Below are 144,179 nucleotides of genomic sequence, written 5' to 3'. Positions count from 1 at the left end.
TAATACTACAAACAAACAATAAACAACAATGACATGAAAACACCAGACAGTGATTAAATGTATGGATAAATGCAGATAAACTAACGAACTGTGATCGTCCCTGGAAGCAGTTGATAGAAACATGATGAATTTACAATGACTTTGAAAGTTGGAAAACCAATTGTAATTTGTAAATTCACCCATTTAGCAGAAGGAAAGCGATGCTTGTAGCAGTGAGAAGGAGGCTGCTGCAGGATGTGGAGCTGTGATGATCTGCTGGATGAGATGTTCAGGAACGCTGAGACAAGAAGGAACTTTGGCAGGTTTGTATTGCCAAGGTGTACCAAAGAAAAACACTAACAGTCAAAGCTCATAGTTATGACCCTTATGAACCTGAGCCTGACATAGATTATGAAAAAGTGAAATGTACTGTGTTTAAAGGATACGAATTGGTCCATGAAACATGTCGCCAGAGGTTCTGGAATGGGGTAAAGGATGATCAGCAAATGAATGTGGAATCTGTGCATGATTTGAAGTCCCATATTCATCGTTGGTGCTCAGCTGTGACCTTCACTGAGGTCATCTCTAGGTTTCTGTTGGTTTTGGGAGTGTTGATTAGTGGAAACAGGAGCACTTGTGGGCCACAGTGTGTTCCCGGGTTACTTAAGAGCTGGCTGCATAATAGTCACTCTCTCTGCTTTCCTCTACAGGCACCACACATCCAGGGCTGGTGGTTTAGCTCTACTTTTGGGATTTGGTTTGCACCTTACAACCCATTGGGCACCTGCACAGATGTTATTCACACATGCAGCACTCACAAACCCAAAACTGCTATGGAGCCCCTTCCAGAGCATCACCCATAGACTCCAAGAAGGCTGGGTACTCTGAGCTGCTGTTCACTGCATAAGAACACACAACTGTCAGAGTTTTCCTCTCTGCAAAGTGCAGCTGCAGAGAGGCGACCCTCTTTTTTTCCAAGCACCTCAATAAAGCGACACTCAGCCGGTGGCTTGTGAGTATAAAATCAAATTATATTGACCATTATTCAATGTTAAAGAGAAATAAAAGAGTAACACTTCCAAGTTGGGGAAAGACTTTTCATAGGCTCTGTAGACTTGATGTGCAGTAAGAAGTGAACCTCACAGTTTTTGCACATTGGTGGTATTCACTGAGTCACATATTTTTATATTATACAGAATTAGGCAGCAGTTGTGTTGCAGCATAAAGGATATATGTCTTCTCCTCTCTCTGTGCAAGATCACCTTTCAAAAAGAACTGCAGGATTTTGGATTAGCCTACTCAGTATCCAACTTTTAATGCCAGCCAGTACATTCCAGAAATTCTTCAAAAACACACAGAGGATGTTTGAATAGAAACGTGCATGCTGACAGGACTGGACGACAATTATGTACAGTGTCTAATAGCAGTTGTTTCCCATGAAGGTAGCAGTGCTCATTTCTGAGGCCACAAAATACCATCTATTATTTGAAAAGAAAATTAATTTAACAGATCTTTGCTAACCCTCACTCTTTAATAAATTAATTTACCCAGTGGTGTTGTTCAAGTATATCACCTATATCTGTAAGCATCAAGTTCAACAATGACAGCTTTATTCAAGCACACTTACTGTTGATGCTTAACTCCAAGCCTAACACCATCTCCAAGTGGGCTTCATGATTTTCCTCAGTGTCAAACGCAATAAAGAAGACTTGCAGAGACCAAACACATATGCAGGTTTTGTCTCTCTCTTACACACACACACACACACACACACAGTCTGGTTCTTATATTCCCGTGAGGACTTACCATTGACTCCCATTCATACCTAACCCCTAACCCTTACCCTAACCTTAACCATCACCAAAACAACGCGGAACCCTAAAGAAACGTTTTTGCACTTCTACATTTTTTAGTAACAACAACATGGCCAAGAAAACACTGTTGCCACCCATGGGGACCTCATTTTTGGTCCCCACCGTGAGACGAGTCCCCACCTATATAGCAAATAGTCAGGTTCAAGTCCCCACCGGTATAGATAAACACGTACACACACTCACACATACGTTAGAATTTCTCTGTCAACAGAACTGATTTCCACACCCTCTGAACGTTGTTGCTTAAAGCCTCACCTCACCTCCAGTCCTCTACAATCTGTCATTGTAATGTTCCTGGTTGGGGGTGGCGGCAATAATGTAGGGGGAGGGACTATCTAAGGGAATGAAAACAAGTAAAGGATTTTGATTCATTGCTTTGTCCTTGCAACTGAGATTAATATTTGAATGTAATAATTACTTCCATGGCTATTACTGACCTCGGTAAAAATATATTATCTGCGTAAGAAAAAGAGTAAGACACAAAACGTTAAAGCTTCAATAGAACTGGAGGAGTGTCATTACTTACAGGTGAAACTAAACCATGATTGGATGTGTTGAGCAGATGGGGATAAGGAGACACTGGGCATCGTAATGAGGGCAAATATCATTATCTTGAGCATCTACCCTAGAATTCATTTTGTCATGCAATCATTGGCTATCATCAAATATAGCATAAAGTAATGACAAAGTAGAATAATGTTTTGTGTGATTACACTGGATAGTATAATATCCCTTTAATCTCAGCGCAGATTTAATAATGATCATTCTTTGAAATCTTATAAATCTCTGGAACAACTGACAATTGTTTAAAAATTGATAAGCACAAAGTTCTTCACTTTTACCACAAAATTCTGTCTTACTTTTCACACAGTAGTGTGTTACACTGTATTTTATTATTTTAACTTAAAAAGTGTCAGATATCATTAATAATTCTTAATGTAAGAGCTATCAGTCTGTGTTTTCTTTTAGTTTATGCAGTGCATGTCCACAGTTTTTTCAGGCCAAGCTGATCCTCCAGTGTAGATGGTTTAGAAACTGGTTTTGTGTTTTCACCAGATCCTCACAGGGAGTATCGGCCAGAACACCACTTCAGGCCAGTTTCTCCAGAGTATTGGAATAAAACAAGCAGAGACTTGGTTGATTGTCTGTTTATTTGTGGTTGTGATTGTGGTTTTCTTTAAGGAAAGGGAATAATAAATATATCTTAATGAACTCAAATCTGAATACATCTTACTCCAGTAACACAAGTATTACAAACAGAAATGCAATCAAATGCTCTACAGTCATGAGCTTACGTATCTATGTACATAAACACCGCCAAATATTCATATTACCACAGTTTAAAACTTATATTAACGTAGAATATTGCATAATAAAACACTCTTACGATACAAACATGGACATGCTCTTATTCTGAAATCTGGAAGTTCCACTATCTGCACACAGAGCAGCAGCAACTTAACACTCATAACTTCAGAGAGCAAAAATAAGCTTTGGATTGTTTCCTTCCACTCAGTCCTTTGCAAAGTTGCCTCAAGATGTTACTGTTGATTTTTTTGGAATTATACAATGAAAAACTGTAGGTCTATGAATCTTAAAAACGCATTTTTGTGAGTTGCCTTGAAAAAAAGACAGCATTGTGCTCCGATAACCCAGTCAAATAGTTAAAGGTTTTAGTGATTCTTTCAGGTTGGCTTACTAGAAAAATCAGTCATAGATCGATTAAAAGTAGATCTAAGTGTTTTTGAACATAAGGTTCTGTAAGGGCTGTTCTTTAACTGTGTGAGATTAAATGGTCAGTAACTTGTTATTTTCTGGTCTTTTTCTCATTCCAGTTTCTATTAAAATCTCCAGTAATTCTAAACACTTTGTGTGAATGACAACCCAGAGGAAAATTTTACTGCTCAAAGCTTGCTCTTCTACAGCTCAGGAGACAAATTTGAGATTCTCATGTCAGCCTCATTTTAGTTTCTATTTTGTCTAAAGGTTTCTCATATGTTTCTCCTAAAATTCACTAGGAGAAATAGGTGAGACAGGATAATTAGAGGGAGTCATACTTGAGACTTGTGGGAGATACCTTGCTAATCTCAATACAGTGTGTTTAATGGCTCCTTTATTTCTCCTCTGGAAAAGAAAATGAACAATAGTGGAGCTCCTATGGACCAATATGTGAAACTCACTCACTCACTCACATGAGCACGACAGACTTGGAATTGAACCACAACCTTCTGGGTGTGAGACAGCCACTCTACCCACTGAGCTATGCCACCCTATGCGTATATTAAGCTGCACACACACACCTTACAAATGCTGCAACAAATAAGAAGTTGCCAGGATACAGCCTAAACATCTTGAGGCACTTATAATAATATATGGTGACTTCAATCATGTCACCCTCTCCTCCCACTTGACTGGATTTATCATTCTAAACACCACGGATCATCCACTCATAATATCATGATGGGCCTCTCTCTGGACTGCAGGACGGAAAGATATAGAAGATCTTTGTACCCACAGCGATCAGGCTTTATAATTCTATAGCAAATAGCAGATGAGCTGACAGACAAATGAAATTCCCTTTTGGGATGAATAAAGTAATCTGAATCTTTATTAATTAATTAAAAATATATATCATGTGGATTAATAAAGTCAACATGATAGATGATTAAAAACAACCAAAACGTTGATCTGAGTCTGAGAATTCAGTGAGCGCTTGTGGAGATCTCTTCATTTGTTCTCTCTGAGCTTAGTATGAGATGCATGAACTGAAGCTGGGATGAGAACAGATTGAGTTCTTAGAGAGAGCTCTCTGATTTCTCTGCCTGAGATCACAAAGAGACACAAAAGTTGAGAAACTCTGAGAATTATATGAGAGCTTGTTGAGATCTCTTCTGAAACTTTAAAGGAGACTAAACTGAGATTTAGTGCATCTTATTGCTCAGGAGAAAAAAATGAGACACAGGAGAAATAAGCCTTAGTCTCAGTTTGGTGTCACACAGATCTCAAAGTTGTCTAGGAGAAGTAAATGAAACATTTTTGAGATCTCTTTTTGAATTTTCTTTTCCTCTGGGAATGGTTAAGAAGACATTTTAGTTTACTACAAAAATCCAGCTTCGTGGTTGGTTTGTGATACAGACAGATTACAGTGAATGAACAGGTGAGAGTGAGATGTTTACACCAGCCCATTCACGTTGGATGTCATCTGGCCATTCAGTCTGTGTACATTTTAGGGTGTTTTTCACAAACAATAGAAGTCCTCCACTCCTGCCATGTGTCCGGTCATTCCTGTACATGTTATAATCAGGCAGTCATTACAGTATCTAATGAGGAGGGTGTCCACGACGTTTCAGAAAGGCAGAGAAAGTACATTTTGGAGTTGCAGAGTAGACAGTCCAGTTCTACGTGTTTAGGTACCATACTCTGTACATTTAAATATATTAATAGGCCTTTTGGTTTGGCTCGTGGATCCCAGATTGTTTTTGCCTCGTTTAAAGTCTGGAATACCGGATTTCTCGTTTTGTTAATTATTCTTTCTTGAGAAGTGGGTGAAAAATATGATGCACAACACTTGCCAGTCGATGCTCCTACAGTGGGCACACTTGACCGTACCTCTGGCAGACGCCCAGCAGCTGTGGATGGTTCGACACCCCGAACAACCGCAGCAACGGTCCAGCCAGCGACAAAGGCGGCCTGACTCACAGTGGCATCTGCCTGGCAAGCAGAGAACTTGCTAGTCCAGCTTGCAGGGGTATTAGTCCAGTTAGCAGTGGTAATAGCCCAGCTAGCAGTGATAGTAGTCCGATTAGTTGTGGTGTTAGCCTGGCTAGCAGTGGTATTGTTAGCTATGGTTGTTGAACATCCAGAAAATTTGTGTTTTAAGACTGAGGCCCAGGGCTGACTTCAACATCACCAGCCAGGAGCAGTATCAGGGAGAGATTAAAAACTCCCAGGTATGTTATGCTATTCATGTTTCTCTGGGGCTGGTCTGGTGTGGCCATAGTCCAATACTCTTATAAATAGTAAGTGCTGACTCCATTTGGCTGGATACAGGATTAGATTGCTTCTCTTTTTGAACAAGTCAAACTCTACAGAAGAAAAAAGTTACAAAGACAATAGACAAGTATGCTAGTAGCAAAATCTGACGTGTTTTCTCACTTCACATGACTTTTTGAGCAAACACACTGCCAAGGTGCAGATTTTTTTTTAAAAGTAGTGTAAAAAAAGTGTTAAAAATATTTTTTTCGATATTAAACTTCCTCTTCTTAACTTAATAAGTGTAATGACTGTCATCAACATATAAAATGTAAATGATTCATTTCACATGTTTGCGCAAAAGCTGTCAGACAGGTGAGAGACAAGATGGCAGCTATTAGGACAGCGTGGGGCAAGTGGGCAGAGCAGCTTCCACTATTATACAATAAAACCCAGAGCCTAATGTAACAGTGGATGAAAGGCTAGTGGCATTCAGAGGTTGCTGCCCATTTATGAAATATACACCTTACAAACCAGCTAAATATGGCATAAAATCAGGACAGCATGTGATGCAAACACAGGATACAGTGCCTATCATAAGTATTCACCCCCTTTGATGTTTTACTCTTTTATTACTTTCATAAATCAATCATGGTCAATTAAATTTAGCTTTTTTAACAAAAAAAAAAATATTGGAAAAAAACTCTTTAATGTCAAAGTGAAAACAGATTTCCATAAAGTAATGTTAATGAAAGAAAATTATACAAATGAAAATAATTGTCTCTCAGAGAGAGAGAGAGTGAGAGAGAGAGAATGTTGTGTGTGTCTTGATATGAGCAAAAACACATAGTAATCATTGTCCTTTTCTTCTAGGTGCACGGATAGACAAACATACAGCGATCATCTCGTAACTCCACCACGTTCCTTGGCGGAGTAAAAATGTTGTGTTAAAGCATCGAACACTGAAGCTGCACAGCCAGAAAATGCACCAGCAGCGCAGCAACCAGAGTTACCAACAACTTAGGCCTATTGTGAAAACTATGACAGTGCACAAACACTAAGGTCACAATGAGACAGGTTTAGCAAAATGAGCACCATGTATAAAGAATTGGCAATGATAATAAATACTGACATAACTGTAAAAGCAAAACTAAATACCTTAGCTGACAGCGTTTGGGCTGAGAGGTTAGGGGAATGCTGATGGAGGGGGTGGTCTAGTCTTCTCCCTCAGAAGATGCTCATCCCTGGATGTGTGCACAGAGAGTGGGTATGGTGAACCAGGATCAAAACAGGTGTGGACTTCAGTCAGCGTGAAGGGGGGGAAATCAACGGGGAGCAACATGGAGAACTGAACAAGAAAACAAAGGTTAACTCGAACAGAGCAAAGATCAGGACAGAAAGTGAACTGAGCTGGCCTGAGCTGATTGACTGGTTGTAGTTCAACAGTCTGGCATCAAGAGTGGACTGAGCTCTTCTTTTGTGGCAGGTTGTGAATGCTGAACAGGTGAGCCTCACTCAGATGATTATCAAATCACATACATTAAAGAGAGTACACACCACACTAATGCCCACATGTTACTGGACAGAATAGGCTAATGTGAGGGTTTGGGTCATTTCTGTGGCCAGTGCAGCACATCTGTCATTCAGGAACACACAGCAACACTTGTGGGAATAACCATGCTTCAGTGAAGGCAGAGCAGTCACTGGGTCATCCTTGAACTTCATTTATCTGATGATCCAATCCCTTTTCCTGCCCTTCTCAGCTGAGTTCATGTTCTGTCAGGATTAATGAGCTTGTTGAGGTTTGAGTGATGGATCAGAGCAGAGCAGCAGGGAGCCATCTGGATCCAGCTCCACCACTTAACAGCCTCTAAAGCAGCCCCAGATAATAAATGCAGACTCAGTTTCATAATTGAGCATAAATGTTTTATTTATGCTGACAAACACTGTAATAGCACAGTTATATACATACATTGGAGATTTATTTTATTTTTTATTTTTATTTATTTTGCACAACTATAACATACACAAAATAAACAATAACAAATTATATGAAGTGCAGGGGGAGGCAAAAAGCCCAAAGGGCTTATTTGAAGTCTCCACCTATGAATAGTAAAGTTACATAATAATATATGAACATTTAAAATACAAAAAGAAAAAACAAACAAACAAAATACAGGATACTCGAAAGTTATGACATACTGATAACAAAATACATACTAAACACATTGTTTAAAAGAAGAAAAATGGAAAGATCAAATAGAAAATGTGAGTGGTGTATAAGATCATGTGCGAGTTCTATGAAGGATTGTTTTGCCCATGACTCCAGAGATAAAATAAAAGAATTTTAAAAAAAAACAACTATTTAACACATCTGGACCAACAAACATTTGATCTTTTTTAAACTGAGAATACAGATACACTTGAACAACAGTACAAAGAAAATCAGCAGTTTCAAACATTTTGTCAACAAAAATATCAGGTATGTAATATTCTTCGGTTGAAATAAGTAGCTCAGAAGTAAGTGGCTTCAGAAGTTAGCATTGCATCCATTACAAAAAAAACCTCATTTTTTTCGCTTTCAGTTTTTTCTTTGGCTTGGTGTGCCAGACAGGAAGATAATACAAGAGGATATATGCAACCATACTGGTGACAACTTGTCCCATACAGCAGGGGAATTCAGCTAAAATTCAAAGAGGTCCAGTCAGAGAAAATGTATTAAAGCAAATGTCTGGAACATCATAATGTCTCATTTTTTTTAGTGTGATAGTTACTGATTACATGCAGATGTTGATGCAACCACTAGGCTACATCAACATCTGCATGTAATCAGTAACTGACCGTCACATCAAATAAATTCAGTAGGATTCAGAAACATTCAGACAATATTTATTGTCACTTAACATTTAAGAATACAGATATATAATACAGGGCTGCACAGTGGTATAGTGGTTAGCACTTTCGCCTTGCAGCAAGAAGATCCCCGGTTCAAATCCCGGCCTGGGATCTTTCTGCATGGAGTTTGCATGTTCTCCCTGTGCATGCGTGGGTTTTCTCCGGGTACTCCGGCTTCCTCCAACAGTCCAAAAATATGCTGAGGTTAATTAATTACTCTAAATTGTCCGTAGGTGTGAATGTCAGTGTGATTGTGTGTCTGTATATGTAGCCCTGTGACAGACTGGTGACCTGTCCAGGGTGTCCCCTGCCTTCACCAGAGTCAGCTGGGATAGACTCCAGCACCCCCCATGACCCTAGTGAGGATAAAGCGGCGTATAGAGAATGGATGGATGGATGGACATGTATAATGTTCTTCTCTCATTCAGTAAAAGAAGGGATGCATTTACAAATAAGAAAACATAAATAAAAGAGCTTTTGAAACACTGAATATCTTAAAGTAAAGCTTTTCCTTTTCCTTTAACTGTTTCACATCTAAACTGAACAGTCTGAAGTGGTCCCTCATCTATTTTCAGGCTTTATAAACCTCTCCCCACACTCTTATAAACACTTCCTATGCTCATAAACACTTTCTACACTCTTAAACCTACATAATTTTACTAGCATATAAAATTCTACAAGGGTACTGGTCAGTGAATATGCTACAACTTAAATGATGAAAATGAAGATAAATTAGCTGTGTAGTACTGATGACATGATGAATGTACTGCACAGTGAGAAAGGACAATACGAGATGCTGAAAGCTGCTCAACACGGGAGATGGAGGAGACTGATGCTCCGGTCACCGAGCCAATCAGAGCCCAGCACTGTATGCTGCACATTTTATTTCCATTTATTATTCTTTTAATATGTTTTAATTAATATTTTTTACACTGTTTATATCGTTTTCAGTTTTTTAGGTTAGAAAATGCTTAGTTTACTGCAAAAATAATTAAAATAATAAATCCATAGAAATGTTCACATACTCCAAAATCCCATGATATAGTAAAAAATCTGCGATACCAAATACAATTTAAAGATCCACAATACAGTGAGACCACAAAAACATAAACCGCGATATAGCGAGGAACCACTGTATATAAATCTCAACAAATCTTAAACATGAACGTTTTTATGGTTTCTCTTTCTTTCCGCCTTACATCCCACTGAATCGCTTTCTTTCTTTGCTTAAATTCTGTCTGTACGCAGAGCTGCAGTGTTTCGTGTCTGGATATTGGCTGAGTAACATCATGTGGGATGGCTTAATTTGCATGCAGTTTGTCTGTGTGTTTCCTGATCTGCTAAACCAACACCATAAACACTAGAAAAGCTATGCTGGTTAAAATAGAAGCATCCCCTCAAATTTAAAATCCCCTCATGTTTTATTGATTATAGGTCCAGGTCCATATTGGATGGTGTCTGGATCCAGATTGTGATACGGTCCATCAGTTAGTGACCTAAGAAAGTATATGTAGCCACATAAAAACACTTTGAAATGTAGAATAGGATCGCCCCCAGTGTGCTTTCCCTACATGTCACACAATAGCAGCATAGTAACGTATATACTGCATATTTTACAAAACTATAATTCATCTTTTCATATGTTGCTACATGAACTTATCAAAAGTGTTTTCGTATATAAAGAAAACATTAATGCAATATCTACTGTATATGCTGAGTGTTTGTTATGTCAATTATATAAATTGTTTCAGTCTTGTCTTGACAGTGGCACCATTCCCACACAGTGGCAAAAGTCTGTTATCAAACCTATTCCTATACCCACTAAAAATTACCCCAAGATGCCTCTTAGTCTATCTTACAGTTTTTCTCCATTGCTTTGGCTCATTTCCTGAAACAGAGATGACATTTTCAAAACTCTAAAATCAATCTGCACAACAGTGTTCCAGTTCAGCACAACAGAGACGCACCCTTGCAAAATGGAATTTTGTTCCCAAAACTGTTAATGTATGCCTCAGAAGAACATTTACACCCCATCTGGATAGTCACCAACGTCAAAATGGACAGATCTTTCTCAGTGACTTTGGCCCATTTCTGGAAACAGACCGGACATTCTCAATTCTGTTAGTCCTGTGTCTCAAAATAATCTGGACTGTTCAGCCAAACACCATGGATCATCTTCAGATGCTCATATCTCTCCCAAAACTGATCACTTCTAAGCCAAAAATGCAGTTTCCTTCTCATGCAAATAGTCAATACCCCCAAAATGCCTCATCATAGTTCCATTGTATGAGCCCTACAGGTCAAAATGTTTAGACGGTTTGCCAATTTTGCAAAAGATCATTGGAATATCAGTTTCATAAACTCCACATAGTCTCAGCAAAGTTCCTGATTAAGGGTTATTGTACTAAATTGTTTTGCCATGCTATCTGAATTCACATCACTGTGTATAAAACTGAATAAACAAAATGGAATGTATGGAAGTCGCCCCCCAAGCTTGAAATATAACAAACTGCACTCATATTGCCACAGAAATGGTCATCTTTATTGTACTACAATATTCAAACACAAAGGATTTCCATATAGTGAAAGTAAAAATAACATACAGTATACTACATAATATACTATGCATAATGTGATGTCACACAAACAAAAACAAAACTCATAAATTCCCCTACATCCAATGCTGGGAATACTACATGCACTTCTTCATTGGTCATTGTCCTCCTCACTCTGACTCTCTGGGCCACTTTCCTCCCCAGCTTCTGGGTCATCAACTCGCTGATTTCTGCCTAGCCATAGATTCTCATCTACGTTGAAGTGTATATTGTCCCTGGCAATGCAACGAGGGAAGAAACTACGTGCATGCCTTAGCCACCCCCTACACTGATCTGCTGTTATGTCTCCACAGGCAGCATTCATTGCCTGTAGCAAGGTCCCCTGGTCTTGTGCATGGTGTTCATACACTCTCCACCTCCAAGCTGAGAATAATTCCTCAATGGGATTGAGGAAGGGACCGTAAGGAGGGAGGAATACCATCTCCATTCTGACATGGGCATCAAACCAAGCTGGGATCAGAGGGCCACGATGGAAGTTCACATTGTCCCACACAACAACAAAGTTTGGTAGAAGAGGCCCTGCCAAACCTCTCTCGTGGTCAGGAATCAAATCCATGTAAAGTTGGTCCAAGAACACTAGGAGCTTCTGGGTATTGTATGGACCAATACTTGGGATGTGCGTGTGCACACCATGTTCTGAAATGGCAGCACACATTGTTATATTGCCCCCACGCTGGCCTGGGACATCCACCGTGGCTCGGTGACCAATGATATTGCGGCCACGCCTTCGATGCTTGGCCAGGTTGAATCCAGCTTCATCCACAAACACGAGAATGTGTGGAGTGTCATTGCCTTCCAATTCCATTATCCTCTACAAAAGAGTAAAAAAATGAAAAGTCAAATATTACAGTGACAGAACATTGCAGCAAGTGTATTTACTTTACTGAGTTTTTTACTCCATGAAAGAATTGAATACTGAGGCCAAAAACATTAGTGTACTTACTACAATAGCTAAAATTTTACAGTAATGGACATCGACTGACTGACTTGTACATACTGGTATCTTTGCTCTTTCACCCTGTCCGAGTTCCTTTCAAATGGTATTCTGTAAAGTTGCTTCAGGCTCATGTGATGCTTGTTTAGTGTCCGGTCAATTGTGGAGATGTTTATGGTGTTTATATTTTGGAATGTAGCATTGTCCTCTATAATTGCAGTGCGGATCTGTCTCAGTGTGATGGCATTATTTGGAATCACCATGTTACAAATAGCTTGTTCTTGTTGGCCACTGAGGAGTTTTCTTCTGCCACTCACAACAGGTTGTCGTTCCATCCTAGACATAAAATTGAGGACAACACAGTCATGTTTTGTACTGCACATCTTCAGAATATTTTTACAGAATGAAGTACTTATAGATTAGTTTATTAGCTTATGAGTTTTGTACATAGTGGTAGGTTATATTACTGTAACCTAATGTTACAGTGACACCTGACATATTGCTGTGGAACACCATGAACACCTGCTGAGTAAATAGGTAATTTTATGCTCCAATAATATGCACAGTACATAAGGACAAGCATTGCTTCATAGTTGTGTAACATAATCCAGTTTCAACATTGACATACCTGTTTTCCCTGTGGAAGGTTTGGATGATGGAGGAGACTGTTGAGCGTGGCACATTAGGTTGCACACGGCGACCTGCCTCCTGCATGGTGAGTCCATGGTTGATGACATGATCTATAATTGTGGCCCGAACTTGGTTTGGGACAGCATGGTGTCTTACTGGTCTCCTGTCTCTTGCCACCATTCCACCACCACGTACCCTTACTCTTCCTCTTCTTCTTCCCCCTCCTCTAGGCGGTAGCTGCCTTGGTACATTTGCCTGGTCAGGTTCATCCATGTTTAGGCATTGGTTGCATAAGTCCTGACCAAGGTCTCTAAATACTTGGCCACATTGACAATCATGAGTAACAACTGTGTCAGGTAACTCAACAATTGATTCGTCATCTGAAATGGGTGAAACTACTCCTTTCTGAGTCACATTCTAGCCTCCACTGAGTGTCAATCATATATATAATACATAACTAATAAGTGCTTAAAGAGGTCCATGATATACTGGCTTCTTGACTAATTTTGAAAAATGAGCGTACTGTTTTGCATATGATGGCTCAAACAATGGCATGTCGCTCGCATGTTTTGAAGTGAAAGACAATTAGACTGCGAATTGACAATCAGTTTGGCTCAACAGGACCATTTCAGTTGGGAATTGTGCTTAATGTGAGTTAAATGTGCCAAAATCAGGTTCTATGTACTAAATCATTTGCAAACATGTTCTCAGACATTGAAAGGTGTACTGAATATGGGTTAAATGTGCTAAAGGCAGGCTATATGTACTCAATCATTTGCAAACATGTTCTGAGACATTGAACCATGTACTAAATCGTTTGCAATTTGATGAAATGAATGAAAAATGCAATTCCATTTTGACCAATTGCAAGCTGGTTTGGAGAAATTTTGTCACCATTTTGAAAATGTCATCTCTGTTTCAGGAAATGAGCCAAAGCAATGGAGAAAAACTGTAAATCGCAGGCTTGTCGACCACCTTGAGAGGACAGGCTTGTTTATGAATGAGCAAAACAGGTTTAGAAAATCTAGAGCTTGTATTGATCAGATATATCAGGTATGTCCAAAGTCCGGTCTGGGGTCCAACTGTGGTCCGTGGTCAGATTTTATACAGCCCGCAGCCTCTGTCATGAAATGTATAATTTATGGCCAGCCGGCGATGTCAACCAGAATATGCATATAGCTGAGGTACAAAATGCAGTTTTATGTGTTACAGAATGGTGGCTGCAACCCTTTCACCATTCACTGATATAATAACAATTGTGTTCCGTGTACAAGGAATCCAGTGTAAAGAGACACTATCAGACAAAACCTTCTAATGAACGTGACAAGCTATCAGGAGCACAGCACTGAGAAATGAAGCAACTGGAAGCTGTCTTTGCTTCACAGCAGCAGTTTTTCATGTGAGTCAAATGAAAATTCCACCAAGGCGAGCTCTGAGGTGGTGATGCTATTTGCTGAATATGACAAACCTTTTGCAGAGGGTTAGTTTTATCAAAGACCATCCATCCATCTATCCATTTCCTTCCACTTATCTGGGGCACCAAATTTTAAAAAGGTGGAGAGGCGACCAGCATCGGGTCCGCCTTGCTGACAATTACGCACCTCCTGGACAGAACAAAGATCTACACACACAACAAACCTCACACTACAAACGAAAGGGACAAACAGACAACTCTCACATGAAACAAGGACAAAGAGACAAAGATCCACACAACAACAGAACACTCACTCCAAGACAACAGAACAACTCCAAAATACAAAACACAGCAATACCAGACTCAACACAATATGGCCACAGCCGTAACATCCCCATTCCTAAAGAACAAACACCACCCCCTTCATGTTTGCAGCTTAGGTGCATGCGAGACAAAGCATTACCTAGTACATTATCCTTTCCTTTCTTGTGTCAGATTTCAATGATAAACTCTTGTGCTAGCAGTGACCGTCTCATCAGTCTGCAGTTGCTGTTACCCATCTGTGCTAGGAGCACGAGGGGATTGTGGTCAGTAAAAACCAGAACGGTCAGCGCGCTAGACCCAAAGTATACTAGCTATTCGGTATTTCGAGTATTAGTGAACTGTGTGTTCGGTATGTGTGTATTCAGAGGCACCAGTTTTGTTTAGTTTGTTTTGTGCACTGTTGTATTTGTTTTTGTTGTGGTGGGTGTTGTTCTTATATTTAAGTTCGGCTAGGGAGTTCAGTTACTTTGCTTGTGTTTAGACAGTTTTACTTAGTCTGTTAGCCTTCGTTTTGTTCTTTCATTTAGCAACACCCACTAGTCCTGAGTTTTTCATCTGATCACTTTTTTGTTCAATTTGCCACTCAGCAATAAAATTCCTTTACCGATCCATTAACATCTGTTTATTTTGTTGCATTTAGCCAACACTAGAGGTTGATAAGATAAGATAAAAGATAAGATAAGATAAGATAAGATAAGATAAGATAAGATAAGATAAGATAATCCTTTATTACTCCCCATGTCAGGGGAAATTTCCCATGTTACAGCATACAGAAAGAGCAACAATAAACAACAATATAGTTATAATGATAATAATATTTACAATATGAACAAGAGTGAAGGATGGAAAAAGTGGCTTATGGAATAATGTAAAGTACAAGAAAATTCAAATAGTGCAAGAACTGTGCAGATTATGTGATAAAGGATGATGTGATAAAGTCCAGTTTATGTTAACATCAGCCAGTGATGCTGGTGTTATAAAGTCTTATAGCAGATGGAATGAATGACTTGCGATAGCGCTTCTTGCAGGGTGGATGTCTCAGTCTGCTGCTGAAGAAGCTACTTAAAGACTCCACAGTGTCATGCAGTGGGTGAGAGGGATTGTCCATGATGGATGTGAGCTTTGCCAACATCCTCCTATCACCCACCTCCTCTATGGAGTCCAGGGAACAGTCCAGCACAGAACCGGCCCTCCTGACCAGTCTGTTCAGTCTCTTTCTGTCTGATTGTAACATTTAGTTTTATCAAAGACCATCCATCCATCTATCCATTTTCTTCCACTTATCTGGGGTTGGGTCGTGGAGGCAGCAGACGGAGTGTGACATTCCAAACTTCCCTCCCCCCAGCAACGCTTTCCACCTCTTCCTAGGGAATCTCATGGCGTTCCCAGGCCAGACAAGATATATAATCCCTCCAGCGTGTTCAAGGTCTACCCTGGGGTCTCCTCCCCGGCGGACATGTTCGGAAAACCTCCCCAGACGCATCCGAATCAGATGTCTAAACCACCTCAATTGGCTCCTTTAGATGTGAAGGAGCACCATCTCTGCTCTGAGGTCCTTCTGGATGTCTGAGCTTCTCACCCTATCTCTAAGACAGAGCCCAGCCACCCTGTAATACCCTGTTATACCCAAAAACCGTCTCAGTTTACGTCTGGTGATGGGAACCAGGTGGGACAACACTGCTGCAACTTTTGCATGTACCGGATGGACCTGCCCATGTCCCACCTGCTTTCCCAAATAGGTTATAGTAGCCTGACCAAACTCACACTTTGCAAGGTTGAGCGTTAGCAAGCTGCTTAAATGTGACCTTCAGACTGGAGACATGGCTGTTCCATTCACTTGAGTACACCACTATGTCATCAAGATATACTTTACAGTTTGGTCGCCCAACACAATCTGCATTAGTCGCTGGAAGGTGGCAGGTGTATGCCTCATACCAAATGCCATTACCAGTAGCATTTCAGTAGGTCTAAATATTGTCATGAATGGAGCTAGATCAATGCTGAAAATGCAAGGCAATTGGAATGAATCAGACACAGTAACTGCGTTAACTTTCCTGAAATCAGAGCAGAAACGAGGGTACCATCAGACTTAGGAGCTAGCAGACACAGAGAGGTCCTGGGGCTGCAACTGGAATTGGCTAAGCCATTTTCTACCAAGTACTCAACCTCTTTTTTCATCTTCTCACATTTTACCACAGGGCAAAGGTATGCATGCTGCTTAATGGGAGTAGCACCTCCAACATCAATGTCATGCTCAATCACATGAGTGCAGGAAGATACCAAGCAAAGTGCAGTGAGAGTGAATCAGCCCAACAATGTCATCATGACAACTGCCAGGGAAGTATGACAACAAACCATCAGACGTTGCATCTGGACCAACCGGGGCAGCAGGCACAGTGGACACAGCTGTCTCCAAAGGGCACTCTTTATTTTCAGAAGCCTCTCCGGAATGATAAGGCTTCAACATACGAACGTGATACAAGTGAATTTTCCTCCTGCAATCAGGTGTTCAGATGACATAGTTTTTTGTCAGATACTTTGCCAGGGTGAAACTCCCTTTCGACCATTTTTTTATCATACCATTTCTTCATACTGCTCTGAGAGGAAGAGAGGGTCGCCCGTGCCAATACAGATGCATACTGCAACCTGTCTTTACACTTATTGTTAAAATCAGGCAGGTTAGTGTATGAGGAACCCAACACAAACTGTTCCTTTAACACTTTAAATGCATGCACAGAGTGACCAAACACTAACTCAGCTGGACTGAACCCCAGTGACTCCTGTTTAGCATTGCAAATGGCAAAGGGTACAAGAAGCACACCTTCATACCAGTCTCTCATGAGGTATTTCTTAAGCATGGACTTCAATCTCTGATGCCAGCGTTAAAGTGTTCCTTGAGACTCTGTATGATAAGCAGAAGCTGTGGAGTGAGTGACACCAAGTCAATGCAAAGTCTGCTTGAACGTTCTGGATATGAAATTTGTTCCTTGATACATTTGTAAAACTTTAGGCAGCCCAAAAGTGGTGAAAAACCTCCTCATTGTGCGAGTATTCAGATTATGATTCGGATACCACCTCAATAATCAAACATTTAAATCCTTGGGTCCAGCCCTACTGTGAGGGGGAGAAAACTTTTAAGAACAACAATTTAAAACAGTCATCAGGCACTTTCTGAACACTGGCAGGGACGATGGGAGATTTTGATTCAATAACGTTACAGTCATGGGTGAAAGTATTGGCAGCCCTGGAATTTTTCCAGAAAATACACCATTTCTCCCAGAATTTGTTGCAAATGTTTTTGGTATACACGTGTTTATTTCCTTGATGAACATTGGAGGAACACAAAAAAGCAGAAGAAAAAATCCAAAATTGACAAAATTTTACACCAAACTCCAAAAATGGGCCCGACAAAATTGTTGGCAACCTCAACTCAATATTTGGTTCCACACTCTTTGGAAGAAATAACTGAAACCCATCACTTCCTACTGTATAACCATCAACAAGCTTCTCTTTACAGAGCTGAGTAGTTCTTATCATAATGTAGATGACTACTGGTGTTGATTTGTTGTACTCCAGCACTGCCTTGACAGCAGGACTGTAACACTTCCAGACTGTTCAAGACTTAAACACTTCAAGAAGGAAAGAGATTCCATCAGTATCATTTTTCATAAAATTGTTTGAAGCACTATGAATTGGAAAACCATGATTTTCTTTTCAGCCAGCAACAATGTTATCTCTTCCAGTTTGGACCTTTATTGGAGTCGTTTCACCCATCATACCTGCTCAATGCATGTTCAGACATTGGCCATAAATTTAAAAAAAAGGTATTTTAATAATTTTTCCTCAGAAAATATGGCTCTTACTGGCACCATACTTTACATTTTAAAGCTAATGCCAATCACAGGGGAAAAAATCTGCCCGAAAAATAAAGGTTTTGTAGTTGATAGACAGAAACTTTTTCTTATAAAACGGTTCTGTGTTCTGTTAAGGGTTGTGGATCGTATGTACATATCAGTGAGCCTGCAGGGCTCTAGCTTCATTATTTCTTAAGTTGTGACACTTCAAGCATTACTCCAGAGATTGACACAAAACAAACTAAGCAGAAATGGAGATTTTACACGTTTTACTTAACATACGTATGCACAGAAAAAAATCAAACATGAGATGGTCAGGCGTTCTAGCCAACACTTTTATGAAACTGCCAGTACTGTGTGAAAAAGTTAGCAGGGGAAACAATGGATACTTTGAGAATATAAAATACACAACATTTTGCTTTGCTTACACACCTTTTCTCACTGTTTTATTGTTTTAAATGTTTTAAATTTTGTTCTACACTACATACAAATGCATTGCTGTCTTTATTAAAGATACAAATTTGGAGAAGGTGAAGGACATCTTTTCACCGTGATTTGTCTGATCATGCATGCCTCCTCTGTTTTTGTGATTTTGGATATAGATTTGCTACCCCTTCAACCAGCCACTATTCTTGTCTCCCAATCTCTAACAAGTCAATGTCCATTCACTGTTCCAAGGCTGATTTATGGCCTGCTATTGTTGTTGCTCTGTGATATTGTCGAATACCACAGACTGTGATTGCCTCTTCAGACCCCTTGCCACTCCGTAGCCTTTACTGTCACCACAGGGCCCCCCTCAGGACCTTACATTGACTCTAATTGGTTTGGGAAGGATTTGGCAGCCTTTGAACGAAAGACGGACAGGAAAGTAAAGAGTCATGCAGACAGACAGAAAGAAGGACAAAAAGGAAGAAGGAGGGGAAGAGGAGTCGACTGGTTCTGTGGATGAATTTGTGTTTTCTTGGCAGCTCTCTGTCCTCATTCCTGTTGTGTGGAGAAAAAAAACATGCAGCGATAACACTGACACATCAAAACAGTATGCATTTTACTCTTGAATAAACAATATTGACATGCGCAGTAATGCACGTTGCATGCAAAGTAGCCCTTAAATTGGACAGATCGGGGTGGAGTGAAATGCTTTCACATGCCGACACAGAGGGGGCAGATAAAACGTGTCAGACAGACAGAAAACTGTCAATTAAAAATGATCTCTGAAAGCTGTAGCTATTTTGAAGTCAGACCTACTACTACACTCTCTCAGGATAAGTCTGATGAGCAGAGTTAGTTATGAGACACAAATCTCTGTTTTATCACTGGAACTTTTTAAAAGTAATATAGAGCAACAGTTCATTCTATAAAGATTAGTCAAACAGCTGCATGACTGCCTTTAGCAGCATCCAGAGGACATCTGAATGTGGTTTTACAGACTGCCACCAGCAGACATTTAGGGATGCGGCTGGTGAAGTGCCACAAGTCATGTTCACCCCGGGCGTGTCTCAGACAGCTTCCTGCTTCAGTGAGCAGCGGACTGACTATTTCCTGATTGATTCAATGCCCAAATTATTCCGGATGTTCAGCTTCTTAGAAAATGTTTTAAATGCAGTTAGAGTGAGAGAACCTTTCAGAAATCAGTCAGCACAAGGGGCTTTGCTTTGTGGGTGGGGTGTAGGGGCAGGGGTGGGGTTGACGACATAGAAAGACAGACGACCACAGTTGACATCCAAACCTATGACCTCGGTCACTGTGGTTCAGGTCTGATCCCAGACCCCATGTCTTCGCAAGACACTGAACTCCAACTTGCTCCTGATGGTTGGCAGCTCTTCCACTGTGTGTGTGTGTGTGTGTGTGTGTGTGTGTGTGTGTGTGTGTGTGTGTGTGTGTGTGTGTGTGTGTGTGTGTGTGTGTGTGTGTGTGTGTGAGTGTGTGTGTGTGTGTGTGTGTGTGTGTGTGTGTGTGTGTGTGTGTGTGTGTGAGTGTGTGAGACAGAGTAGGTGGATGAGAATCACATAAAGTGCTTTGTAGAACCTCATTCAGGGTAAAATCAGTATGTAAGTGCAGACATTTACATTCTAGCTGTAAGTCAACAGTGCTAGCACCACCTGTATTTTACTCATATTTACTGACATTACAGCCCAGATGTGATGTCAGATCTGTGCACGTCACAACATCCAGTGTTGTTGTTGGTATGTCGTCGTCACGCCAACAATAAGTATGTTAAAACAGGAATGTGACTAGAGAAGAATGGACAGCGTTGTCAGGATAACAGGTCATCAGAACGTTTGTATTAAGCCTGTTGGAAGATAGGCTGAGAAAAATGTTTCTTACTGCACGCTGCTACATGTCATCCATCTGAATATCCTCCAAAATTTCCCTCTTCTTGTTGATCTGATTTTGTCGTTTCTGTGAATACGTAGTCCATAGGCCTGTCATGTATAGGGCTAGTCCTGCATTCACACCTAAATATTATCAATAATTTCCACCACGGCATCCATAATTCAACCAGATAAGATGTAGAAAAAGGCAACAAAAAAGCAAAACACACCAAAACAAAACAACAACAACTAAAATACCTCCCAATCACTGAGATGCAGATTTGTGTTTGGTGTTTGGCGAAATAAGATTGGTGATTTATGGTGGAATTTTTACTTCACAAATTACAGACAATCCACCATTATTACAAATCACTGGTCCTGATGTAATACTAATGCCATGTGAATAGTCTGTACAATGCAGTGCAAAAGATTACCCAGTCTTTGAAATTCCCATTATATTATTGTTTTGTTTGTTAGAAACAAAAATGCAATTTATTGTAGCTGATTATTGTTTGCTAGATTTATTTAAACCATTAGAACACACAGTACATACTTGACTGTGCATTCACTAACGTGTTATTGTGGCTTTGCGGCCATTTTGCTGTGATACAGTGTGAGTTATTACAGGTGCTTGCCAGTCAGTTGCTCAGCTTGAGAAAAGACTTCCAATGTGCTCAAAGCATGCAGTGGGGTGGGAGCAGGACCTGGTGATGGATGGCAAAGCCCAACTGAGCATATTGCTCCCTTAATAAAGACTGCCCTGCGATCCACAAGCAGCTAGGGGTGTATTTTCTTTCTGTGAATCCCTCCACCCTCCACAGTCTACCATCATTTTTAAGAGCGAAAACTAGTTTAGGTGTCAGAAAGAATGATGCCCCTCGTCAGGCTGCAACTCAACTTTGAATAGTATCCACAGCTTTATTCTCGCCGTGTGGCTTCCTGTTGGTGTCTGCTGTTTTCTTTTATGCTCTTTTTTTTCTTTTTTACCGTAGCAGCAACTAGCTATTAAACCAGTCTTTATAAATCTAAAAAAAAAATAAAATAGATCAAATAAAAATAGCATTCTCATAAATTAAAACTATATAGCAATCTATACCTCATTAATAATTAGTGCATACCCAAAGCTATCACATCAAGCAAATCCCACACATAATCTAACTAAATGTACCTGGAGTATAAAGTGTGTGTGCGTGCGTGCGTGCGTGCGTGCGTGCGTGCGTGCGTGCGTGCGTGCGTGCGTGTGTGTGTTAGGTCAGAAGCAAACACGATGTGGAGCAGGAGTTTTAAGTTTCCACTTTGCATATGTGTTTATATGTTTGTGCATGAGACCTTTTTAAGGATTATGATATCAGGTGAGAAAATGGTTGGTTATTTTTGAATGCATTTTCACTGGGTACTCCGGATTCCTCCCTCAGTCCAGAGACATGCTGAGATTAACTAATGATTCTAAATTGTCTGTAGGTGTGAATGTGAGTCTGATTGTTTGTCTCTATGTGTAGTCCTGTGATAGACTGTTTCCTGTCCAGGTGAACCTTCACCCTCAGTTAGCTGGGATAGACTCCAGCCCCTACGACCCCAATGAGGAATAAGTGTATAGATAATGGATGGATGAATGGATGGATGGATGGAAGGATGGATGCAAGACCTTGTGTGTACTATACCTAGCCTCATTTTAGCACTATAATGAAGCCAACTACTCAATAACCAACCCATAAAATGACATCATAACAATAAACTCTATAATGAAAATGGTACATGGGTATGAAAAAAATCCAGGTAGTCCTGTGATTTGCTGCCTACTACACAAGCTATGTATGCCCACTTATCAGGGTCCATCAGAGGGAAGAGGTTACTCTGTGGATTAGGTTAGAGTCACAGGAAGTGACTGGAGGAGCGATGTCATAATAACAGCTTGAAATCACAGAAATAAACATTACTGTGTGGAGCTCCATGTGTTACCTACATTACCAATAACCCAGAACAAAGAGAAAACCCCAAAATGCACCTTCAAATTTTCATCTGTTGATTTCAGACTTAAAAAGATGTGCTAGTCTCTTTTTAAATGATTTCTTGGCCTTTTGCTGACTTTATTAGCAGAGGTGGGTAGTAACAAGTTACATTTACTCTGTTACATTTACTTAAGCAACTTTTTGAAAAAAAAAAGTACTTCTGAGAGTAGTTTTTCTCTGCCATACTTTTTACTTTTACTTGAGTAGATTTATGATGAAGAAACTCTACTCTTACTCCGTTACACTGGGCTACACTCCACTATTTTGTTTTTATTTACCACATTAGATCTGCTTTATTTTGCCAGAGAGATGCCCTCAGTGGATCTACCACATGACTGTTTCACCAATCAGACGAAGCAACAATAATCATGTGACTCTGTTTCACCAGACGTCGCCCTGCGGTCACATTAGCGGCACAAACTCTACAGACGTACCAGGCAGGGAATAAAAAAACTGGGGCATTTTCAAGAAATTTAATCTTGCTTCAGAATCCAAAAACATCAGCATTAGCATCAGCATGGATATCTCCATCTTTTGTCTTCTGTTTACTAACACGGGCGAAGTGACGTGACGTCAGGTTGATAGGGCCACATGATAGAGTTGGGGGTGGGGGGTTGAAATACAGCATTCACATACAGCCTATGAGCATGCAGTATGTCTTGCCACTGGAAGTAGTTTGCACTGTTCAAACATACAAATGGCTCCTTATTACAGGTATTTGATTCAAAAGCTTTATGTTGTGAAAACCTGAGATTTGGAAATTTGTGTTTCTTGTGCCTTAACTTGTCATTTTGTAAAGATGTTGTTTATTATTGCTTTTTAAAAATTGTATTATTTGGGAATACCAGAATTTGCACATTATTTTATATTTTTGTCTGTCTGATCTCATCATTTCTAAAAAATAAATAAATAAATAAATCTGACATTTCAATCAAGCAGTTGCTCAGTACTTTCAGTACTTGAGTAGTCTTTTCACCAAAAACTTTTTTACTGTTCCTTGAGTAAGTTTTTGGATGACTACTTTTTACTTCTACTTGAGTGATTTTATTTTGAAGTAACGTTACTCTGACCTAAGTACAGTTTTTGGTTACTCTACTCACCTCTGTTTATTAGGTTAGTGGAGAGGCAAACGGGAAAATTGGGAGAAGAATTTGGTCGAAGACCTGCAGCAAAGGGTCGTGAGCTGGAAACCAACCCAGACTGCTCTGTTAGGGACTACAGCCCTGTTTATGGGTCACCTGCTCAACCAGGTGAGCTATCTGGATGATCTCTAGTCTATTTATTTAAAACACAAAAAATTGTTCTGAATAAAGAAGAAACCATCAAGTGAAAAAGTGTGACATATTTTATCAATGGCCCTCATTTTCCATCATCTTTTGGGTGAGACTGACTACCTGGATGAGATAACGGTTTCTAAGTGTGAATGTTCCGCATTTAAAGTGAGACAAGATCTAATATAATTAAATGCAGGTGCCAGAGCCTGTTTATTTTAAATGTGCCTGCAACATTACAAATAGGTTTCAATGAACATGCAATCATATGTTTTTTCACAAGGTGGCTCTAGTAGGCCATTTATGATTATCTGGTACTCTGATTTTGCATTGCTGTTAAAATAGTGCCATGTTGTGGTGCATTTATTAGGTACAGAACCACCATTCTCTATCCATCCATTCTCTATACACCGCTTTATCCTCACTAGGGTCATGGGGGGTGCTGGAGTCTATCCCAGCTGACTCAGGTGAAGGCAGGGGAGACCCTGGACAGGTCACCAGTCTGTCACATATACAGACAAACAATCACATTCACATTCACACCTACGGACAATTTAGAGTAACCAATTAACCTCAGCATGTTTTTGGACTGTGGCAGGAAGCCGGAGTACCCGGAGAAAACCCACGCATGCACAGAGAGAACATGCAAACTCCATGCAGAAAGATCCCAGGATTTGAACCGGGGATCTTCTTGCTGCAAGGTGAAAGTGCTAACCACTCCACACTGTGCAGCCCTAAGTACAGAACCACCATTTTTTTTAAAAAGGTGATATTTTGTTATTGGGAGGTACTATTTCAAATAAAATGCAAAACTAATTGTTTAGTGGTGAGAAAACCTAAACTGGAATATGTTGACTACTTTGAAAGGGGGTGCTGTGTAGCTACGTAGACCGAATCTGAGTCCTCCTGTGTTTATTTAAAATAAACTAATTCTCTCTCCATCCATCCATTCTCTATACATCGCTTTATCCTCAGGGTCGCGGGGAAATAAATAAATTAAATTTAAAAAAGCACAGGCAGCTTTAAACATTTAATATTTTTTAAAATATTGAAACTGTGGGGAATATTCATTTTTCATATCTATTAAACTATCATGTTTTTATTGCTTTCTGCTTATTACTTATAATCATTTTAATTACTCTTTTGCTTATCAATTACAGTCATCATTTTATTACTTTTTTACTTATCACTTATAATCATCATTTTAATTACTTTTTACTTATTGCTTATGATCATCATTTTATCACTTTTACTTACAATCATCATATTAATTACTTTTACTTATTACTTATGATCATCATGTTATTACTTTTATTCATTACTTACAAGCATCATTTAATTACTCTTTTATTACTTATATTCATCATTAACCTTCGTTGATCATATTATGTGTGTTTGCAACTTGTATTAACCCTATAATCAAATGTAATAAAGTGCTTATGAATGCATGTTTGAGTTCTAGCTCATAACCTGAAAAAAGTGTTGATCTAAGCAGGTTGTGCAAGTTTCAACATCTAACTTAAAGGAAAGTGTGTTTAAGGTAAATGCTTGATGCTCCACTTGACTAAAGGCTTGTGGTTAAAACTGACCTTTCAAAGAGCTGAGGGGAAAACTCTCCCCCTCGCTTAAAACTAAAAAACTGAAATAAGAATAGCATCTAGGATGGCAGTTTAGTGTGGACAGGTGACAGTTTTAAAATTAAAAATAAAGAACATCCGTTAAAACTATGCAATACCTGGAAGAAAGAGGGGGGTCTGCGGTTACAGAGATGTGCAACTTGTCACATACTCACAGAGGACAGAGACAGGGCAAAAGGTTCAAACAACAGCTAGATGTTTAAACAAGAATAAAAGTTAAAGTATTAAACCATAAAACAATATTGGGGAATTAAGATTAAAATATAATGTTCATAAGAAAAATACTTAAAAGAAAATGTAATCAACAATGTCTTAAATTAACAGTAAATTGGGGACAGGCATAGAAATCTTATATTAACCTATGAGGATCCTAGATTAAAATAGGGATAAAATCAGATTAATCCGCCTTATACAAATAATTAATTTATTGATATTGTTGTACTATTATGAAATATAAATTTAATAAGCTGAATTAATAAAACTCAAAGCTCAGCATAAATTGAGCAAGAAGCTCAGACCTGTTGTCTGCAGAGAGCTGAGTTGTAGTCTGTGTAAAGCTCACAGGAAGTCACACCTCAGGCAGCCACATACACACACATGCAAAGTACTCTCAATACAGGGTGAAGACGGCTGTGGTTGGACGAAGACTGAAGACATCCGGCAGTGTGAACCAATCAGAAGACAACAGCTTCTTAGTTAAAAACTCATGTAATAGTTTAGAATTCGCTCTTTTGTTGTGAACAGCTGCATGCAGAGGAATATTGTCTTAGTTTAAGTCAGATCTGATGTCAGCTAGATCAACATGGAGTCTGCATGCATGCATTTTCTGTACTATCCAATGCGTTTTTACTAAATATTCTTAAATGAATATTTTGACTCTGAGTCATCCTTGTCTCCGAGTGTTTTTTCCCTCATTAACAGTACCAAAGAATCCGCGTCTGACAAAAATGGAGGCACGGACGGGGTACTGTTATTTGAGGTACTTAATCAATTTTGGAAGAAGAATTGGAAGAGGTCCGGGACCGGAGATTTCCGGGAGGACCTGACGGGAGCTCCGATCCACACAGAGACTCACAAGGCTGGCCAGCCAAAAAGAACAAGGTAAGCAGAAACCTGTTGTTCTAACCGAATTCTGCATATTGGGCATAACTAAATTTGTGAGTCCTGTGGGGTAAGGAGAGACCTGTCTCAAATGAATGAATTTGAATTGTAATCGTTAATAAGCATACATTGGTGCTGAGTTGCATTGGATGATCAGAACTTTATTATCTTTTAAACCGGTGACTGGATAGGGAACTGTTGACTCTCAGTCTTAAATTGGGATCAGTTGGTCTGTACCAGAGTGATGAGATGATGATGAAGTGTGATGTGTAACGTGAAACTGCCCTTGCAGCCTTAAGCTGTAGTGTATAAGAATTGGTAGGAAATCCCTGAAGGAATAGGGTGCAGGACTGAGACTGTATTTACGGCCAGTTGCTGTTTTGGCACTACTATATAATCTTTTAAAAAGCCCGTAGCAGTACAAATGGTTGCGGTTTCTACGCATTAAATGTCACCATTACGTCCTACCTGCAGCACTAGGACATACTGTCTGGGGAAGATTTGATGTGGCCACAATTAAGTAATCTAAATTAGCGATTTTCTGTTGAATTTATTTTACATTGTGGGCAAATTTTTTAAATTTTGTGTAAGTGGAGTCGCGTAAGAACCTACGGATTGCTAAACTCTGTACATAATTGTGTTTGTTTCTAAATTAGAAAAGAGATGCGATCGTTTGTACAAGGTTTGAGTGATTGACAGGCAGGCAGCTGATCTTTACACACGTTGGCAGAAAATAGACGTCATTTTGGTGTGAATGAACAGACGGTCTAAACCTTGTGAGAAAGTGTTGGTGTGTGGATGAATGGGAAAAAAAAAAAAAAGCTTTTGATCTGGGGAGAAAATGTAGTTTTCTTTTATTTTAAAATTTTTATTTTTTATTTTTTCTTTCCTTTTGTTTTCTTTTTATTCTTTGAGCCGCATACAATTGCAGTGTCATGAGAGGGAGAGGCATTCATTTTTTGTAAAGGAATTGATGAAATCATCTGCTTAAGACATACAATTGAAGTGCTGTTTACTGACTGATAAAAAAAAAAAAAAAAAAAAAAACACCGTAGAAGGGGGATGGAGGTGAATGGGAGATAGGGAAGGTTTTCTTTACTCCTCTGTCTCTTTGTCTCCTTCGATTATTTTTTGATGTCTTTCTCTTTGACATGGGACTGAGGGAAGAGCACGAAGAGCAAAATATTCAATTAGATATTGTGCGTGAACCACGGACAATGTTTACAAGAAGAAAGGGTGATTTGTAATTTATTAATGATTATTTAAGGGGTGTAAGAGATTTCAGAAGCTCAGACGTTGCAGAAAACCGCTTGAGATTATTAAAACTGTACGAAACAATTTTGCTGGATTATTCTTACAGTTACTTTGATATTATTGGTTCTGTTTATCAAAGAAGGGTTAATTTGAAAGTGAGAGATAATGGATGGTGAAAAGCTGAAAGAGTTTGTGGTATGAGAAATGGAGAAAAGGGGGATGTTAAAAGATAAAGATAATCTACAGAAAAATGTTTAAAGTTGTGGGTTAATTGGGGAAAACAAGGCTTACTTTCAAGCCAACCTAGTGCTCCTTTGCCCGGTTTTCAGACTGTCATGTCCATAACCAGTGCAGCTACAGCCGACCGACATGAAAAGTTCGTTGAGAGGGAACAAGATGACAGACGCAGAAGCCTGCTGCTAAGCTGAGAGAGGAAGTTGCCACAGAGAGAGCTATGCCTGTACTGACATCTAAACAGGAAACTTCTGCACAGACTAAAACCACCCAACCACGGCTCTTCCTATGATGTCAACCCCAGCCCAGATCTACCCCTCCCTGCTCCTACAAGAACAACCCCCACCTTATGAAAGAACAGCAACATCTGGCAGTCACAGTGCTGCAGTGCAGGCACCACTGGTGGCAGTGAAAGAAGGTGGGTGGATGTTCAGATTCCTACTGAAGAAGGAGGGAGCAACGTCAAAAGATGGACTTTGGTGGTCCCATGATGGGAGACTGGTAGCTCCAGCAACGCTCTGTCACCTACTGCTGAAACAAGCGAACATTGAAAAGCGCTGGTGGCATCCACACATGACTGCACTGGGGGAGAACTACGTGTCAGACTGCGAGACCTGCAACGCCCATAACTCCAAGATTCCATACAGATGTCCAATGGGTGGATATCCTGTCCCACCTGCTCCTTTCCATGACATCACCATTGACTTTACTGACATGGCAGCCGAGATCCGGGTAAAGGGGTACAGGTATATGTTGGTTATGGTTGATCGTTTTACAAAGTGGGTGGAAGCAATTCCTTGTAGGAATGAAACAGCATAAACAGTGGTTAAGTGGTTAAAAAATGAGCTGACATCGCAATATGGGGTTCCATGAAACATTAGATCAGAAAATGGGTTTCATCTCAATATCAAACTATCTGCTAAAAATAATAATAAATAAATAAAATAATAATAATTAACTAAAATCTGTTTTGACACTAAGCTAAAATGGGTTGATGCTCTTCCTCTGGCACTCATGTCAATGAGAAACTCATCAGGGGCAAAAACACATCTGATGCCTCATGAGTTGCTGACGGGCAGACCAATGCCTGGGCCACCCAGAGATGGGGGTCATATGCCATCTCTGGATGTTTGGCAGGTACAATGTGATGATTACATGACTGCACTAACTAAGTTGCCCTGAGTTTTGTCTAAACAGGTGCAGTCAGCAGAGCCTGAGGCAACCGAATAGAAGACTCCAGCACTTCTGGTGGGTGATTGGGTGCGGGTGAAAGCACACAAAAGAAAGTGGCTGGAGCCCAGGTGGACTGGACCATCAGGTAACAGTGTATCTCACATGCGGTCCAGGTAAAGGAAAAGCTGGAGCTAATTGACACCACCTAACTCATTGTGTACCCTCTTCACCAACCTCTCCGAATTCAGGAGAGATAGGAACCGATCTGACAGAATCTAAGGAGGCTCCAAAAAAAACTTAGAGAGTATTTGGTGAAATTTAACAGAAAGCTTCCGAGAATGATATCAGTTGCCCCTGCTTATCCCACAGGATGTAGAGGGAGATGGGATGGAATTAGAGGAGTTGGAGGATGGGGAGATGATTATGAAAAGGAGGGAGAAACTAGTTTTTGGGAGGATTATTAGTGAAACAGGGGGAAAAAAAAAAAAAAACATAAATAAATAAATGGGAAAAAACACTGACCTAACTGCTGATGATTGAACTAAATTGTAACACGTATCAAGCTTTTTGTTTACACCTTAAAAGGTGTAAAAGGAGGGATTTGTGGGGAATATTCATTTTTTCATATCTATTAAACTATCATGTTTTTATTGCTTTCTGCTTATTACTTATAATCATTTTAATTACTCTTTTGCTTATCAATTACAGTCATCATTTTATTACTTTTTTACTTATCACTTATAATCATCATTTTAATTACTTTTTACTTATTGCTTATGATCATCATTTTATCACTTTTACTTACAATCATCATATTAATTACTTTTACTTATTACTTATGATCATCATGTTATTACTTTTATTCATTACTTACAAGCATCATTTAATTACTCTTTTATTACTTATATTCATCATTAACCTTCGTTGATCATATTATGTGTGTTTGCAACTTGTATTAACCCTATAATCAAATGTAATAAAGTGCTTATGAATGCATGTTTGAGTTCTAGCTCATAACCTGAAAAAAGTGTTGATCTAAGCAGGTTGTGCAAGTTTCAACATCTAACTTAAAGGAAAGTGTGTTTAAGGTAAATGCTTGATGCTCCACTTGACTAAAGGCTTGTGGTTAAAACTGACCTTTCAAAGAGCTGAGGGGAAAACTCTCCCCCTCGCTTAAAACTAAAAAACTGAAATAAGAATAGCATCTAGGATGGCAGTTTAGTGTGGACAGGTGACAGTTTTAAAATTAAAAATAAAGAACATCCGTTAAAACTATGCAATACCTGGAAGAAAGAGGGGGGTCTGCGGTTACAGAGATGTGCAACTTGTCACATACTCACAGAGGACAGAGACAGGGCAAAAGGTTCAAACAACAGCTAGATGTTTAAACAAGAATAAAAGTTAAAGTATTAAACCATAAAACAATATTGGGGAATTAAGATTAAAATATAATGTTCATAAGAAAAATACTTAAAAGAAAATGTAATCAACAATGTCTTAAATTAACAGTAAATTGGGGACAGGCATAGAAATCTTATATTAACCTATGAGGATCCTAGATTAAAATAGGGATAAAATCAGATTAATCCGCCTTATACAAATAATTAATTTATTGATATTGTTGTACTATTATGAAATATAAATTTAATAAGCTGAATTAATAAAACTCAAAGCTCAGCATAAATTGAGCAAGAAGCTCAGACCTGTTGTCTGCAGAGAGCTGAGTTGTAGTCTGTGTAAAGCTCACAGGAAGTCACACCTCAGGCAGCCACATACACACACATGCAAAGTACTCTCAATACAGGGTGAAGACGGCTGTGGTTGGACGAAGACTGAAGACATCCGGCAGTGTGAACCAATCAGAAGACAACAGCTTCTTAGTTAAAAACTCATGTAATAGTTTAGAATTCGCTCTTTTGTTGTGAACAGCTGCATGCAGAGGAATATTGTCTTAGTTTAAGTCAGATCTGATGTCAGCTAGATCAACATGGAGTCTGCATGCATGCATTTTCTGTACTATCCAATGCGTTTTTACTAAATATTCTTAAATGAATATTTTGACTCTGAGTCATCCTTGTCTCCGAGTGTTTTTTCCCTCATTAACAGTACCAAAGAATCCGCGTCTGACAAAACAATGTCCAGTTTAGTGACAAAATCCTTTCATCAACCCTTTAAACCAAGCAAAGGGGTCAGCTCAGCCTCTCTCATCTCACTGAAAACATCACATCTTACTAAATCAGACAATGTCTGTAAAATAATAACCGAATAAAGGATAACATTCTCACCAGTTTAATGGAATTTCTACACACGTGGACAAAATTGTTGGTACCCCTCAGTTAAAGAAGGAAAAACCCACAATTCTCACTGAAATCACTTGAAACTCACAAAAGTAACAATAAATAAAAATTTATTGAAAATTAAATAATCAAAAACAGCCATTACTTTTGAATTGTTGATTAACATAATTATTTAAAAAAACAAACTAATGAAACAGGCCTGGACAAAAATGATGGTACCTCTATAAAAGATTGAAAACTATTTGACCAGAGTGACATGATTAACTCAGGTGTGTCATTTAATTGACATCACAGGTGTTTCCAAACTCATAATCAGTCAGTCTGCCTATTTAAAGGGAGACAAGTAGTCACCCTGCTGTTTGGTGAAAAGGTGTGTACCACACTGAACATGGACAACAGAAAGCGAAGGAGAGAATTGTCCCAGGACATCCGAAAAAAAATGATAGACAAACATCTTAAAGGTAAAGGCTATAAGACCATCTCTAAACAGCTTGAAGTTCCTGTGACAACAGTGGCTCATATTATTCAGAAGTTCAAGACCCACGGGACAGTAGCCAACCTCCCTGGACGTGGCCGCAAGAGGAAAATTGATGACAAATTGAAGAGACGGATCGTTGGAATTGTATCCAAAGAGCCCAGAGCAACCTCCAAAGAAATTAAAGGTGAACTCCAAGGCCAAGGTACATCAGTGTCAGATCGCACCATTCGTCGTTGTTCGAGCCAAAGTGGACTTCATGGGAGACGACCAAGGAGGACACCACTGCTGAAAAAAACTCATAAAAAAGCCAGACTGGAATTTGCAAAAATGCATGTTGACAAGCCACAAAGCTTCTGGGAGAATGTCCTTTGGACAGATGAGACCAAACTGGAGCTTTTTGGTAAGGCACATCAACTCTATGTTCATAGACTCAAAAACCAAGCATACGAAGAAAAGAACACTGTCCCTACGGTGAAACATGGAGGAGGCTCAGTAATGTTTTGGGGCTGCTTTGCTGCATCTGGCACAGGGTGTCTTGAAAGTGTGCAAGGTACAATGAAATCTGAAGACTATCAAGGCATTCTGGAGAGAAATGTGCTGCCTAGTGTCAGAAAGCTTGGTCTCAGTCGCAGGTCATGGGTCTTCCAACAGGACAACGATCCAAAACACACAGCCAAAAACACCCAAGAATGGCTGAGAGAAAAGCGTTGGACTATTCTAAAGTGGCCTTCTATGAGCCCAGATCTGAATCCCATTGAACATATGTGGAAGGAGCTGAAACATGCCATTTGGAGAAGACACCCATCAAACCTGAGACAACTGGAGCTGTTTGCTCATGAGGAGTGGGCCAAAATACCTGTTGACAGCTGCAGAACGCTCATTGACAAATACAGAAATCGTTTAATTGCAGTGATTGCCTCAAAAGGTTGTGCAACAAAATATTAAGTTATGGGTACCATCATTTTTGTCCAGCCCTATTTCATTAGTTTGTTTTTTTAAATAATTATGTTAATCAACAATTCAAAAGTGATGGCTGATTTTGATTATTTAATTTTCAATAAATTTTTATTTATTGTTACTTTTGTGAGTTTCAAGTGATTTCAGTGAGAATTGTGGGTTTTTCCTTCTTTAACTGAGGGGTACCAACAATTTTGTCCACGTGTGTGTATGTCGTTCAACATGCGTATAAAACAGGTTTGTAGGACAGCTTTCTTTCATCTATGTGATATCATAAAAATCAGGAACATTTTGTCTCAGAGTGATGCTGAGAAACTAAACCATGCGTTTATAGCTTCCAGGCTGGACGATTGTAATTCCTTGTTATCAGGATGTCTCAATAATTAGCTAAAAAAAAAAACCTCCATCTGATACAAAATGCTGCAGCCACAGTTCTGACAGGAACCAGTAAGAGATTTTCATATTTGCCCTGCATCAGCTTCTCTTGATTGGCTCCTTGTAAAATCCAGGATAGAATTTAAAATCCTGATTCTAACATATAAAACTCTTAATGACCGAGCTCCGTCTAAAGACCTTATTGTCCCATTTTATTCTAACAGAGTCTTTCTCTGTCAGTCTGCAGGTTTACTTGTGGTTCCTTAAGTTTCCAGAAGTAGAATAAGAGTATTTTGTGCATTCTAAACAAGCAGTAAATCTTTTTAAGTTAATTTAATGAAATGCTTATTTTGTCTTTTCCTGATTACCTTCATCTGCAAGTTCATTTCAACAAAATATGAGGGGGGTTTCTTTCAATGTCATTGGCGAAATGTAAGGAAGAGTCCAGATTTTTTTCATTTAATCACTTTATAGTCTCCACAATAAAAGTTAAAGTAGCAGTACATGACCTAATAATGTACACAGTAAAAATAAAATGAGCAAAATAGCAAGGGGAGCGATACACCGAGGTCAACATGGTCCCCAGGGTTGGCTTTGGTGGAGGAGGTTCAACAGTCTGGGCAGGCATCACCAGTCAGCACAAAACAGATTTGGTGATTGTAGATGGATCAGTCACTGCACGTTCTTACCTCAGAGACATCAGAACCATCATCATCCCCCAATTCTGCCAGAACACCCCCAACTTTATGTTCAAGGATGATAATGTTCCACCACATGGTGCCAGAATAGTCACAGCTGGACTTCAGGAAGTGGGAGTGCCTCATAGGGTATGACCAGCAATGTCCTCTGACCTGAACCCCATAGAGCAGGTCTGGGACCAACTGAAGCAGCGACTGGATGCTCTTACCCCACCCCCATGTGACCTGAAAGAACTGCTGTAACACTGGTGGAGGAGTGGAACGCCTCAGAACAACATCATGAGGCTAGTTAGGAGGATGAGACGTCGCTGTCAAGCTGTCATCGCTGCAAATGGTGGAAACACCCACTACTGACTTTGTCAGTTTTTGTCATTTGGGGCAATCTTTGTTATTGTCTAAATTGTTGGGGTAATAAATATTGCACTAATAAAAATGGTGCTTCTTCTCATTCTAGTAAAATCAAAGGGAACTATTACTTATTTCATTAAAATTCAGGCCATATAGGAAAAGCACTCCTGTAAATAAAAATATTCCGAACTTATTGTGAGTAATGTAAAGTGTATTCATTATGCATTTATTGCATAAGGAAAGCAGACAGTGGACCCCAAAATACAACGATAGAAAGCAGCCTGAATGTGATCTTTTGGCTGTAGTTATAAAGAAAGAATATCATTCTTCTAAACTGTCCAGTAATTACCTTTTCTATACAGCAATAATCTCAGATCCACATAAAGACTCAGTCAGTAAACAGTACAGTTAGCAGTGGAGCGCTGGGTGCACAGGAAGTCACTGGTCACCTCTTTATAACCTCTGGATTCAGTTAGACCACTTCCTGTTGAAAAAATGACAGAAGAAACAGGTATGATGATCATCTGTCCACAGAAGGAAAAGACAATACAAAAATGTTAATCATGCAATAATAAAACTGCAAGATTAATGAGGCTGTTAAACACTTTCTGTCAATAAACATTCTGTCTAGGTTTATTCTGAAATTTAAAGCAATAGCTGCACCCTTGCATGATTATATTTTATTATTTGACTCCTAGTGTGTGACACGGAGAGGTCTCACTCCTGGTACACAACAGTGATCTGATGAGTTAGATAATATGAAGGGCTACTGTCTGTCTTTCATTATCTCATAAGTACCTGAGGGGACACAGCCTCACTACTGCAGCCTCGTGTTGTACCAAGGAGGTCCCTATCCACTCAGTTAAGCACAAGGACAATTAGTTGTACAAGGCTTACTTGGTTTCTTTAAAAATATATAAACACTACTGGTCAAAAGTTTTAGAGCAACTCAATTTTTCCTGTTTTATATAGGAAATTCTGCATGTTAATGTCTCATTGTGCTCTGAAACAAAAGTATGGAACAAATGAAGTTTAGAAAAAAATCTATTTAGAAACCAAAATGCATTCTAAACTTTTGATTCCTTCAGCAGATATAACAGCTGAATACACTCGTGGCATTCTTTCCACAATGGAAATCAAATATTGTTCAGAAAGTTCCCATAAATGTGTGGTTCTTGTAGGTTCTTTGCTTTCACTCTTCTGTCCAGTTCATCCAAACCAGCTCCATGGGTTTAAGTCTGGAGACTGTGCTGCCACTCCATGTTTTCAACCATCTGGTTCTTTCTTCCTAAGGTCGTTCTGGCATAGCTTGAACTTATGTTTTGGGTCTTTATCTGCTGTAGGATGAACCCCTGACCAACCAGAACATACCAGAGGGTTCTGCATGGAGCTGCAGAATGCTGTGGTAGACGTTTAGGTTCAGGGTTCCTCTCACTCTGTACAAGAACCAACCCTGGATCCTGAAAAACAGCCCCAGACCATCACACTTCCTCCTCCATGTTTGACAGTTGATGTTCCACACTGAGGAACCGTCCTTTCTCCTACTGGACGGCTACAAACATCCTGCTGATGAACCAGAGATTTAAAATGTTGATCCATTAGTCCATAACACCTTCTTCCAGTCTTCAGTAGTCCATTGGTGGTGTTTTATGGTTCAGGAAAGCCTCTTTTTCTTATTCTGACGTCTTTCTGCTGAAACTCCACCTGTCAAACCTGCAGCTCCAAGTCTTCTCTTCACAGTTGAAACTCAGACTTCTTACTACGACCACTATGAAGCTGACTGAAGCTGTTGTCCTGTGAGCTCCTATCTCCAAGCTGTTGACTCTCACAAACTGGACTTCTGGTCCTCTTGTGGTTTTGGGTCTTCCAGATCTCTTCCTGTCACAGTTTCCTCCAGTTTCTGAGCCTTTTGATGGTGAAGAAAACTGGACTCACTGACACCTGAACTTTCTTCACAGTTTCTCTGTATAAAGACCTACATTTTAAAGTGTTATGATGGTCTGTCTCTATTCCATTGCTAATTACCTTTTCCTCTCCATTTTTACAGCAACACACTACTTTCTGCAGTACAATACTGTTCTAATAATGCTCTGGAGGGTTCCATGGTGTGTTCCAACACTACTTTATAAGACTGAGGGAGTTGGAAGTAATCTAGAAAAGACCCGTGCAGGATTTGATAGCACCAACTTTCAAGGTTTGATAAACCTCCATTGCTGCAGAACAGCTTTAAGTTGTTAACCCATTTCTTGTACCCTGATAAAGGATTTTTTGTATAATTCTGAAATGTACATTATTTTTCAAACAACTTTACCTTGTTTTTAACATGTGGCAGTTCACCACTTACCTTTGTACCATTTCAAGCTATCAGTTGGACTTACACTACTTAAATTTTAATAAAAAACTGGAAAAAGAGGTATTCTAAAGCTTTTGACCGGTAGCATATATATTATATTTTTTAAGATTTTTGAATGGATTTTATTCTCAATCCGTACTTCTTGTATATTTCATTCTTTTTCTTCATTATTTGTTGTTCTCCTATTATTGGGTCAACTATATGTCTTAATGAACTCATTCTAATAATTTCAGGGCTGACTGTAATTGATCTAAATCCTTTCCCAATGGCTTATTCAAGTTGAAGCTGTGATTCATATCTTGCCTTGGAAACAGCTGTACATAGCTCCCAAAGCATTATGAGCAGGACCATCATTATTATTTTGTTCCAAGTAGCCCTAGATGTCCTTCTTGATTTGGTCCATCATATGGTTCAGATCTGTTGTGTAGGACTAGATGTTGATATCCCTTATCGACATCTAGTGCAGCAGGCTATGGTCTGATAAATTCATAATGCCCTATGTAGCTCCTTGCTAAAGGAGAAACGTAATCTGTTGTGGAGTATACCATATGAGAATTATGTGTAGTCTCTCCTTGATGGGCTGAATTCTCTGCAGATATCAATCATTGCTGAGTTCATTTCATTCATTTATTCTGTGCTGTGTGTGCATTTGAACAATAAAGTGTCATTTTAAAGCATCACTACAGCCTTAGTTAAATTTACCTTCCATCAGGTTGTAAAGGTTGCAGTAGTTGGTGCCGTGGTCTGTAATGGCATACCAGGTCTCAGAGATGGACATGGCCTGAGACAGAGTTACAGCTGTTAGATTTAAATAAAACACAATGATCCGCAGAACACACAAAGACAAATGAGCTGAGAACAGACAACTAGAATAACAGACACCATAATGGAAGAACTTTACAGCAGGAGGCTGAGACAAACAGAAAGGAGTGATATGAGAGGAGATAAAAGAATGGAGACTCAGACACTATTTTCATTTTTTTGTCAGTGTTTGGACGACAGACATTTTGCTTGTTTAACTTTGCAGAAACTGTCAGGAAATGAATAAGAGGAGAGTGAAAACCTACCGAAACGTGACAGCAAGTGAAGAAGTGATACGAGACCAGTCGGAAGCTGATGTCATCCACATACATCTTAAAGGGAGTGGTGTGCTTCGCAGCTATAAAGTGGACAGAGGCAGACTGCAACTGTAGAAGGACAAACAGTTTAGTCATTTTCTTGTGTTTTGTATTCAAAGTTAAAGTTACAGGGAACACAAAGATTCTTCATTTTGTTCTTTGGTTAAATCTTATAACCAACAGAGGGCGTACTGGTAAAGCTTCCTATTGCAACGAGTTGCTCCTTATAAAAAAAGAGAGAAAATTTTCCTACATTTGTGACATTTTTACATTTTACTACCTAAAAGAGCTCTGAATGAAAAACTGTTAGGAGTTGGAATATTAAGACATTTAACAAAAAGAAAAGTGCAGCAATACAGTAGTGATCACACAAACATCAAACCATTGCTTTTGTCTGATTGGCTAACAAGCCTGACTGGGTGTGGCTAAATCCATTCAAAATGCTGTAAATCTAGAATGCTTCACCCAGTTATTACCAGCAGTGGATCAAGTGGAGCTGGGTTACCTACCAGTACTTCTGTCTTTGTGGTACAGCTGCTCATACCTGCTGACTTAGCTGTGAAAGTTAGATGTATATATGTATTTTCTATTTTTGTGGTTTAGTATTTCATATTAAATAGCATTCTATATGTTTAGATTTGGGCTGCACAGCTGCTCAGGGCTTAGCAACGTCTCCTTGCAGTTTGTTTCACATCTTGGTCTGGGATCTTCCTGCATGGAGTCTCCATGTTCTCCTGTACATGTGTGGCTTTTCTCCAGGTTCTCCAGCTTCCTCCCACAGTCCACAAACATGCTGAGGTTAACTGGTGATTCTAAACTGTCTGTAGGTGTGAATGTGAGTGTGATTGTTTGTCTCTATGTGTAGTCCTGTGATAGACTGTTACCTGTCCAGGTGAACCTTCACCCTCAGTTAACTGGGATAGATTCCAGCCCCCCATGACCCTGATGGGCATGAAGTGGTGTATAGATAATGGATGGATGGGATGTTTAGTTTTGTGTAGTTGTGACCTGCATCTTGGTATGAGCCCTCTTCACTGTCCTCCCCTCAGCCTGTGTCTGAAAGGTGAATGTTGCTCAAACAGCTGGAGCTCTGTTAGGTCGATGTAAAGGAACTGCTGCAGGGCTGGGTCAGAGAAGGAGAGCAGCCTTTTTAAACTGAAGCAAACATCCTTTTCCTCCTTCTCCAGTCCTCCACTATTGACCATGAGCCAGCCTGCTATAGTGTGAATGTTTGTGGATGTCAGCTGTGAGCGGCCAGTCTGTAATGTCCATCCATCCATCCATTCTCTATACGCCGCTTTATCCTCATTAGGGTCATGGGGGGTGCTGGAGTCTATCCCAGCTGACTCAGGTGAAGGCAGGGAACACCCTGGACAGGTCACCAGTCTGTCACAGGGCAGTCTGTAATATCGTTTTTGTGAACTTTGTGACCTCAGAAAAGGATTTTATTTTGTTTGAGAGGGGAAGTTTTGCTTAGTTTATGTATTAAAAACAGTTGTATACACTTTCACATGTGGCCACACAAGCAGTAGTGTAGGGGTGAGCCACCATATTTAGTTTTTTCTGTTTTCTCATGTTTTTTGTTTAGGAGCCCAGATTATAGGTCTTGTGTACAATCTTTGTTTTCACTCTTCGGTTTTATGGTCAAATATAAGATTGGTTTGTTTTAGGGAACTACCGAGTCCCACAATAGATTAAAGCTTCTTCCTCATTGGGAGAGGGAAGAGCGGTGGAGCTCGTAACAAACTACATGTGGTTCAGAAAAGTTCAGCATCATTAACCTTTTTGTAAATGTGTGCTAAAGATGGTACTCATGACAGCTTAGAAAAGTTCCCCCATATTTATAGACTATTTAACGAGCATTAATGCAATAAAATTTCAGGCAATCAGAAATGGTTGAGCAGAAATGGATTGTTCTAAAAATCTGATATTTTGAGAAGAGGTTTCCCATTGTAAAAAGATCATGATCACTTAGGACCAGTGTTACTCCTCATCTGTACCAAAAGGCAGAGAACTGATTTCATGTCTAAACTGTGTAGCATGACTGTGAAACAGTTTGTTGATGTGCTTTAAATTTTATACCATTTTGATTGTTTTCCTTTACAGACCTTTGCCAGAATTGTCAACTTTCCCCCAATCTTAATCAAACTTGGTACATCCCATGTTTTACCAACCCAAACACTGACTCTATGTGTGGTCTGGATATTAAATGTCATTGATCTGTGATTGGCTAACATACTGTTGTGGCTGCGGTCGACTTTCTAGTTATTATTCTCAGCAATCACACTATTGTGCGTATTTATCTTCATATTTTCTTTATTTGGTATGTTTTCAGTTTGCTACAAAGCACTCATAAAGCTACAACACTGAACTGGTGGATAGTTTGTTCAGTGCTTCACAAATCCAAACGTAAAAGAAAGCTTCTGGTGTCTAGTTCTCCATGGATGATGCTGATGTCATAGGTCATAATAATCTGGCTCATAGGAATTTTTTGTGCCATTTTTGTATTCTTTATGAAACACTTTTGATTTCTATTCTACATTTTTTCATCCATTTTTTTTTACCAAACAGCCTAAACAGTCCTCATATATCTGACATTATGCATCATTGTTTCCACGTTGAACAGCTGCCTCTCTCCTCCATGCATCCAACATGGACTGACTCCATGTTCAAACTGTCAGGCATGATGGGGCCACGTGAAGTGTAAAAAAGCTTGTTCACTTCATGACTCAAAAATGGGGCTATGTTTTAAACATTTTATGGATTACTTAAACAAACTGCATACAATTCATTAGACAGTGACCTAAATAGAACTGACATCATGCCTTAATAGAGACTCATCTGTGAGGCCTATGGATCACACTTTTCATTCAATGTTTAGTATCACTAAGATTGCATTTCCCCTTCATTCTTTTCTTTTTTGTTTTTATTTTTTGATCAACCACACACACAATTTTAAAGAATGTACCTCATACTTTGCAGTCGGGTCTCCTCACTTAGTTAAAATATTTCCTTGTGACACGAGCTCTAAGAATATTCTAAAGTCAGTCTTAAGGACTCCCTGTTAGAAATGTTAAAGCTAAGTCTAGCAATATTTGTGAATAGAGCCTCAGCTCTCTTTAACCAATGATGATCAGTCCTTTTGGTGACACTGTGTCTATGTCTGATAATAAAAAATGATCACAATTAAACCACAGCTATAGAGAAATTTAAGAAAATTGCTGGTCAAAAGTGGAAAGAAATGGCGAATAAATTAATAGATTTCAAACTCCAAAACTGAAATAAGATAAAAATATAAAATAATCCCTCAAGGGAGAAGAATTTTCAGATTATCGCAGGATTAAGCTATTACTAACTTTTTCTTTGATGATGGTGGTGAGTAGTTTCTATTTTCCTGTCACTGCTAAAGCAAACAGATACGACACCAACTGAGTGTAAACGCTGATGATTCCTCCTACAGAGTTACCCATTTTAATGAAATGAGGACTCTCACACACCTTGTAGAGGCACCTCTGTCCTCCCAGGCTGCACCCAGACATGGTTCTCCACTTCTTAATCTGTGAAACCAGGGATTCATAGACGTCTTGACATGGGATCCCAAAGTACCTACACAGAACAAAACAAGCGCATCCACTGAATGGCAGCACTCTGCTTGTTCAAGTACGCTTTATAAATCAAATGACACCATCTAGTGGACGGTGGCTGTGTGTGCTTGTTTTTGATCATTTTAAAGCATTCTGTTGTATGACGCCTTTAAGAAGTTGATTTTACCATACCGCCCAGCATTTTAGTGGCAACAGGATTTATCTTGTGCTGAATGTGGGGTCGAGATAGCCTGAGCCAATTAAAACTGCAAAAATGAATCAGAGTTTCTTCATATTCTCTTCATATCTCATTAAGGATGAAAAAAGGATTTATTTGTGCAAAGAAAGAACTGAAACCAATGTAGAATGGAGAAAGCTGAGGGGAAAACAGCAGGAGCAAAACAAACCTAATCCAAAGAAGGAGCAAATTGCAAAACCTAAGAAATACTCAATCTAACAACAGAGGAGTGAGCCGAGGAAAACTGACGTGAATAACTAAAACTAGACTAATAAAGTAAATGGGGATAATAGACTGAAAACAGCAAGAGGGAACTGAGAGGGAAACCAGGAGCTCAAAAAAGAGAAATACTACAAAAACCAAGGAAAAACCAAACCAGCAAGGTTTCCTTTCTGAAATATAAAGCCTAAATATTTTCAGACGTGGATTGAAACAGCATGGTTATATTGCCAATCAATAATCTGTTAGTAAGATTCTGTTAACCCTTAGATGAAGAAGTGGATCAAAAATGACCCGTGACTTCATTTCTTTGTAATGAAAAGTTATTTTCATTTCATATTCTACATATTTATCAAAAATATGTTTTTGATATTATTCCATTTTAATTTTTAGGCTACCTGTTATCCTTTTAAAAATGTTGTAATATTTGTGTTACTACCCCAAGCTCTTTATCACTGATCGTATCATACAGAGGAGATGGAGGCACGGAGAGCAGAACAGCTGGATGCTAACATTCTACTGTGTAATAGTTTTCATCATCAAAATCTTCAGAATCTGTTATAAGGTGAAAAATAAACACATTTTAAACATGAAATCATTCTTGTGTGGACCAAAATATAATACAAACAATAATACTAATTATTATTCTTAACCAAAATGACAAAAAAAAGGTATAAAAGCACACTTATTCTGATACAGGTAATTTTTGAGCCACTTCATGAAGAGAGCACGGTCTAATTACTGGAGCATCTAAGGGTTAAATATAAAACAGGGGAAAGTTAGCAAGTTGCCACAGAAGGCTAACAGAGAGCCATGATTTCCTTCAACATTCAGAGCAAAGTACAAAAAGCCAAGACAGTTATCTACATTTCTGATCCATCAGCTGTAAATATTATAAAACATGTGATGCAGGACTACACAATCACTGTGCATAAGAGAATATTCTGACAGCTACTAGAACCAGAACCAACACTTCTGAGACATATTTATCAGCTACTCTGTATTTTCAGTCTTACACGGACAAAAGGAACAAATAAAGCGTACCATTCTACTTTGCACTGTGCATGGAGAGGACCTGCACAGCAGAGTTCAGAGGAGCCGACCGCCAGAAGACCTGCGAGGACCCAACGGACCAGATGCATTTTCCTCCAAATTGTGTCAACAACTTTCGTCTGGATTCACTCTGACAGTAGTTCCAATGACATGAGACAAAGGGAGAAAAAAGGCAAGAAATCACAGGACAATCATGTGCTTTTCTGAAGAGGAAACCGCCTTAATTAAATTTAGGTCAGAAGAAGAGCCAAGAAAGAGAGGCTTCAGACGTACTGAGTTTAAAGAGACACACTCACAACCACAGCACCTCCTGCTTCTCTTTTGGCTTATCAAAGATGCTACAAGTAAAATCAGTTCAAGAGACCGTGAGCTTCTGGGGTTATTTTTATATGGGAGTATTATTGTAGCAAAAATATTTGTCAATGCGAATCGAGAGTTGTCTGTCTGTATTTCAATCCATGTGTCCGAAGTGAGATTTGTCAATGTGTAAAAGAATTTGTCTATGAGAACTGAGATTTGTCAATGCGAACCGGAATCTTCAAAAGTCGTCCGAAAATGTGTCCGTCTGTAAATAGGTTTTCAAATGTGTATAAAAAGAACTGCCAATCTGTACTAAAATTGGTACATATAATAAGAGTTGTCCATGCATACAAAGAGTTGTCCATGAGTAAAAGGAGTTGTCAATGCGTAAAAAGACATACGTAGTTGAAAAATTTACGCATCCCACTAGACATCAGCAAAAAATACAAATCACCAGTTACGAGTCGTTCGGTTTCACAATTGGCTGTTTTATTTTCATGTGACTTTTGCTACACTTCTGCCATGGGTGACATTCGTATCCTACGGCCGCGTCCCGCTCAGGTGGTGGTCGACTCTCCGGACGACACAATGATTTCTCCAAGCCAAACACTGTCTGTCCGTTTACCCCAGCACAGCCACGCTTCGCGGCCCCGGTCCCGACCAGGCGCCGCCACGCAGCTCTACGCTCGTCTCGTCTGGGCTACCTGGTTGATCCTGCCAGTAGCATATGCTTGTCTCAAAGATTAAGCCATGCAAGTCTAAGTACACACGGCCGGTACAGTGAAACTGCGAATGGCTCATTAAATCAGCTATGATTTAATCGGCTGATTTAATATGATTGATCGGCTCAAGGTTATCCCCCGGGTGGCGGCCACCTGAGGCATAGCACCGCCTGAAGCTTGCAGACGGCGGGAACTGCCGAGGTAAAGGGCAGCAGAGCGGAAGGCAGCCAGCATGGACGAGCCTGTGAGCCTGAGGTCAGGGAGCTAAAACCCTATCGTTTTTCAGATACGAATCTCACTCACGGCAGAAGCGTAGCAAAAGTCACATGAAAATAAAACAGCCAATTGTGAAACTGAACGACTCATAACTGGTGATTTGTCTGTATTTTCTGCTGATGTCTAGTGGGATACGTAAATTTTTCAACTACGAATGCCTTTGTACGCATTGACAACTCCTTTTACGCATGGACAACTCTTTGTACGCATGGACAAATCTTATTATATGTACAAATTTTAATACAGATTGGCAGGTTTTTTTTACACATTTGAAAACCTATTTACAGACGGACAAATTTTCAGACGACTTTTGAAGATTTTGGTTCGCATTGACAAATCTCAGTTCACATAGACAAATTCTTTTACACATTGACAAATCTCACTTCGGACACATGGATTGAAATACAGACAGACAACTCTCGATTCGCATTGACAAATAGTTTTGCTACAGTAATACCCCCCTATTTTTACACTAAACTTTAAGACTGTATTTGAAACACAACCATCCCATATGATGAAAGAAATGATGAAGTATAAAGAAACCATCATCGCAACAGACATTTATCCAGTTCCACTGACATACAGCTTCCTGTGGACAGTGTTCTGCCACAGTCTGGACAAAATTTCATATGTCACACTTTGTTCCATCTTTGTCCTCCATGATTGGAAGAAATAACGAATGATGACGCAGAGTGATCAGCAGGTAACTGATGAAGTGGGGTCTAAGTCAAAAATCAAGAGTCAGAGTCTAAGACTTGACCGTATTCAAATGTTAAAGATTTTTTTAAAAAATCAGGAAGAGAAGTTAGCATTCAGGCAGCAGGATTTATTGTAGATAAAAATCCACGAGTAATTCTTAGCAGAGATTAACACACCCAAGAAAACCAGAGATACTGAGCTGTGCACCGTCTTTAATGCTGTGAGAGTTGCTCATGTTTCCGTGCCTGTAGGGCGAATGATAGGAGAGACAGTTCTGGCACGATTATACCTTTCTAAATCTACTGGTCAGATCTTGTCACGAAGATATGTTATTTCATTGTTAGGTTACACTTTACAGACATGCTCAGACTTTTATTTCCCATCTTACCCTCATTATTTTGTGACAGATTTCATGGATAGTGTACTTGTACGTGTTGTTCCCACAGAGTTCAGTAAAATCCATCCATCCATCCTCTATACACTGCTTTATCCTCACTGGGGTCATGGGAGGTGCTGGAGTCTATCCCAGCTGACTCGGGTGAAGGCAGGGGACACCCTGGACAGGTCACCAGTCTGTCACAGGGCTACATATACAGACACACAATCACACTCACATTCACACCTACGGACAATTTAGAGTAACCAATTAACCTCAGCATATTTTTGGGCTGTGGGAGGAAGCCGGAGTACCTGGAGAAAACCCACACATGCACAGAGAGAACATGCAAACTCCATGCAGAAAGATCCAAGGCCCAGGCCGGGATTTGAACCGGGGATGTTCTTGCTGCAAGGTGAAAGTGCTAACCACTACGCTGCTGTGCAGCCTCAGTAAAATCCATCACAAAGCAATAAATCTGTTCTCACTTTGACATTAAACCTTATTTTGAATGATTTTACATTTTATATTTTTAGTGAATTGCCATCTCTTTATATTTATATATTACTGTATATACATAAGAAAACAAATACACAGCTCATTTATGCTGACTTCTTAGCTCACCTTTGCCAGCAGACTAAAACCAAAACAGTCCCATACAGGGTGGTTAAATAAGAAACTAATGGGGTGAAACACCCTCACATCAGCTCTGAGTCAGCTTTAAATAATGGCAGTAACAGAGAAATTAAAGAGAACTGTGAGAGAGATGCAGTTCTGAGCCACCCTGCAGGATGAGAGTGGCCTTCAGGGACTGAGAAGTGGGAGGAGGAGGGGTGGAAGACGCCACTGTTCCTGCTGAACACGACTTCCAAAGGCTCAGCAACACCTGCAGCCTCCAATGGGAGTACAAGCAGTGCCAGGGTTACAACCACGCCGAGGAAAAGAGCCTCTCCGTTCAGTTCTCTCCGGGGAAACATTGCTCTGCTTTCCTTCTACATCCAGCTGACACACAAGGCTTTAGAGGGGAATCAAGAGCCACGATGGCAGCACCTGCATCCAGAAAACAGGGATTTAAAAAGTGTCGGAGTGCTACTTTCAGCATAGATGGCTTCAGCTTCACCATAGGTAAAAGACTTTCTGTTTCAGTGCGTGTGCGTGTGCGTGTGCGTGTGCGTGTGCGTGTCTGTGTGTGTGCAGTTTTTGTTAGGGTCTGCTGTGTTGCTGCACAGATGATTTTCTTTTGTTCAGGTTTATTATAATAACTTGTCAGTGCTCATTCTCCTGGTGCAAAAACTTAGCCAAAAATCTGACTCAAACATGCTGTGTTCTGTACTGATAGAACACATCTGTGCTTCTATTTCCATTTCTTAGGTTTCCAGGTCTTTAATATTGATGTGCTATGAATTTAACGGTGAATCGGTCCTTACCCTCAAAACAGTTGGAGTCATGTGTGTGTGTATATTATCATAAAGTTTAATATTTTCCATCAGTTAGTGAGGAAAGTGAAAATGTCACTTAACGACACACATAAACCTCTTTTCATTGTCTGGCCTCACTACAGTCAGGATGAACGGTTACCAACTCAGAAAGTGAACTCGGGGTTTCTAAAGCTGCACATGAGTGTTCTTTTGAAAGAGGTGGAGTTGTCAATGGACAACCAGTTGCAAACATGGACAGGTCTTTTACAAATGGAAGGCAAACTATGATGTTTCAGGCATGGGAAGATTTCAAACATAATACAGACTAAAACAGCTGCAGCAGCTGAAGAACAAGGGAAAGCTGCAACAATCTGCAGACTACCAGAATGTAGAAATCAGTGGAATTATCACTGTCACCATGAGGGCACAAGTAAATATGACTTTAATTACAACTGTATATTCTGTTAAATAAATGTGTTGCTTATATGTGTTCTTCTGGTATGTAACCTCAGACACCCATATATGATTTATACTCTGCCTAATCATCATTAGGGTCATGGGGGGCTGGAGTCTCTCCCAGCTGACTGAGGGTGAAGGTTCACCTGGACAGGTAACAGTCTGTCACAGGGCTACACATAGAGACAAACAGTCACACTCACATTCACACCTACAGACAATGCAGAATCACCAGTTAACCTCAGCATGTTTCTGGACTGTGGGAGGAAGCTGGACAACCTGGAGAAAACCCACACATGTACAGGAAAACACGGAGACTCCATGCAGAAAGATCCCTGGAAGGCTGGGATGTGAACCAGGGATCTTGTAGCTGCAAGGCGACAGTGCTAACCACTGATCACTGTGCAGCCCCAGCCTCAGACAGTTTAGCATTATTCCTTTAGGTACAACCCTTGTATTATTAAATGGTCAGAGAGTGAGTAAAAAACAGACATTACAACATCATTTGTGCTTAGCAGACTGACAGAATAGAATAAGACACCATTCAACCTTTTTCATCCCTCAGTGGAGAAACTGGCAGCAAAGGAGAACATCAGCCAAAAAGTAAAAATAAAGTAAAAATATACAGTTCTTCCAAGTGTGGATATTTACATATGCACAAATTCCTCTGGATGTAAAAGAAAAAACAAAAACATAACAACATTGCGCACATCAGAGGTACAACACAGATTTGTCCACAAATACTGATAAAGAATTAAAAATATGCACATATTAATCTGTAAGCAGAAAAAATACTGATGTTGCACAGATTGTCACACATATCTGACATTGTACAAAAGGTCACGAGTAACTGTGTGCAGCTTTATGCATTTCTCACAAGAACTACAAACTACAACCCTAAACCAAAGTGAGAAATTTGAAATATATCCCAGACTATAATTAGCCACCGCTGCAGCACACTCAGGAAGGAAACCTGCAAAAGCTGCACACTGCCACAATGTAAAGTGTAATTAATGATACATTTCTGTCCTGTTGCTTAGAAGTAGGATACTTGATTAAGAGTCAAGATTTAGCCTAATTGTAATCATGCATCACAAGATTGTATAATGAAATTAGTCAATCAGTCCCACATTCAGTCTCATTCCCATGGCGTGTAAGATGTTCTTTGTAAAATGTGAGCAAGTACAGAAAAAATATAAACACAAGATTACAAATGATCTTTTATACTTGTTGCATTTCTTATAAGTCAGCAGGCTTTTCTGTTTTATTAGTTTCTGTTTTAGGATAATATCAGAAAGACATACAGAACAATGAAATGACTCCTAAAACCTCCCATCTTCTCCTCTCATTACCTGCACACCAAACTGAGTAAAACCAGAAGCTACCTCACAACCCCAAGTCCTGTTTTGTGGTACGCATTTCTGGTTTGCCTAAATGTCATCAAAACCAGAGACGGTTTATTGTTTGCTGTGACACACATATAAATACATCTACAATATTCATACCTACAAACGCAGACAAGCAGAAAATGATTAAAAGTATTCAAGACATTTTTACAGAAATTATTGTCTGTCTTTACTTTAGCAATAGAACTAATGTAATTTTGCTGTGTGGTGTTTGAGTGTTTGTGGTTGTGCGTGTGTGTCCGTGTTTGTTTACTGCTGTTACTATGGGAACCAGTAGAGATGGGAAATTACTTTGACGTCCTTTTGATTGGTGCAGATGAATACTTGTGTTGTCAGTCGTTAGGGCCCTGAGCTCAGAGAGTCGTTATCACTAATGAAGTGACCTCAAAGCACGATCTGACCGTTCTTTATCTCCATCTTCTCTGCCTGAGTTCTGCTGTACTTCCCATCCCCCAATCATTTTACCGACACACACACACAAAGACATTTCACATTTCATATTCATCCTGTTATAGAAGATATTTACTGACTTTACTGACTTGTTTTCTACTCTTTTTATAACATGGTGTGTACAACATGCTTCTTGTTTCATTTTATTAAAACTGGTTCAATTAGAGCTTTTCTTTGTTAATCACAGACTACCAGGAATACTAATTTGTCCTGATGAACACTTATAGGACTCTGGCTACTGTTTCAGATTACCCATGTCAAAGTCTAGTCAGAGAATGTCCCTTTGTTTGCACTTCCAGGCCTAAAGACACCAACCATGGCAGCTTTAGGCCTTTATTATCTGACATGTGTTACTGTATTAGTAGCCAGACTATAAAATGAAAGATATTTTCCAAATATTTTCCACAGTTGCCAATGAAGCAGGAGAAAACAACCGGCATCCACGGTCCCGCTTTTCACGTGAGTTCATGACAACAAATATATGTCCTAAACAGTCAAAAATACCTCAAATAATTACACAACAAAGAAATATAAATAATCCCATGGAGAGAAACAAAAAGTTTTTCTTTCATTCAGTGCTGTCTTTTTTGCAGAGTTAAGGGTAGGTAAAGACAGGCAGTGTTGTGTCAAAGTAATAGTTATAGTTCCATGCAAAATGATTCAACCACCCTGACATTTAGACATTCTGGCAAAATGAGCAACATAACAACTGCAGGCAATTACTAAATCATATAAGAGGTGAACAGTTAGTTTATTGGAATATAATATCAAGTCAAAAATCAATATTTAATTTGAAATACATCCAAAATTTTAATTTTTTTTACAAAAGCTGGTTGCAAAATGATTCAACCCCCTATAAACAATGATAGGTACACACAGATAGTTTCAACACAACTCAAATGCCATCCACCTGTATGTGTACAGTTTGAGGTGATTCCAACAGTGACCCATGTTAAACATTGAGTAATACTCATGTCTATTAAAAGGGTACACTTTGTGTCAATACTCCCCATGCGCCTCTAGCAAGCAACATGGTTAAGACCAGAGAGTCCCTGAAGTTTAAAGAGGAGATAGCTGCTGTGCACAAGAAAGGAAATGGGTACAAGAAGATCTCCAAGCTCTTGAATGTTCCCAGAGACTCTGTTGGAAGCATCATTGGTAAGTTCAAAGTCATCAGTACTGTGGCTACACTACATGGTCGAAAAAAGAAGCTGTCTGCGAGAACATCAAGATTCCTGCGGAGACAGATGGACAAGAACCTGCAGGAAGATTTGGCTGAAAGAGGAACTGATGTTTCTGTGGACACACTCCATGCTGAAGGGATTAATGTCAGATTCCACAGACGGACACCACTTCTGAAGCCACACTACAAGAAAAATCCAGTCTACTAAAACCAACGTATGAAAGCCACAGAAGTTCTGGGAGACGGTTCTATAGACTGATGAGACAACACTAGAGTTCTTTGGTCCTGTGGATCAGAGGTATGTCTGGTGCAGGAAGAACGAGGCATACGAGGACAAGAACACCCTGCCTACTGTGAAGCATGGTGGTGGATCTGTAATGCTAATGGGGGTGTTTTACTTCTAATGGAACCGGGAATCTCCAACGTATTGAAGGCACCATGAGTTTGAGCAACTATCAGGATATTCTGGCCAAGAATGTCACTCAGTTCATGAAAAAGCTGAAGCTTGGGCGTAATTGGACATTCCAGCAAGACAATGACCCCAAACACACATCAAAATCAACAAAAGCTGGTTAGAGAAGAAAGCCTGGAAGGTTTTTGAGTGGCCATCACAGTCTCCAGACTGAAACCCAATGGAGAATCTGTGGTGGGATCTGAAGAAAGCTGTTGCAGCACATAGACCTCAGAACATTGCTTAGCTGGAGACCCAAAAATCCCAAGGAGTGCTGCCAGAAGCTTTTAGCGACGATACCTCCCGTCTACAGCAGGTCTTTGTAGTCAAAGGGTGAGCATGAAGTACTAAAGATACAGCCTTATAGGGGGTCAAATAATTTTGCAACATGTTTTTTGTAAAGAGTAATAATCATGAGTATGTCTGACACCTGTTTGTATGAAAATTGTTCAGGTTCACAGTCCCAGAATGCACTATGCACTGCTGTCACTGCTGGCACCACCAGAGACAAAGGGATTCTGATTGATCCACGCAGTGCTGAAGAGATCCTGGCTGATGAGCTTCCAATCCCTGATGCACCTGATGCCATGGAGAAGACGGCTATCAGGTGAAATACAAACATTTCATCATTATCCATGTTGGCACAAATAATGATCCCAAACAGCAGTCCACAAGTCTAAGACACCTGTTCAGCACTCACATCATACAAAATAAGACATATATTTCAACACCATTTGGCCTTAGAATGTTCAGATTAAACCCCTGTGAAACTCCAAATGTGAACTTCATTAATAATTTTAGGCTTCTCCTGGAACAAGTGGATCTTTTGGTACAGCTCAATTTCAGTTTTGTTTATATAGCACCAATTCATAGCATACAATGCTGTGGAAAAACTATTTCCCTAATGTTTACTTTTACTTCAAATTTCTTATATGTAAATGTTCCAGATCATCAAAGGAATATTCATATTTACTGAATATTAGACAACCCACAAAACACAAAATACTGTTTTTAAATGACCTTTTATTGAAGATTTATTGAAAACCACCATGTTTCACTGCTGCTACCATGTTCTTCTTGTGCAATGCAGTATTAGCTTTAGAGCAGATGTAATGATCCATGCCTTCCAAAAATTTCCATCTTTCACTCATCAGTCCACAGGATGTTATCCCAAAAGTCTTTGGGCTCATCAAATTCCAGACAAGCCTTGATGTTCTTTTAGTCCAGTAGTGGTTCGCATGTTGCAGCTCTTGCACAGAGGCATCTTAGCTCAGTTTCTTCCTTATTGTGGAATCAAATAGACAAACCTTAACTGACCTAACCATCTGGGTTCTTTTGTGACCTCCTGGATTAGATGTCACTTTAAGAGACATGTTGGTCATTGGTCCACTCCTGAGGGTTCACCTGTGTTCCATGATTCTCTATTTGTGGATAATGTCTCATACTGAGGTTCTCTGGAGTCCCAGAGTCTTAGCAATGGCTTTGTAACCCTCCAGACTGATAAATGTCAATGAGTTTGCTTGGCATCTCTTCTCAAGTCTCTTTAGATTGCTGCTATTTAAATTCAATTAAAGTAATTCAATTTTATTTGTATAGTGCCAGTTCACAACATGTAATTTCAGAGCAGTTGCATAGCTGTCACGGGGAGTCAGAGACCCAGGCGCAGACAAAAAACTCAGCACTCAAAAAAATGCAGAAGCAAGGATTTTATTACAAGAAGCAAATAAAGAACAGTACTGAAGGGAGAGGGGGGAAGATGAATGAACTAAAGGAAGGGCTAAACTAAAACTGACACTAGAGGGCGGAATAGAGAAAACAAGATAAGAGACACTAGGAATAGGACTACAGCTATGAACGGGATTACACTAAAAATAACATTCAGCAAGGACTAGATGATAGAGGAACACACAGGGAAAAGGAGGCTAACCAGGGCTAGGCAGGCTGGGGGGCAGGGCAGTCCTATAAGAAATACTACGGACATGTCTGTATTAGAGAGTGACACGGGAGTGGATTTTCACTCCTGTCTCATCCCACTCCCACAGAAAAAAATCTTGTCCCGTCCCAATCCCAGGCCAGAGTAAAAAAAAAATCCTGTCCCATCCCACTCCTAGTAAAATGGCTCCCACTCCCGTCCCACTTCCATTCAGAATGACTCCCACTTCTGTACCGCTCCCTTTTTTTCCCCCTTCCTCTAGCTGTACTTAACTATGGTTAAACACGTTTTGCAAGCGGCATACGGCGTGTTAACGCCGTCACACTCGACTCTCGTGAAGCTGAGCAATATTTCCGACTTCCCTGCCATTTCTGTCAGCTTAATAGATAGGTCCTTACTTCTTACTTTGTGTTGCAAATCAGTTTTTAGCACATCAGATTCTACGCCAGTGTTAACTCCCTCCATTGCTGTTCTTCTTCTTTGAATAGACCCTGTGCACGTCAAAATGCTAACTTCCGGGTTCTGACCGGGAGGGCTTACAGGTCCTTCCGGAGGCTATTTCGCAGCATGGATAAAATGGAATCAAAAAAGAAAAACACTGTTTTCTCAGCAAAACAAAAAATCAGATTTCAGCGTGTTCAAGGTCGATATGGGAGGTACTGTAGTGTACCATTATGTTCGGCTTCTGATGTTTAAAATGGTTCTATAAGCCTTCACCGTTTTCCAAAAGACCGGCATTTGCGGGCTCAGTGGATTGCCAAAATTAGACGAAAAAAAATGTTTCACACTGAGCTGAGGATCGGGAATATTAGTGCATAGTCACTGATCAAACAGCAAATATCTGATCAACTATAACAACAATCCGTGCACTCTTCAATCATTTGTTATTCTGTTTTGACACCTAATCAAATATAGAGGAAATCCAAGCATTTGTCATTTTGTTCAAACAAAACTACAAATATAAAATGTCTTGCTGAACTCGACTAAGTACCAAAGACTAAAGTGTAAAGTGGATTCTCGTAGCTAACTAAGCAAAAAATAGTAATGTATAATCCCGTGAAGCTTCAGTGTTCCGCCAGCGGTACACCTACTAATTTGCATAGGAATTTAAAGAATGTCCGACGGCTGCAAACGCGATTATATAAACACTATACGCCGGTGGAAAGCTCAGATTCTCATGAATCCGCCGGTATAAACCACTTTCAGATGTGATTACCACAGCGGGTAATATAAACACATTTGTCCGACAAACAACGAATATCCATCTATCCGTTCTCTATACACGGCTTCAACGCACACAGCGCGACTCACATTTCCGGGTTCATTATTACACACAGATTAAAATATTCCACAAAAATGGCCATAATCCAACCTTGGACATCCAGACGAAACAAGCCAGTAACATATTTTCTCCAAAACATGTCCTGAAGTCGGTATATAATCCACGAATCGGTCGTTTTCAAGGAAATGCACCTCGCGATGCCTGTCCAATATTCCCTGTACTTCTCGTCATATTTTTTATTTACAAATAGAATATTAGTGATTTTTTGTATTGAAAATGGCTGGAATTGACTGCAGCTTAAAGGGATAAATACTAGAAAATAAAATAAGGTACATGTTTGGCAAGCCTACAGTTAAGCTAGCGCGAGTTATGTAGGATGCGATGCCACTTACCTTCAAAGTTACTGGGATATATAAAATTTGAATCCCTTTTCCTGTTTGTTTTGAGGAGCTGACGAAAAATCATCAACGAGACGATAAACATCGTCAACAGAAATTTTAGGCAAGTTGCTTAGGCATCTGGAAAAGTAAAGTGTACTGCTGGCTTCTTCCATTTTGACAGCGTTGTAAGCGGGACCAGAAGTAACTGTAGCACCCGGAGTTTTTCAACCGGAACTAGCACATGCTATCATGCACAGGGTCTATTATGGCGGAGAGCAGCGGCCGGAAGCACTGTTGGCTTCTGGGCCGTGTAGTTCTTTTCACTTCCATTACAGTGTAGGCTTATTGGCAAAAAAACTACAAAATGGCGGCGCATGTCATAAATTATATTTTGTCTTTTTGATTGGTTCCCACTCCCGTCTGCTCCCATTAACTTTTTATCCTGTACCGTCCCAATCACGTGATCAATAGTAAAGCTGACTCCCATCCCGCAGGAATCCCACGGGAATCCCGTGACCCGCGGGAATCCCGAAAAAATGTCAGTCTCTAGTCTGTATATGTAGCCCTGTGACAGACTGGTGACCTGTCCAGGGTGTCCCTTGCATTCACCCGAGTCAGCTGGGATAGACTCCAGCACCCCCCACGACCCTAGTGAGGATAAAGCGGTGTATAGAGGATGGATGGATGGATGGATGAATTCAACATCAGTGAAGTTACCATATGTGGTTCCTGCCCATTAGTGGTAAAAACAAAAAAAACAAAAAAAAGCATTCCTAGAGATGCATCATCACTGAGCACAATTATTCAACCGTAAAATGTGAGAGTTTCGTCAGCTAACCATGGTTAGTTTTGACGTTTCAACTGAAGATATAGAAGAGGACCGACCCTCTTTTTCCAACTTCAGAGAAAAGAGAAAGGCCTTTGCTGATTGGTCAAATCAAATCAAACTTTATTTACAGAGCACTTTTCATACTAAGAATGTAACACAAAGTGCTGTACAACATTTAAAAACATTTAAAAAATGCCACGATGTAGTGTGTTGTAACATGAAGTGATCTTCGCTGATTGGCTGGGTGAAAACCACATGCTTCTTTACCTCACTGAGAGGGGGAGCAACGGCATATTTTTAATGTATGCAGAAATGACCAATTATGATCACTTGCCTCATAAAAGGTTAACTCAGATACAGAACACAAAAAACAACAAAGCAAAACTACAAACTTAACTCAGACACTGAATGCTGCTGTGGCAAAGAGAAAACAGAATCTCAAAGAGCTGCAAGATTAACAACAGCTAACTGCATAAAAACCTAATCTGAACTCTCTGATCACTACCTAACTGGGGGCAGCCTGTCTGGCAGGGGTCTGGGGAGTTTGGGTGGTGGAGACGTGGGGTATGGAGGTCAGACATGGAGGACAGAGAACAGAGAGTTGAATTCCAGCAAGTTTGGAAGGTCTGCAGTGTCAGCAGGGATAGGCAGGGAGAGACTCAATGTTGTGAAGAAAAGAGAACAGAGCTTCTAAAGTGGAATAATAAAACTGAAACTGTATACTGTTCTTGCACTTTCGTGACTTTTGCACTCCTGTTTTTTGTTTTTGTTTCTAAGAGCCCTGTAATGTTAAATTTCTCCTTTGTGAGATTTATAAAGTCTATCTTATCTTATCTTATCTTATCTTACTGGCCTGATGTGGCTGACACACATGCTTAGCAACAGGCCAAAGAGGAGTGATGATCCAAGCCCAGTTTTATGGAGGAGAATGATGAAGGTGATCAGGTGGAGGTGCTCCCTGCTGCAGGTGTATTTATGCAGGTGATTAGGTGAAGTAGTAATTACATGCCACACAGTCCATCTGAAGGGAATGGGGAAGGGAGGAAGGAGGAACACAGAACAGGGAACCCAACAATCCAAAGTCTTTGGATTCCCAGTGAGCAAGCAATCATCAACAGCGGGAAAAGAACCAAAAAAACCTCACACAAAACCAGGCTGAGGGAAGGTGGCCATCAGCCTCGACCGGTTGGAGTGAGAGTGAAGATGAGGAGGGTGAGGGATAGCAGGAGGGGTTGGGGTGGGGATAGAAAGATAACAGATCAAGAACAGACAAACAATACAAACAGAACAATTAAAATTTTGGAGATCGGTGAGGCCAGAAACTGCAGATCAGAGATGTATCCAGAGACGCCTGCAGAGAGAGCAAACACAGGACCTGGAGGGAAACACAGAGTTAGTGATCTGTAATGTGATAGATACCAGTATGAGAGAGGAGCCCAGTGCACCATGGGAATCTCTCGGCAGTCTAAACCTATAGCAGTATAACCCCTTAAGCTTCAGTGTACCGCCGGCGGTACACCTACTAATTTGCATAGGAATTTCAAGAATGTCCGACGGGTGCAAACACGATTATACAAACACTATACGCCGATGGAAAGCTTAGATTCTCATGAATCCGCTGGTATAAACCACTTTCAGATGTGATTACCACAGCGGGTGAGAAAAACACATTTGTCCGACAAAAACGAATATTCATCCATCCGTTCTCTGTACACGGCTTCAACGCACACAGCGCGACTCACATTTCCGGGTTCATTATTACACACAGAAAAAAGATTCCACAAAAAACGGCCATAATCCAACCTTTTACATCCAGATGACACAAGCCAGTAAACTATTTTGTCCAAAACATGTCCTGAAGTCGGTATAAAATCCCCGAATCGGTCATTTTCAAGGAAATGCACCTCGCGATGCCCGTCCAATATTCCCCGTATTTTTCGTAATTTTTTTTAATTTAAAAATAGAATATTAGCGATTTTTTGTACTGAAAACGGCTGGAATTGACTGAAGCTTAAAGGGATAACTAAAGGACAACTCATCTGATCGGGAGCAGTCCTAACTATAAGCTTTATCAAACAGGAAAATTTTAAGTCTAATCTTAAAAATAAAGAGGGTGTCTGCCTCACGAACCCAAACTGGGAACTGATTCCACAGGTCACAACCATGTGGCACTGGAAAGCTAAGGCACATTCAGAGAGGGTTGACCAATTGGAAAGCAATGAAGTCAAGTCAAAGTTCTTGATTTGTCTCCCACGGGGGAAATTTGACTCAGGGGCACTTCTACACAAACAATAAACATTCAGGGCATAAAAACAACAAGACGAGCACAGAATAAAAGTATACAGACAGTAAAAACCAACCAAGACAGTAAAAACAGATCAAAACACAGTCAATAGCCAATGTGCAAAGGGAAATATTAGCTCATAAAGAGTCATCATAAAGACCCAAGAAGCGATTGGCACCAGTCTTTCATGTCTGCTCATTGATGAACTTGACAGACAGAGGTACAGATGAATGTTTGTAACTTTTATGATTACAGAGAGGGACCCTGACCCTCCTCCCTGACTTCCACAGTGTGTAACTGTGTATTCTGTATGTAGAATATGGGAGCTGTCTGTTAAAATGGTTTTCACCTGTGAAATGACGGCCTGGTTAAAAACCTCCTGGAGGTTTCAGAGGAATGTGCCCCATAATCTTACCTACTGTTTTTATTAGATTGTGTATCTGAGGTTTAGATTTGACAGTTTCCCAAACTGATGTGATAAAATACTGAATAATGGATTCAATTGTTGCTCTGTAAAAGATTAACATCATGATTTTGCAACCCCAAATAAACAAAATCTAAGCAGGAAAGGAATGCTCTGATGGATTTTGGCAGAAAAACGGTGGCAACCTGCATCTGCCAACTCATGTCACTGTCAACATGAACTCCATGGTATTTGAATGAGGTCAGCTGTTTCACTGTGTGGTTATGTATGGACACTGCATTTCAGGTTGCGATGTCTTGTAAAGCAGCTGGAGATGGGGGAGGCATCTGTGGTGGAACTGAAGAAAACCCTGGAGTATGCTGCCTCAGTCCTTGAATCTTTATACATTGAGGAAACAAGGCAAGGCGACTTGATGTTAGTTTCGCTTTAATTAAAAAAAGTTTCGATACTGATTTTTAAGCATTTTGAGCAAAAATATTCAGATTAGACTTGAACATGTTCAGATGCTTCAATGCTCAAAAGACATTGTTGTTGTTATACTGTAAATCACTGCAGCGCCTCTTCTCACACTTTCTCTGAAATGCTATATTTATGCTCCTGTCTCTTTCAGGCTTGATTATGTATACTTTTCAGTGCTGATTTTAAATGGTATACACTGATACAGCATTATGTATGAATGCTGCATCAGAGTAGATTCTCCTCCATGAGGCAGAACTGAAACAACATACAAATGAACATAATTTACATGTTTGGGACATGAAACCACACTAGATACTGAAAAATATCTATATTGGATTATTAAATTGCTAAATTGTAATCATTGTGAGCATACAAAATTACTTATCAAAACTTGTTTGACACATGAAACTAGGACTGACTTGATATCGTTAGAAATCTCTACAAACCAAAATAAAGGCTTTTTAATTAATTGATGGAACCATGAGTAGATCAGTCAACACTATGTGCCAAACATGGTCATGTTAACATGATTCTATATGCATTTACCTTTTTTAAGTTCAGGCATAAATGCATGTCTTTGCTGCTATAGAAGTAAAATCATTCACATTTTTGGAGAGAAAGTGTGATGAAGAGAAGTGCAAGTAAATAAACACTGCAGCTGCACTAAGCAAGATGGTCATTTGTATATTTGGGTGTAACGTAGCCTGCAGAAATGAATGCTGTATGAGTTTTGGGTTTTTGGGTGTACTCTTGCAGACGGGGGGTGGATCCAGAGGATGAGCTCAGTGATATCCAGTCGGACGCTGTTCCATTGGAGGTTCGTGACTGGCTCGCCTCCACTTTTACCCGGCAGAGGGGCCTGATGCTGCGCCGCATTGAAGACAAGCCACGCTTCCGCAGCATCGTCCATGCAGTGCAGGCTGGCATCTTTGTGGAGAGGTTTCACTGCTTTGGTTTGCTTCAGTAAATCAGCTGTATAGCACATAGATTATCAAATCAGTATGTAGTACTCTTAGCCTGGCCAGCAGAACAAAAACAAACTGGAGGAATTACACAGATGCTGTACACATGCTGTGTATAGCTTTTTGCTTTGTTTTATTGACTGCTAATTTAAAAAGCTCACAGAAGCTATACAGTTGTATGGGACAATTTCTTTTTTAGTAAAACACGTCAGATTCAGGTATTAACTTCAGTTTAGGTTAGGTTAGGTTTGGTTAGATTTGATGAATGATAATCGAAAATGGATTATTTCACATTTAACAAACCCATACAGACGAGCAGTGGCAAGCACTGTCGTCTCAAATCTCAGCCGGGGATGTTTCTATGGGGAGTTGGTATGCTCTTCCTGGGTGCTCCAGCTTCCTGCCACAGTTCAAAAACATGCTTAGGTTAATTGCTGATTCTAAATTGGCCTTAGGTGTGAGCATTAGTGTGCATGGCTCATCTTTCTGCCTATTTGCCCTGTGGTGGACTGGCAACATGTCCGGGGTGTACCCTGTCTTTCATCCGATGTACCCTGTCTTTCATCCGAAGTCAACTAGGATAGGCTTCAGTCCCTGCACCTTAGACAGGATAAAGCATATAGATAATAAAAAATATATATATTCTGTTTTGATATGACTGAAGTCAACAAATAATATATAAAGATGAGTGGCAGCCAGTCAGAATTCAGCCAATGACCTTCCTTCCAGAACAACAATTTATCACTAACTCACAAGTTATGGAGATTCTGGCTGAAGTTATTAACTGTATAACTGTTTCTTTGTTCCTGTAAAGAAAAGAGAAAGGAGATACTGGCTTGAAATATTTTCTTGGAAATTTGTCCCGACACAGACTCTGGTCTAGCCTAGCCGCGCTAGACCCATGTTCTGAAGGCACAAGGGTCTAGGGCCGCTCGACAGGGATGGAGGCGGGCTAAAAGGTTGTCTTTCAAATCACTCTGCAGCAATTGGGTAGGTATACAACCAATCAGTGCAACGAATAGGCTGACGTAGTTCCTGGAGCGCCGGTGGATTGTGGCTAAGTCCCATTAGCTTCCCAACCAGCGGAGCCAACTGGTATATTAAGGATTTGCCATATCCCGTCGGCATAAGTCCAAATACGTCTTTCTTCTCAATGAAACACTTCAGTGCCGTCCTTTGTTTATCTTTCAAGTTGAATTTTAGCTTCAAATCTTTAAGGGCTGTGGCCAAAGCCGAGTCGAAAGATAACTGTTTATTGTGGGCCGGTTGTTTCTGTCAGAATCGTCGCGCCTCTGTCGTCACTTCGTTACGCCCGCCTTCTGACTCTACACTTCATGGTGATTGGTCCGGCCAGTTTTAGGAGAATCCAGCCTCGAGCCTTATGGAGAGTAACTAGACCCACCCTGGCAGAGAATTAAATTCGTTGCGGTGGGTTGTCTAGCGCGGCTAGGCTAACTCTGGTCTGCTTTGCTCAGTTGTGTTGATGATTATTTTTCCAAAGAAAGGACTAAAAAGAAAAGACTAAAAAGAAAAAGAAAAAAAAGTTCTGGTTCCTAGCATACCTACCAGTGGTGCTTTCATTGTGTGCTAGGATGTGTTTTTTTACCCTGTGTGTAATGATGTGTGTGACAGGATGTACAGACGAACCTCCAATGTGGCCGGTCTCACTTATCCCTCAAATGTCATCACTGTGCTGAAGGTATGACTCTGTCTTTTTCTTTTTGTGTGGAGAAGAGGCTGTGATAGATTCATGAGACAACCTCTTTCATTCTTTCATGATTTGCAAATTCAATGAGGACTTTTGTGCACTTATTATTATTATTATTTTACATAGATTTTAATGTTATGCTTTAAAGTTCTACATTCATTTATTTTTGAAATGCTGCAGGTCTGAGGGAGGATTGAAACCAGTTTTACCAGGTCAGGAAGACAGCTGTCATCCTAATATAATGAGAGTATAAAGGAGAATTCCACTCCTGCTATTTCATTTGTGTTTGGACAGTGAAAGCTGCAGTTTAACAGGCGCTTACATGCCCCTCCAAAAGTATTGAAACATTGAGGCTAGCTCCTTTATTTTGCTGTAGACTGAAAACATTTGGGTTTGACATCAAGTAATGAATATGAGACAAGAGATCAACATTTCAGCTTTTATTTTCTGGTATTTACATCTGGATCTGATAAACAACTTAAAAGATAGCACCTTTTGCTTGAACCCATCCATTTTTCATGTGAGCAAAAGAACTGGACCATGTGACTGACAGGTGTGTGTTGTTGCCCTGGTGTGTCCTATTATACTGATTACTAAAACAATAAATAGCACTCTATGTCTATGTTTAGTTTCAGATTTGTGTTTTTCCTGTGCAGACTACGTCTATAGTTAGAGTTGTAACCAACATGAAAACCAGAGAGCTGTGTATGGGTAAAAAAACAAGCAGTTGTGAAGCTGAGAGAAGATGGAAAATCAATCAGAGTCATTGCACAAACATTGACCATAGCCAGTTCAACCATTTGGAATGTCCTGAAGAAGATAGAAACCACTGGTGGACTCAGTAACAGATCTCAAACAAGGAAAACAGGAGCAGTTCACAACATTGTGAGACTGTAAAGAAAGACACTAAAACAATGATGTTAGTGGCATCTGCAGCAATCTCCAGGGGGCAGGAGCGAAGGTATCGCAATCTGCTGTTCACAGAAGACTTCATGAACAAAAGTACAGAGGTTACACCAGAACATGCAAACCACTCTTTAGCAAGAAGAACAGGAAGGCCAGGCTAGAATTTGCTCCGAAAAAAGTCAGATTTGAGCCTCAAAAATTCTGGGACAAAGTTTTATGGACTGATGAGACAAAGATGAACCTTTAGCAGGAAAGTCTAAAACTTGGATAAAGAAATGATCTGCTCATGATCCCAGCACACAACCTCATCTATGAAACATAGTGGAGGTAATGTCATGGCTTGGGCTGCATGGCTTCTTCTGGGATTGACTCATTGATCTTCATTGATGATGTAAAACATGATGGCAGCAGAGAAATGAACTCAGAAGTCTACAGAACTATTTTGCTGTGGAAGGTTTTAGACTGAAAAAGTCAATCCCCAGACTTAAACCCTGTAGAGCTGCATTCTACCTGCTAAAGAGGAGACTGAAGGGAGTAACCCCCCAAAACAAACAACAGCTGAAAGAGGCTGTGGTGAAATCCTGGAAAAGCATCGAACAGAAGAATGCTAAAGTTTGGTGATGCCAATCGGTCACAGACTTGATGCAGTTATAAAGGAGTTGCAAATGAATATGAAGTCTTATTCACTTTAATCTATTTTAGGTTTATCTGTTCCAGTACTTTTGCTCACCTAAAAATCTGATGTTGCGTTACAAATAATGCTATCTACTAAGCTGTGTATCAGATCCAGATGTAAATATCTGGAAATAAAAGCTGAATGTTGATCTCTTGTCTCAAATTCATTGTTTGATATCAAATAATGAATGTTTTAACTCTACAGCAAAAATAAAGGAATCAGCCTCACTTTTCCAATACTTTTGGAGGAAAGTGTAGGTTAGGTCCATTTTAGGTGTCATACATGGAGGGGTAAGGACAGAGTGGCAATAATTACCTGAATTTTAGGTGCCCGTGACACGATGAATGGGGAGAAAGTAGCGTGTCTGATAGAAGCCAAACTAGATGACAACTAAAGTACAACACATTAACAGTAGGATTTGATATTTAAAAGGTTGGGGAGTAGGAAAGTCTGCTGGAATGGCAGAAAAGGGAGCAGAAAGGGTTAGAAACGGAGAAGTGAAAGATCAATAAGAAATGGAGCAGCTTGGTAGGGACAAAGGTGACCTGCCATAAGTGGAGCAGTTTCTACTCAATGCACAGTTTCAAATGTTTGCTAAGTGGCTTGCAGTTGTTCATCAGCGACTTAAACAGTGTGCTCCATTTTAGGTTTACCAATGGGCTGCATAGAATGAAATCAGCTGAGCAATAAATATGGGTTCGGCTGCTTTTTTGGGTCAGGCCCTGTCAGACAGAACTGGGACAGTTTCTACTCAACTTTCCAAGTTGAACTGATTTACAAAACCCTTGCAACATGTTTTGCTATCTATGAAGCAACCAACAGGAAGAATGCACACACTCATACACTGTTTGCAGTGCAGGCTAACTCTATAATGTCACAGACATTTTTTTTGTTTTCTTGTGTATGATTTCAGTATTAAAGGTGTACTGGTAATGAACAGCTACACAGACAGGTGCTGACGTGCTAATATAAACATTTTTTATGTATCTGTTCTAGCATGTGGACATGTGGTCTTTTGATGTCTTTGCACTGAATGATGCGAGTGGGGACCATGCTTTGAGATTTGTCTTCTATGAGCTGCTCACCAGATATGACTTGATCAGTCGTTTCAAGGTAAGCTCAAACACAGATGGCTTCCATAGCAAGTGACTTTGTTAAGAAATACCTGGATGGGAAATCCAAATTTCCAATTTGGTTTCATTCTATTGGCCTACAAAACCATAACTTTGGAACCACAAACAATGAAAATATGATGACTAGCTGACTTTATCACTGCAGTGCTTGTCATTTATCATGTTTCTTTCTTGTGTTGTCCATCAGGTTCCTGTCTCTGCACTCTTATCATTTGTGGATTCGTTGGAAGTGGGCTATAGCAAACACAAGAACCCCTATCACAACCTCACGCATGCTGCTGATGTCACACAGACCATCCACTACTTGCTCCTCAAGACTGGCATGGTGGTAAGCCTTGTGATTCTGGGTGAATGCTACAAGTTTTCATCTCAAGACCATTCAACAGGTTTTAGAGTACCAATAATACGCAGTCATTCAACATAAAGAGATTTTCCTAAGTCACACCCTACCAAAACATGTCCATTTGTCTTGAACATTTGGAAAGTCTAAATGAATTAATGAATCTATTACAATGATTTTAAAAAATATATATTTGCTGTAGTTATGCTTGGTGGTATGGTTCTGTTTTGGGACCTCCTTGACCCTTCCACATGCACGCATGGAAAGCCTTAGGACGGGGTAACACACCTTCTTGCCCTTCTATGAGCATACATGGAAAGTTAAAAGCAGGGACTAAGCAACAACCCCCAAAGTATAACTCTAATGAAATCAGATTTAATTTAGCATGTTTAAAGCAACCTCAGTTCACCGAAGTGCTGTACAAAGGAGTAGGCATCATTGACAACAGTCAAACACAGAAGCTCGGGTGGAATGTTTGCAAAGTGGCTTGCAGTGGAAGCAGCAACATTGGGAGGGCTAAAACAGGATAAATAGGATACCCTGTGTTAGATTTGCCATTGGGATGCATGCAAGGAAATCAGCTGATCAATTAGCTGATGTGTCAGAAAAAATCCGGGTTTTGTTTAGGTTTTATGCATGTGATCAGTGAGGTCAAAAGCCAAGTTCTACAAAAATATTTTTGCTGATTTTCGAGAATTTTGTGCGTTGAAAATTAAAAGAAACTACAACAATTTTTAGAGTGACATTGATTGCCCCAAGAAATTTCTAATTGTCTAGTAGTTAAGTTGAAAAAAATGTGCCCTGGTGAAAGAGTCAAAGTTCAGTTATAAAGAAAACATTTGAGGTGTTGCATTGTAAAAGTAAATTAGAAAGCCCCTCTTTAATTCAATTCAGTTCAATTCAATTTTATTTATATAGCACTAATTTTAGGTCAAATTGTCCAAGACGCTTTACAGAATCCATATCCCTAAATTCAATTTAATTTATTTATATAGCATCAATTCACAACATAAAGTATGTCATCTCATAGCACTTTACATAGTAAGATAAAGGCCTTATGATTTTATTTTATTTTTAAAAAACAGAGAATCCAACAATCCACAGGTGGCTTTGGATTCCCTATGAGCAAGCAGTCAGCAACAGTGGGAAGGAACCAAAAAAGTTCTTTAACAGGGAGATAAGAAAAAATCTCAGAGAGAAGCATGCTCAGGAAAGAATCAGGAAAGACAGCCATCTGAGGGGGCAGGGGATAGCAGGAGGGGTTGGGGTGGGGGTAGGAGGACAGCCGATGGAAAACAAACAATACAAACAGTACAATGAACATTTTAGAGATTGTGAGGTCAGCGGTTACAGATCAGAGATGTGTAGCTGCAGATCCAGAGACAAGCACAGGGCCATGGGGAAAACACAGAGTTAGTGAATGTCATGTGATATATAACTGTATGGAGAGATAGAAAAGAGGAGAGGAGAGGGGCCCAGTGCATCATGGGAATCAACCAGAAGTCTGTGTTTAAGTAAAACTTAGAAAAATCAAAGCCATAGAAAAATAATAGTTGAGAACTAGTAAAAAGCCAATTAAAACAGTAGGAAATGCCCTCACAAAAGAACAAAGAACCTTTAAAAAGAAAGTCAAAGTTAAGTAGTAGAATAAGCTTATGTGACATTCCAATAACACTGCAGTTAAATTCATATCAGCATCTAAGCAGTCATGGATGTGTTTATCCCACGGGATGGTCTTGAGTTTTATTGTCTGTGATTTCTTCACCATACAAATCCAATTGTTAAATTAGATCCAATCTACAGTGATTACAGATCTGAGATCCATCTCAACATCCATTCTCTACACACCGCTAAGTCCTCATTAGGGTCACGGGGGGGCTGGAGTCTATCCCAGCTGACTTAGAGTGAAGGCAGGAGACACCTGGACAGGTAACACTTTATCCTAGGGCTCCATGTAGAGACAAACAATTGCATCCACATTCACACCTACGGACAATGTAGAGTTACCAATTAACCTCAGCATGTTTTGGACTGAGGGAGGAAGCTGGAGAACCTGGAGCATTTCAGGTTCTACCTCATGAAACTCATTCAGAGAATGCCAACATTGTGCAAAGCAGTAGTCAAAGCAGAGCGTGGCTATTTTGAAGAATCTAAAATATAAAACATGTTTTGACTCATTTCACACGGTTGCAACTCCATATGTGTTCATTCATAGTTCTGATGCCTCCAGTGAGGATATACAATGTAAATAGTCATGAAAATAAAGAAAAAACATTAAAGGCTAAGCTGTTTCCAAGCCTTTGACTGGTAGTGTACAGTAAATGTTGTATATTCACAGCATGTAATCAGGGAATCTGTTATTCACAACAAGGCTACCTCAATGAGAAGGATTATTAGAACTTAATACGTACAACAGATGGTGTGAACAACGATGTCTGAGTGTCATGTAACAACACAGCGCTCTTCTCTGCTTACCGTGAGATTGATTGGGATATATATATATTCTAAAGCATGATTTTTTGTTGTTGTTGTTTTCCAGACTCGGGGTTTTGGGGTAACCTGTGCTTTCTAACTCAGTCAGTAGCCATTACTGTATTATTAGCCACAGTTAAAGCAGCTAATTTCTCAATTTGTCGTCATGGCTGTACTTTCTGTTCAGTTTTTGCAGACTGTCTCTGCTAGTGTCTGTCAGTCAGAACAGAGTGGGATGAGGTGGGACACAGAGTTAATCTTACTTTAGAAAGATGCTACGGTACTCCAGATAGCGTTATCTGCAGGCCAAGAGGCATAGCAAACCTGTTAGCAATAGCTGTAGCCAGACATTGTTGGCAAAACAAGTTCCAGCTGCACCACTTGTTAACACCTACAAAGGAATTATTGAGGCTTTCTCTGTAGAACAAGAACAGCAGGAACGCTTGTGGAAGACTATGGTGTTAAATAAACCTTTAGCAGTGTCTGTTACCTTACCTTGCAAAATAGCTCTGCTAATTCACCACAGCTGCTCTGCTCTGCCAATGCGCTCATCAGTCCCAGTCTGTAATTAATAGCTTTCAGTGACTGACTGTTGCTGACCCTAACCCATATAACGGCCAATCAGATCAGACTGAGCCCACAAAGGGACTGCAGAGAGAGAGAAAGCAGCACACTAATTCAACGATAACGGTCAATAAAAAAAATTGTACATCATAAAAATGGCAAACATCTGCCTCCATAATTGGCAAGCTAATAATCAATTGACCCCTAGAATATAGGCAGACATGATCAGAAACCTCCAACAGAAGCCTCCCAGGAATCATCTGATGTCCAAACCACCTCATCTGGCTCCTCCTGACACGAAGGAGCAGCGACTGAAATCCAAACTTTCTGCAGAAACGTGTCTGACGTTGTACCGAGAATGTGGACACAGTTCTCACTTTGGTTTCACAAGGACTAAATGGCTCATGTAGCAAGTCCGCTACCCAAACTTAAACACAAATTTAACCCATAAGAACTCACGGTGACACCAGTGTAACAAGCACTTTGAGTGCCCTAGTCTCTTCCTTGTAAAGCTTTCTGTCCAGCCCGGTCTCACGGGGATTCGTGAAACTGTCACGTCAGTTTTTGTTTCAGTTTCGTGCGCACCAACAAGATGTCGTCATGTTTTTCGTGCCGCTCACCACGAGCGAAACCCGCTGTGGTAATCACATCTGAAAGTGGTTTATACCGGCGGATTCATGACGATCTAAGCTGTCCATCGGCGTTTGCGGCCGCCGCCGCGGCCGCCATTGCAGCCGCCAGACATCCGGCCACAGCAGACACCGATGGACAGCTTAAATCGTCATGAATCCGCCGGTATAAACCACTTTCAGATGTGATCCGGCCGCTGTTGCGGCCGGATGTCCAGCGGCTGCAATGGCGGCCGCGGCGGCGGCCGCAAACGCCGATGGACAGCTTAGATCGTCATGAATCCGCCTAATTTGCATAGGAATTTAAAGAATGTCTGGCGGCCGAAGCGGCGGCCGCAGCGGCGGCCGCAAACGCCAATGGGCAGCTTAGATCGTCATGAATCCTCCGGTATAAACCACTTTCAGATGTGATTACCACAGCGGGTTTCGCTCGTGGTGAGCGGCACGAAAAACATGACGACATCGTGTTGGTGCGCACGAAACCGAAACAAAAACTGACGTGACAGTTTCACGAATCCCCGTGAGACCGTGTTGTTCTGTCTGACTTTAACTCATTAAGTCCTTTAAGGATAAATGGGTCTGGGTTCTTATGGGTTAAACACGGAACTGCTGAAACAGTGCCTTTTAAGATAAATTTTCACACTTTGGGGTTGTGACAGTCAGGTGTCAGTAAAACAAGACCCATTTACAGATTTAAAACATTGTGCATAAAACATGAACCTATTTCAGTGTAGATTCCATCTCAGATAATTCCTGGTCATGGGTTGAGCACCTATTTTCCAAAAGTTTGATCTCTGTCCTTTTCCTTTCCCCCCCAAATATCACATCTCAGCACTGGCTAACTGAGTTGGAGATCTTTGCCATCATTTTTGCAGCTGCCATCCATGACTTTGAGCATACAGGGACCACCAATAACTTCCATATTCAGACCAGGTAATTTCAACTCAGCAACATGTGAATCATTATTTTGTGATGACACTGAAAATAGTTGATGGGGTTAGAAGCAGAGTGAGGGAAACAAAAAATCTGAACTGAGTTTTATAAAACTTCTGTAATATTTTATGGTCAAGATTGTAGTGGCAAAGTGGTCGAACCCACAATGCAAATACACTGTTACAGTGGTGCTTCGAATGTTAGGCCAGTCTAGAAAACGCAAAACTTTGAGCCCATTCTTCTCAAAAAACTACAGAAAGTGGGTTGGACCACTCTGCTTCTAAACTCTTCAGTTTAGCATTAACCTCTGAGTTGTGATTTCGTCTGCAGACCAATGAAGTCAAAAAGCCTTTAATGCCTGAAGCTCTACACTTTCTCAAAAAAATAATAAATAAATTAAAAATCCACCTAAAAAGAAATCCCCACATGCAGTTAGTAACAGCTGCAAATCTTTGACAATAAACAATCCTGGCCCGGCCAAATTCAGGTAGCATGGAGTTCAGGAGTTTCAAAATGCTTTTCCAAATTTAGCTAAGAAAAAAATGTCTTTTCAATATGGGCTCATTTTTAATTTTCTATCCCACTTTGTAAGCTGGAGAAACAGTAAACACTTCCCTTACTGGCTATACTTTTTGAAAGGGAATTAATCATTTCAGTCTTGCTCATATACAGTAAGTGCATCAGATTTTCAGTAAAAATATGTCAAGGCATTAAAGTTTCCTGTTAATAAAAGTCTACTATCCAAGCAGATGAGCGTATTTGTTCACGGTTCAGAATGTTTTTTGTCTGAATATAACGAGGAAAATGTATGTATATTGTTAACATGGACATATTTTCATCTTTGGACCCCACTTTGTCAGCATACACCTTGGAAATTATCACTTCGTTAGGTTATTAGGATGACATAATATAGCATATTATTACCATGACCAAATGCATAAATCTGTTGGGTGATCAAAACTTTAATTCAATTTTTTTCTCATGATCACTGTGGGAACAGAGCAGATCAACAATGATTATCTTACTTTGTGTTTCACTGGAAATAAACTTGGCAGTCAAGGCCCATGTCACAAGCTGGGTGATTTGCGGAAAGTTAAAGTGTGACTACATGTGCCTTTAAGTGTATCTTCTAATAGGCTGTTGGTCCTTACCATCACTTGCTGAAAAAAGAGAGAGGCCTATATGTAAAAATAAAAGCCTGATTACATTGTCAGGTATTTTTTTCTCTATTTCCTTTTTACAAAGAAACAAAGACATTCTACCAGTCCACCCGAAATCACACCTGAGTGCAACTGGTTTGATTCAGAGTCCTGGCCCCTCATTGGACGGGACCCCCAGGCACAGTGGGGAATCTCCTGAGATGTGGCCATACCTCACCTTCCCTTTAACTAGAGTCCCTATATTATCAGAGTATTAACATGACTGGTCCAAAAAAATTTGGTCACGTGATCTGTAGGAGCCATTTTGTTTCCAATTCATGAACGCCGGTTATGCCTATTAACGTTGTTTACAACCCAGAGAGTAATTCTAGGTCTTTCTTGGCTTCATAAATACCTGAAAATGACGGGCTGTTGTGCCTTTGGGTGCACAAATAGATCGGAGAAGGGATTCCACATGTTTAGATTTCCCAGGAGTAGTGAAAGAATGAAACTGTGGGAAAATAAAGTCCAGAGAGTGGGATGGAAACCGACTTCATCGTCGTTTTTGTGCCAGGTTAGTCCCATGTATGTACTTTCATGTTATGATGTATGGGTGAATGACAGATAGAAAAGTCTGATGTGATTTTAGGCAGTTGTGGTTATTTTGACTTTGACCATTTTCATGCATGGAGATGCATGAAATACGGGCCGCTGAAGTTTAACGGGGTAACCCGTTAAACTTCAGCGGCCCGTAAGCTTTCCATGGTTGTATAATCTGAGCTTTGAAAATAGTCTCCCTGTTTTCATTCACATGATTTCCAATTCAACAAACAGCTGACAGTTTTCTGTTTCCTATTTTCTGTTTTCCGTCCAACCTGCAGTCACTTATCAGCCTCATATGACCCGAACAGGGTCCGTGTTGTTCACCTGTTTCTGGGCTGTTAGCCGCCGTTAGCATGAGGATGCTGTTAGCCACATGCTAACAGCTGCAGCACCGTACAGGCGAACGGGAAAACGTATTTTACTAAATTGACCGAAGCTGCAAACTCGATGATAGAAACATTATACACCGATGGAAAGCTTAGATTCTCATGAATCCGGCCATATAAACCACTTTCAGATGTGATTACCACAGCGGGTAATATAAACACATTTGTCCAACAAATATCGTGAACAGCACAACTCACCTTTGAAGGCTCAAAACTAGTCACAGATGAAAATATTCCACAAAAAACGGCTATAATCCAACCTTGGACATCCAGACAAAACAAGCCAGTAAAATATTTTGTCCAAAACATGTCTTGAAATCAGTAAACAATCCACAAATAACTAGTTTTCGTGAATGTGCACCTCGCGCTGCGCGTCCCATATTGAGTGAATGGAAACAAAATGGCTTCAAATCCCCAGTTGTCGGTACTCTGATAATATAGGGACTCTACCTTTAACTGCTAACCTTGCCAGCAAGTTGATTTCTCGCGATATTTGTGAGTTCACAAATCTCTCAAGAAACCATCTTGCTCCGCTCCCGCATTCACTGTTCGTACAGAGCCAAGTTGGCACGGGCCAATCACGCAGCAGTATTCGTGTGTGGGGCGGGATATCCGGGTGTGAAGACGACACCAAGCGCCAGTAGATCAAAACAAGCATGGCAACGGAGGACAACGATCGTGTAGATGCTGCTATTAAGTCAGTTTTAGCTGAATCTCCTATCGCTTCCTTGAAGGAAGAACAACGAGAGGCTCTTTGCGCATTTCTGGATGGTAAAGATGTTTGTGCTTTTTTACCTACGGGTTTTGGTAAGAGTTTAATCTACCAATTGGCTCCGCTCGTTGTGAAAATCCCGCGATTGGCTAAAAACAAACCTGTCAGAGGCGGGACATACTGTTGCATTGTCCAATCCGTGCCTCTTTCCTCCGAATGGATTTACATGGAGCGGTCCCAGATTGATATTGTGGAGTACTATCAAGTACTACACAATTATTAATCTGGCTATTGCCAGGTTATTTCACTGCTGCTGGGCGCCACCTGCTGGCATTCCTCGTGTGACGAGTTGTTGGAGGAAACTCCTGGCTTCATCCAGAGGGAGCAAATTAAAACAAATGTTTGGATTACTTTTGACCTAGGCCACAGTTCCGAGCTTGCTTGTAACGGTGGCCAAGCAATCTAAGAAATAAAAGACTGAGTAAAAGACTGTTTTTAACACATTGCTTGGATCCCCGGAGAAATGCTCAGCATCCTGGACTTTTTTTTCATACCTGTAGATGTGGAGATAATTATTTCTCAAGATGAAGACGGATTTGTTGAGGCCCCCTTCTTTAACAGAGTCAACTCTGCTGATCCTTTCCTGCCACGCTGACCACAGCTGAACCCACTCTACTGTAGGATACTACAGCAGCCATCATGCATTTGAACACAATGACGCAATGGAACCCTTGCTATGAGCTATGAGCAACTGAAAGTAAGAGCTTTTGTCTGGGCAGAAACTTGATAGTTAGCATGAAAGCTTACCTGTGTATTTTACAGACTGCTACGTCCTTCTTTATGTTTGATTTTATGTGCTGTTGCTGCTGTTGTTTTTTACTGTGCGCCATTGTGTGTGCTTTAAAGGTGCACGTGGAGCCAGCAGTCTTGTAACCATGGTCGTGTTCAGACATAGCACGGTCACCTCCAGGAACATTGATTATTATTGATTGATCATTTATCCCTGATGACAGGGTGGTGCCCCAAAATTATTAATTATTATTAATCATTTCATTTTGTTAATTACATTCATTAATGAAATAAGTTGTCAATAATCAAATTTACCCAAACAATGTATATCAATTGAATAAGCACAATAAATAAAGTCACAGTTCAGTGTGTTTCTGCAGCATACAAAGTAGGGTCTGAAAATGGAGAAAATGCCCAAGTTAAGAAAAAACAATAGAATAAGAAAATTCTTAGTTATTTTTGGAGGACTATTTTGAAATTTCTGAACTCCATTCTCCTTGGATCAGGCTATTCGGCAGTGTTGCTGCTGCTGTGGTACAGCTTGTCATACCTACTAAATCAGCTTATGAAAGTTTAAAGAGTTTTCCCCCAATCTTTGTGAACACATATTTCATGTTAAAAAGTATTCTATGCATTTTGTTTTGTGTAAAGGAGACATGTAAGTACATATGGTTCATAAAATATCACTAGTGAACCTCTGCAGTATCAGTTTTTTTCTGTTAATTTTTTTTTCGAATGTCAAATTAGGCATGTTACAGTCAGTGGTTCAATTCAATTCACTTTTATTCACTTTTATTTATATAGCACTAATTACAATTCAAATTGTCTCAAGAGGCTTTATAGAAGCCGTATGCCTGAACCCCCAGAGCACCCCTAAGGGAACAAGGAAACATACATTGGGATACATGGATGATTACAGTAGCTCAGTTAAAAGCATTAGAGGAGATTTAATTTCCTACGACTTTGAACGCAGCATGCGCATGCGCACATACAACCTCTCCCTCACCCCCCTCTAACCTCCCCCCTCTTAACATTTACGAAGAAACGCCCCCCTCCAGAAACTTGCGTAGGACTTGTGAAGTTGTCTTTTACGGCTGGGTCCCCCTGGATCTTTATCTGCCATTATGTAAATAAAGATGAGCAAAACAAGTCGCCAGCTAACTACGAAACTATACCAAAGCAACACATACACAAAACACGTAAGTCCAAGGCGTACGTAATCTACGTAACTAGGCCTGAGCCGGAAGATTTTTGATTGACAGGAAAGGGAGCAAACCAAACGCCTTGGTTCGAGCGCGTTGATTGGCTGATGTTTTTCAGGTCTTGCCATGTCCACAGTTTTTTTTTTATTCTTTTAGAAACCATACATACAAGTCCACTAAAGGTCAGTATATTCATTTTATGTGAATCAGACAAATTAAACAAAAAAACATCCTCCATAATGCCTTTAAAGGGAAGGTGACGTACCGCCACATCTCAGGGATCCCCCACTTTGGGGGATCCCTGAGATGTCCAATGACGGCTCAGGACTCTGATCCAAACCAGGTTGCACTCAGGTGTGATTTTGAGTGATCTGGCAGTATTTCTTTGCCAGACTTTTACTTTTACATGTAGGCCTCTCTCTTTTTTGAGAGAGTGATGGTAAGGACCACCATCTGTTAAGTACACACGTGGACAAAATTGTTGGTACCCCTCAGTTAAAGAAGGAAAAACCCACAATTCTCACCGAAATCACTTGAAACTCACGAAAGTAACAATAAATAAAAATTTATTGAAAATTAAATAATCAAAAACAGCCATTACTTTTGAATTGTTGATTAACATAATTATTTAAAAAAACAAACTAATGAAACAGGCCTGGACAAAAATGATGGTACCTCTATAAAAGATTGAAAACTATTTGACCAGAGTGACATGATTAACTCAGGTGTGTCATTTAATTGACATCACAGGTGTTTCCAAACTCATAATCAGTCAGTCTGCCTATTTAAAGGGAGACAAGTAGTCACCCTGCTGTTTGGTGAAAAGGTGTGTACCACACTGAACATGGACAACAGAAAGCGAAGGAGAGAATTGTCCCAGGACATCCGAAAAAAAATGATAGACAAACATCTTAAAGGTAAAGGCTATAAGACCATCTCTAAACAGCTTGAAGTTCCTGTGACAACAGTGGCTCATATTATTCAGAAGTTCAAGACCCACGGGACAGTAGCCAACCTCCCTGGACGTGGCCGCAAGAGGAAAATTGATGACAAATTGAAGAGACGGATCGTTGGAATTGTATCCAAAGAGCCCAGAGCAACCTCCAAAGAAATTAAAGGTGAACTCCAAGGCCAAGGTACATCAGTGTCAGATCGCACCATTCGTCGTTGTTTGAGCCAAAGTGGACTTCATGGGAGACGACCAAGGAGGACACCACTGCTGAAAAAAACTCATAAAAAAGCCAGACTGGAATTTGCAAAAATGCATGTTGACAAGCCACAAAGCTTCTGGGAGAATGTCCTTTGGACAGATGAGACCAAACTGGAGCTTTTTGGTAAGGCACATCAACTCTATGTTCATAGACTCAAAAACCAAGCATACGAAGAAAAGAACACTGTCCCTACGGTGAAACATGGAGGAGGCTCAGTAATGTTTTGGGGCTGCTTTGCTGCATCTGGCACAGGGTGTCTTGAAAGTGTGCAAGGTACGATGAAATCTGAAGACTATCAAGGCATTCTGGAGAGAAATGTGCTGCCTAGTGTCAGAAAGCTTGGTCTCAGTCACAGGTCATGGTTCTTCCAACAGGACAACGATCCAAAACACACAGCCAAAAACACCCAAGAATGGCTGAGAGAAAAGCGTTGGACTATTCTAAAGTGGCCTTCTATGAGCCCAGATCTGAATCCCATTGAACATATGTGGAAGGAGCTGAAACATGCCATTTGGAGAAGACACCCATCAAACCTGAGACAACTGGAGCTGTTTGCTCATGAGGAGTGGGCCAAAATACCTGTTGACAGCTGCAGAACGCTCACTGACAAATACAGAAATCGTTTAATTGCAGTGATTGCCTCAAAAGGTTGTGCAACAAAATATTAAGTTATGGGTACCATCATTTTTGTCCAGCCCTATTTCATTAGTTTGTTTTTTTAAATAATTATGTTAATCAACAATTCAAAAGTGATGGCTGATTTTGATTATTTAATTTTCAATAAATTTTTATTTATTGTTACTTTTGTGAGTTTCAAGTGATTTCAGTGAGAATTGTGGGTTTTTCCTTCTTTAACTGAGGGGTACCAACAATTTTGTCCACGTGTGTATGTCCATCTGTGTAGTGCTTGGAGGCCCGTTCACCATTTGTGTTCCTCTACCTTGTGTGATCCCCTGGGATCTCTTCGTGTTCCTTCTTATTTACACTGTGGAACCAAACAAGCACAATTTGGTGATTGCACAAAAGTAACATTTTCTGTGACATGTTGTCATTACATCAACTTTGAAAAACAACGTAATGCAAATAAGTAATGTATATGGACTGACCCTGGTCTATTGTGAAAGCTTTGTCAACAGCCCAACACTGTCTCTTAGATCTAAATATATCAGTAAGACCAAAACTGTGTGAAATAATGCTTTCATGAAATTCATGCTCTTTGGCTTGTTGCCTGGTGCCAGTTCTTCTTGGATCATTTTGTGAGTTACACAACCAGAAACTATTTCAATTCAATTCAAGTCACATCAGTTTGGTTCTGTTTTTTGTTTATATTGCATCAATTCACAACTAGGGCTGGAAGGGAAGGTAGAACAGAATAAGAGATGGAAAACATAAACTAGACAAAAAAAAGCTTGAGAGACCAATAAACACTATGGATGTTGGTGAGGCTGGTAACTTTGAATCAAAGACGTGCCTCAGATCCATAGATACCTGCAGAGAGGACAAAACACAGCTGCAGGAGAGAACATATTCTAAAAATCTGTTCTGCTTCTTCATTTCTGTGTGAATTACATGTGGAAAACATTTTAATGGGAAAGCTGCATCCTTTATATGGACAGGAGCTTTTAATTAACTTAAATGTTCACTTCACAGATGAGTGAACAAAATGCAGTGTATCATTTTCATTGTAATCAGAAAAAGCTAAGATGACTGTAGCTATGTTGGATTTGCAGATCAGACACTGCCTTGCTGTACAATGACCGAGCTGTGCTGGAGAACCACCATGTCAGTGCTGCCTATCGTCTTCTTCAGAGTGATGGCGAAATGAACATCCTCACTAATCTTTCCAAAGATGACTGGAGGTGAGAGGAAGCAATCTATATATTTTGTATTAAATATCATCCCTTTGCTGTACAGCAGTAATTTGAGCTACTGCATTGCTTGCAACTGCATGCAAACTTGCTAACAGTGACAATGTTTAGATATTGATTTTTAGCAAATAATCTAATCTGCTAACATTTCCTCATGTTGAACAGGACTAAAGTACCATTAAGGTTGCTGTGTCATGTAAACAAGAATGTTCAATCCATTCCAGAAGTTGCTGACATTTTACTCTGATTCACTCTGTCAGGGAACTGCGAACTCTGGTAGTGGAGATGGTGTTGGCCACTGACATGTCCTGCCACTTCCAGCAAATCAAAGCCATGAAAAGCTTTTTGCAGCAGCCTGAGTCGTGAGTAGTAGATTTTAAGAAATTAATTTACACAGCTGTCATGTGTAATAGACTGCAGAGAAAATGTGTAGGTCAAATGTTCAATTCAGTTAAATTCAGACAGCTTTATTTATCCCAAAGGGCAATTAATGGGTGGCTTTCCAAGTCAGCACATCAAACATCAACAGACAACCAGATACAGTTAAAATGCCAGACGAAAGGAGAAACAGGGGTGGCTGATAACCCAGAGAACACTGAAGTCCAGAAGAGGCGCTGGTTAAGGAGTTGTGTGCATATTCTACCCACATTAACCAGTTAGTCCAATCACTGGGGTTCCTGGATGCCACACAAGGAAGGAAGGTCTCCATGGACTGACTGGTTCTTTCGATTTGGCCATTGGACTGTGGATGGAAACTGAAAGTTAGGCTGACAGTAGCACCAAAGTTAGTACAGAAAGTCTTCCATACCTCGAAACTAAACAAGGGTTCCCAATCCAAGATGCTGTCCTTGTGAATTCCATGGAGCCTGAACACATGCTGGATGAAGGCCTCTGCCATCTCTCTGGCAGATGGCAGCTTCGGCAGAGCAATGAAGTGGGCCGCCTTGGAGCACCGGTGTACCACATTGAGGATAGTAGTGTTGCCTTGTGAGGCCAGTAGGCCGGTCACAAAATCCATGGCGATACTCGACCAGGGATGATTGGGAATTGGCAAGGGCTGCAGGAGGCCTGTGCTGGGCTGGTTGGACGTCTTGTTGCAGGCAGATACTGGACAGGCTGCCATGAACCACTGGCATGGTTTGTCACCAGAACTTCCATCGAAGGACCTCCAGAGTCCAGCTGACTCCCAGGTGGTAGGCAACACAGGAGGTATGGATCCACTGCAAAACTTGAGACTGGACGGGGTTAGGAATAAACAAGAGATTAATAGGATGCATACATGGATCAGGGTGTTGCTCCAATACTCTCCTGACTTGTGCCTCTCTTTCCCAGGTGAGGTTGGTGATGTGGCAGCTCTTTGGGAGGATTGGTTCTGGGTCACAGGATGTCTCAGTGGGGGAGAATTGTCAAGAGAGGGTGTCGGGCTTGATGTTGTCGGAACTGGGTTGGTAGGTGAGGTTGAAGTTGAACCTGCTGAAAGATAGTGTCCTGCTGAAAATTCATTCGGTCCAGATAATAAACAGGTCCTCAGCACCTTCCAGCCAATGCCTCTACTCTTCCACCCCCAATTTTACTGCTGATGGCTCTCAGTTCTCAATATCATAGTTGTGCTCAGCTGGAGACAGCTGGTGGGAGAAGAAGGCATCGGGATGTATCTCCTGTGTCCGAAGCATTCACTGCAACAATGAATTATAGACTAGGGTCCGGCTGAATCAGGATGGGGGTTAAGACAAACCATTCCTTCAGGTTCAGGAAGGCTTGGTCTGCTTCAGGGGTCCAAAGATAGGGTTTGAGTTGAAGTGAGAGCAGTCTGTCCCCCCCTTGCTAATCATCAGTTTATCGTCAGGATGAACTGACGATAAAGAAAGCAAAGCCTAGAAATCTCTGCAGTTGTCCCTACTGCCCAGACTAGGGATTCCAGCCACTAGGGAGTCATGCATGTTGTCTCCATGGCTTGGTGCTTAGGCTTGGAGAGGTTGTATAGGCAAATAGTGGAGTGTGGTGCCAGGAAGAGGTTGATGGCAAAGTGATAGTGTGGAGGTAGGGAGAGACTGGAGCTAGGTCATGGTATTCTTGAGGTTCCAAGCCCAGGTTCACTGGTTTCTGGGAAGCAACTGGAAAAGGATTTGCAGGGATGAGAGCAGAACGGAGGCCCTCTTGAGAACATTGGGGGCTCCAGGCAGTCACAAATTCTTGTTGCTAGTCGATCTGAGGATTGCATTTGTGTAACCAAGGTGTCCCAAAACTAGTAGCAGGTTCAAATGGTAAGTCAGGCATTGATCTAGCTTATTAGCAACAGGAATAATAGACTTAATTCATTAATGAAAGTTAAAAAAAAAAAAAAAAATTGTATCACAGACATATGAAGAATTAAGTTTGTGCATTATACGAATGCTTTCCTAAGCCCATTTATCAATTAGTTCTGTGTTTTCAAACTTTAGCTCTGAATCCAACAAAGTGCAAAGATACTTGTAGAAATCTACAATTTCAACCTTTTAATGGTGTAGAGTGCTTGTTTTCCATTGCACTACTAATCTGCCTAAAATGAATAATCAATCCTTTTGTTTTTGACTGGACGGTTCTATCACACCATTTCACGAGTTACCAGACTCTGTTCCATCTGCAGACTCGCTCTCAGTCTTAAGAGACAAACACCCTGCTCTTCACTGTACACCTTTGCACTTGACAAAAAAGATAAAATCCTCTGTACTCCCTCCATGCACCAAGATCCTGAACTTGTTTCATGACTCTTATTCAGGTTGTTTTCTCGTGACTAGATCCTTGCTTGTGTTGATCTACGGCACTTTGAATAAAAAACGTCTGATAAATGAAACTGTAGAATCACCATGGTCTAAGTCTGGGTCCTGAAGAAGAAAGAAGGCAGTGCCATTGGAAAACTTCACAACATAACTGCCTTCCTAAGACAATCTCTAATAGTCCGTGTACATTATTAGAAGCACATGTGACAGGATACCCTGGGTTGAACCTGTACCTGAAAATTCAGTTGTCACGAATCCAGAAATCTGGACCCGAGCAGAGAGCCACATGACCAGAGCTGGGTGGAATGAAACAGTTTTTAATTGTTGGATGAATGGGTTATGGAGATGGGTGAGTTCCTGACAGCTGGCGGCAGATGAAGGAGGGAGACAGACGCGTGGAGCCGGGAGTCCAGGGGAGAAAGACGGGAGCCAAATGATTTTCTGATGAGTTCCAAGGGGACTGGGTAGGAGAGAACCCGGGCAGCCGGAGTCTGGGCAGAGCAGAAACAATGAGATGTTAGAACCTCCAATTTTGCAACATACCTTTGAAGTTGGCCAGAACATACTGACAGGTCGTCAAGTTCAACAATCTGGCAGGGTGTGAAAGGTTCAGCCGGTCTTTATTGCAGCAGATGTGATCATGGCAATCAGTTTCAGCTGTCCGGGTCTCACGGTGAAGCTAATCACCTGAGTGGCAGCAGCTGTGAGGCCACACTCAACTCAGGTGAAGCGCTGAGGAGGGAGAGCAGAGAGATAGGGAGAAGAGAGCAAGAGAGGGAGAGAAAAAGGAGGGAGGTGCAGAGGAGAGTAAAAGAGGGAGAGAAAAAGGAGGGAGACAGATAGGATATTTGGGATGCCAGGTAGGAAGAGGGTGAGGAGAGGATCTTGACACCAGTGCTGGACACACAGGAGGAGGTTCAGTGTCTGACAGCAGGTCAGCAGTGATTGATTAGACTCTATTTGCAGGATTGACAAACCAAAGGCCCTATCCCTGCTGCTGCACACTGCTGACATCAGCCATCCTGCCAAATGCTGGGACCTCCATCACCGCTGGACCACCTCCCTGCTGGAGGAGTTCTTCAGACAGGTTGTCACCAGTAAAGTCAATCTTTACTTCATGCTTTACTGTTTAACAAATAATAAGCACAACGTGGCAGTTTGTGGATCATTTAAACGTGTTGTTTTTCATAATTAGTATTTCAGTTACCACAACTAGATGTCCAAGTGGGGGCTAAAACAAGACACTTATGTCATTAATTACAGCCTCATTAATATACAACAACACATTTTATTACACACGTGGACAAAATTGTTGGTACCCCTCAGTTAAAGAAGGAAAAACCCACAATTCTCACTGAAATCACTTGAAACTCACAAAAGTAACAATAAATAAAAATTTACTGAAAATTAAATAATCAAAAACAGCCATTACTTTTGAATTGTTGATTAACATAATTATTTAAAAAAACAAACTAATGAAACAGGCCTGGACAAAAATGATGGTACCTCTATAAAAGATTGAAAACTATTTGACCAGAGTGACATGATTAACTCAGGTGTGTCATTTAATTGACATCACAGGTGTTTCCAAACTCATAATCAGTCAGTCTGCCTATTTAAAGGGAGACAAGTAGTCACCCTGCTGTTTGGTGAAAAGGTGTGTACCACACTGAACATGGACAACAGAAAGCGAAGGAGAGAATTGTCCCAGGACATCAGAAAAAAAATGATAGACAAACATCTTAAAGGTAAAAGCTATAAGACCATCTCTAAACAGCTTGAAGTTCCTGTGACAACAGTGGCTCATATTATTCAGAAGTTCAAGACCCACGGGACAGTAGCCAACCTCCCTGGACGTGGCCGCAAGAGGAAAATTGATGACAAATTGAAGAGACGGATCATTCGAATTGTATCCAAAGAGCCCAGAGCAACCTCCAAAGAAATTAAAGGTGAACTCCAAGGCCAAGGTACATCAGTGTCAGATCGCACCATTCGTCGTTGTTTGAGCCAAAGTGGACTTCATGGGAGACGACCAAGGAGGACACCACTGCTGAAAAAAACTCATAACAAAGCCAGACTGGAATTTGCAAAAATGCATGTTGACAAGCCACAAAGCTTCTGGGAGAATGTCCTTTGGACAGATGAGACCAAACTGGAGCTTTTTGGTAAGGCACATCAACTCTATGTTCATAGACTCAAAAACCAAGCATACGAAGAAAAGAACACTGTCCCTACGGTGAAACATGGAGGAGGCTCAGTAATGTTTTGGGGCTGCTTTGCTGCATCTGGCACAGGGTGTCTTGAAAGTGTGCAAGGTACGATGAAATCTGAAGACTATCAAGGCATTCTGGAGAGAAATGTGCTGCCTAGTGTCAGAAAGCTTGGTCTCAGTCGCAGGTCATGGGTCTTCCAACAGGACAACGATCCAAAACACACAGCCAAAAACACCCAAGAATGGCTGAGAGAAAAGCGTTGGACTATTCTAAAGTGGCCTTCTATGAGCCCAGATCTGAATCCCATTGAACATATGTGGAAGGAGCTGAAACATGCCATTTGGAGAAGACACCCATCAAACCTGAGACAACTGGAGCTGTTTGCTCATGAGGAGTGGGCCAAAATACCTGTTGACAGCTGCAGAACGCTCATTGACAAATACAGAAATCGTTTAATTGCAGTGATTGCCTCAATAGGTTGTGCAAAAAATATTAAGTTATGGGTACCATCATTTTTGTCCAGCCCTATTTCATTAGTTTGTTTTTTTTAAATAATTATGTTAATCAACAATTCAAAAGTGATGGCTGATTTTGATTATTTAATTTTCAATAAATTTTTATTTATTGTTACTTTTGTGAGTTTCAAGTGATTTCAGTGAGAATTGTGGGTTTTTCCTTCTTTAACTGAGGGGTACCAACAATTTTGTCCACGTGTGTATATGTAAAATGTGTTGTTGGACATTTCTGATATAATTTAAAATTTGTTTTCAGGGTGATAGAGAGGCAGAGCTGGGTCTACCTTTCTCTCCTCTCTGTGACCGCAAATCAACCATGGTGGCCCAGTCCCAAATAGGTAAGGTACAAAAATAGGCCTGACTCTTCTGTTCAGTATATTTACTCCGCCAACGAACGGCGGAGATATGCGATGATCGGCGTACGTTTGTCCGTGAGTCTGTTTGACTGTCTGTGTGCAACATCACTCAAAAATGGACAAACGGATTAGGATGAAATTTTCTGTGAAGATCAGAAATGACACAAGAACCAAGTGATTAGATTCTGGCAGCGATGCAGCTTATAGTCTGGATCCTTGGCTTTGTTAAGGATTTCCCATTTCAAGATATAGCTGCCAGCACGGCATCACTGTAACCATGACAACACTGTGTCTTCATTTTTTACAGTTAAAATATGAAAGTCCGTATTTTAGTTTTTTTTGCAAAGTTTTGAGCTGAAATCTGTATTGACTATCCAAATTGCACCAAAGGATTCAACGCACACAGACCCCATTCGAAATTCAAACCAACGATTTTCTCGCTGTGTGGCGACAATGCTGCCCGTGAAACGACGCAGAAAACATTAAAAACATGTTTAATAAATGTGACTCATTCCTATTATTAGGGCCATTCAGGTTTCCAGGACATTTGTTATAATTGATTTTTTAAAAAATATTACATATTCTTATAATTATACTAACATTGCCTTTTAATATCTTTATTTCAGTTTCTTGTGTGTGTCAACATCTTTTATTTTCTCACGTCCACTTTGCAAATTAAACCCCCTAATGTCAGTCTTTTCTGTGTTTTAATAATAGTTAGATGAATACAATCAAAAGAAAAATTTACTTTTTAAATTATTTAGAACAACAAAAACATCAATAACTGTAATTTTTTTATGTGGAAAAAGTAAGAAGCCTTGATGGCCTCTAAAGTTGACTGCCAGTTGTCCATATCTTATGGCAGCAATGAAACCCAAAACATTTTGGGTAGAAAATGTGTGACACAGTGCATCCTCTGTGTGGCACAATTCCTGTCCAAAAAGACAGTGAATTTTAGCCAAATTAAATTTATTAACTGCGAAAGGAATTATTATATGTAGGCATCCTCTTGTGCCTGACACAGTGGCCTGAGTTCGCCTTACACCCATGAGGCTTTGCTGCCCCCTCTTCCTGTCATTCTTCAAAAATAACCTCATAACAACAAAATCACCCTAAACAGAATCCTCAGAGGTCTATCTGATCTGATCAGGGAGATGTTTAACTCTGGGCAGAACTCTTCAGCGTTTCTCAACCAAACACCCGGCTCTGCTGCTACCTGTGTTGAGGTCTGGTTTCTGGTTAAACCCTATAGCACCATGTTGCTCAAGCTTGAAAGGTTCTGTCCAGTAGAATGAAATATTTTGCCCACAACCAACTCATCATATTGTCTGCTTTTATTGTTCTCATATTGTTGATGATTTATTTTACTGTAAAGCACTTTGGTTGGCCATAGGCCTTTAAAAGTGCAATACAAATAAATCTAACACTGACATCAAAACTTGCAGATTCACACAAATATAATATAAAGTTCTGTTTGGTGAGAAAGGAAATTAAGGAATTGATGGTCTGAACATTTTTTAGTAAGATATTTAAGTTCTTTGATTTTTAATAAATATGAAAAACTTCTAGAAACATGTTCTGACTTTGTTAATATCAGTTGCTGAGTGAAGCTTTGTGGGGAAAATGACAGTCTCATTCATTAATGTTACTTAAGTCCAGCTAATTCTCCTGTTTACCCATGCTGATCGTTTGCATCCATAAATCAATTTATGTTAAAATGCTTTTGATGTCTCTGATGGTTTTGTTATTTTTTCAAACTATCAATTCTGTCTTAATATATTCATTTATTTCATGCTAACAAGAGCAAGAAGAGGTTAAAAAGTCTTTCTTACTGTGGAATGGTGGCTGTTTCCTGCAGGATTCATTGACTTCATCGTGGAGCCAACATTCACTGTGTTGGCAGAAATGATTGAGAAGATTGTAACACCACTTATTGAGGAGGCGTCTTGTTTCGGACTGGCCAGCTTCAGACACTCCAGGTGACTCGTGTCCTTTGTGACACTCTTGACACTAACGTTGCATAGGGAGTATCATTACAGAAATATTGTTAGAAAATGTGTGTGGATACTGAAACTGTGCAGGCCTGCAGAGATTTAATAATATGTGAATATTAGGATGCAAATCACAAAACATCTGCAACTATATGCACTCAAAAACAGCTTCTTCCAGACATGCACTCCATTCATTAATTTGACAGCAACTGGATGTGACGACCTCACGTCCTCGAAATATGTGAAGTAATTTAGGAAAGGATTTTTCTACATTTAGCCATCAGTATTCTTCCAAAGAATCACACAGAGCGTGTACTTCACTTGTGTGAGAGGATAACACACATTTCTGACTCATTTTCCTACTGTTTCTAATCAATTAGGCTACAAAATGAAATGTCCATAATAATAAAACTAAATTTATATAATCCAATTTTTTCTGTCATAACACATTAACAGGAGCTGAAATTTGTATACAGCGCCCTCCATAATTATTGGCACCCCTGGTTAAGATGTGTTGAAAACCTTAAAATAAATTCTTTTTTATTGCAGAAGCATACTCTCACACTGAAAATTGTAGAAAAATGTATTATAGGAGAAGATTAGCTGCTGTTTTTTTGGCAAAAGGGGGTTGTACAAAGTATGGACATCAGGGGTGCTAATAAATGTGGCACACATGATTTGATGTAAAAAAAAAAAAAATCTTAATGTGTGATTTTTTTTCCCCCCACTGAATAAATGCACTTGAATTAAAGCTTGGATTTTCCTGTTTTTTCATTGTGATCCTATATTATTTAGAAAAAAACTGAATTTATTAGAAGCTAAAGAACACATCTTAACCAGGGGTGCCAATAATTATGGAGGGTGCTGTATTTCAGCTATTTAGAACCGTTTCTTTTGAATTTATTACCTGCAGATTTAGGCAGCAGTTTATGTGTGTCTTAAAACAAATAGAGTTCTGCACATTTGCACCGGTAGCGTCATTCAGTTCCTACAATTATAAACTGACTTCGAGAGAAGGAACAGTGAATCAGGCTGGGTAGGCCTGTGTGTCTTTACTTAGACAAATAATCTAAAGTTTGATCAGCCATTATTAGTTTTGTTTAAGTCTGTAATGGAAACTAGACGAGCCCCCAGTAGAGGGCAGAACCACGCCCATGCATGATACTCTGTATCAATTTTGATCATCCTACGTATATCCCTTCCTACTTGATCTGCTGACCTGTAACTCCACAACTGAGCAGGGGACCTTAAATTGATCTTCAGTGCCAAGTTTGATTATCCTGACTTCAGAACTTGCAGAGATATTGGAGCGGACATACACACCCAGGGTTACTGCGTTCGCTTCGGTATCTGGCTGGGTAAGTATGTATATACTTACTCAGCCAGATACCGAAGCGAACGCAGTAACCCTGCTGACGTACGTCAGGCGTGGTTAATGATACGGCATAATTATGCATTGTGCAGCCCTTTGTGTTTTGTCTATCGTCTATGAATAACAAATACTGGAAAAGTGACCTTTGTCTGAATGACTAGAAAGTCGTCACTTTTACAGATTGATGAAGTCGGCAGTGTTCCATTTCCAATATCTGAAATGGACTTGAATGACCTTTGACTTGATTGATGAAGTGATGAAGATAGCACAGCCAAGTCGAGATACCATCATGACTGCTTCACATAGGCTGTCAGTTTAGGTCTTCTTTTTCGTTATTTTCACTTTGTAATGCCAGTTGTTTCAGGTAACCTAACATATTACTGTAGCATACTTCTAGGCAAAGGAAGGCTTGTTCAATTAGTTTGCTAGCTTTTTGTTTTAGACAGAGAGGGTGTGGTGCATAGAAAGTGTCAGCGTAGCCGCTTTCCACCAATCAGTGTTTTAGTAAGTCATAGCAGTACACCAGCTCACACCATGCTTTGATTTTGGAACTACTTTATTGAAATAGTTATTTGAGGCACACATGTGAAATATCTGGCTTTTTCTCTGATGTTTTTACCTACAACTCAATCACATTGTCACTCTGCTTTTGCCTCGGGTTTATCACGAGAAAAGGATGTCGGTCATTAAAGTCCATACAGATTCAGGACCCACTCTCTTTGTTGAAGTATTTTTGGACAGCTTTTGACTGGCATCTTCCTCACATTGTTGTTACTGTTGGACTTATTACATCACTATGTTTATGTTTTTACTGTTATTTTGAATTTGACTGAACTTTTCATTATTAACATTGTGTGGTTCATGCTATGCTGTTACATGTTCAATATAGCATATAAGTACACCCTGTCAGAAATGCTTGTAGAGTAGTTTACACTCCATTCAGGTCATCTGTGAAGGTCAAAATGAGACATATTCAGCCATATATCATATCAACACTAGATGTCAGAGTGGGGCCACAAGAGGAGGATTGAAAGCATGTCTGTTCAGAAACCACCCGTCTTTACTTCTAGTAGTCATTCCTACCATGTATCTATTCTTAAACATAAGAACGGTAGTGTACTTCCACTATTTAACAGCTGGTACACGTGTACATGTTAATGTCTGAATCCTGTCTGCAGTATCAACAGTATTGGTGGCAGTGATGGAGCACATTCCAGTGTGAAGAATACAGGATCAGAAGGTAGCGGCTCTCTCACCACAGTGGACTTCAAGAACTTCAAGGGTACGTGGAGCCGAGAGATCCATCACAACAGAGAGGCATGGAAGGCCCAGGCAGCCCGAGGTAGACACGATGACATGTTATGTGCACTCAACTAAAACTTTCTTTACAAGGTTCTTTTCAATCTTTGTTTAAGACCTATATTTTCAAAGACAGATCTTAGAACAAGACACCTCACAACAAAAAGGTTCTAGGGTTTGAACCTGCCAGCTGGTTTGGATCTTTTGGGATGTAGCATGCAATGCTTTCCTCCAGGTGTTCTGACTTCCTTTCACAGTTCTTAACCATCCATGTTCAACAGATTCTCATTCCCAGGGCATTAAATACGGCTGTTTTAATGACTGTCAGTTGGCAGGACAGAGTCATTGTCCATCTGAGTTGTAAATGTGTTTGTAAATGGTTGTCTGTCCTTATGTATATGTGCTTTGGTAGACCTGGAGAAAAAGGAGGTGGCAGGCGAGGATGACCAGGAAGACAACATGGCAAAAGAGGAAAAAGAGTCCACGAGTGCTGCTGACAGAGCCAACACTAGTCAGGAGAACATGAAAGTAGATGTGGAGAGTCAAAAGGAAGTGGAGAACAGGAGGCAGGAAGACAAACAGCAGCCGAACAAGGAGGAAGGAGACAGAAGTCCAGGTGGGTCTGCAGGATCACCGCTAATGACACAAAAGAAGAAGAAGACAACCGGTAGCCACACATAGAAGCAGCAGTAGCAGCATCACAACACAGTGGAACTAGTGCAGTTAATCGAGTGCTGACACTTCATAATCCACTAAATTCATTTGATTGATAGTCTATAATTACTAGTTAATCCAGATTTGTTCTCCAGTATACTGATAATGTGGATATCAACTCTGCTTGTTTTAAAGTGGTTTATAAATAAATTTGATTAGATTTAATCATATTATGATATTGCTATTTGCTCTGACCACCACTTCAGTTACAGATATTACATTCTTCATTTTGAAAAGTTACTATTTCAAGGAACAATATGAAACTCCATCAGCCAAAAAATTAAGGAAGCCCATACCAAGACAGCTCTGTGATGGACTGGTGATCTGAAGTTATCTGGGAAAGCTCCAGTTCCCTGCAGTCCTCCACAGGATGAAGTGGTGGATAGAAGATGGGTAGATAGATAGCAGGCAAGAAAAACAGGAGGAGGAGGTGACAACTGATGTCAGCGATATAAAATGATACATTTTCTAACTAACATAGCTGAATGATCCACCCAAAACTTGCATTTATAAGATTTTGCAAAAGGTAGTTGCAAGAAGTTGTCACGACTAAAATTACACGTGCACACATGGACCCACAGCTGGAATGTGATTCTGTGCTAACTTGGGTTTCGTTTGTTTCTTCAGACTGTCAGTCTGATTGCCCTCTGATTCAGTACTGCAAGAAGCCCAGCTACTGTGCCAGCTATTACCGGCTGGTCAAGTCAAAGGTCACCAACATACGGCCTATTGATGCCAGGGCCAGAGCCAGGAGACTGCAGCACATCTCCCTACGCTGCCGAAAGTAATCTGTGTAACCTGTCTGTGTTTATTCCTGCATATTGCAGCCCGGTGTCCAGTTGATCTTAAGTCTAATTTCCGTCCTGTATAGGGTATTGTAACTGTATGCTCATCTTTGCCCCTTATTCATTTTGTTGTAACATTGTGAAAACATGTCATGTCTAAATATAGAATTGTTCATTTTAATGTCAGATTTATACTGAACTGAAATATAAACTCAGAGGTAAACACATGTACAGAATAGTATTAAATTATGTATGTAAACATGAATGTATATACAGTACCATCCATAATTATTGGCACCCCTGGTTAAGATGTGTTCTTTAGCTTCTAATACTGTAAATTCAGGTTTTTTTCTAAATAATATAGGACCACAATGAAAAAAACAGAAAAATCCAACCTTTAAGTCATGCGCATTTATTCAGTGGGGAAAAAAATCACACATTAAGAAATAATTCTTTTACATCAAATCATGTGTGTCACAATTATTAGCACCCCTGATGTCCATACTTTGTACAACCCCCTTTTGCCAACAAAACTGCACCTAATCTTCTATAATACATTTTTCTGCAATTTTCAGTGTGAGAGTATGCTTCTGCAATAAAAATTGGATTTATTTTAAGACGTTCAACACATCTTAACCAGGGGTGCCAATAATTATGGAGGGCGATATATACACACGTGGACAAAATTGTTGGTACCCCTCAGTTAAAGAAGGAAAAACCCACAATTCTCACTGAAATCACTTGAAACTCACAAAAGTAACAATAAATAAAAATTTATTGAAAATTAAATAATCAAAATCAGCCATCACTTTTGAATTGTTGATTAACATAATTATTTAAAAAAAACAAACTAATGAAATAGGGCTGGACAAAAATGATGGTACCCATAACTTAATATTTTGTTGCACAACCTTTTGAGGCAATCACTGCAATTGAACGATTTCTGTATTTGTCAATGAGCGTTCTGCAGCTGTCAACAGGTATTTTGGCCCACTCCTCATGAGCAAACAGCTCCAGTTGTCTCAGGTTTGATGGGTGTCTTCTCCAAATGGCATGTTTCAGCTCCTTCCACATATGTTCAATGGGATTCAGATCTGGGCTCATAGAAGGCCACTTTAGAATAGTCCAACGCTTTTCTCTCAGCCATTCTTGGGTGTTTTTGGCTGTGTGTTTTGGATCGTTGTCCTGTTGGAAGGCCCATGACCTGCGACTGAGACCAAGCTTTCTGACACTAGGCAGCACATTTCTCTCCAGAATGCCTTGATAGTCTTCAGATTTCATCGTACCTTGCACACTTTCAAGACACCCTGTGCCAGATGCAGCAAAGCAGCCCCAAAACATTACTGAGCCTCCTCCATGTTTCACCGTAGGGACAGTGTTCTTTTCTTCGTATGCTTGGTTTTTGAGTCTATGAACATAGAGTTGATGTGCCTTACCAAAAAGCTCCAGTTTGGTCTCATCTGTCCAAAGGACATTCTCCCAGAAGCTTTGTGGCTTGTCAACATGCATTTTTGCAAATTCCAGTCTGGCTTTTTTATGAGTTTTTTTCAGCAGTGGTGTCCTCCTTGGTCGTCTCCCATGAAGTCCACTTTGGCTCAAACAACGACGAATGGTGCGATCTGACACTGATGTACCTTGGCCTTGGAGTTCACCTTTAATTTCTTTGGAGGTTGCTCTGGGCTCTTTGGATACAATTCCAACGATCCGTCTCTTCAATTTGTCATCAATTTTCCTCTTGCGGCCACGTCCAGGGAGGTTGGCTACTGTCCCGTGGGTCTTGAACTTCTGAATAATATGAGCCACTGTTGTCACAGGAACTTCAAGCTGTTTAGAGATGGTCTTATAGCCTTTACCTTTAAGATGTTTGTCTATCATTTTTTTTCGGATGTCCTGGGACAATTCTCTCCTTCGCTTTCTGTTGTCCATGTTCAGTGTGGTACACACCTTTTCACCAAACAGCAGGGTGACTACTTGTCTCCCTTTAAATAGGCAGACTGACTGATTATGAGTTTGGAAACACCTGTGATGTCAATTAAATGACACACCTGAGTTAATCATGTCACTCTGGTCAAATAGTTTTTAATCTTTTATAGAGGTACCATCATTTTTGTCCAGGCCTGTTTCATTAGTTTGTTTTTTTAAATAATTATGTTAATCAACAATTCAAAAGTAATGGCTGTTTTTGATTATTTAATTTTCAATAAATTTTTATTTATTGTTACTTTTGTGAGTTTCAAGTGATTTCAGTGAGAATTGTGGGTTTTTCCTTCTTTAACTGAGGGGTACCAACAATTTTGTCCACATGTGTGTGTATATATATATATATATATATATATATATATATATATACACACACACACACACACACACATCTTGGTCTGTAATACTGACAATAAGAAAGTGTCAGGTTCTGACAAAATTGTGTCACTTGTAAAGTTTCATGAACTTAGACTACAGATCAAAACTTTGGGCTCACTTAGAAATGTCCCCATTTTGAAAGAAAAGCAGATCACATTAAATGAATGATAAATCCAGTGTAGACATAGTTAATGTGGTAAATGACTACTGTAGCTGTAAACAGCTGATTTTTAATGGAATATCTCCATAGGGGTACAGAGGAACATTTCCAGCAACCATCACTCCTGTGTTCTAATGCTACATTGTGTTAGCTAATGGTGCTGAAAGGCTCATTGATGGTTAGAAAACCCTTGTTCAGTTATGTTAGCACATGGATGAAAGAGGTGGTTTTCATGGAAAACATGGAATTGCCTGAGTGACCCCACACTTCAAATGAATGTAAATGAGGCTCTCATCGTCCCTCCCCTCAGACTCCTCCCCTTCACACCACAGAGACAGATGTTGTCACTGAAAACATGACTTTGTTAAAAAAAAATTTGAGTGTAAAAAAATTTTTCAATCACAAATTTTACTTTCAATGACAAATTCTTTGTTTCAGTGACATCCTATACTACCTGTTTTATCTCCATATCTGTCGTGTATCCACAGAATACCTTCAAGATGTCCTCATGACTATACAACCTCTCAAATCTATATATTCAGCAATTCCAGTTGTCATTGCGTTAGCCGATGAACTAAAGCACTTGTTTCTTACAATCAAAACCTGCCTGTTGTATTTTGTTTGAGTAAAGAAAGAGCAGCAGAGATATTTGACAATGAAATGTTTGGTCTAAGCAAGATTTATTTGCCTGTGAACATAAAAACATAAACAGACCAAAACCAAATGAAGACAAATAAATAAATGTTTAATCCTTCACATCTTTCTCCTCATCCTCTAAGTGGACGATCTGCTTCTGCGTCCTCAGCAGTGTTGCACCTAAAGAAAAGGAAAACAAGTTGAAAATGAAGAAACCATTTCACTGTGATGTTGATTGCAGCTTCCTAACTGCTCAATGCTGGTCTCCTCATAGGATGTTTACTTCTACAGAAAACTATGCTTTCTCTGATCGCTACTCTAACCTTTAGATACTCCAGTGATTAGACTCCACTCTCTTCCATAAGCGGGTCAAAAATGACCCGTACCAGAATCAGTGTGTTTTTATGCCATTTTGTCATTTTGGTTAAAATAATAATTTGTAGTACTGTTTTTACTGTACGTTTGTCCACACAAGAATGAGAGAATAGAATAGAATTATAGAATAGAATAGAATAGAATAGAATGCCTTTATTGTCATTGTACAATGAATAATGAGATATGGAGGAAAAAACAATGAAAAAATGCACCTTGATCATGGATCAAGTTAATGTTACATTAACTGATCAGTAATGTTTGGCTCAAATAATGTCATATGTCTTAAAACATGTATAAAATAGTTCTTCTTTTGATCAGACTGGCCTGTCCACTCCTGCAGGTTTGCCAGACTACTCTTTGCAAGTTTGCTTTTCTTTACATTAAGATAGAGCAAAAACAGTCCAGTCATTTACATTTAGAGGGTGAAAAACCAAGCAGGAGACAACCAGAGTTAAAGAAAGAAAGATCAAGGAGGACATTCACATGAGACACGAGAGACCATCTTTGAACAGATTGTTCTCTCATAAGCCACAGCCTGTTATCAACTGTTACAAACTGACATCAGATGGAAACTGAGCCGTTGTCATTAGCTGATGACAACCAGTCATAACTAAAAACCCTAAGAAAACATTTGTCCTATTCCTTTACTACTTCTAAAAAGTATTTCCAGCGGGTCCTCCACTTACATCGGAGTTCCACTGCTATGGATTGATGTAAGTCGATTTTCGCCATAAGTCGGAACTCTTCCAAAAACGTAAACAAAGCCGTTCCGTGCACCACGATATGATCAGTTCTTCTGAAAAGTCATGAATATCAATGATTTTTATGCATGTATGAATCATTTTACAAGAAGATTACAGAATATGTTGCAGTGTTTTTACAACTTGAGTGATTTATTCTACATATTTTCACTTCTACGGAGATGGCTTTGCTTTTCTTTGAAGCACTGCCATCAGAAGAGTCTGACTTAGGCTTGGGGGTCATAATGAAGGACACAAATTTGCACAGTCCAAGGTGGTGTACAACTGGTATTCATCCACTCTGCCCGCCAACTAGTTCCACGTAACCAGTTCCAACTTAACGATAAAAGGCTGTAGGTCGAGGACGTCATAAACTGAGGACCTCCTATATTCCAAAAACATTTATTTTAACTGAACTATTCTTAGTCATTCACTAAAGTTTATATGTCTTGATGGAAAAATCAGAAAATGCTAAAATCATTTTAAATGGTAATGTAGTTTGGAAGGCTTTGAAAAGTTTGTTCCTCGCAGTCGTGTGAAAAAAATAATGTGTTTGAGTTGTTTTGAGAGGCAGTAACAAATGTATGGAATATACTGTAGCTACAAGCAAAATGTGCACACAAAGACACCTGTTGAAATGATCGTGAAAATATGGTTCCTACAATTTAAAATAAACATCATTTTTGATTGCACAGAATGTGTTGATTCTGACAGTCTCTAATGCGTTTGTGTGAATGACCTGGTATTTGTGGAGGACAGCTGAGGACAGGTGTGTCCTTCCTGCGAGGTTTCTTCAGCTGACTCTCCTCCTGATTGCCGTGCTCTTCCTCTTCATTACTCTTCATCTCTGGCTTCCTGTCCTCCAGAATGTCCAGCGTCTCCTGGTCTGTCAGACAGCCAGACAAACTGTTACACTGTCAGCTTACAGCACCACAGCCGTCTCCATAGAAGTGACGGACTTACAAGAGAACATCGAACAGATAACACTTGAATGAACAAAATTCCATTCAGAAGACTTCTATGTAAAACTCTTAAAGCTTCACAGTTGTGTTTGCAGTTAAAATTAAATTAATATACATATAGTGACTTATTAAAATCCTCTTTAGCAGTTTTGTTGCGTTTGGATGATGTGTGGAGCGAGCTTTGCTTATGGCGTCACATAAACTGATCCAATGGGCGACAGCATCTCTGAGCTCTTCCTGAAAAACAATCACTCACTGAAAATAGAAGAAAAAGCCTTAATTTTGTTTCGTGGTGGGATGCGATTAATAAAAATCTAATTTATCAGAGGCTTTGTGATTACATAATCGTGATTAATCGCATTTTTGTCAAATAGCAATATCTGACACAATTCAGATATATTTTAGTTGAAGATTGAATGGATGAATAGACATATATGTAAACTTAAACAAAAACAATTATTTCATTTCTATTTATCTGCATTTTTCATCTGTCTACTATATTCACAGATCACTACAAGCTCAAAGTGACATTATAGCAAGTATATTCAACATTTTGAGACTTTTTGTAAACTCAACGACACATCGCAAAGGTTTCGTTAGATGTCTACAGCAGCCATCACTGATCTAAGATAAGGACAAATTCAGCAGATTATTCCTCATCTCAAATGCTTTCAGAAATACTTTTTGCTGAACTGTTTTCATAATAAAAGAGAACGTTTGTAACCGAGCCATCATGTTGGTCTGATGTTTGTGCACTCTGTGGATCTTCTTCGCAGCTGGAAAACAGACTTTCGGTTCATTGGTGCCACCTACTGTGCTAGAGTGTTCATCAGTGTTACCAGTGTGCCACAAATTAGGGGGCTGAGGAAGGTAATTATTTCTGTAATTAATTCATCAAAATAAACACGTTAAAGTCCCAGCCCTACTTTTTTGCCCCCCTTCTTTTAAGAATATTTTTTATTTGCCTGGGAAACAGATGAGTCTGAGGACTCACATTTAATTTTGTTATTGAAACGGATTTCCACCCAGCCCTGGTTGTCACAGTCACAGCTGTTCATCTTAAACAGAGCCAGTCTTATAAAACGACTGCACAGAAACAGGAGACTGCTGTCCAGGCGCTTTCCTACACGTTTCCCTCTGATTGGTTGTCTGTTCAGATGCATCCAGAGGCATTTTGGTTTGAGACAATTTCTTAGAAACAAAATGTAAACTATAACGTGAGAATTGAAACAGTGTGTTATTAGGATTCTGTTATGTGAAAGAGAACTGCACAGTTCTGTTCTTACAGTGGTTGTTCTCTTGTGTCATCAGTCGATGTTCAGGCTCCAGGGTCAACCTCATGCAGCCGCTAGCCACACACACACACACACACACACACACACACACACACACACACACACACACACACACACACACACACACACACACACACACACACACATTTATAATGCATTATTCATCAGTGGACCTTCTCACTCTAACAAAGGACAAAACCCTTCAAAGCTGCCTCACTGACAAGTCTTAAGGCATTTTAGAGAAACAAATCCATCAACACAAGCTTTTAGCAAATAACAACATTCACATCAGTTTTTTGTCTATGGTCTCAATAACTGTCTGCTTTACCTTTTCTAACTGGCCCAAATTTTATCACATTTATTTTTTTTATTCATGTTTCTCTATTTTATTTGTTTTGAGATTTTTCAAACACACAAACATAACAGCCAGCATGGCCAAGGATCGAACTGGCAACCCTTCGGTTGCAAGACAGCCACTCTACCCACCGAGCCACAAAGATAAAAGAAAAATGAAAACCACAAAAAAGCAACAAAAGTAGTCAAGAATGTGTCTAGAAATTAATATAAGTAGAGTCAGAAAATGTACACAAACTGAGGTGAAAGCAGATTAAAAACCCAGCAGTGATAATGAATGAAAACGCCGTCTTACCTCGATGTCAGTCCCAGCAGTGACAGACAGACTGTTGCAGTGTGACGCTGCTTATTGAAGCTTGAAGGAGGAGCATCCTCTCTTCTATGCAAACCACCACTGCCCAACTCCCCCCAGCCCCCAAACGTCAAAGAAAAAAAAGACCACGCTCACTCACAGGCTGGGAAAGCTACTGGAAAGGCTGCTGGATAGCAACAGATCATCAGCTCTGAATGCTGCCATAAATAAAAGTTTGAAAGAACGAGGCGCTGGTTATTTAAAACTCAGCACATTCCTGAGAATATTCAGGACATTTGGGTTCTGTAAAGTATCTGGAGACAATCTGAATAGTAATTGGTGCTATATAAATAAAATTTAATTGAAATTTGAATTGAAATGTGAAGTGTTTGCATTTGTAACTGACTCCTTTGTAGGCAGATGATGATTAAAATAAGCTGTATAGTGTTGCCATGGTGCAAAGGAAATTCAATGATGCAGTTATTTTTCACATCACATTTACATTTTACACAAAAGTCCAAATGCTACAAAAAGCTGGATGCTGCCATTTTTAGTCGGTTTAACGCTCATAAACCAGAGGCCCTTATATGCTCCCTCGCTCTTTGTCACCAACATGCTTTGTCATTCTCTTCAACAACAACAATGAAGTGAATCCAGACTGAAGTGTGCTCTCCTAGTCACATCGGGTATGCCATTCACAGTAAATGTACCCATACAAATACGTATGATTCGTGTCTTTCTGTTTTCTACAAACACTTCTGTTGCTCTGATCAAATCAAAGCCTTTTGATGTCTTGAGCAGGACTGCACTCATCATTGTCCTCATCCTAATTGGTACATTCACTGAACTGTGAAATGTGTGCTTTACTTTGTTGCAGCTGTTGTTCTGAACCTCATCTGCAGCACGATATCCTCTTTTTGTTCTAAGACCGTAAAAAAAACCGACTCATTCAGAAGATGAACATATAATCCACACAAATGTGTTTCACTGTTCTGAGGTTTATGTAGTTATATGATCAAATGAAGCACAGAGTATTTATCAAACTGAGGCCTAAAGTGAACAAATATCTGAAGTTACTCACAATTCTACCATCATCTTAACTTGTGAGCAAGTGTTTTAATTATTGTTATATAACAGTCTTTGGGTCTTATAAAAAGTCATCCATCCTTCTTCTATTTTGCTACTATTCAGTGGGACTTGTAAGCTGTGTTAATATTCTAAAAAAGGGGGTTCAAGTCTTACTGAAATTGTGCAAAGAGCTTTTCAGGATGTATTCTATTTTCCCAGGTTTTCACAGCACTGTAAGACCCATGGTGGTCAGCACTGTTGCCTCACAGCTAGGAGAGCCCTGGTTCGTGTCCTGGCCTGGGCCTCCCGTCTTTCTGTCTGTAATTTGCATGTTCTCCCTGTGCAGTGTGGGTTTTCACACAGTCTGGAAACATGCTGAGGTTGACTGGTGAATCTAAACTGTCTGTAGGTGTGAATGGGAGTGTGATTGATTGTCTCTATGTGTAGCCCTGTGATAGACTGTTACCTGTGCAGGTGAACTTTCACCCTCAGTCAGCTGGAATAGACTACACCCCCCATGACCCTGATGAGGATTAAACGGTGTATAGAGAATGGATGGATGGATATAAGACACATTTACTGCACTCAGATGATCTAAATGTGTAACTTTCAGCTCTCTGTGTCTCTGAATAGTTTAAAATTTGATTTTCAAAATTTTAAACAAATTCAACCTTTTATAACAACAGAAGCCACTAAATCCTACCTCCTCTGCGTGATCCTTTCTCACATCTAGTACTGCTTCTTACCCTGCTCATCTGCTCGCGTCACTGCTCTAAAACCCATTGAACAGCTTTATAAAAACACCATCAAGGTGTTTGACAAAAAAACCCACAGCCATTTAATTATTGTGCAGTGTTAAAGAAATATCGATTCCTAAGCTTTGAGAGCTTCAAATCATTTAAAACTGCTTGTTTAATGAATAAGTCTATTAATGGGATGGCCCCACTGCCCCTGGGGGATTTTATCAAAAAGAGAATGGTATTAGTAACACAAGGTCAGCCACTAGAGCTGATTGTGAATAAAATTTAGAAAGTCCTTTGCACAGATTATCTTTTAAAGGTTGCACAAACTGGAATATTTTACTTATAGCTATCAGAGAAAGCTCCACGTCGGTGATTTTTAACGGACAGTCTAAGGCATGGCTGAGTGACAATCAAACCTGTGAACATGGAGAAATTCAGCCACTTTAATGCCAGACGTTTTAAAAACAGGCTCTTAAACTATATACACTTTATGGCAGGCTCTGCCTAGAAAGCACTTTACTCAAATAGAAGCACTTCAGGGTAGGTTTAACCCAGTACAGTTCCTACAGCAACAACATTGTCATTGTTTTTGTTTTACTGTATTGTCTTTTATCCATCTATAACCCTGTACTTTTTTTCTTTCATGTGTGGGACAATGGATGGAAATTAGCTTTGTGCTAAATACAGCTTATTTACTGCAACCTTGTGTAAACTTTATGAGATTGTGTGCTCATTAGTATGCACTGTCCCATCCAAATAAAAAAAAAAGTTATGAAATCATATATTACATTTTATACTTCTGTTTGACTTCATTTTATAAAATGTCTCCTTTCTCGTTCTGACAGTTGTTTGTTGTAATTTCCTATCAATGAAAGCCAAATTAAGTTGATCATGATTGAATGTTGACAAGCAATAAAAGTGGAAAACCTCCAAGTGGGGTGAATACTTTTAATAGGCACTGCATTCTACGTCATTTCAGACAAGACAAGACAAGACAAGATAAGATAAGATAGTTTATATTGATCCCACAGTGGGGAAATTTCACCGGTGCAGCAGCTCCAAAAGAAAAAGTATGAAGGCAGTGCAAGAGTAAATCAGAAAACACACAGTGCAAACTTGCAGAGAACATAATACACAGAAGATGGCTTTTTTGATGAAGACTATATACAGGAGGATGAGGTTGTAACAGTTATTGCACATAATTGGAAAGCGTATGTAAGAGGATGAAGTGCAGCAGTGACAGAGGTAGACCAGTGCAGTTTATAAGGCGGCACTGCACAGTCTGACTGACGTTGGAATAAAGGACCTGTGGAAATGCTCCTGCCTACACTTACGGTGTAACAGTCTGTTGCTGAAGGCACTGCTTAAGGAATAAATGCTAGTGTTTTAGGTTTTATTTGTTGCACTGCTGACAGGCCTTGTATGCTGTCACACAAAAGCAGATGTGAAAAAATATAGCAAAACATGGTGGGTTTCTAGTTAAGGAAGGTGGTTGTTCAAAGGTGTTTTACTTCTCCCCCTGTCACTTCTCTGTGTGATTTGACAATATTTGTAACTGCACTTAAACTGTCAGCTTAAGGAAAGACTCTGCAGACACCACAAAAAGGAGAGATTGACGTGATGCATTGTTGCTCATTGCTTATTTTGGATGGTCTATGACCAGCTGTGTCCAGCTGCTGGCTGTGAGCAGCTGCGACGTTGAGGCTTTGGCTGGATATATGATCGCTCGTCATCGGGGATTCCCTCGTCAGAAACGTCCGTCTGAGGGGGGCGTTCACCCTGTGTTTTCCTGGCGCCACAGTCTCTGACATTACTGAGAAAATCCCAGCCGTCCTGAGCTCTCACCCACAGGTAAACAGGATCATCATACATGTGGGCACCAACGACACCCCCAGACAACAGTCTGAGCTTTTAAAGCGTGACTTCACGCAGCTTTTTAACAAACTCTTACAGCACCAGCTGAGGGTCATTATCTCCGGCCCCACCCCCACCTGTGGCAGGGGCATTGGCCGCTTCAGCAGGCTGCTCAGTTTGAACACCTGGCTCTCCTCAGCATACAGCTACCACAATGTTGGCTTTGTTGACAATTCTGATGCTTTTTGGGAGAGGAGACATCTTTTTACTTCAGACGGTCTCCACCTGAACAGAGCCGGGGCTCGCCTACTGTCAGCCAACCTTGCATATGGAGCACAACACACTAAACCCACACTCTCCTCCCATCACCTCAAACATGCTTTGGCTGACCAGTCCCCCACTGAATGATGTCCCCCAGGTCCCACTTCCTATGTTTTTAGTTCCACCTTTGACACACACAATACTGGACTTGGGCCCCCTGTTTTCACAACCCATTCATCAATTCCTGTTATCATCACTCAATTCTCATAACCAGACCCCACCATGTTCACTCTGTGAATTTAAATAACCTCAGACCTTTCCCAAAACATCAACCGTCCACCCATACAGTCTGTAAGTCACCTGTCACCATCAACATGGCACTTTTAAACATTCGCTCCCTTTTAAACTAATCTTTTATTATCCACGGCCTGATTTTAGACAACAAGGTAGGCTGCTTGTTTTTAACCGAAACGTGGCTGGGTACAGATGCGCCAATTATTCTCACTGAGGCCTCCCCATCAAATTTTAACTTTACATTCTCCCTGAGAAGTGGCAGGAAAGGTGGTGGTACTGCATCAATAGTTAATAATTCACTAAAGCCAAAAGAAATTAAATTTGATCAGTACACCACCTTTGAGCACCATGCTATTGTTTTTAACAGCCCGTCAATTCTTTGTATCACTGTTTACAGACCTCCAAAATAAGATTCTGTTTTTATCAGTGAATTTTCTGAATTTTTATCTATTATCCATGCCACTTACAATTTTATCATTATATCTGGTGATTTTAACATACACATAGACAATCCATCTGATTCTATGGCAAAACAGTTTTTAAATTTACTGAGTTGCTTGGATTTTAATCAGCATGTCACACAGCCAAGTCACAAAGGAGGACACACACTCGTTTTAGTCCTCAGCTATGGCCTGTCAGCCAGTGTGTCCTCTGTTGTTGACTTGGCTGTGTTGGACCATTACTGTGTGTTTTTTAATATCACCAGTTTTATTCAATGGGAGACCTCGGTGCGAACTGTCAGGAAACGCTATTTTACTTCAGAAGTAGCTGCAAATTTTATCGAAACCTTGGATAAGCATCCTCCAGCTCCTTCACCTGCATCCTGTGATTTTATCGTTGAACATTTTATTAATAAATTAGAAAAAACTATTGATCTTGTTGCTCCACTGACCACAAAGAAAGTGTTGCCTAAGCGCTCACCCCCGTGGAAAAACGAAGACATCAGAAGATTGAAAAGAAATTGCAGAGTAGCTGAATGGAGATGGAGAAAAAATAAGATAACAGTTCACTATCAGATATACCGTGAGCAACTAAAAATGTACAACAGTGCTCTCAGGCACGCAAGAACAACGTACTTTACTAACATAATTACTGCTCAAAAAAATAACCCTAAAATCCTCTTCAACACCATTGATCTTTTAATCAACCCAGATTTTAACAGACACCAAATCACTCCCTCGGACTCTCTTTGTGAAGCCTTTGCAGACCACTTCAGGGGTAAAATTGATTTTATAAGATCCTCTATTTTATCTAATCAGAATACTGTTTCTAATACAGTAGAAAGCTTGTTTTTACCTGAGGAAACACTGGACAGTTTTGCACTGGTTGATGCTGAGATGCTTGGTAGAGTTTTCTCCCAAGTAAAACCAACAACCTGCCTTTTAGACCCAATTCCCACATCACTTTTTAAAACATTTTATGGATTCCTTGAAGTCGAGCTTTTAAATATAGTGAATTGTTCCCTTCAGACGGGCTCTTTCCCTGCTGCTCTTAAAACAGCAGTAGTGAGACCCCTTCTGAAGAAGAACAATTTGGATCCTAATGTTCTTAATACCTACAGGCCAGTGTCCAACTTACCATTTTTAAGCAAAATTTTAGAAAAACTTGTTTTTATTCAGTTGAGCGATTTTTTAAATCACCATTCTATTATTGAGAAATTTCAATCTGGATTTAGGACGAACCACAGTACTGAGACTGCACTACTGAAAATTGTTAATGATTTTAGGTCCAACTTGGACTCACACAAGCTTACAGTCCTTGTGCTGCTGGATCTAAGTGCTGCTTTTGATACAGTAGATCACATGATTCTTTTAAATAGACTAAGACACCTAGTAGGCCTCTCTGGTACTGCCTTTCAATGGTTCAGTTCTTATCTCACAGATCAAAAATTCCTTGTAAGTCTGGACACATGCTCTTCAGGGATCCATGAAATAAAATGTGGTGTTCCCCAAGGCTCAATTTTAGGCCCCATACTTTTTAACCTATATATGCTTCCATTGGGAGACGTCATCAGGAGGCATGGTGTCACATTCCACAGCTACGCTGATGATACACAGCTGTACATCTCCATGTCTCCTGATGACACAGGGCCGATTGATGCCCTTTTTAACTGTATTTTAGACATCAAATCCTGGATGGCAGAAAATTTCCTACAGCTCAACCAGGGCAAGACTGAGGTTTTAATTATTGATCCTAAGGCTCAGGGAGAGAAACTTTTATCAAAACTCCAAACCCTGTCTTTAATTCCATCCAATCAGGTGAAGAATCTGGGCGTCATTTTTGACTCTGAACTCAACTTTATTCCACATATTAAAAACGTAACGAAAACAGGGTTTTATCATTTAAAGAACATCGCCAGAGTCCGCCCCTTTCTCTCCCGGGCAAACACAGAGACGCTGATGCATGCTTTTATCTCCAGTCGTATTGACTATTGTAACGCCCTGCTTTCTGGTCTTCCAAAAAGAAACATTTCAAGTTTACAACTGCTACAGAACTCCGCGGCACGTGTGCTGACGAAGACCAGAAGGCGGGCACATATTACACTGGTTTTAAAATCACTGCATTGGCTCCCTGTGTGCTTTAGGATTGATTTCAAGGTCCTTTTAATGGTTTTTAAATGTCTTAGGGGTCTTGGACCTTCTTATCTCTCAGAATTGCTTTTATCATATGAGCCCTTGCGGACCCTGAGGTCCTCTGGCAGCGGCCTCTTAATGGTTCCCAAAGCTAGAACACGGACTTACGGTGAGGCATCTTTCCAGCACTATGGCCCCCGTCTGTGGAACAGCCTGCCAGAGGACCTGAGGGCCGCAGAGAATGTTCATATTTTTAGAAGTAGGCTCAAGACCCGCCTATTTAATTTGGCTTTTAACTAATGTCTTATTTTTATTAATATTTTTAATTTAATTTTATTTATTTATGAATCGTAGCCCTCTCTTTACTTATTTTTATTTTATTACTTTTAAATCATATTTTAGCCACTTGTTAGTACTTTACTTTATATTTTATTTCATATTTTATTTAACTTTAGTTATTTATTAAGTTTTATGTTCTTAGACTTTGTAGTTTTATGTTTTTATTCCATATCTCCAGTGTTTCCTCAGTGGGGGCCGGCTGCACTGGGGGCTGCAATTGGCCCTGGTTGGGATGTCTCCGTCTTGTGGCTGGCATCTTCTTGACCAAGCAGGGGTCTACAGACTGTTTTGCTGTGTGGGCCCCTCACTGTCCTTGTGGCGGGGCATGTCCGGGCGGAGGCATCTGGCCCTGTGCTGTGGGCGGCGCCCCGTGTAGTCGGCCCCCTACGGTTACTGACCTGGCTCCTCTGTACTCAGCCACGCGCTTTTAAGATTACTTCATCTGTGTGTGTCTGTGTGTGTGTGTGTGTGTGTGTGTGTGTGTGTGTGTATGTGTGTGTGTATGTGTTGGGGTTGGAGATGGGGCGGGGGGAGGGGACTGTTTTTAACATGTATAGCACTTTGTGCTGCATTTTAATTGCATGAAAAAGTGCTCTATAAATAAAGTTTGATTTGATTTGATTTCAGCTGCTGCGGTTCAATCTGTGGTGTTTTGGGTGTTTCCAGCTGCATGTAGCCAGAGTTACAACCATTAAAGCTGCTCTCTGTTGTAGCTGTGGGAACTGTGCTGGACATCCCTGCACGCTGGAAGAACAAATGCTGTTTGTGAGTCGGAAGCTAAAGTCTTCTGACGATGGTTGCTCCACGACTTCCTGCCGTTGTCTCGGTTCTTCTGCTCCTGTTGGTTTCTTCAGATGGTTCTTCTTCATGGGTTGGTGGAGCTGGAGGACACCATCTCTGAAGGGTAAGACCATAGACCTGCAGCACGACTCACTCTTCCTCAAGACACACAAGATTGTGGTTGACAAAGACTACAGTGTAACAGCCAACTCCAAGGCAGTGTTGTTGACTGCTGGTGCCCGTTAGCTGCAACATCAACATCTTCAAGTTCATCAACAACTTAACATCATCAAGCCTGTAGTTCACTACGTTGGAGAGTGTGTTTTCTTGGTCTCCCTCGAAAAAAGATTGTAATCTCAAGGGACTTCCTGGTTACATAAACGTTAAAGAAATATTTTTAAAATATGAAATTTAACATCATAAGGCTTTGAATGAATCAAAGACTGAAGGAAGCTTCAGGTTGTTGCTGGTCAGAGGCAGTTTCACGCAGCAACCCTGACACCTGAAAAACAGGATTATATCAAAATGAAATACAAAAAAAAGGCAAGCCCAAATCCAAAATACAATAAAGCATGATGCACAAGCAAATTACCCAAACACACAGACTTACTTGAGACATAAATAATTTTTAGTTGTAACACTGGCACATCTTATGTTGGTGTCAACTATGTGGAGTTTCATGGCATTTCATCCAATTTTAAACCTTATGCATTCGTAATTTGGTTGCAGCTCTGAGAACGGCTTAATTCAAAATGCAGTGCGATAGAGGTCTAAATCTGTTGGTTGCAGAAAGATTTTATATCAGCTGTGAAGACAGATAATGAAATAATAATCATGCTTTTAATAGAAATGCCCTCATAGGTGTATATCATGGATCACACAACCGTAATGCAGAGTAATTGACTAGAATAAGTTCAGCTTGTGGTCGTAGAATCATGACTGTTCACATCTTGTGCACCACTTCCCTGTTTACGAGGTGAACGTGAATGAAGCGATCATCTGCATCTTCTGACTTTCTGAAAATCTTTTAGTTGAAACTGTTCTGACTCTGATTCTGGACGTAACCCATTAAATGTTCTCCCTTTAATTTGTTTCATGGTTATGACTTTACTTTGTTTTTAATTAGTGAGTAATCCAAATGAATATGACTAGAACAATAAACAGCACAATGATACGTAACTTATGATGTGAGATTACTTATTGAAACAGTGTTTTTAGGGTTATTGTTGTGTGTTACTTCTAGCAGTAGAGTCACTGAAAACTTACCTCTTAATCTAATGAATCTGTGTTCACAGAATGACGAAAGGACTCCTTCAGCTGCAATACAGGACACACAACATTCAGTGTGTGGTAATTAGTGTGTTTTAAAGTACATCTGATTGCACACAACCATATTTAATGATACATATAGAATGCAAAAAGACTTCCTCTCATTCCCCACTTATTGGGGTGGTGTGCATCTACCTTCTGCTTGGGTCCTCTACTAGAGTCCTAGCAGTTTGAGGCTTCTGTGCAGAATCTTAGGTGTTCCTATGACTGAACTCTTCTGCACAGAGACCTCAGATGTTGTACCAGGAATCTGATCCAGGTACTCTTCCAGATTGGGAGTCATATCCCCTGTTGCTGCTGTTACCATCAGGACCACCTTGGCCTTCACCTTCCACATCTGTTCCAGTTGTTCCTTCAGTTCCTTCATCTGCTGATAAACTCATTATCATCCTGTTCACTTACTGCTGTATATAGTGAAGTGAATGTAAATGTTAACAGCTCAGCAACCTATTTTAAACTGATGTAACAGATTATGATTACTTGTGTCAGTCTTTTAAGATGGTTTTAATGAGGAAACAGTGAATCCCAGTTTAGCTAACACCACTGCTCTTTGGAACCAGTTTGGACCTGGAGCTCCACAGCTGACAGTGAACAGTGGTTTGATCAGTGACTGCTGGGATTGCAGTTTGTTGATAGAGGTCTGTTCATTCATGTGCTGAACTCTTTACCTACTTTAAATACTTTTTTTTTCAAAGCTATGAGCGACACGTTAAATTTCAGCTTTGTGACACGTGTTGCACAAATTGTAGATGTTGCTTAACAATAGACAGTACATCCTGGACAAGCATAATTTTTCCCAGCAGCCTAGAGGTTCCTATTCAATCTTGTTCTTGCAGTCATCACCTGGACATGCAGCAGTGACCTTCTGGTTCTGCCAACACTGCTCAGCAAAGAGACCAGAGATCTGGCACTCCGCTCCATCCTGGTCCTCCCATTGCTGTTACTTGTTGTGGCCATAGTAATGATTTTCTCAGTGACAAAACTGAGAAAAGCATGGTAAGAAGAATTAAGGGGACTAACATCAGGAAATTGCAAGGACTGACAGAAGACAAGGGAAAACAGAACTGAGAAAACACAAGGCAAATTTAGCTGTCAGACTGAGGCCGGGGTAGTGTAGGTAAGAAAAACACAATGGCTGGTTTGGAGTCTGGAGTTTTTAAATAGCATATTGGCAGTGAAATATCCAGAAGAAGGCAGGAAACCAGTCGGGGCATGTGTTGATGTCAGCCATCTGGCAGAGAGTGAGCTTTGAGCTGGGGTTTTATAGAGCAGACTGAAGCTGGTGGCAGGTCAGTCAGCCTCTGCTCAGGTGTTCACACTTGATGCTAAGGTAGCAGCTCATCAAGACAGGAAGAAAGGGAAAGAAGAAGAGACTGGCAGCCTGGGGCATCGATCCTGACTCATGTTTTTTTCAGAAATCCACTAAGAACAAAACATATGCAAACCGAAGCTCTAATTCACTTCCATTATATTGTAGCTCCACAATTTGTTGTGAAAATAAGAAACAGTGAGTCTCTCTAACCTGCCACCAAGTCTATATAATATACAGTTCATACACAAAAATGCAGCAACTTGTTCAAAAACCAGGTTGTGCTTCTCATGGTTGTGATTTGTAACCATTTGAGGAGCTAATCCTGCCTGTCTGCTCCTGTTTGCTCACTGCAACCAATGATTGACTGATACCAGATTCTGACTAAACTTTCAATGTAAAAGCTCAAAGACGTTAAAAGGTAGTGATCGGGGTTCCTGAAACATGCTGGGTTTTCAAAAAAAAAAAAGTACTTATGTAAATTATAGCTTATAACTACCTGAATTTCACAGTTAATTATTTTAGGCTTTTTATTGTTTCTTATAAAATAAACTCGTTTCACATTTTTTATTTGTTCTCATGTTTTTTCCATCTTCATAAAGAACTAAATTAATTTATTTCCTTAATTGTGTCATCTGTGTGCATGGTTCTGTGAAACATGCTTGTGACACCTGAGGAAACTCTTAACCAGCATAACATTCTGCAGTGACACACCATCCCATGTAGTCTCTACTTACTGGGGTCATTAACAGCTTTAAGCATCAGGCTGAGGCCAAACACAGATCTAGGTTCTGCCGGGGTGTTTGGCTAAGCATCGGCGTAATGCACTGCTGCATCAGATCAGGCTTTTTATAAAAACCTCAGCAATGAGTAGCTCCAGACAATGTCAATAAAAACTGAAAATGCAGAGGCTCTTTGATCGCATTTGATTTTTAACTTGTACTTAAGAAAGTGGCTGGTGAGTGTATTTCACCTCAAACTGTAAAGGTTAAGCAAAAATATTGTGTAGCTGAAATTAGCAGCTAAATATTAGCATGTTCATCTTTTTGGTCATACATGTTTTGATCAGAATATGCGATAATTACCATGACTCATTTGGCATACAAGCACAAAAGCAATGGCATTTAAAAGAACAAGACAAGGCTTGTAATCACCAATGGCACCAATGAATGTGTGGTTTTCTTACTCTCTGGAGGAAGCCCACTATGTTGAGCTTGTCTGCCTTAGTAGGAGAACCAACTTGGTCCTCACAGATGTTCTCTGATCCAGCAGGTGACTGTGTGGTGAAATCCATGTTCCTTGCAGTCCAGGCAGAGACGTGGCTTCTTTGAATTGGGAGCCAGGGAAGGAGACAGCACTGAGTGGCTACTGTCCTGTTGGATGCAGGGCTCAACGATGAGGACACTGTTCCAGGTAGAAAAACTCTGAGTTGAGAGCAGAGCAGAGACTGCTCGTCCAGTAGTCTGTGCATCTTCTACTCGGAAACAAAAAACATGACAAGTGACACACACACCCTGGTCTTTTTATATAATATACACAATATGCATATATTAACAATGGCACTTAAAAAATATTAGAAATAATATTTCCTTCACTGAGCCCATGTGTATTCTCAGCAGATGGACGTTCTACTAGCTTTTCAGGAGTGTCATTCTTAGGATCCAACTCCAGGCCAAAAGAGACCATAAATTTTACATTTTCTAACTCTGAAGTCCAGTGAGTAGCAGAGTCTTTATATTAGATGTGAAGATAAATAAATCATTGGAGTTTCAGACTAATGAAAAAATCTATGAGAATAACATTTTAACTGATGTAGACCTGCAGACTACAGGCAAACAGGCATGTCTGTTTCTGCTGTGACTGTGTGACTGAGTGAGTTACCAGTTTCAGACTGTCATCATACTGATGGGCCAGTTCATTCAACCGCAGCTCCAGCTCCCCAGCCTGCTGCTTCACTGCACGCCTCAGCTCCTGTATGTCCTGAAGCTTCTCCCTACACACACACACACACACACACACACATGTTTGTTTTTCTATACCGGTGGGGACTTACCATTGACTCCCATTCATATCTAACTCCTAACCCTTACCCTAACCCTAACCTTAACCATCACCAAATCAATGCCTAACCCTAAACAAACGTTTTTGCACTTTTACATTTTTTATTAACAACAATATGGCCAAGAAAACGGTGTTGCCACCAGTGGGGACCTCATTTTAGGTCCCCACCGTAAGACAAGTCCCCACCTTTATAGCAAATAGTCAGGTCAAAGTCCCCACCGGTATAGCAGAAACAAGTACACACACACACACACACACACACACACACACACACACACACACACACACACACACACACACTATTAGAGTTTATAAACAATAAATAAATAGCTGCATTAAAAGCGCCATTGAAATGAATGGGATACCGGCTGAAGTCTGCACTGATCTACTAGTTCCTCTGTTAACAACTCTGTTCAATCTTCCCCTGAATCACTGTGTGGTCCCCAAATGCCTTCAGCAAAAAATGCCTCTCCAGTTTCCTGAAATGATTATCGCCCAGTAGCTCTCACCTCTGAAATACTGTACTGAGAGACTACTCTTGTCCCTTTAAACACACGACTGTGTGTCTACGACCACCTCTAAGATTGCTGTAAAGTCTGCAGATAACACAGTTGTGGTCAGATGTATCAGTAACAGTGATGAGTGACTGTACAGAGGAGACTGACAGTCTGTTATGGTGGCATCAAACCAACAACCTTCTGCTGAACATCAGCTTCAGAGAAGCTAGCAGAGAAATCACACTCGACTGAGGATGAATGGATCAACTATGGAGAGGGTGTGCAGCTTTAAGCATCTGGGAATGAACATCTCTGAGGATCTGTTTGCGATAAAACTCACAGAGTGTCAGGTGAAGAAGGTGAGGCAGTGCCTTTAACACCTCAGACAGCTGAGAAAATTCAGAGTTTCTCTGAAGGTGGAGCAGAGTGTTCTAAAGGGAACATCACCACCACCACCCCAGTGGCTACACTCTGGCCAGTGGCTGACGAACCTCAAGGTGAACACAGAGAGACTCAGGAAGAACTACTTTCCTAATGCAGGCAGGATTGTGAGCTCTGACCTCAGGTCAAACCTATAATATAACACCTCATCTGTTCTACAGCACATGGACTAACGTTAATATGTCAATAACATGTAGGTCTATGCACACACACACTCTGCTGCATAACAAACAATGTTTGTTAAGCAACATGCACATGCAAGCAATCCTCTCTCTCTCTCTCTCTCTCTCTCTCTCTCTCTCTCTCTCTCTCTCTCTCTCTCTCTCTCTCTCACACACACACACAGACACACACACACACACAAAGTGCAGTCTTGCACAACATACATTGCATTTTAGCTTAAGATCTACCTCATTATTTATGATGCTGATTTTTAAAAATTTTCTATTGTTTTTCTAAAGATATATACTTTTATAATGTCTTATTGTTATCGCACAGCCTTGAGAACATGCAGTTTGCATGCACATACTACGGTGGCCGACAGGGGCCAACGATCTGCAACTTTCCAAAACTCCTCAGTTCAAGAAAACAGCTTCAAGTACAGAAACAATGCAAAATCACAAACTCAAACACAGGTCTAAACGAGGTACAAAAGAGGATAGTGGTGCAAATGAAATAACGCGTTGAAAAAAAACGCGCTGCTGAAAGAGGAACGATGCAAAGGAGAAAACAATCTCCAAACCAAAAAACGATCTGCAAATCAAGAAACGATTTCCAGAACATGAAACGATTTCCAAACCAAGAAACGATCTGCAAACTAAAAAACGATTTCAAAACCAAGAAACGATCTTCCAATGAAAAACGCTGCATTACCGGTCATTACGAACGGAGCAGGGGACGCTCCCGGCGTAATGGGATGGAGAGAGAGAGAGACAGGACCGGACAGCTGCCTGAACCAGTGTCTTTGCCTGAACGACTGTGCATAAAAATACAACGGGAACGGTAATGTGACTTTCATTCAAGTATATTTATTATGATTATGTTCGTATCACTACATATAATGCTGCACATACGTGGCATTTATTTTATTGTATGTTACACCAGACGTTGCAAGGCAGCACATTTGCATTTGTAGATTAGCCTGAGAAATAAGCTAAATTTATTAGAGATTCCCTTATTGCAGTCCTCCACACCTAAACCATGTCTTTTTTCTTTTGCAGATGTACTGTCCATTCTGTGGATCTGTGCTTGGAGCTTCTGATGCCTTTTGCTGTGCATGTGGCAAAAACATAACTTTTTTAAAGCATGTCAAAGTGGAGACACCTGCTACTGATGCACAAGTTGATGTTGCACAACCCAGCACCAGTGCAGGTAAACAGATTCAGGATTTTGTAACACAAAATTATTATAAGTGGGCTTGAAATGTTCAGATCACGTTTTTGTATACAAAATCACTTCTAAATATCACTATCCTGGTTCAGTAACTGGCATTTTAGGTGTACTAAAATGTCCTACAGAAAGTTATTATATTTAAACATAATTAAATGTAATTAAGCCGTCCTTATTCTATGGCACGGACACATAGTGATGATTTGGTTTCAAAATTCTCTGCAGTGCATATGTATAGCATTATCCTCTGGTACGCCTTCCCTATTGCGTCCTTGTACTTCTGGACAGTGAAAGGCTCATCTGAACCAGGATAGTGATATTTAGAAGTGATTTTGTATACAAAAACATGATCTAAACATTTCAAGCCCACTTATAATCATTTTGTGTTACAAAATCCTGAATCTGTTTACCTGCACTGGTGCTGGGTTGTGCAACATCAACTTGTGCATCAGTAGCAGGTGTCTCCACTTTGACATGCTTTTAAAAAGTTATGTTTTTGCCACATGCACAGCAAAAGGCATCAGAAGCTCCAAGCACAGATCCACAGAATGGACAGTACATCTGCAAAAGAAAAAAGACATGGTTTAGGTATGGAGGACTGTAATAAGGGAATCTCTAATAAATTTAGCTTATTTCTCAGGCTAATCTACAAATGCAAATGTGCTGCCTTGCAACGACTGGTGTAACATACAATAAAATAAATGCCACGTATGTGCAGCATTATATGTAGTGATACGAACATAATCGTAATAAATATACTTGAATGAAAGTCACATTACCGTTCCCGTTGTATTTTTATGCACAGTCGTTCAGGCAAAGACACTGGTTCAGGCAGCTGTCCGGTCCTGTCTCTCTCTCTCTCCATCCCATTACGCCGGGAGCGTCCCCTGCTCCGTTCGTAGTGACCGGTAATGCAGCGTTTTTCATTGGAAGATCGTTTCTTGGTTTTGAAATCGTTTTTTAGTTTGCAGATCGTTTCTTGGTTTGGAAATCGTTTCATGTTCTGGAAATCGTTTCTTAGTTTGCAGATCGTTTCTTTGTTTTGGAGATCGTTTCTTGTTTTGGAATCGTTACTTGATTTGCAGATCGTTTTTTGGTTTGGAGATCGTTTTCTCCTTTGCATCGTTCCTCTTTCAGCAGCGCGTTTTTTTTTAACGTGTTATTTCATTTGCACCACTATCCTCTTTTGTACCTCGTTTAGACCTGTGTTTGAGTTTGTGATTTTGCATTGTTTCTGTACTTGAAGCTGTTTTCTTGAACTGAGGAGTTTTGGAAAGTTGCAGATCGTTGGCCCCTGTCGGCCACCGTAACATACTGTATGACCATGTGAAAAATAAAAACTCTCAGCCCGGTCTCACGGGGATTCGTGAAACTGTCACGTCAGTTTTTGTTTTGGTTTCGTGCACACCAACACGATGTCGTCATGTTTTTCGTGCTGCTCACCACGAGCGAAACCCGCTGTGGTAATCACATCTGAAAGTGGTTTATACCGGCGGATTCATGACGATCTAAGCTGTCCATCGGCGTTTGCGGCCGCCGCTTCGGCCGCCGGACATTCTTTAAATTCCTATGCAAATTAGGCGGATTCATGACGATCTAAGCTGTCCATCGGCGTTTGCGGCTGCCGCCGCGGCCGCCAGGCATCCGGCCGCAGCAGACGCCGATGGACAGCTTAAATCGTCATGAATCCGCCGGTATAAACCACTTTCAGATGTGATTACCACAGCGGGTTTCGCTCGTGGTGAGCGGCACGAAAAACATGACGACATCGTGTTGGTGCGCACGAAACCGAAACAAAAACTGACGTGACAGTTTCACGAATCCCTGTGAGACCGTGTTGAAACTCTTGATTCTTGACTCTTCAATGGTAGCTTTTTCTTCCCACTGCTGCCAAATGCTTCTTCAGAGGGAATCCAAGAAAACTTTGGAATTGTTGTTCTTCTCTTTATCATTTTGTAAGGTTTTCACTTTACTATGTGAATCACCTTGAGATGGCATGTGTTAAGAACAAACAGACAAAACTTAATTGAAAAATACCTGAGCTATAATGCAGGTGTGACTGTTCTCTAATATGGACTTGATGATACCTGTCCTTGTCAGAGAGGGCGCTGTAAACTGCTGCCTGGTCTTCAAAGAGTTGTAGCTCCATGTTACTGAGCACAGAGCGAAAATGCTGCAGACTCGACATCATCTCCTCCAACTCATCCAGAGAATACTGTGGAGAACAAATACAAGTGTTACCTTTCACCAGATACTTACACTGTTGGCCCAAGTGTGGGATACTGCTTGTAAACGTGGGGGATTTGCTGTAAAGCTCCATTTTAGTCAACATAACACTTACATTTGTGTTATAAGATTACTGAGTAATTATTCAACGGGGAAACAGAACTCAGAATGAGCGTTTTTGTTTTCAATTTAATGAGATAAAAGTGATAGAAAGTGCTGCTACAAGAATGGCAACAGGATGCAAATATCCAAGTTTGTCATGAAATAGTCAACAGGAGATTGGTTGAAAAGGGTCTGAAAGTGAGACACCAACAGGAGAATCTCCACGTCTGTTTGGAGATGAGTCACATTTGATGTTGAGCTGACACTCTGTGTCAGGGTTGGTTGAATGCCAGGTTAAAGACTGAATGGAGATAAAATCTTTAGCTGAGGTTCAGGAGCAGGACCACACCTCAATCACTCCCCTTCCTGTTCTATGTCTATCAACAGCACTCTGCCCTTCGCACTTGTTTGTTCTCACTTCTTGCGTATGGATCAACACATGGAATCGCTCAGCCATGCCGCCAGTCTGAAACATTTAGAAAAGTCTATCATGAACTGCTCATCCATCAGCCCTACATAAGGAAACATCCAGCTCCAGATCTCCTCCACACTGATCAGCCTCATCCACACCAAGCCCTCAGAGAAGAGGCGACCGGCATAACTCCAGAGATGCTATTAGCTGTATTACCTGTTCCAAAGAGACGACTCTAATCAGAATCAGACAGTCCTCATCCAATCGATCACGCATCAACTTCCACTTGCTTCAGCGTTGATGCTGAAGCAGGCAATTGTCCACAGAAGGCTGCATCTAGAAACGATTTGCACTTTCCCTCACTCCCGACATATTCTCTGATGTCCCGCCATATTCAATCTCCAACCAGACCATCACAGGTCTTCATAAAGCAAAGAGAAAGACTTTACCTGCCACAGCACTGACAACAAAGTTAAGTTAACCCAACTTCAGACAAACTCTTGGAACTTAGATCACCTGATGAACCACAACAATCGTCCATGAGCATAACGCCATCGCTCTACCCATAGCTCTACAAACAAACAAACAAAAACTTTGAAGTCTGAAGCAAGCAAGCCTCCAGAGAAGTGGAATCACTCTCTCAGTGCACCCAGAAACACTCGTCACACTCCCACTTTCCTGACCATTCTCTTGGCGATGGCCCTCCACATGGAATCTGATCACCATTGGTCTCCAGACAGCTGAAGAGAAAGTCTTCAACTGCCACCTCACCAACGGCAAAGTCAGACTAATTCAACTTCTGACAAATTCTCGGAGCTTTCAGCACATGATGAACCACAGCTATCTTCTCCTGCAAGCTGGTTGGAAACCTTCTGTATACAGTGTCTCTTTTTGTGTGTTTCTCCTCATGGTTTCTTGAGTTTGATGTCTTTTGTTGGACTTTTTGGGGGATATTTCCCAGATTTAGAGTGGGCTTGTTTGTGACCTAAGTATTTGTTTCGCAGTTTTGAATCCATTGCAGAGAGGAATATAAACCACCTTTCGTCAAAATTGACAGCTTCCAATCAGAAGCTGCCACGTCACAACTTTGACAGGTGGCCCCGCCCCCTTTTTTACCGGAAGTCCCGCCTTACCACGTGCTCTTTTACAGGAAGTCCCGCCTTACCACGTGTTATTTTAGAATGTGTTTTTCCTGGAAGACCCTTCCCCTCGGACGCCAAAGTCAGGTCTAAAGTGTCTCCCTAACCCTCAGCGGCTTATCTATTCGGTGCAGATGCGCCCCTCCCCCTCCCCCTCCCCCTCCCCTCCCTCCCTCCCGGGTCCGAACTGTCAAAAAGTATTTTATCTGATCTGGAGCAGACGCGTCCCTGTAAAACAAAAATTTCAGCATTCTTGTCCATCCACCCTATGACAAAAGTTTTTAGCATTCTTTTTGACAGAGAAACCCGTGAAATCAAATGTTCTCTATTAGCTTTCTCCTATCTCGCCTTTCTGCGCGCTACCCCTGCGACCTGTCACTGAGAGCTGTCGTGACCGTGTGAGCGCTCGATACCTCCCCCAGCTACACTGAGAGGAAGCCCCTCCTTAATCGAGAGGGTTTATCAGCGTAGCGGGGGAGAAGCAGGTTTGTTAAACAAGCAAGCAAGAATCTTTTTACACTCTCTAAGTTAGTTAATTTAAACACAAGACACTCAACAAGAACTAACAAAAAAACCTTGGCTATTTAACTGTTTGAAATATACCAATCAGAAAATAAAACTTTAGCAATTTAACTGTTTGAAATATACCAATCAGAAAATAAAACTTTAGCAATTTAACTGTTTGAAATATACCAATCAGAAAATAAAACTTTAGCAATTTAACTGTTTGAAATATACCAATCAGAAAATAAAACTTTAGCAATTTAACTGTTTGAAATATACCAATCAGAAAATAAAACTTTAGCAATTTAACTGTTTGAAATACTCGAACCGAAAATAAAACATTAAAAATTTAACTGTTTGAAATATATCATTTGGATAAATAAAACATTAACAATTTAACTGCTTGGAATATATCATAAATAAAAAAAAACATTCACAATTTGACTGTTTAAAATAGATCAATCAGAAAATAAGAACCGACAGTCTTTTATCCGGAAAGTTTCAATGATGTAGAAATCAACATATAGTTTAAACAACAGTAGTAGTTCTTGCCATAATGCTGATTGTTTGTCAGAGACTCCTGCTGAGAGAGGCTGCAGTCAGGCTGACTGCTGGAACTAAACAGAACTAGCTGCTCATTCGTAAACTGAAATGAGGAGACCAGAATAAAGGAGGCTGGTGGTGCAGCCTACATCCACAAAGCCATAATTCAAGCTGTGCATTCATTTAGGACATAATAATTTAGATCACTATTAGGCACCGGACTGTTTTACTGTGGCTGAAACTCTGAGGTGCTTTACAGGCCCTGAAGTAGGCCTCTTGTTTGATTTTTTTTTTAGTTGTTGTCTTTTCAGCAACTTCTAGTACTCTGCTTCTCTTAAAACCAATTTAACCAACTTCACTGACTACAAACTCACGTTTCATTCCCCGGCATATTTCTCAATAACGGAAAGAGACAATAACGTGATGTTTGGTCTCGTTTGACAGTTTTCACGAGGAAGATAGGAAGTATGCAAGAATCAACCAAACTGTCCGAGAAAGAACGAATTTACCAGTTCTTCATTTTTATGTTATCGCAAATGAATGTTATGTCATTACAGTCATTATATTTGTGTTTTACATTTGATATATTCGATTATAATAAGGAACAAACACAAAATTTAACAAGACTGAACAGAAACTTTGAACCCAACCTCCTGCTAATGTGTAACCTGGAGTTTTGTAAGAGCTTACATGTAGCATCACATCATTGCTGGAAACTGCTGCAGTGTTTTTCTATTAGTACTCGGCACATGCCACTGCCACGTATAGAGGGAAACAATGAAATGGGGATACTGACAGCAAAGTATTTTTCTTTACTAGACACAATAAGTATTAAAAAATAAGTAATGCATAAAAACTTTTTGAAATTTCTGTAACAATTAAATGAAGAAGGTTCGTTGTTGGATGGGATGTTCACACTCCTGCATGTGTGCATGAGGACAGAAGAGGATATTTGCCGATCAGTGATTCAACTAAGAGATGTGTCACCATCATATTCAATGGAATAAGCCTGGATATTTCAAGATCCTAAGAGAGTTAGTGCTTCTTAACCTTTCTTTTAGTCACATTTTCTAATTAACTTGTAAATGCAAGCTGCATTATCAACTTAAGTCTCAGGTGTTTTTTGAGGCAGATCAAAAATGTAAACTTCAACATAGTTTGAGATGAAATGGTATATTTCTCAGGTCACTTATAGAATCAGTATCTTCAAATATAACTGGATTTAATGTTTTTTTTGTACTAAGGTTCAACTTCATATTACAGCCACTTTCCAACTTTTATATCTGATTAAATGCTATTTAGAGGCAAATGGAATGAATATTTTCAAGGAAAAAGAAAAGCATTACATTTTTGCTAATGTTTTGTATTCTACTCAACTCTGCTCATCATAGCAATATTTATCGCATAACACCTGCCAGCAATCAGAAATATGAAAACAGTACCACAAAAAAGCACAATTACAGGATGCTCAGTGAACTCAAGTCAATGTTTATGCTGAGTCCACATATACTCCTAAACTGAGGGTTTGTCACTTGCTTTTGCTACGCTCCTGACAACAGTAATGTTGTTTTTCTACACAACGAACCATCAAGACAATTAATCGCATAAAAAAACCCTCATAAGCCCACTGAAAGAGTTGAGAGATCTCTTAAAATGCTGATCAATGACGACCCTCTCGTTCTTGGACCAGGACCTTTTGGGTTTCCCTATAAATAAATTAAGATTTTACACAACTGACAACACGTTTTTGTTGTGAGACCACAATCAGTTCTTCAAAATAAATGTCCCAGTGTTCCATGTAAGTAATATTCTTGTACCGTAAATATACTTTTTGGCTTGAAATTCTCTCGCAACATTTTTATTATAGTTTTAGCATATAGTCATAATGATATTTTACTAGCCCCGGCCAAAAAATTTTTAAAAATCCATAATTACCATTTCAATGACAGATATATCATCTCCAGTGTGAGAAAATGAATCCAAACACTCCCCGGCTGATCACTGTCAGCACTGTGTTGAATGTCAAACTCATCTGATGTTTGAGGAGAGCAACTGGCCAATTAATTGGTAAAATGATATAACAATGCGTAAATTTACGTATTAAATTATGCTATTAACTTTTTTATGACGCTTATAAGCTTTAGAAACTTTATTTATTTATTTCCGTTGTTATTACTATTGTTGTTTGTGGCTCCCTTGTGATCAGTTTGGTGTGTGAAACCTGTGAACGCATAACAGACGTACCATATTCAATCAATTAAGGATGATATTCATCCTATACATAAATGTTGCAATAATAACTACAGTTTATACATACACTGCTCAAAAAAATTAAAGGAACACTTTTTAATCTATTGCATCAAATCAGTCAAACATGTGGGATACTGATCTGGTCAAGTAAGTAAAAAAGGGGGTTTTTCGTCAGTTTCAGCTGCTTTGGTGTTCATAAAATTAACAACAGATGCACTAGAGGGGTAACAATGAGACACCCCCAAAACAGGAATGAGTTTACAGGTGAAGGCCACTGATATTCTTTTCCTTCCTGATGTTTTCTGACTGTTTTTCACTAGTTTTGCATTTGGCTAGGGTCAGAGTCACTTCTGGTAGCATGAGGCGATACCTGGACCCTACAGAGGTTCCACAGACAGTCCAACTCCTCCAGGATGAAACATCAATGTGTGCCATTGCCAGAAGGTTTGCTCTGTCTCCCAGCACATTCTCAAGCGCATGGAGGAGATTCCAGGAGACAGACAGTTAGTCTGGGAGAGCTGGACAGGGCTGTAGAAGGTCCTCAACCCATCAGCAGGACAGCTATCTGCTGCTTTGTGCAAGGAGGACCAGGATGAGCACTGCAATAGCTCTACAAAATGAGCTCCAGCAGACCACTGGTGTGAATGTCTCTGATCAAACAATCAGAAAGAGATGTAATGAGAGTGGTCTGAGGGCCCAGCGTCCTCTAGTGCCCGCTGTGCTCGCTGACCGGCACCGTGGAGCTCGGCTGGCATTTGCCATAGAACACAGGAATTGGCAGGTCCACCACTGGTGCCCTGTGCTTTTCACAGATGAGAGCAGGTTCACCCTGAGCGCTTGTGACAGACATGAAAAGGTCTGGAGAAGCCGTGGAGAACGTTCTGCTGCCTGTAACATTGTTCAGCATGACCGGTTTGGTGGTGGGTCAGTGATGGTGTGGGGAGGCATATCCATGGAGGGACGCACAGACCTCTACAGGCTGGACAATGGCATTCTGACTGGCTTTAGGTATCAGGATGAAATCCTTTGACCCATTGTCAGACCCTACATTGGTGCAGTGGTCCTGGGTTCCTTGTGGTGCACGATGATGCCTGGCCTCATGTGGCAAGAGGATGCAGGCACTTCCTGGAGGATGAAGGAATTGACAGCACTGACTGGCCCCAATACTCACCTGACCTGAATCCAATAGAACTCCTTTGGAACATTATGTTTTGTTCCATCAGACACCATCAGGTTGCTCCTCAGACTGTCCAGGAGCTCAGCGATGCCCTGGTCCAGTTCTGGGAGGAGATACCCCAGGACATCATCAGTCGTCTCATTCAGAGCTTGTCCCGACATCGTCAGTCATGCATACAAGCACATGGAGGCCATACAAACTACTGAATACCATTTTGAGTTGCTGCCAAGGAATTTCAGAAAATGGACCAGCCTGCCACATCAGTTTTTCACTTTGATTTTGGAATCTCTTGAATTTAGCCCTCCTGGGGGGTTCATAATTTTCATTTCCATCAAACAATGTGGCATCTTTTCATTCCTAACACACTAACCAGTCCATATCAATGTAAATATCCAGTTTGTTTTTTCCCCACATTGAAATATGATGTGTTTTCAAAGTGTTCCTTTAATTTTTTTGAGCAGAGTATAATATTTTCATGACACGTTAAATGCATGAAGGGAAGAAGTCAGTAGTGTCTGTCTTGGCACATACTTGTGACGGCTCGAAGGCGTCCATCAGTGGTTGAGCGTGCTTCTGTAAATTTGCACAGCATTCTGCCAATGATACCTTGATGCCGTTCATTGCACTAAAGAGCAAAGTTACCCGTTCTGACATTTTTGAGATCGCCCAAATGGAACCTAGGAGTAGTGTACAGTTGTTTGATAGGGGTCCTGTCCATCTGTCAGTATGTAGTATGTAAACCAGGCACCCATGCACGGGTTTCATTGGAAACAATGTCCAGTAATAGGCACCCTTCTAAACTGCATAGATTGTAATATTTAAAAAAAAATACTTTTAAAAATTGTAGTATTGCAATGACTGTAATAATACTTACGAAATACAGTTGAGTTCATGTAAACTGACTTGAAGACTAACATCCTTCTTGCACAAAGCAGCAGATAGCTGTCCTGCTGATGGGTTGAGGACCTTCTACAGCCCTGTCCAGCTCTCCCAGACTAACTGTCTGTCTCCTGGAATCTCCTCCATGCGCTTGAGAATGTGCTGGGAGACAGAGCAAACCTTCTGGCAATGGCACACATTGATGTTTCATCCTGGAGGAGTTGGACTGTCTGTGGAACCTCTGTAGGGTCCAGGTATCGCCTCATGCTACCAGAAGTGACTCTGACCCTAGCCAAATGCAAAACTAGTGAAAAACAGTCAGAAAACATCAGGAAGGAAAAGAATATCAGTGGCCTTCACCTGTAAACTCATTCCTGTTTTGGGGGTGTCTCATTGTTACCCCTCTAGTGCATCTGTTGTTAATTTTATGAACACCAAAGCAGCTGAAACTGACGAAAAACCCCCTTTTTTACTTACTTGACCAGATCAGTATCCCACATGTTTGACTGATTTGATGCAATAGATTAAAAAGTGTTCCTTTAATTTTTTTGAGCAGTGTATGTATAAACTGTAGTTATTATTGCAACATTTATGTATAGGATGAATATCATCCTTAATTGATTGAATATGGTACGTCTGTTATGCGTTCACAGGTTTCACACACCAAACTGATCACAAGGGAGCCACAAACAACAATAGTAATAACAACGGAAATAAATAAATAAAGTTTCTAAAGCTTATAAGCGTCATAAAAAAGTTAATAGCATAATTTAATACGTAAATTTACGCATTGTTATATCATTTTACCAATTAATTGGCCAGTTGCTCTCCTCAAACATCAGATGAGTTTGACATTCAACACAGTGCTGACAGTGATCAGCCGGGGAGTGTTTGGATTCATTTTCTCACACTGGAGATGATATATCTGTCATTGAAATGGTAATTATGGATTTTTAAAAATTTTTTGGCCGGGGCTAGTAAAATATCATTATGACTATATGCTAAAACTATAATAAAAATGTTGCGAGAGAATTTCAAGCCAAAAAGTATATTTACGGTACAAGAATATTACTTACATGGAACACTGGGACATTTATTTTGAAGAACTGATTGTGGTCTCACAACAAAAACGTGTTGTCAGTTGTGTAAAATCTTAATTTATTTATAGGGAAACCCAAAAGGTCCTGGTCCAAGAACGAGAGGGTCGTCATTGATCAGCATTTTAAGAGATCTCTCAACTCTTTCAGTGGGCTTATGAGGGTTTTTTTATGCGATTAATTGTCTTGATGGTTCGTTGTGTAGAAAAACAACATTACTGTTGTCAGGAGCGTAGCAAAAGCAAGTGACAAACCCTCAGTTTAGGAGTATATGTGGACTCAGCATAAACATTGACTTGAGTTCACTGAGCATCCTGTAATTGTGCTTTTTTGTGGTACTGTTTTCATATTTCTGATTGCTGGCAGGTGTTATGCGATAAATATTGCTATGATGAGCAGAGTTGAGTAGAATACAAAACATTAGCAAAAATGTAATGCTTTTCTTTTTCCTTGAAAATATTCATTCCATTTGCCTCTAAATAGCATTTAATCAGATATAAAAGTTGGAAAGTGGCTGTAATATGAAGTTGAACCTTAGTACAAAAAAAACATTAAATCCAGTTATATTTGAAGATACTGATTCTATAAGTGACCTGAGAAATATACCATTTCATCTCAAACTATGTTGAAGTTTACATTTTTGATCTGCCTCAAAAAACACCTGAGACTTAAGTTGATAATGCAGCTTGCATTTACAAGTTAATTAGAAAATGTGACTAAAAGAAAGGTTAAGAAGCACTAACTCTCTTAGGATCTTGAAATATCCAGGCTTATTCCATTGAATATGATGGTGACACATCTCTTAGTTGAATCACTGATCGGCAAATATCCTCTTCTGTCCTCATGCACACATGCAGGAGTGTGAACATCCCATCCAACAACGAACCTTCTTCATTTAATTGTTACAGAAATTTCAAAAAGTTTTTATGCATTACTTATTTTTTAATACTTATTGTGTCTAGTAAAGAAAAATACTTTGCTGTCAGTATCCCCATTTCATTGTTTCCCTCTATACGTGGCAGTGGCATGTGCCGAGTACTAATAGAAAAACACTGCAGCAGTTTCCAGCAATGATGTGATGCTACATGTAAGCTCTTACAAAACTCCAGGTTACACATTAGCAGGAGGTTGGGTTCAAAGTTTCTGTTCAGTCTTGTTAAATTTTGTGTTTGTTCCTTATTATAATCGAATATATCAAATGTAAAACACAAATATAATGACTGTAATGACATAACATTCATTTGCGATAACATAAAAATGAAGAACTGGTAAATTCGTTCTTTCTCGGATAGTTTGGTTGATTCTTGCATACTTCCTATCTTCCTCGTGAAAACTGTCAAACGAGACCAAACATCACGTTATTGTCTCTTTCCGTTATTGAGAAATATGCCGGGGAATGAAACGTGAGTTTGTAGTCAGTGAAGTTGGTTAAATTGGTTTTAAGAGAAGCAGAGTACTAGAAGTTGCTGAAAAGACAACAACTAAAAAAAAAAATCAAACAAGAGGCCTACTTCAGGGCCTGTAAAGCACCTCAGAGTTTCAGCCACAGTAAAACAGTCCGGTGCCTAATAGTGATCTAAATTATTATGTCCTAAATGAATGCACAGCTTGAATTATGGCTTTGTGGATGTAGGCTGCACCACCAGCCTCCTTTATTCTGGTCTCCTCATTTCAGTTTACGAATGAGCAGCTAGTTCTGTTTAGTTCCAGCAGTCAGCCTGACTGCAGCCTCTCTCAGCAGGAGTCTCTGACAAACAATCAGCATTATGGCAAGAACTACTACTGTTGTTTAAACTATATGTTGATTTCTACATCATTGAAACTTTCCGGATAAAAGACTGTCGGTTCTTATTTTCTGATTGATCTATTTTAAACAGTCAAATTGTGAATGTTTTTTTTATTTATGATATATTCCAAGCAGTTAAATTGTTAATGTTTTATTTATCCAAATGATATATTTCAAACAGTTAAATTGCTGAGTTTTTTTTTTGTTAGTTCTTTCTTTGTTAGAGAAAAGCTAATAGAGAACATTTGATTTCACGGGTTTCTCTGCCATAAAGAATGCTAAAAACTTTTGTCATAGGGTGGATGAACAAGAATGCTGAAATTTTTTGTTTTACACAGGACTCTGGATTCTTCCTGTGGCCCTAAAGCCTGTTTCTATTGTTTTGTCATTGTATAGATTATGGTGGACAGAAAAAGCTTTTTGGAATGGTACAAATTCATTTATGTAAAATTTTATTGTGACTCCTCATGATTTTGGAAATACTTGTGCAAAAACGCCTAAAAAATTCCTGCATTTTAGTGCAAATAGTGGTATATAACTGTGTTAACTGCTAAATTTGTACATTATTTTATGACAAACAATTTATATTTACATTATAAGTTCTGAAAAAGATTCATTACAGATGTTTATGGTGTCCACAGCAAAAAAACAATCTAACTTTTTTCTATTCAGACTTTGTATTTTTTCTGCTATTTTAGGTCAAGTGTGTCCATTCATTATATCAAAATGTATAAAAAATTATAGAATCACACAAGTGAGGTTGTGCTGAAAAAAAGATACCAAGCAAAGCAAGATCAACAGCTTTTAAGGTGAAATATAAAGGTAAAATCAGAATTTGTCAAAAACGGACCTAAACCCCCCCCCCCCCCCCCCCCCCCCCCCCAGGGCCCTAAGGGTTAAACAGTCAAATTGTGAATGTTTTTTATTTATGATATATTCCAAGCAGTTAAATTGTTAATGTTTTATTTATCCAAATGATATATTTCAAACAGTTAAATTTTTAATGTTTTATTTTCGGTTCGAGTATTTCAAACAGTTAAATTGCTAAAGTTTTATTTTCTGATTGGTATATTTCAAACAGTTAAATTGCTAAAGTTTTATTTTCTGATTGGTATATTTCAAACAGTTAAATTGCTAAAGTTTTATTTTCTGATTGGTATATTTCAAACAGTTAAATTGCTAAAGTTTTATTTTCTGATTGGTATATTTCAAACAGTTAAATAGCCAAGGTTTTTTTGTTAGTTCTTGTTGAGTGTCTTGTGTTTAAATTAACTAACTTAGAGAGTGTAAAAAGATTCTTGCTTGCTTGTTTAACAAACCTGCTTCTCCCCCGCTACGCTGATAAACCCTCTCGATTAAGGAGGGGCTTCCTCTCAGTGTAGCTGGGGGAGGTATCGAGCGCTCACACGGTCACGACAGCTCTCAGTGACAGGTCGCAGGGGTAGCGCGCAGAAAGGCGAGATAGGAGAAAGCTAATAGAGAACATTTGATTTCACGGGTTTCTCTGTCAAAAAGAATGCTAAAAACTTTTGTCATAGGGTGGATGGACAAGAATGCTGAAATTTTTGTTTTACAGGGACGCGTCTGCTCCAGATCAGATAAAATACTTTTTGACAGTTCGGACCCGGGAGGGAGGGAGGGGAGGGGGAGGGGGAGGGGGAGGGGCGCATCTGCACCGAATAGATAAGCCGCTGAGGGTTAGGGAGACACTTTAGACCTGACTTTGGCGTCCGAGGGGAAGGGTCTTCCAGGAAAAACACATTCTAAAATAACACGTGGTAAGGCGGGACTTCCTGTAAAAGAGCACGTGGTAAGGCGGGACTTCCGGTAAAAAAGGGGGCGGGGCCACCTGTCAAAGTTGTGACGTGGCAGCTTCTGATTGGAAGCTGTCAATTTTGACGAAAGGTGGTTTATATTCCTCTCTCATTGCAATAAAAATGATTCTAATTACCCTTTCTTCGTTGAACCTGCCTGTAGATTTAGTTGACCCTCTTGTTTGTCTCTATGAGGAGAGAAGGGGGAGCGAAGGCTGTGTTGCAATAAAGAAACACCCCTGAAGCATTGGCTGTAAAAAATTGCCCATGTGTGTCCATGATTCCTGAGACACTCTTGCTTCTTTGCCTTTTTCCAGGTCAGCTAACCCTCTGCCAGCTTTGTTCGTTTCCCATTTTTGTCTGTTGCGGTTTTGCTTCCTCACTTTGTGTGTTTTTCCTCCTTTTTTGATTGTCTTCTCCACCTTTATTGGTTTAATCTGTGTCTTAATTCCCAATAAGAAGAGAGAGATGTTTCTTTGTGTCCGTAGACTCTGTTCACCCACCTGTTTGCAACCTTGTGTGTCGTACATCTCTTATCGCCCCTTGTATTTCTCCTCATGGTGTTTTGAGTTGGATCTAGTGTTTGTGACATTGCATGCCTTTATTTCACCATTTTGTAAGTTTTATTCAAAGTACATTTTCTTTTTTCGACCAGCATGTCTGCTGAATGTCTGCATTTAGGTCCAAGTTACTGAACAACAAATAGGAGGTCAGTGAGCTCTATCCCTGCGCTTACATCCAGACTTTAACCTTTCAAAACTTTTAGTATTACTTGTGTAAAGTTTTGGATTTAGGACTTTTATAACTGAAACATTGTTCTCATTGAACTCTCAAATCCTTTTATACAGCAAGAAATTGCATAAAGGTTTAAGTTCTATCAAAGGCTGACGCAGTGAAATCATATATCAGAGTACCGTTAAAAATTAAAAAACATTTATTTTCTACATAATTGTCTTTATTACTCCACTATATTTTACACAACTGCAGAGGGACTAATTAAACGTTTCAGTATAAGATAGATAAAATAAGCCTTTGTTGACTCTGCATTCTGAATTCATCATAACGTCATTTACGGATATGCACTGAATTACATTGAATTAATGAGAGAAGACAGACAAATGCAGAGTGGAAAATAGACTAAAGAGAGAGCTCGATAAGCTCCACATGTAAATGAAACATTCATATGTTAATGTGGTGTTGGCTCTCCTTCTCAGGAGCTATGATAACACGACAACAAATTCAGTGTTGACGACCAAGTGCAAGTGTTCTGCGTCATTTCAAGATGAAAACAACACATCTCCCTCCTCACTGCTGAAGGTGGTGGTGTTTAGTTTGACACTGCACAACCTATAAGCAGGTTTGACCGATGTGTTACCATGACAAATCGCATTAAACATTATAAAAACAACATAACACTACCTTACCCTTACAAACGGTGCACACTTCACTCACATACAAAACACCAACCCAAAAGAAAAAGAACTGCTGTCAGTCCCATTTATGGATCATGTAGAATTGCCTTGATGACTGCATTCTAATTCATCACCTCCTTGTTGGTCTCGCTGTGGCTATGGATGCTGAAACAGGCCGAGATAAAGGAGGTAAGTTCATTTAGATCAGTGTCAATTGGCCCACTCATTGCTCCAAACTGAGCTATCAGTCCTCCTAAAGCACATTCAAACAATACTGAAGACTCGAGCCAAGGACAGTCCAAAAAAAGTGAACTTAAAAAAAGGAATATTGAGTTTTCAGTTAAGGTTGATGCTACAGGTACGGACCCGTACCCGTAACATCTGTACTAGAGGTACGGACCCGCCGGTTAACTACTATTTGCTGCACATTACAGGCAGTTTATATGAATGACTTTGACGGCGAACATTGTATAATTTAACCAAAAATACACCGTCTCCTCTCACACTTTAGACATTGCAGTTTTTATGCTTTTAGACGCCGTGTATAAATTGCTTGAAGTCCAGTTCCTATTAATTAGTTTACCGCGTTCAGTGGTGGAAGCGGCTGACGAACTCCATTGCAAATGTTCCCATTTAATTTCGGACGCTAATTTACAAGATAAAGTTAAGGATGTCGAATATGAAACAAAAACTCGTGAATGGTGAGGAGCAGCTCTTTAATTCGGCATGAATTAAAAAAAAACCACAAACTCGATTTACTGTGATATTGTGAGATTTGTTTGTGGTTATGTAACTTAGCCATTCAACAGAGTCCGCTAACATTAAAGTGACTGTGACAGGGTCTGTGTTGACAGACGTAGAAAATACGTCAGGGTTTTGTTTAGGTTGTTAATATGTAATAGTCTGTCGCTACTTTTGAAGGTAAAAAAATACTTGTAGTTTGCTGGCTGTTAGTTCTGCCATTTGTTTTGTTTGCTGTTTGTGCTTTATTAGAACAGGGTCACGTGAATAAAAAGTTTTGCTATTTTTAATAGTAGTGCTGATTTCAACCCCCAAATCGCTGTCCGTGAAAAAGTCAGATAATGATATTTATAAGACATTATGCATGATAGAAAAGAGAACAGCAGATGACTGACATGACAGGCTCGGCACGCAGATTCACCTCGAATCACGGAAGCGCCTTCATCACTCGGTTTACCAAGCCGGCTCATTAATATTTATGTGCGTCGGATTACCAGCCAATCACAAAGCGCGTTCATCAGCCGACTCATTAATATTCATATCCGTCTCATTAATATTTATGATAAGGGAAAGTGCCGTATCCGTAGGCCACAGGCTACGGATACGGGTCCGTATCTGTAGACACTACCTTCAGTTAAACTAATACTAATCAGAGTATACAATAACAACACAAGATTCACGTGACTTAAGGTGTAGTTGGTTATAAAACCAGTTTACACACAACAGCAGATAAATTTACCATTTTTAAAGTCTCAGCTGTTTAGAGGTACTTCAACAGAGCTATAACCTCACAACAGAACACATACCCAGACTTTAACCATGTGGATTTAAAGACTGTTCTCAAATTTTAGCCTAGCTGTGCTAGGCCCAGGTCTAGAAGACGCAAGGGTCTAGGAACTCTCGACAGGGAGGGAGGCAGGCTAAAAGGTTGTCTTTCAAATCACTCTGCAGCAATTGGGTAGGTATACAACCAATCAGCGCAACGAATAGGCTGACGTAGTTCCTGGAGCGCCGGAAATCAGAGGATGCGGTAGTTCGGTGAAGCCTTATTTATACAGTCAATGGGTGAAGCTCAAGTATATTACAGACATGTTAACAGAAGGATTATTCAGAGTCGGTGCTAATGGAGCTCAACGACTGTTGCCGTTTTTGTTGTCGACCCTGGCAGAGAATTAAATTCGTTGCCGTGGGTTATCTAGCGCGGCTAGGCTAGTTGTTTCCGGTTGTTTCTGTCAGAATCGTCGCGCCTCTGTCGTCACTTAGTTATGCCCGCCTTCTGACTCTACACTTCATGGTGATTCGTCGGCTAGTTTTAGGAGCATCCAGCCTCGAGCCTTATGGAGGGTAACTAGACCCACCCTGGCAGAGAATTAAATTCGTTGCCGTGGGTTGTCTAGCATGGCTAGGCTACTCAAATTTAGAATCAGAACTGGAATAGTTCACATTAACTGTACTCTACTACAGTAAGAGCTGTGTTGGCCATGTGACTGTCAACAAACACATCTATGTGTACCCCAGTCAGAAGGATGACAAAGGAAGTGAAAGTGTCTTCTCAAGCAGTGAGTTCAGGTCTGGTAGCAGGGCTCTACATCGTGCTGCTAGAGCCAGCCTGGAGAGAGGCATCAGGAAGGCTAAAGCGAGCCCCGGCAAATGTGGCAGGACATCCAGCACATCACTAGCTACTAGAACAGCAACCTCACGACTGCTGGCAGAGGAATTTAACACTTCTTAACACGCCTTGAGGTGAAAACAACAGCGAGCACAAACACCACACCTTCACCAGCGTCAGACAGTCACCACCTCACTGTGCAGGAGCACGAGGTGAGGTGTTGAACTGAACTAGCACTTTGGACATATTGTGCTGGTAAGTGAACACCTGACAGCACTTCACCATATTGTTCTCCAGCCCCACTATTATATTTGAATATGTTTATGCTGCCTGTCTTCTAGCAAATCACTATTTATTAGCAGGTGTCGTGATGAAGAGATAATCCGTGTTGTTCACTTTACCTGTCAGTGGTCATAATGTTCTGCCTGATCAATGTGTGAATTATTCTATTAATAAAATGTCGGCAAGTAGGTCTCTGACTCACCAATAGCAGAGCTTGTAGATTTGTGTGGTCTTACTTAGAGACAGACAGACAAAGAAAAGGTGCTAAAAAATATCAGAAATTATCAAGACAGAGCGTAATGTGCTTAGTTTTAAGGGAGTTCCACAAAAACAAGATGAAAAACTCAGCCTCTTTCAAGTGCTACCACTGCAGGTTTTATATTTTTATATATATGTATATATGATTTATATATCTTTGCTGTTTTTGTCAAACTATTATATTTGTCCCGCAGAAACATGCACTTTGCTGTAAGTTCAGCTATGATGACATTTAAAAAGGCGACAACAGATAAAGTTAGAAGAAACAAAAACTGACCTGCACAAATGTATGAAGTTAAAATGACTGAAAACAACTCATGACTACAAATGGCATAAATGAGACTCAAATTACAGATCTGTAACTGAATCTAAAAATCTGCAAGAATAAATTCTTCAAAATAATAAAAAAGAAGCTTTACTCAGTGAAAAGAATTAAGGCATTTTCTCAGAATTCTGTTTAAAGTCAAATTCATGACTTTTTCAGATTTCTGTCTTATTTTTTCATAATTTTCCAAATTTTTAAACACGTTATACTCAAATATATATTTTTCAGTGGTCCAAATCCTCTCTGGTACTTTCAGCAGCATGAAAGGTAAATAGCAGAAGGCTACATTATTTGAAGAAGCTATCAACATGCATGTTTGACTGAATACAATAAGTGAAAGAAGAACACACTGTGGAGAGCATGGTTTTACTCACAGGAATGTTTCCCACGGTTTGCTGCATGTTGTTGTTCTGAGTACAGACTTCACAGCGATGATCACAGGAGCAGCAGCATGTCATGGCGGCTGTACAATGTCCCTCCAAAAGCTTCTCCTCATCTTCTTTTCCTTTCTTGTTCGCTTCATGTGGTTCTCCAGGCCACAGTCCTGTGTCCGCAGAGGTTGACACAGGTTCACGATTTCTTGCCATATTAGGGACAGAGTCTTGTGACCGAGAGTCATCAGGCAGCAGAGGAAAAGATGGAGGCACAGAGATTACTGATGGTCTGTAGGTTGTTTCTGGGGCACTCCTAGAAATGTTCACTTTGTTTGGTACAGTATGAGGAGCGACACGTGACAACTTTTTGGTGAGAGCATTTTGCTGGATATGCAGGTCTGTCCATGACTGGACAGCACGGAAGGGCGTGGAGGTGTCCAATGGGAGACTACCAGAGAAAATGGAGTGTTTTGACTCAGTAATGAGGGGAACATCCTTCCTGTGCGCAATGTGAGAAGACAGCATCTGAACAGAAAGAGAGCGGTTTGATGGCTGGAGGTTTTGGGTCACGGACAGAGATGGGAATGAAGCAAGAATCAATGAGGAGGATGTTTTCATTCTGGAAGTCTGCTCAGTGTCTATTAATGTTGAGGAGGACAAAGATGAAGGCACAGATTTGCTTGGTGATGAAAATGAATTCAGAGCAACAGGGTCCATAGGCAGTAAAGGATTGCTGTGATATTTGTCGGAGGATTCTAGACTGCCTGACTCTTCATCCACAGGAGAGGGATTGGAAACCTGGACAGGCTCTGCCCAAAAGACTTGTCCTTCAGTATCAAGCTGCTGGAAAAAAGCATCCATGTCTACATTTTCACAGTCTGGGCTATCCACTGAGGTTTCAAAAACCTGATCTAAGCTTTCAGTTAGATCATTGGGTTTTACTTTAGGTCTGCTGCATGCCTCTGCAACTTGATCATGTAATACTATGTACCTTTCAGAAGACTCTCGTTCTGTGCCATTATTTTTCCTTTGACATACTTTTCCAAACTCTTCCTGTTCAGTTTTAGCCAAAAGCTCATCGTGCAAACTACGAGACAGGACCCTGGGATCTATTTCAGTTTGGCTACATATTTTTGGATTGACTGGTAAACAACCTTCTGACAGACCAGCAGAACTTTCTATATCTGAATTCTCAACCACAGCTTCTTGATTTTTCACAGTACAAGTGTGTCTCTCACTCTCTTCCTCTTGCCTTCCAATTCTCTGAAGAGCGTCATCTGAGTGAGTCCAAAGTCCTGAGTCCAAAGAGGTATGATCCATCTTAACACCAGTAACATCTTGGACTGGAGAGACTGACGGAGAGTGTGTGTTATCTTCATGTGTGTCTTGGTTCAAGACTGTCCTATGCTGTTGGGTGCTGGACCGCTCTGTTGGGTTCAAAATTCTTCCAATGGCTGAATCTATGAGACCATCTGACTGATGTGATTGGGAGGAAAAAGCAGAGTGACAACATGGAATGGATTGGTTTGGAGGAAGGACAGCCAGTCTTTGACCGCCTTCTTCTAACTTACAAGAACTTAGACCAAGAGGGGATGAAGCAGTGAGACTGTTCATGTCCAATTCTCTCTGAAAGGAGAGAGAAGAGGGATTTTCATCATCTTCCTTTGGTGCGTCGGTAGGTGAATCAGAGAGATTTCTTCCATCAGAGTTTAGGAAAACAGAATCATTTTGATTGTTTTCTAGACTGTGTGAGATGGACTCCTTTAAAGTGGAAGAGGCTAAAGAGGTTGGAAAGCGAAAATCAGGAATGGCAGACGGTGGTGGGGAAGAGGGAAACAAAAAAGATAAATAAACAGAAGCAGAGATGAGGTTTTCATGCAAAGACACCTCAGTCCATTCCGGATGTGTGTTCCATGGACATCCAGAGGAATCCGACTGTGCGGAAAACATAGCAGTGGATTCATAAATCTGACACTTCACATCTGAAGAGGGGGAGAAGTATGAGTCAGGAGGAGGTGTACTTGAAAAGGTAAAGCATGTTGTGCCTTCAGGGTCCTGAAAAGGATGAGAGGGGAAGGTCAAAGGACTATTTATGTCCACAGTTTTAATGGGGGAGGAAGTAGGAGAGACAGAAGTAAATGAAGCAGGAGAAGGGTAACTTGGAGATTTGGAGTAAGTTATACTCTGCAATTTAGGTGAGGAGCAGGAAGCAGGAAGATATTCACACGGCAGTGCAGACACGGAAGAAGGCAAAGACTGTTCCTGATCTGGTAGTGTCTCTGTGTTTGGAATTTGCAAGTCAAACTTTGGGAGACCCACCAAGGCAGGAGAATGAGAAGAGCCAAAGGCTATTAAAGGAGCTAGTGGAGGACAGGGTGAGGAAGGGAGATCTTTATCAGCAGCAGAAGACGTCTGACACAAAGAGATGAGGGGAAACGGGGAGATATAAGGGGGGACAGGAGAGGATCCTGGCCCCTCGCTCCTCTGACTGTCAGCGTTTCCCTCCGACAAGCCCGACAGAGCCTGCAATGAAAGACATAACACAATCAAACATCCATATATTTTCACTGTTTTATAAATAGGTCATTCCATCTCAACTAATGAGGGGCCTTCTGCTCGAAATTCTCTAAGTGGCTAAATTTTTTAATGATAAACTATAGATATATAAAATTGTATCTGTGAAATTCTAGACTGATATATCAAATACATTACAAGATACTTTTAATTAATTTGCCTGCCAACCTACAGAACAAAAAAGAAAGGATAATGCATTTTCAGGAAAATCAGAGGTGGCCAAACAGAAATGGCTCTAAAAAATTTGGCACATCATATGGCACATTCTGTCATGTAGTCAGTCTGAGTGACTTTTAGAGGTTTTAGTGAGTGAGCATAGCACTTCCGTAAAGTTTCAGGCTTCAGAGAGAACTGGGCATGCATTTGTAAAATAGGAAACCTTGATGAGATCGGATCCTGGTGACACTGGCTGAAGGATGGAAGGGATAAAGGGCTCCTCTGGAAAACCTCTGGTGTCTGCCTGGTAGCTGTTGGTCCTTATTAGACTTTGCACTGCTCAGAGACATGAAGAAGAAATGGTAAAACAAAGGGTTGGAGAACATTATAATCATAGCTTTAGAGCATTCAGTGGATCGAGACCTTTGTAAAGGTTTTAATATAGATTCCATATGGTAAAAAATCTTATGTCTTATGTTTTGTAAAAATCTTTATGTTTTATATGTCTTAAAAAACGTATAAAATGGAAGCTTGATGAATATGAACTGCCATTCCTCTAGCTCCCCCTCAGGGAGGTAGTCTCACAGCTTTAAAAGCCAGGTCGATTTTTGTTCAGTTGGTAAGTAGGAAGTAAGGAACCAATGGAACCTGTTTCAGTTTTTCATTTAGTTTATAAAATAGTGCTTGGCGACCAGCACCGGAGCTGTTAGCATTTATGTTCATAAAAATAAGTGGTATTCCTCTGATTGTTGTTTGTTCTATTTGAAACCTGCCCTGTTCTGCTTTACTTGATGTTACATTGGTTAAAGTAAGGTGTTGTCAAAACAGTATTTCTGTTCCTTGCACTGAGGTCGACGGGGAAACTCCACCAAGGGAAAACCACCTTCAGTGCATCGCCCGTTATTATGCCTTTACAGGAACCTTTGCCCGTCTGGCTTTACAGAGTTTAGTCAGAACCTTTGTTTACTCGGTTGTTCATACCCTATCTGTCTTCTTACTTTTAGAACAGCCTTAATAAATTTGTCAACATTAGAAAAAAGAATCTGTTACTGCTACAGACTGTCTGCCATACATTTCATCCATGAAATAATTAATATCCTGTAAGGACTATGACTTGTGACACAATGTCAGAAAACTGTGACAATGAATCATTGTCTGGCATCTCATTATCATTGTTTTCACTGTGTCCCATGTTTGGGTCTCCTGCTACAGTTTCATTTTCAGTCTCTTCATCAGTTACTCTTCCTCTAACTTCATATTTGTCAGAACAGAGTGGCTAAGTACCAGAGCTGGTTTGTCAGTCTGCATGTTGCTAAATAAGGATCACAGACTAGTAAGTGCTGAACCATGGGTCTCAGTTTAATTACTGTCACCTAGCCAGCGTGGCTTCTTGGGTGATTTTGCACCACCTACTGGGGCCTGAACGGCTACTGCAGTGTCCAGTTCAGAAAACATCACCTCAAATGATAGAAAAGTAACATATTTATCAAAAATTCTATTTGCATTAAGAGGAAGAGTGAGCAGGAGGAAGGAGGGGAAGCAGAGGGGAAGACAAAGGAAATTGTTTAAAGCGTGCAAATGCATGTTGCGATTTGAAATTAGCTGCTGTGCACAGAAATGTTGTGTTATTGTATGAGCTCAGATGTCAGAGATCTATCCATGTGCAGCAGTACCTCAGTGAGTGAAGTGAGACGATATCCTTCCTACAACAAAACAGTATGCTAACATTTGACATTGTTCCTAATGATGTCACATTGCAGGCTCCTTCATACGTTGGTTTGGGTGTTCCTACCTTGTAATACACATTATATTAGAATAACTAGACCTAAGGGAAAAGAACAAGGCAAAATAATTTCTGACCAACCTAAATTTCCTGTGCTTCCAATGTAGCTCCCTTTGACACTATTTTCACCAAAACTGTGGATCTAGAATCAGAAATGAAAAGATACCAGATTAATGAAATGCACAGGAAAGTGAACACAGCTGGAAAAATATTAGACCATAGTGAAAGCATCCATTTTACATGCAAAACGATTCAACTGTAAACTTTTGAATCTAAAAGATGTTCATGACATTTATATAGTATATTCATATTTCACTGTGATGTCATGGTGAGCTTCTTTATTTGGTCTTCTGGACTGTCACAGAGAGAGATGTCCCTCTACCCTCCCAAAATAAGGCTGAGGTGAGTGTTTCTTCTATATAATGACCAACAGCTCGGGAGCTTAGGATGCAGTGTAAAGAATGTCAAGGTCACAGGTGACACCCTTCTTAGTCAAAAGTTTGTAATTTTGCTCTACCAAGTCAGATTTTTTTTCTTTAAAATTCAAATAATTTCTATTTAAACATAAATTCAGGTAAACAAGCTCCCCTTGCCAGAGCATCCAGAATGGAGCTATGTCCACAACTTTCATTTCAAAGCAAATTTTCAAACGCAATGAAAGTCCACTTTTTTGCGTTGAGAAAACAATCATTCACTGTAAAACATTTTGCTGAGAAATCACAAGAAATCACATTGTATGGATGATATAATGTTCAGTTATTGTTGATAAAGATACAGTGCCTATCATAAGTATTCACCCCCTTTGATGTTTTACCCTTTTATTGCTTTCATAAATCAATCATGGTCAATAAAATTTAGCTTTTTTAACAAAAAAAATTATTGGAAAAAACTCATGGATTCACATATTTTCTATTTGCATATAGGTTGTGTGTTGTCTTATTTTTCGTTAATAACAGTAATAAATGTCTTGTGTGTTATACTAATTAGCACTACAGTGTATTTCTTTATTTGGTAACTGCACATTACTAAAATCAGTAATGTCTGATTATATTTAATAAATATTTGATGTAAAATATCTTTTTCTGTGGTATAAATTCCTATCTGAGATGTGCCCCTGATTGAACTGAGGGTGATTCCAAATTCAAAGTGTAGTTATGCTACAAGAGTGATCCACGCTCTATATTGCATCTTGTCCTGAAGACAAACCAGGTTGCTACAATAGATTAAGAGTTGTTTCTAACTTACCTCTTCCACTTCAGATGACTCCTTGGCCTGCCCAGGACTCCATTTACTTTGTACAAAATCACTGGAGACTTGATTGTCTGTAAGACTGGGTGTGGGTTGCAGTGACTCAGATGTATTTCCATGGTTGTAGATTTGACCAAGTGACTTCTTTGAGGCTCGCCTGAACAGATTGCCCACGCGCCTCCTTCTCTCCTGGGTCTCAGGAGTCATGTCTTTTGCTGGTAGTGCTTTGAGAGGGGAGGAGGAAGCTTCCACTAAGCAGGAGAATGCAAAGGTCACCTGCTGGAGGACCTCAAGCTGTCTAAATCTATCTGGTTGAGAGAAGAAAAGACAGAAAACAAAGAATAATATGTAACAGTATGCTCCTGTTTGCTGGTGACCATGCAGGAAAAAACTCAGTGACAGCAATGTCTATACCAGTATGCACTTACATTATTGTCTAGCTGACATTTCTAAAACCGTGACTCTATCATACCTGTAACGCTGCTGCACAATCATAACTCCTCTATCAGCTTGCATGTGAATAGACATCACATCTCAATGTGCAAATTCAGTTGATGTCTGCTGCATGCTGGATTACTTCAGCTTAAACTTGGTTCCACATAATTTAGATAGGACATACTATTATTTGGCTTGGATCTGTTTTTCACTGATTTTAATCCCTTACATCTAGTGAACTAAACCCTTATTCTTCCAAATACAGCAGTATTTTAGTCAGCAGATTGTGTTTGATCACAAAGTCAGTTCTATAAGAAACTGTTTTTTGCCAGAGGCCCAACCGCAACCTCATCCAATCGCTCAGGAGTTAACTGGAATGCACACCGTGAACCAGACCCTGTTTGAAAACATCAGTGTTTGACCTCACGAAGTTTCTGTGGCTGACTGAGAACAAATTACTGTAAGCCAGGTTCCAACATTTTGTATAGCAAAAACAATTTAACAGAGGTGTTATAGCAGTAAGAAGATGACATGGCAAACTTAACAATAACAGTAATCTTAAATCTCTCTTGTTCAAAATGCTTTTCAACCAGTGTGCACCGTGGTCATAGTGGTAAAATGTAGACTTACTGCTAACATCTGGATTCTCCAGGTCCAGGCGGCTCTTCTGGGAGTCCAGAAACACCTGAATATTTATTCCTCTCGCCTGAGACTGATAATTAAGGAATCGAGTTGGAATACGGCTAGAGAGGTCCGGTTCATCACAGCCAAAGCCCAGGTCAAAGAGAACCTCCTCCGGGTCATCATTCCACAGGTTTAGTTTATCCATCGCACTGGAACAGGACAGCACTGTTCAGAACTAATTAAACATAAATCTATAAAACACTCTCAGCATAGTGTTGAGAGGCTGTATGTGTTGTCATGTATTTATTTATAGACTGTTAAGACAAAAATATATAGAAAAAATATAAATTAACCCCTTATAGGCTTATAGATTTTTCCCTCAGAATAATCATCATGGGTTAAATCCACATATAGACATGTAAAGTCATTTCAAATATTAAACTGTGAGATTAAAAACATGTTTGTATCTAATTTCTGCTGCAAAGTATATTAAGTAAGCTACACCTATTTCAGTCACAGAGTAAAACACAAAGACATTACTGTTACCATCACTGTTTGATACTCAGTTGCTTGACTGATTACAACTCGTAGCCAATTTTAACTGACTTGACCTGAACTTATCCTGTGGTTCTGTACTGTAACAGAAACTGTGGCTTCCTGTCTCCTATGTATTCTTTCCATTTACATAAATGAAATATCCAGGTTTCTGGGAATCCAACTATGGCTCACTGCTGACACCATTTGTACTGATACAGTATATTTCATAACTACTTAGCAGCCGAGTCACCCTCTTTTAGCCTAACTAGATCACCATAACTTAGGCTGCAGAGCTAACCTGGCCCAGAGCAGGTCATGTTCACAGAATTCCCCTTTATTCAAATCATCTCCTAATGATTGTCTATGAGCCACACAGCTTCACAGCTTAGGCACTACATCATATCTGCAAGCCCGTTGAGCTATACGTTACTATTAGCACTGCATGAAGCCATGGATTCACAGTATTGCAGACTGTATACCACAAAACCCAACATACAGTCATGGAAAAATTATTAGACCATCTTTGTTTTCTTCAATTTCTTGTTCATTTCAATGCATGGGCTGTTGGAAAGTGACGTTGAAGCTGGTCTGATGTCACACAGAGCAGAAAGAAACCCTTCATCAAGGAAAGGCAGAGGAAAGCCCCGTGACTCTTTGCTGGGATCACAAGGATTGGACTGATGATTGGGCTGAGGTTCTCTTCAGGGATGAATCCAGTTTTCAGTTGATGCCCACTCCAGACAACTTACTGGTTAGGAGGAAGCCTGGAGAAGCTACAAACCAGACTGTCTGCCCCTACAGTAAAACATGGGGGTGGATCAGTGACCATCTGGGGTAGTTTCAGTCTGGGTGGAACAGGGATAATGAACCAGGTCATGTCTGGGGCGACTCTTGAAAACAGTCTTCTTCCATCAGCTGGATTTTCCTACAGGACAATGTCCCTTGACGCACGGCAAAGTCAGTTAAAGCCTGAATGGAGAACCAGAACATTGGAACCATGCCTTGGCTGCTCAATCACCAGATCTAAATCCAACTGAAAACCTGTGGAAAATCATCAAATGTAAAATAGAGAACCACAAACCCAAAACAATGCAAATTAGTTAGAATGAGTGCAACAGGAATGGGCTGCTGTGACAGCAGAACAATGTCAGAAGCTGGTGGAGAGCATGAAGAGACGCTGCAGTCATCAGAAACAATGGCTATGGATCAGTACTAACTCCTGTGTGGATCATGGGACTGAAACAGACAGAGAAGAAAACATGGAATCCTAAAAGCTGTTTTTGGCAGAACAATGCCATAGATACTGATGGAAGAACGGAAGTGATTTTGGTTGTTATCAAGAAAACCATGGAAATGTCTGATATCAGCTCTGAAATTAAACTCTTATGAGCTATTTTTGATGTCATTATATTTGTCCAAACAAATCTACCTTTAGTGGTACCAGGCACAAAAATGAACAAGAAATTTGAGAAACAACGGTGGTCTAATATTTTTTTTTCCATGTCTGTATTGTGATACAGAAACTACATAAAAATGTTTTGTGTTTGGTCCTGATTTATCACCAAGTCCATTTTACACTGCTGGTATTGTAGCCCAAAATAACACAGATTAGAGAACTGATGAGCCTGTTGGTATTTACTATAGAGATCATCCAATCAATAATATTAATTTCACTTTAATTTGGCCTGAAACTAAAGTGATATCCTTAAATGCACTTCAATACAATATTATGTTTAATTATAATAAGTTAAATAAAGACATTACAAAGTAGTAAATAAACATCACAGGTCCTCAGGTACAGCAATAAGTGACTGCACTGAACGGCTTAATACATATATAAACACAGGACAAGAGTTTGTTTTTTTTGCCAGCATTCCTTTCTTAAATCATTTACAAAAGCAAATAATCACTAGTTTTTATATTCCTTGCTGCTCTCAATTGGTTCATTTCTACTCAGTTCACCAAATGCTAAACGCCTGTCCATCGTCAGTTTGATAGATATTATAAAAAGTGGTGAATATTGATGGGATGACCATGTGTAAATCTAGAGCCAAGGGTAGCATTAGTTTTGGAGTCAAAACGTCTTAAAGAGGGGTGGGGTCATGGTTTTCTTTCTTTCTTTCTTTCTTTCTTGTTTTTGATTTTGTTTTATTTTATCATGATCATGATAAAATAAATCCCCCCCTTCATAATCCCATTGAAAACACTGGGACAACATCTTCAGTGTTCTGTAATAGTAACGGGCCTGTGTGGTGTTTTATTCTGACGGTGATATAGACTCTGTTTCCTGTTTCCTGTCCCTGGAATGGGGATTCTAGCATTTCTTACTTGCCTAAATATACTGAAGAAGAAGTATGACATGAAACGAGAAAACTATTGGGGGCTATTTGAAAGAATCTAAAATATAAAACATATTCTGGTTTGTTTAACACTTTTGTTTACTACATGTGGCGATCAGCGTACGTTTGTCTTTCTGTCTGTTATTCTGTCTTGTTAGCAACATCACTCAAACACGGACAAACGAATTTGAATGGAATTTCCAGGGAAGATCAGAAATGACTCAAGGACCAAGTGATTAGATTTTAGCAGTGATGTAGCTTATAGTGTGGATCCCCGCATTTGTTTAAGATTCCTGCATCACTGGGAGATAGTGGCACGGCGTTTCAATAACTGCAACCCCTGGCAAAAAATTATGGTCTTGGAGGATATTCATTCAGTTGTTTGATTTTGTAGAAAAAAGCAGATCACAGACATGCCACAAAACTAAAGTCATTTAAAATGGCAACTTTCTGGCTATAGTAAACATAAAAAGAAATCAAGAAAAACACATTGTGTTAGTTAATAATAATTGCTTTTTTAGATCAAGCAGAGGGAAAAAATTATGGAATCACCTTGTAAATTTCCATTTCCAAAACTGACACCTGCATCAAATTAAACGTGTTCTTTCATCTGCAGCTAAAAAGAGTCTCACACCATGGAGAGCTGCTGCACCAAGTGGACTGACATGAATCATGGCTCCAACACGAGAGATGTCAATTGAAACAAAGGAGAGGATTATCAAACTTCTGAAAGAAAGTAAATGATCTTGGAATGTTGCAAAAGATGTTGGCTGTTCAGTCAGCTGTGTCTAAAATCTGGACCAAGTACAAACAACATGGAAAGGTTGTAAAAAAACAAGCATTCTGGTAGACCAAGGAAGACATCAAAGCGTCAAGGCAGTCTGAAGCTCTGTTTAGGCTTTAAACAGACAACAATACAATATGAATGGCAAACTACCAAGCAAGGTTGTTGTTCTTTAGGGTGAGAGAGGAGGAGGAGGCCAAAGCATGAAGATAATTTGCTGTTACCATGGTTAACTCCACCAGTATTTGCATGCTGTTTGAATGGCCTGGTCTCAGGGTGGGGTGAGGGAGGTGTGGGTTAGATAATACGCATTACTCAAGAAAAACATTCATACATTCACTAAAGTAAGGCATTTGATTTCCCACTATCATCTCTTCAAGCTCAGTACTTAAAGAAATACAGTTTAAAATTTATCCTTACCATAAGAAAATGTGACAGTGAAAAGCACTCTTCAACAGACCACTTTTTTGAGGAAAAAAAAAACTTTCAGGGTGTATCGGGTGGAAAAAACATTCAAAACGAATAAAAATGTATATTATTTATACTACCACAACAACAACAACTAATAATAGTAATAACAATAATACTTTCCACGCTAAAGCAGCAGTTGTGACATAACTACACAAGGCTAAAGGATTCCTTTTCAGAACTCTGTCCGTCAGTAAAAAGTTTTCTAAACTACTACAGAAACTAGACCAACTACTCACCATCACTGAAGCACACAAGAAAGCAATATAAAATTGTCCCAGAATGAAGGCAGTGAACACCTCTCTGCAGTTAAGAGAAAGAGGATTCCTATTGGTCACGCCTCCTCCTTTCTGCAGTGGCTCATGCTTTGCATCTTTTCTAGAAGCACAGCTCAGAGTACACACACATTTAGACACACTTTCATGTCTTTACAGGACATTACATGGACTTACATGAATTACTTAGCAGCTTACCATACCAGTTACCATAGACCCAACTTAACCAGAATGTTTCTCCATAGCTTAACCCAAAACTAACCTTATCCTAACATTAAATTAAGACTTAGATTAAGACTTTAGACTAAAAATGTAATTATTTAATTATGGGAACTAGCTTTTTTGTCTTAAAAAAGGGGAGGCAAGTCCAATTATTAAACAAATGTAACATGGTCAGTAGTGCAGCAGTGGTTGTGGGTTAAATATGTATATATATATATATATGTATATATATATATATATATATATATATATATATATATATATATATATATATATATATATACCAACCCGGTCTCACGGGGATTCGTGAAACTGTCACGTAAGTTTTAGTTTCGGTTTCGTGCGCACCAACACGATTTCGTCATGTTTTTCGTGCCGCTCACCACGAAATGTTTTTCGCTGTGGTAATCACATCTGAAAGTGGTTTATACCGGCAGATTCATGACGATCTAAGCTGTCCATCGGTGTATACTGCTTGTGTGATCGCGTTTGCGGCCGCCGGCCGCCGGACATTCTTGAAATTCCTATGCAAATTGGTAAGTGTACCACCGGCTTATGGTTAGGTTATGGTTAGGATTATGGTTAGGGTTATGTTTAGGGACGATGTCATGCAAAATATAGCGTTGGATTCGCCGCGGTTTTACATTAAAAATATAATACACACATTCTTTTGAAATACGTTCTGAGTGGCACGAAAAGTCCGCCGTTTAAAATACATTGGTGTGCATTTCGTGGTGAGCGGCACGAAAAACATGACGAAATCGTGTTGGTGCGCACGAAGCCGAAACAAAAATTTACGTGACAGTTTCACGAATCCTCGTGAGATCGGGCTGTATATACACGGTGTAGTCTAGTTTTTTCTACTGGGTATACTCCAACCTCATAAACCAAAGCCAGGTCAGGTTCTCATATATGTGCGCGTGCACTCACATGTCCGCGCGCGCACACACACACACACACACACACACACACACACACACACACACACACACACACACACACACACACACACAGCAGCAGCTCCTTTATTTCAAACTACCAATTAGATACTTATAGACATTATAGCGTCAGCAGCTCCTCCTCCTGCCATCAGGTAGACCTGATGTTTCCTCTTCATCAGGTAGACCTGATGTTTCCTCTTCATCAGGTAGACCTGATGTTTCCTCTCCATCAGGTAGAGCTGATGTTTCCTCTTCATCAGGCTCCCTTTCCTAAACGTTAACCTTAGCTCCAGCTGTAGTGTTCCCTAAAGCGGCAGTATTCACAGGACAAGCAACAGGCTTATTAAAACACTGAAATAGTTTCATTTAGCTTTGCTTTCTTTTTCTTATTTTTTCTCCACTGACTGATGTTGGGTCATTAGAAGTTCTAGACTCATGTCCCTCTTCTTCTAAGCCAGGGGTATTCAGCTAAAATTCAGAGAGGTCCAGTCAGCAAAGGTCCAGAACATCATAATGTCTAACTTGAGTTCCTGTGATATATGCTGATGTAACCTGGTAGTTTTAATAGAGTCTGCCTGTAATCAAAAACTGACCGTCAAATAAATTCAGTACGGTTCAAAAACATTTTGACATTTATTAATAAATAACTTATATGTAACTGTATATCTTAAAATAAAGTGCAGAACTTAAAAAAGCATGACTGAACAACCTGAATCAACTTCTATACATCTTTAACAATAATTAAATCTCATAAATGTAAACATTTGAACACTTTTACATTTTTGTCTGTCTCATATCACTCCCCTAATATCTCTGCTGCTTAATGGGAGAGCTGAGCTGCTGCTTGTTTGAGCCGTTCTCAAAACATATTTTGATTATGTTCATAGTTGAGAAAGCTGCCTTACAGCTGTTTGCTGAGCCAAACATGGTCAGCATGTGACCACAGTCTGTCCTCTAGAGATGTATAAGGCACAAAAGATACGACTCTCAGAGTCGATGCTTTGTAGTGAATCTGAAGAGCCGACTCCTAACGTATTTAATGGAGTATGGAGTTTAACACTGTCCTAGCAGAAAACATGTTACTGGATCCGAGATTAAAGAAGCTTGCCTTCAGTGACAACAGAGCTGTTGATGAGACACTTCAGAGAATATGAGCAGCAGCAGCAGCCTGACACCTCCACCATTAGAGGACCAAGTGGACGAGGAACCTCAAACTTCTGCTGTGTGGAGCCTCTTTGATGGAAGAGCTACAGGAGATGATTCAGGAGAAATCCTACAGCTGATGTGGTAATGGAGGATCATAACTAGAGGAAGCCCTCATCCAACCAGCAGACGACCCACTGAGCTGGAGGCAGGACAAGGCCTCAGTCTGCCCCACCTGGTGAAGGTGATGGAAGAGAGACAACTTCTTCCATCTGAGAGAATCTTCTCAAAAACACGGCAGATATTCACTGAAAGAAGAAATGTATCAGCCCATCCAAGCTCAGCCATCTGATTTTTCTGAATGTCAGTCTGCTCTGAGGACATTTATACTGTTTGAACACTGAGTCTGGTTCTGGTTCTGTTCTGGTTCTGTGGGTTCATGTGCAGAGTTTTGTTCATTTATTTTTTGTGCAAAAAAGTTTGGTTGAAATAATAAACAAAAGCAAGAATACCTGTTTTTGTAACAGAGCAAATGTACAAAATGAGTCAATTATAAGGCTTCTCATAAAAACACTGAATGAAAAAGAGTTTGTCAAAACACAAACGATTCATATTTGCCTGGTTAGGCAAAAACATGAGGCTACAAAGAATAATAAATTAGGAGCCATTTGGGAGCCGAAAGAACCGGCTTTTCTTTGGAAGCAGTGCCAAAAGCTCTCTGAAAAGAGCTGAACTTCCATCACTACTGTCCTCTCTGTCCCTCATCTCTCGGCTGCTTTTTGAAGGCAGAGCTGCGATGCGATTCAGTGACATCATTGGCTGAGTAGCGTCATGTGGGATGTCTG

The 144,179-nt window shown here is 40.1% G+C and overlaps 3 protein-coding genes and 1 long non-coding RNA gene across 4 annotated transcripts; 1 reads left to right on the top strand and 3 right to left on the bottom strand.

The window, feature by feature from the left end:
• Positions 1-34,022: 34,022 nt before the first annotated feature.
• LOC127531245 (uncharacterized) lies at positions 34,023-43,376 on the bottom strand. The gene is made up of 5 exons (XM_051940037.1): positions 43,192-43,376; positions 41,604-41,712; positions 38,056-38,175; positions 37,691-37,769; positions 34,023-35,119 (listed from the first exon to the last, which is right to left on the bottom strand). Exons 1-5 carry the CDS (start codon positions 43,287-43,289, stop codon positions 35,028-35,030), a joined length of 498 nt encoding a protein of 165 aa, XP_051795997.1. The 5' UTR covers positions 43,290-43,376; the 3' UTR covers positions 34,023-35,027.
• Positions 43,377-46,438: 3,062 nt separating this feature from the next.
• On the top strand, positions 46,439-89,661 carry pde1ca (phosphodiesterase 1C, calmodulin-dependent a; the record flags this gene model as incomplete). Its single annotated transcript, XM_022204826.2, is given in 18 exon segments — positions 46,439-46,554; positions 46,556-46,698; positions 49,712-49,762; positions 51,391-51,544; positions 58,355-58,468; positions 59,285-59,467; positions 61,123-61,189; positions 63,777-63,893; positions 64,101-64,241; positions 68,751-68,851; positions 76,624-76,752; positions 77,022-77,123; positions 80,487-80,607; positions 82,505-82,586; positions 84,463-84,583; positions 87,146-87,309; positions 87,679-87,882; positions 88,608-89,661. Coding segments are annotated over 18 exon segments (2,271 nt in total), but the record flags the coding sequence as incomplete, so codon positions are not given.
• Positions 89,662-91,944: 2,283 nt separating this feature from the next.
• Positions 91,945-99,620, bottom strand: ppp1r17 (protein phosphatase 1 regulatory subunit 17). Its single transcript, XM_051940429.1, has 5 exons — positions 99,527-99,620; positions 95,941-96,088; positions 95,283-95,344; positions 93,774-93,920; positions 91,945-92,099 (listed from the first exon to the last, which is right to left on the bottom strand). Exons 1-5 carry the CDS (start codon positions 99,618-99,620, stop codon positions 92,029-92,031), a joined length of 522 nt encoding a protein of 173 aa, XP_051796389.1. The 3' UTR covers positions 91,945-92,028.
• A 2,595-nt stretch (positions 99,621-102,215) lies between these two features.
• On the bottom strand, positions 102,216-114,906 carry LOC127531259 (uncharacterized). Its single transcript, XR_007938208.1, has 5 exons — positions 112,963-114,906; positions 108,369-108,480; positions 107,674-107,961; positions 105,116-105,166; positions 102,216-104,351 (listed from the first exon to the last, which is right to left on the bottom strand). It is a non-coding gene; the product is annotated as an uncharacterized LOC127531259 (long non-coding RNA).
• Between the last annotated feature and the right edge of the window lie 29,273 nt (positions 114,907-144,179).

Source organism: Acanthochromis polyacanthus, chromosome 20 (assembly GCF_021347895.1).
Source record: "Acanthochromis polyacanthus isolate Apoly-LR-REF ecotype Palm Island chromosome 20, KAUST_Apoly_ChrSc, whole genome shotgun sequence".
Taxonomy (NCBI): domain Eukaryota; kingdom Metazoa; phylum Chordata; class Actinopteri; family Pomacentridae; genus Acanthochromis; species Acanthochromis polyacanthus.
Note: the sequence above shows the minus strand (reverse complement) of the source record. Positions and strands in the feature narration are given on the sequence as shown.

Excerpts from the sequence above, each read along its gene's own strand:
- LOC127531245 (XM_051940037.1), bottom strand. The coding sequence starts at position 43,289 with ATGCATCTGGTCCGTTGGGTCCTCGCAGGTCTTCTGGCGGTCGGCTCC. Across the intron at positions 38,176-41,603 it reads GACAGAGGTGCCTCTACAAG|TTGCAGTCTGCCTCTGTCCA; the intron begins GTGTGTGAGAGT and ends GTCCTTCTACAG. Across the intron at positions 35,120-37,690 it reads CCTTTACAACCTGATGGAAG|GAAGTGGTCTAACTGAATCC; the intron begins GTAAATTTAACT and ends TTTTTTCAACAG.
- ppp1r17 (XM_051940429.1), bottom strand. The coding sequence starts at position 99,620 with ATGTATGATGATCCTGTTTACCTGTGGGTGAGAGCTCAGGACGGCTGG. Across the intron at positions 95,345-95,940 it reads CTGCTGGGACTGACATCGAG|CGGCTGCATGAGGTTGACCC; the intron begins GTAAGACGGCGT and ends GTGTGTGGCTAG. Across the intron at positions 93,921-95,282 it reads GACACAAGAGAACAACCACT|ACCAGGAGACGCTGGACATT; the intron begins GTAAGAACAGAA and ends GCTGTCTGACAG.